The sequence below is a fragment of the Carya illinoinensis genome, chromosome 9 (genome assembly GCF_018687715.1).
Source record: "Carya illinoinensis cultivar Pawnee chromosome 9, C.illinoinensisPawnee_v1, whole genome shotgun sequence".
Lineage (NCBI taxonomy): Eukaryota > Viridiplantae > Streptophyta > Magnoliopsida > Fagales > Juglandaceae > Carya > Carya illinoinensis.
The window spans coordinates 7,349,164-7,471,059 of NC_056760.1; the positions used below are offsets into that span (position 1 = coordinate 7,349,164).

A 121,896-nucleotide genomic window follows, 5' to 3' on the forward strand; every position below is an offset into this window, starting at 1 on the left:
AACTTATATGAAAGAGATTTTATGATAAAACACTCATAAAAGTTTCGAAATGGGCCTGCAATAGAACTCCTAAAAGCTGTCCGAGAGAGAGTGTTTGGTATTCTTTCAATGGAAAATGTAAATGAAGATAATTTCATGGGGAGGGGTGGCTGGAGATACTTATGGATGAGATATGGAAGAGATGAGGCTGGAGTGAGAGTTAAGTGTAGGACTCTCTTACCCGAAGTGAGAGTTAAGTGTAGGACTCTCTTACCCGAAGTGAGAGTGGAGTGTATAACTCTCTTACCTAATAATATTTACAAAAATCAACTCAAGATATTTTTACCCAATAATATCTACGAAATTAACTTAAAATATTTTTATCCAATAATATTCACAAAATTAGTTTAAAATATTTTTATCCAATAATATCTACAAAAATTAGCTCAAGATATTTTTATCCAATAATATCTACAGTTTTGAGCAGACATTTCGTCCGAAAATATGAAAAAATGTTATTGCGCCATAAGACCTTAAATAACCCTCCAAGTCTAATGGCACAAATCATAATACATTTTGACACTTCTAACTATCTCCAATAATCAAAAACACACTTCGGATACCATAGTAAATAATAACACTAACTATATGGTTAGACTAAAACCTATATGATTAATGGATTCGTGAAAACTTATAGAATCTTCACGAGGTTCCTAAAGTCAATAGAAATTTTACAATTGAATTTCTAGCGGGCTGTTACACTACGTCCTCGTTAGGCTTATCCGTTATAGGTAGTATAGCTCGAGTCCCATAATTCTAGTTGAGATAGACTTTGGTACCATTTGTAACGCCCTAACGGAAGGCCCAAACTACATAACTTATATTTCGAAAGGACTAGTCAATGATATAATTAGAGTCCCATTGAAACCTTATAAAGAGCAATAACTTCTCTTTCTCAAGTAATGTGTGATCTCATATATATATCGCCTATATTAATTTTTATCATATGGGATATCACAGTTTAGCCAAATTTCACAAAATAAACTCACAAATTAACGTGATTTGATGTGGTAAATCAAATTGTAAAGTTTATTCTAAAGTAAATTTAACATGTAACATGAAGTCATGCCAGTTTCTAAGTTTGTTTTTGTAAAATCTCTTTGTATATATATCATTTCTCCCATTTGTTTACCATTTTATAAGGAGGAATACTTATTCCATAAGAATACAACTTCCTTGAAATAAAGAATATCTATTCCTCTAAAAATAAGAAGAGCTATTATTGAGACATTGAAAGTTAGATAAGGAAATATTTAAAAAAAATCACTTATTTAAAATAAATTTTTTAATTAAAAATTATTGGGGGCGGCTACCAAACCCTAGAGTTGGTCAAACCAACCTGAAATGGGTTTTCAAAAGCCATCCCAAAGGCCATGGGGTGGCATGGGCCGCCTCCGGTTGTGTGGGTGGTTGGCCACCACCCCTTTGTTTAGATCATTCTTATTCACTTTCAAATAACTCTCATATCATCTAATTTTATCTTATCTTAATCATTACAACTTTTTCAATTTTTCATATAAAATAAAATAAACAATTTAACCTATTTAAATCTCAATATAAAAATAAAATAAATAATTCAACTTTTTCAAATTCCAATACAAAAATAATATTAAAATAATATATTATAATAATATTTTATTTAACTTTCAACTTTAGTTTTAACTTATGTCATTTCATCTCTGGAAACAAACGAGGAATATTAGTTAGCTTCTTCGGAAAAATAATAGGGGTTTAGGTATTTTAGAAATTTTAATATAATTCAAATGAAGGCGTCATATACTGCCATCAAACAAATACTAGGAATGTCCATTATGCGTATCCTAGTGAAGTCTTGGCCTTTTTTCTTCTTCTTCATGAAATCTCATATGGTTAAAATATTAAACATAGCTAATCATATTTTGCTTCTTAAGTTCATTTTATTGAATGAAAGATTTTATTTCGAGAAATACTACAAGGAAGTCTTATATCATACATTTTTACTTTACCAACATGTGATTTGTTATTTTTATCATTTTATTTAAACACACATATTTAAGCATTAAGATAGAAGGATAAAAATGAAAAATTACATGTTGATTAGGTGGAAGTGTGAGGTCTAAGGCTTTCATGTAGATTTTCTTTTTACTTTTGAATCCAATCCTATGTTACTCGGGCTTCATTTTGTGAACAAAAGTAATTTTTTTTTTTTTTTTAAACCAAAGGTTCAAAAGTATTCTCTTTTTACTCTTAATAATTTATTGGCCCCCATGGTATTTGGAAGGCTTTCTAAGTGCCTTAGCTTTGTGTTTGGGAACTCATGCTTACTGAACTATAAGATGTCGATCTTCTTGTGTTTATGAAATCTTGTTGTCTGTTGCCGCTTGGGCTTAATTGAATTATCCCATCTTTTACTCTTTAGGCGGTCCTAGGTGATTCCTCGAAACTCAGGATCAGTTTGGTTCTCAGGTTCTTCTGAGTTAAAAGTGTTTTGGCTTTTCTTGTGTATCTAGCTTTCCATTATTCTGGCATAGTGCTTATATAGTCTCTATTTGTCAAACATAGAAGATGGTCTACAGCAGAGATGTTGCCGAGATACATGAAACTGAAGATACCTACTATAACCTCTCTACTTGCCTCCTAAAAGAACAAAAAAAAGGGAAAAAAAATTCCTTCTATGAAAAAATAAAAGGAGATCAAAAGAAGAAAATAATAAGCTTCATGAGGATCAAGCTCCAACTAATTCATGCGAAAAGTTAGAAAGTCAATTGGAGTTAGGCTTCATTTTTGAGAACTAGATTGTATGTTTTTATTACCAATTAATCCCTTAAATTTAGTTGGCAGGCTTCATCTACTTAAATTGTTCATTCAGTATAATAAATGCTTTTACAACTAATGGTATGCCTTGTGATATTCAATGGCTTTCTAAGTATACATTAGGTTGGAACTTGAGGATTCAAGCCGGGTCCAGTTGTTTCAATGTTAATGCTTAGGAAATAAATGGTATGCACAGTAGAACCTGCAATGAAATCCAGCATTGCCGTTTAGTAGTTCTTGATTTTTTGGCTCTCTTGTTCTGTACTCCTTTCCTCCCAGCCCTTTTTTAAATGATAGGAAAGATGGATTTTATTCATGATTAAAGATGATGGTACGTCAGTACACTGGACATATACATAATAAAATCCCCTTAACTATCAAAAGCAAATAGGGTTAGGAAATCCTGAAAATTAGGACCAGAGATGGTAACGTCATATTGGGCTCTGAACCAAATACACAGTGTGACATCGGTTTTTCAAACACCTCATCTTGATTACTTAGCATGTTATATTAGGAATATTTCACTCTCAACACACCTCTTTTATTAGATCGAACTCCAAACCATTTTATTGTCACAACTTCGTCCCACCCTGTTTGAGTACAATCTATCAAAGGAGAGATTCCCCTCCCAATCATTAGTCTTCCCGTTAATTGTGACACCCATTGGATAGGACTTCACTTCAAACACACTCCCTCTTAGATGGGCTTCAAATCGTTTTGTGGACAGCATTTCGTCCCGCCTTGCTTGAGGAAAATTTATCAAAGAGTGAGAAAAAGATATCCACCTCCTAGTCATTAGCATTCGCCTCAAACTTAGTAAATCCTTTTATTGATATAAAGGAATAATTTGTCTTAGTAAAGTAAATTTTAATTTCCAAATTTTATAACTCAACTTGATAAATTATGACTGCAAATGAGACTAAAATTTACATATAAATTAAAATAATTAGTATACTTATTACTATATGATATGATTTTAGTCTCATACGATGTATTATTGTATAATTATATATTGCTTATAGAAGACAAAGGGCAGAGTTTTCCTCTAAATTGGGTTGGAAGAAGCTTCCTTCAACCCATTTATAATTAATCATGACATTAATTAGCCATATAGAAATTTGCCATATGTGCTTCTCACAAGCTCAAGGGATCACCCGCTGCAAATTTTTAAATTGGACTTTTGAAAAATATGTGCTTCTCGCTTCCAGTTTTTCAACATCATGATGTCGATCATAATTATAATATCAAGATAATAATGATTATGTTGTAGTTATCATGCACATAGAGCCAAAGGAATAGAAAATAATAACATTTTTCACGAAGTTCCAGTTTCAAAGTTAATTCTTAAAACATATGTAATCGATATATGTCCTACCTCTGTGAGATAGGCTCTATCTCAGCCTTGGAAATTCCTAACCAATGAAAAGTTCAGAGTCGCCTGCATGTCTCTTGTGTATTCTTGAGTAATATTCGATAAAATCTTAGAATCATGTACAAATCTCCAACTTTTTTGAAGTGGGCGAAACTTACAAACTTGACCACATAAATAATTTCCAGTCTATTCTTTACGATGTTCAAGATTTTCTTGTAAAGGTTTTTACTTCCTAAATAGGTGTAATCACATGTATATTTTTTTGTGTATTTGAGCTATGCCTATTTTTATATCAATAAAATATCTTTTACTTATTAAAAGAGAAAAAAATATCTTTCTCTTTTTTCAAACAATGTTAAATTTGCTATAAATATTTTGAGACCCATTATGTATCTATATCTCTCACATTTAAAGTTTCAAATATTAGATAATTCTATAGGGATGCTGATTAATTCGTTTTAAAGATGCATATCATCATAATCTCAAGGAAAACTTTCTATTAGGCCATGAACGTTTATATATTTATAACATCACCTTAATTGCTTCATTCAATTTTGTATAGAGTATTCCCCTTCTTTTCACTAGATTGGAGTTCATGGTGGGTGTGCCTCATATATATATATATATATATATTGAAATTCAGTAGTGCTAGAGACAAGCACAAATATGTGACTGCCCGCGAACTCCACTAACACGTCAACTATTATATTAAAAAACAATAAAAAAGGAAGATAATGAAGAAAAGAAGGGGAAAAGGCGGGAAGAAGCAGCTTTTTCATTCCATGGTTCTCCCACTTAGTTTTGGGCACAGGGTCCCTAGGGTATTTTCACCCTCTTCGACTTACAAAAGCGGAAAAAACTTTTTCATTCCAACAGAAGAAACAAAGTTCCAGAAAATGAAATGCAACGCAAATTTCAACAAATTTCGTTATCTTCCTCGGCGTGAGATTTTTCTGTATGAGTCTCTTATAGGCATAAATCAGATGAAACTCACATAAATAAGATGAATCTCTTGTAAGGCTGGGCCGACTCCAGTTGATAAAGGGAACGAGATTAGGGTTGAGGAAGGGGATGACAGACTACAGCTGGGAATGTGACAATGAACTTGATTATGGGAAAGGTGACAACGAAGTTGATTTGAGAAAGAAATTGAAATGTTTTTCTTAGGCACTAGAGGACTCTTCGAAACAGGGATGAATTTTTTCTTTTGTTTATCTTTTCTATGACTTTGGGATTGGTAAGAAGCTTAGGGATGAAGTCGCATAGAGAGAGTCTATGAGAGACATCAAGTCGCATAAACGTAAAACGCACCGTTTGAAGAAGTCAAACACCTCATTTCACAAGTTTCTAAACGTACCGTTTTATTTACTCCAAAATAGTGAATCTCTCTCCACGTTGGAAACCCAGAAAATAGGCCCGAGTTCATGCCTGGGTTTAGACTTTTTCATTAGAATTTAGTGATCAGGTTGATCAGTAACATCTAACTTGTTTCTTTTCAAGTACGAATCTTCCAATTATTAAAGTGTGCAGGACTTAATTATTTAGCAAGTCGAAATGTATTTTTTAAAAGTTGTTTTCTTTTGATTGGTGATGCCTACGGTATTCGCTCACTTGCTCACAAAATTGTCTGCCAACTTGCTCACATTTTGTGATGCTCTAAGTTTTCATTTTTGTTTTTTGTTTTGTTTGTACTGTTGACCAGCCACCTAAGTGGCATGACTTGTACATGCACCGTAAGGTGCATTGTCTTATTAGGCACCATTCGGTGCCTTGTTTCTATTAGGCTCTCACTCCGTATTTTTAGCAGCTGAATGCTGCACCGAAATCAGCAGCTGAAGAGAACTTCTCCTATAAATAGGAGAGTTCTGATCAGCAGAAAGAGGCAGTGGGTGAGAAGAAAAATAGAGAGAAAGAGGGACGTGAGAGAGAGATAGAAATTTGTAGAGTGATTTGTAAATCTCGTACAAATTCTATAAAAGAGGCTCCAGTGGATGTAGGCAATTTGCTGAACCACTTTAAAATTGTTTTGTGTGATTTTCGGATAGGCCTGTGGCGCAACAATTGGTATCAGAGCCACTAGTTTTTTTTTGTGGGGTGGATACGTACAGTCTAAGGAGGTTCTGTCTAGGAGATTGGAAATTTTAAGTGTGTCCATTGTGACCCTCCAATCTTTCCTGGGAACTGACTTAGTGTGGTACTATTCATTTCTACAGTAAAAATTCATCAAGAGCTCTGGTTCAAGTTGTCCGAAAATTCAAGTTGGTCAAAATAAATTTTTGACAACTCCAGGGTGTTCCTCGCGTTGAGACGAATCCGTTGCCGCAAACGGAATCGAAAACGGAGGTCGGAAGAGCCCACACGCGCTCCTAGAAGATCGGCGCGTGCATCTACTGCGCTTCACGCGCCCCACGCGCTCCAGAGGAAAAAGACGCGTGTCAGACATGCTCCTCACGCCCCCCCACGCGCCCCTACAGTGGTTCAGCGCGTGAAAATCACGCGCCATGCGCCCCCACGCGCACACAGTGCTGTAGCGCGTGTATCACACGCGCCTACTCGCCCACGCGCACTGTTCAGCGCGTGCATCACACGCGCCAGACAGATCACAACCATCCGTTTTCCAGATCCATTTTCGGCTTGTTCTAAGCCATTCGGAGTCGGATTTGAGCAATCAAATAGTGCTTTCCTACTATTTGGATCGTTCCGGACTCATCCGTACGGTTAGAATTTTGAAATTTTGAGTCTAAAATTTCAAAATTCAAATGGAAAGATCTGGAAGAGATAGGAATTCTGATAATGCCAGTAGCTCCGGGCGTCGGTCCACTGTGTCAAATGCCAAGTTTGAAGTTGAAAAGTTCGATGGAACAAGCAACTTCGGCATGTGGCAGTGTGAAGTCATGGATGTGTTGATCCAACAAGAGTTGGATATTGCGTTGGGAGGAAAGCCAGATGATATGACTGATCAGGATTGGAAGAAGCTTAATACTCAAGCTTGTAGTACAATCCGATTATGCCTTACCAAAGAAAAAAAGTATTTTGTCATGAGAGAGACAAATGCTAAGGTACTTTGGCAGAAATTGGAGGATAAGTTCATGAAGAAGAGCATTGAGAGCCGTTTGCACTTGAAGAAGAAGCTCTTCAGATTCCAATTTCGTGAAGGTATTTCTATGTCTGAACATCTGAATAGTTACAACCAAATTCTTGCTGATTTGTTAAATTTAGATGTTGAAATTGAAGATGAAGATAAAGCTTTACTTTTGTTAAATTCCTTGCCCGATACATATGAGCATCTAATTACTACTCTATTGTATGGGAAGGAAAGTATTAGTTTTGACGATGTATCTAGCTCTTTAATTAGCAATGAGTACCGGAAAAAGGATAAGCAGGTACATCACGATACATCAAGTGAAGCTTTAACAGCAAGAGGGAGACCACAGTCAAGGTATCCCAGAAAGAAGAACGGTTTTCATTCGAAAACCCGGGCCACATCACGTGGTTCATCAGTCGGCAGAAAACTCGCCAGAGACGAGTGTTCCTTTTGTCGCAACAAAGGACACTGGAAGAAGGATTGTCCCAACCGGAAGGGACAACAGCAGAATCAACCCACCACAGCCAATGTCGTGGACAGAGATGATGATTCGGATTTTTCCTTGATAAGCTCATCATCCATTTGTCATTCCGATGAATGGATTATAGATTCCGAATGTACCTATCATATGTGTCCCAATAGGGACTGGTTTACTGACTTCACAAAGATCGAGGGTGGAGCAGTACTTATGGGCAATGACAGTGCCTGTAAGACTCAAGGAATAGGTAGCATTCGGTTAAAGCTGCACGATGGCAGCGTCAAGACTCTGACAGAAGTTCGGTACGTTCCGGACTTGCGGAAGAATCTCATCTCACTGGGATCTCTGGATTCGAAGGGATTCAGAATCGTCATTGAAGACGGAACTCTCAAAGTACTAATGGGAGTTCAGGTGGCAATGAAGGGCTTAAGGCGAGGAAACTTGTACTTCTTGCAAGGAAGTACTGTTGCTGGAAGAGCTTCCACAGGCTGTGAGAAGCTAGATGAGACTGATGATGACACCACCAGTCTTTGGCATATGCGTATGGGACACGCAGGAGAAAAAGCTTTGCAGACATTGGTGAAGCAAGGCTTACTCAAAGGTGTCAAGACTGGTAAACTATCTTTCTGTGAGCACTGTGTATTGGGGAAGCAGAGGCGGATCAAGTTTGGAACCGCAGTACACAATACACAAGGAATACTTAACTATGTGCACTCCGATGTTTGGGGACCTACCCAAAATGCATCTTTGGGAGGTAAACATTGGTTTGTAACTTTTGTTGATGATTATTCTCGTCGTGTGTGGGTGTATACGATGAAGAATAAAGATGAAGTGCTGAAAATCTTCCTTGATTGGAAGAAAATGGTTGAGACTCAGACCGGCAGAAAGATCAAACGTCTCAGATCTGATAATGGAGGTGAGTACACTTCAGACCCCTTCATGGAAGTATGCCGGAGAGAGGGAATTGTCAGACACTTCACGGTACGAGGTACACCGCAGCAGAACGGTGTGGCAGAACAAATGAATCGTACTTTATTAGAGAAAGTGCGATGTATGTTGCTGAATGCTGGATTGAGTAAACAATTTTGGGCTGAAGCTGTGACATATGCCTGCCACCTCATCAACCGACTACCTGCAGCTGCCAATGATGGGAAGACACCCATTGAAATGTGGAGAGGTAAACATGCTACTGATTATGACTTTTTACACATTTTCGGATGTCCTGCTTACTATCATACTAAAGAAAGTAAGCTTGATCCTAGAGCCAAGAAAGCAAAATTCTTGGGCTTTAGTACTGGTGTAAAAGGGTACAGACTCTGGTGTATAGAGTCCAAAAAGGTGATCATCAGTAGAGATGTAACATTCAACAAATCTGAGATGCTTAAGTCACATAAGCATAAAGATTCCAGTGAAGGCAGCAGTAATGGCGAAACATCAGATGATTCGCAGAATGTGGAGTTTATTACTTCAAAGAAGCATGGACAAGATGAGACTGATAATCCAGTCACAGTACCTCCATGTCAACCCGAATCAATAGCAACCAACAGACCGAGACGAGAGAAACGTGTACCAACACGTTATGCAGACTATGTGACATATGCATTACCAGCTGAAGGGGGTGAAATCCCAACCACTTACAGAGAAGCCGTACATTCCAGTGAACAAGTTGAATAGACAAAGGCGATGAATGAAGAGATGCATTCTCTTCACCAGAACCAGACTTGGGAGCTTGTGCCGCTTCCAAAAGGAAAGAAGGTAATTGGCTGTAAGTGGATCTTCAATCAGAAAGATGATCAAGCTGCTAAAAATGGAGTGCGATACAAAGCTAGGTTGGTAGCCAAGGGCTACGCTCAGACAGAGGGAATTGACTACAGTGAAGTATTCTCTCTGGTTGTGAAGCATTCATCCATTCGGATATTGCTAGCTTTGGTTGCACAATATGATCTGGAGTTAGCACAGCTTGATGTAAAGACAGCTTTCTTACATGGTGATCTGGAAGAGGAGATTTATCTGTCTCAACCAGAAGGATTCAAAGAAGCTGGCAAAGAAAACTGGGTATGCAGTCTGAAGAAGTCTCTCTATAGCTTGAAGCAGTCACCTCGGCAATGGTATAAGCGGTTTGACCGCTTTATGATGGATCTGAAATACACTCGTTGCCAATACGATCATTGTGTATATTTCAGAAAACTTGCAGATGGATCTTTCATTTATTTACTTTTATATGTAGATGATATGTTAATTGCATGTAAAAGTAAGGGGGAGATAGACCGCTTAAAAACTCAGTTAAGTAATGAGTTTGAAATGAAAGATCTGGGAGAAGCACGAAGAATACTGGGGATGGAGATCAGCAGAGATAGGGTGAAAGGTACAGTTCACCTTACTCAGAAGCAGTATCTGAAAAGAATACTGCAACGATTCAACATCGACTCGAAGACGAAGCCGGTGAGTACTCCTATGGCCTCATATTTCAAGCTCAGTGCATTGCAGTCTCCTAAAACAGATGAAGAGCGGGACTACATGAAGAATGTCCCATATGCAAGTGTTGTTGGAAGCTTAATGTATGCCATGGTGTGTACACGACTTGATATCTCCCAGGCCGTTAGCTTAGTTAGTCGCTATATGCATAATCCTGGAAAGGTTCATTGGCATGCGGCTAAGTGGATTCTACGGTATATTGTGGGGACCGTAGATATTGGTTTGAAGTTCGAGAAGAGTGAAGATAGTCTAGTAACTGGGTATGTTGACTCAGACTATGCAGGAGATCTTGACAAACGCCGATCGACAACTGGATATGTGTTCACTATGGCTGGAGGACCAGTTAGTTGGCGATCAACTTTGCAGTCGACAATTGCACTATCATCAACTGAGGCTGAATACATGGCTGTAACAGAAGCCGTGTGTGACGCCCACAAATTCCGTTTGGGATCGGACGGACATTTGAAGCGTCGAGACATGTAACACAAGGTTACCTGCCCCCGTTCATGACATATAAGATGCAATAATCCTAACATGCATATAACATTATGCAATATTCGCAGCGGATAATTTTTTTTTTTAGCAATACTATGCACCAAACTGAAAATATCCCAATACTTAAAACATACTTCATACATAAAGATCCATTGAATAACTAAGATCACAGCACTATTCCAAAATAGTTATGATCCAAAAGTACTGGAGATGCAACTCCATCGTACAAGTAGTAATTTAACTACTATATTAACATTAACGACGCACCGTCGTTCAGTCGACTGTGTCTAGTTGGTCAGCTCCTGATCCTCCTTCAGGTCCTGTAACAAGATCTACCATTCGGGGGAATGGTAGTTGGGACTACCACAGTGAGATTTGATTACAAATCTCAGCAAGTTAACAAAAAAACTTCCATACAGACTAATGATGCATGTATGACAGTAAAAGCATAAATGCATAATCAAATTCATAAGTAATTAAAGCATAACTTAGCGTACAACATAGCATAATTGACATAGCTTAAATTGAATCATGAACTGAACTTGACTTGACATGAACTTGATCTGAAACTTGACTTAGCATGAACTTGCTCTGAAACTTGAATTTAACATGAAAAATACATACTCCACAGTTGTTGTGGCCCCATGTATTCTACGTGTAAATACATACTCCACAGTTGTTGTGGCCCCATGTATTCTACACAAACTTGACTTAACATTAAAAATACATACTCCACAGTTGTTGTGGCCCCATGTATTCTATGTGTAAATACATACTCCACAGTTGTTGTGGCCCCATGTATTCTATACATCACTATGCAGTTAAATACATACTCCACAGTTGTTGTGGCCCCATGTATTCTACATAAACTTGACTTAACATGAAAAATACATACTCCACAGTTGTTGTGGCCCCATGTATTTTACGCATCACAATTGTAGTTAAATACATAACCAACTTGAGATAGTAACATTTCGTAACATGGCATAACATATAACAGACAACATATTTAACATGACATATTTGTAATGTATAGTAATACATGACAGAATATATTGTGTAACAGATAAAAATTGATGACAGAATAAATTCTGTATAATAGACAATTACATGATAACTTGGCATGGTATGACATATATGATAACATACATACATACACTCTAATTCTTTTACTTAGCACACATACACAGTAGACTGCTAGTAAGTTAAAAGCTAACTTACCTCGATCTCCGCGTTTCTTATAAAACTTCAAGTGCGATCACGAGGAACTGTAATTAGTGATTCTAAAAATTAGAACTAAATCACTAATAATTTGAAATATGGAAAATATTAACTTAAAGAGTAAAATTTTCATTTTACTCTCTACATGTGGGAAATTGACCGTTTTACCCATAACTTAAGGATTTTGCATACTAACTTCAAAAGTTTCCAAAATTTACATTCCTCATGTAAATTTTGTCCTAAACTTAAATATCAACTCATAAAAATTTAAGACAAAACACAACCATGAAGAACACACTATGGTCGAAACATCCATAGGCCATTTCCCTTTATTTTTGTTGCAATTCCTTCCAACTTCAAAACTCATGCTTAAACCAAAATTTTGCAACAAACATCTTCCAATCCTAAGTTCAAAACCATACTTAAAACATCCATTTAGAAAAATCTAATAATCAACACCAAACTTTTTTGTAAAAAGATCCAAGCATTTGAATCACAAGTTTTGACCTTAAATCAAAACATCTCCAAGAATTTCAAAAATCAAATCTTACTTCTAACATATTCATAATATCATCCTAACATCAACCATGCTTTAAATCATCAAACTAAAGTCACCAAAATCACAAAATAACATTTGGAGTTTTTGGTTTTACACTTAGTCCAAAAACAGGAGCTTTTTCCTCAACTAGTTTTGATAAATCTCTTGATCTATGATTTATAAATATATGATCTTCAAACCAAACCATTACATGGTTTAAAAAGATGTCCTAAAACATATACAAGCTTCTAATTCAAGATCACATGGTTAGAAATTAACCAAAACATAAATTTAGCCAAGAATATCCACACTTTGGCTTATCTGAATATCTCTTTGCATAAAATTTCATATCTTTGAAACTAACATCAAATATCTTCAAAATAATAATATAACATGTATATAAGATGTTTAGGATCCTCCAATAAAATTATCAAAGTCATTAGAATAGGTTTAGACCACCAAAGAGTTAAACTTTCTCAAAACAGAAACTGTTTTTCCTCTTCCAGTTTCTAAGTTTCTAAATCTAAGAACATCTTTCATCAAAACCTTTAATCATGCAAAAATCCTCAACCAATAGTCACATATACATGTTAAAAATACTCCATAAAAATTTCGGATCAATATCTATCCATTAGCTTGGTCAAAAACTCCAAACTATAACATATTCTCCAGTTTATCTCCCAGAATGACCTTTCTATAGTTTACACAATATTTTACTGACCAAATGATCTTCAAATGGGGCAAATAAGATATCCATGTAAACTAGACTCAAAAAGGAACAACTTATATGAAGGAGACTTTATGATAAAACACTTACAACAGCTTCGAAATGGGCGTACAAAAGATCTCCTAAAATCTGTCCGAGAGAGAGTGTTTGATAATCTTTTATTAGAAGGAGTAATTGAAGATAAGTTTATGGGTGCTGGCTAGACACATTTATGGACGAGATAAGGGAGGTGATAAGGCTGGAGTTGAGAGTTGAGTGTGGTTTTCTCCTACCCAAAATATCTATAAAAGATTATCTCATAATATTCTATCCAATAATATCTACAAAAATCAACTTAAGATATTTTTATCTAATAATATCTATAAAAATCAACTTAAAATATTTTTATCTAATAATATCTATAAAAATCAACTCAAAATATTTTTACCCAATAATATTCACGAAAATTACCTCAAGATATTTCTTTTTATCCAATAATATCTACAGTTTTGAACAGACGTTTTGTCCGAAAATGTGAAAAAATGTTATTGCGCCATAAGACTTTAAATAACCCTCCGAGTCTAATGGCACAAATCATAATACATTTTGACACTTCTAACTATCTCCAATAATCAAAAATACACTTCTGATACCATAGTAAATAATAACACTAACTATGTAGTTAGACAAAAACCTATACGATTAATGGATTCGTGAAAACTTATGGGTTTTTCACGAGATTCCTAAAGTTAATAGAAATTTCACAATTGAATTTCTAGCGGGCTGTTACAATCTCCCCTCCTAAAAAAAAAGATTTCGTCCTCGAAATCGAAGTAAGTAAGAAATAACAATTCAAAAGTTAAGGAAACACATATACTTTATTGATATTCGAATAACGAAGTACAACGTCTGATATTGTCAGTCCCGTACAAGTGAACTACAAAGTATCAATTAAGCAAAAGCCCAAAACAATTCTGCAAGACTGAATTTAGATGTCAAACAACTGGGGGTACTTGGCTCGCATATCAACTTCTTTCTCCCAATTCGCCTCTTGAATATTATGATTTTGCCAAAGTACTCTGACCAATGGGATCTTACGGTTCAGCAACTCTTTATCTTTCCAGTCAAGAATTTACATTGGCTTCTCTTCATAGGTCAAGTTAGGTTGTAAAGGTATGCTATCGGGATCCACTATCATTGGTGTCTGATTCCCAAAACTCTTTTTCAAAGAAGACACGTGGAAAACATTATGAATTCCATGGAACTCAGTTGGCAATTCCAAACGATATGCAACTACTCCCACTTTCTCCACTATCTCATAGGGTCCCACATATCTCGGACTTAACTTGTTTTTCACTCCGAAACGACTCACTCCTCTCATAGGAGATACCTTCACATAGACCCAATCTCCAACTTTAAAATCTATGCTCCTCCTTCGATTATCAGCGTAGCTCTTCTGTCAACTCTGTGCTGTTTTCATCCTTTCTTTAATCAAGTGTACTTGGTCCTTAATCTCTTGTAAGACTTCTGGTCCAACTACTTTGCTTTCCCCTACTTCATCCCAATACAGAGGTGATCTACACTTTCTACCATACAAGGCTTCATATGGTGCCATTTGAATAGTGGCCTGGAAACTATTGTTATAAGCAAATTCTACCAAAGGTAATTGTTTCTCCCAATTCCCTTCGTAATCCAAAACACAGGCTCTTAGCATATCTTCCAAAGTTTGAATCGTCCTTTCTGTCTGTCCATCTGTTTGTGGGTGGTATGCACTACTAAACCTCAGACTAGAGCCCATCGATTCTTGTAAACTTTTCCAGAAGCGTGACGTAAAACGAGGGTCTCTATCTGATACGATCGTCTTAGGCACTCCATGCAATCTGACAATCTCTGCTATATAAATTCTCGTCAATCTTTCTAGAGAATCTGTATTCTTAATGGGTATGAAGTGAGCACTTTTTGTCAGACGATCAACTATTACCTAGATAGTATTATTTCCGGCTGAGGTCCTTGGAAAGCCTACTATAAAATCCATGGAAATATCCTCCCATTTCCATTCTGGGATTGGCAATGACTGCAATTTACCGGCTGGCTTTTGGTGCTCTGCTTTTACTAATCTACAGACAGAACATTTGTTCACAAATTCTGCTACGTCCTTCTTCATTCCTTCCCACCAAAAAGACTGTTTCAAATCCTGATACATTTTTGTACTACCAGGATGAGCAGTGTAAGGTGTGTTATGAGTTTCCTTTAGTACTTTTTCCTTTAACTCTTCATCTGCTGGAATGACTCTTCTGTCCTTGTAATACAGAGTCCCATCCTCTCTGAGGCTAAAGTCCACTGGTCCTTTTGACTTTTCGATCTTTTTTACAACTTCTGCAAGTTTACTGTCCTTCTTTTGACGGTCTTTCAGTTCTTCCCAGTCCAATGGAATGAATTCTTGGATTGTAGTCAACATGGTTTCCTGACTACGGTTTCTAATCAACAGTTTTCTCATACTACATAAGAGGGAATTTACTTCTGATGAAGGAACTGATGAAGCTTCTTGTCTGCTCTTGCGGCTTAAAGCATCAGCTACCACGTTGGCCTTTCCAGGATGATACTTGATGTCGCACTGATAGTCGCTGATTAATTCCAGCCATCTTCTTTGTCTCATATTAAGATTCTTCTGCTCAAACAGGTACTTTAGGCTTTTGTGATCTGTGAAGACTTCACACTTCTCGCCATACAAATAATGTCTCCAAATCTTAAGAGCAAAAACTACTGCAGCTAATTCCAAATCATGAGTAGGATAATTCTGTTCGTGATTCTTCAGTTGTCGTGAAGCATAAGCAACCACTTTCCCTTCTTGCATTAGCACACATCCGAGTCCTGCCTTAGATGCATCGCTATATACTACAAAAGATTTAAGAGGTTCCGGCAGTGTAAGTACCGGTGCGGTGGTAAGTCTTTTCTTCAACTCAAGAAAACTTGTTTCGCACTTATCATTCCAAGTAAATTTCACATTTTTCTTAGTCAGGGCGGTGAGTGGTCCAGACAAACGGGAGAATCCTTCCACAAATCTCCTATAGTAACCAGCCAGTCCTAAGAAACTTCGGATCTCATGCACACTGGTCGGTCTCTGCCAGTTCGTTACAGCTTCAATCTTGCTCGGGTCTACTGCTACTCCTCTACTAGAGATCACATGACCTAGAAATTTTACTTCTTCCAGCCAGAACTCACACTTACTAAGTTTGGCATAAAGTTTCTGATCCTTAAGTATAGTTAAAGCCATGCTTAGATGATGTCTATGTTCCTCCTTGTTCTTAGAGTAGATTAAGATGTCATCAATGAATACGACAACAAAATTATCCAAATAAGGTCTGAATATTTTGTTCATCATGTCCATGAATGCGGCTGGAGCATTGGTTAACCCAAAAGGCATCACTAAAAACTCGAAGTGGCCATACCTTGTCCTAAAGGCAGTTTTCAGCACATCTTGATCCTTGACTTTTAGCTGATGATACCCGGATCTCAGGTCAATCTTTGAAAACACTGCTGCTCCTTGCAACTGATCCAACAAATCATCGATTCTGGGTAATGGGTATCTATTCTTAATCGTCACCTTATTCAACTCTCTATAGTCTATACACATCCTCATAGATCCATCTTTTTTCTTCACAAATAACACAGGTGCTCCCCACGGCGAAGAACTAGGGCGGATAAAACCCTTCTCCAAAAGTTCTTCCAATTGTAACTTGAGCTCCTTCAACTCGGTAGGGGCCATACGATATGGCGCCTTGTGAGTCGGAGTTGTTGCCGGCTCCAACTCTATTTGGAATTCTACTTCTCTATCTGGTGGTAAACCAGGTAACTCATCAACGAAAACTTCAGGAAAGTCTTCAACCACAGGTATCCCTTGGATTCCTATAGTTTTGGTTGTCTCCTCTACAGTTATCAATAGAAACGCTGAGGCTCCATCATCGATACACTTCCTAGCTTGCAACGCCGAGATCAAAGGTGGGGTGGCCTTAACTGATGTTCCTGCGTAACTCATCCTGTCTTCAGTTGGAGGTTCAAACACAACCTCTCGTTTCCGACAGTCTATCTTAGCGTAGTGCTTGAAAAGCCAGTCCATCCCCAAAATCAGGTCGAATTCCATCTGACCGAATACTAACAAGTTAGCCTTCAGTGTCCTTCCTTCTAGCTCTAACGGACAATCATTAACTAAACGGGTACAAGATACTGTATTCCCATCGGGAATTAATACTACAACCCGTCGTGGTAATAGTTCAGTCTGCAAACTACAAATTCGTGCAAACGCTGCAGACACAAAGGACTGCGACGCACCTGAATCGAATAGTGCACAAGCCGAGAACCTAAACAAATTAACCCTTCCTAAAAAAAATATATATATACACCAATATTAATACTAATTCTAACACATTCATAACACCTGCAACATCATCAATACTAAAATGAAAGAAAAAAAATATAAAATAAAATAAAAAAAATACCAGTCATGACGCCAGCTTCATCAGTTTCAGGTGCGTCAACATCAAAATCACCAGGTGTTACTGCATACACTCGTGCCGGGATGTGGGGCCTTGGCTTGCGATCACCAGCTCCACTACCTTGTTTGGCGTTAGGACAATCTCTAATCATATGTCCTGGTTTTCCACATCGGTAACAGACTCCATATCCCTTGTAACATTCTCCAGAATGAAGCTTACCACACTTAGGGCATGGTGAATAAAAGGACGGCTTCTGTCCTCCAATCATTATTCCCTTGCCTTTCTCCGGACTAGAAAAAGGCCTCTTTTTCTCAGCATTACTGCTTGTAGTAAATGGCATGGCTCTCTTTCGATCGGTCATGTTCTGGATCGCCAATTCCTTCTGCTCAGCCTCTGCTATTGTCGCTACATTTACCAACTCTTGGTAATTCTCTATTCTAAGGCAAGCTACTTGACTTCGGATTCTAGGCAGAAGTCCTGCTTGAAACTTTTGTGCCTGCATCTTTTGAGTTGAAATCAAGTGTGGTGCAAACCTTCCCAATGCCATGAATTTAGCGGCATACTGCTCTACAGTCAAACTACCTTGTTTTAAGGACGCAAATTCCAGGGCTTTCAATTGTTTGACAGAGTCTGGGAAGAATCTGTTGTCAAACTCTTCCTTGAACCTCTCCCAAGACAATGCAGCCATACTACCTAGTTCCCTAACTAGAAGTTGCCTACGTGTATCCCACCATATTCCAGCTTCTCCTTGGAATAGGTATCCAGCATATAGAACCTTTTGGTCCTCAAGACATCCACAAATCTCGTACGTTCTCTCGAGATCTATAATCCATTTCTCGGCTCTCAGTGGTCCTTCATTACCAAAAAAATTTGGGTAACGGTAAAGCATAAACTTCTCATATGGACAACCCCTAACTTCGGGTCTAGGTGCGTTCACTTGTTGCTGTTGCTGATGTCTAAGCACGTCAGTCAGCATACGCACAGCTTCAGCTAATCCTCCATCCATTGGGGAATCATGATTCTCCTGATTGATACCACCTTCAGGGTTTTGAGGTATTCTACCATGAGTCATTTGTCTCTTCCTGTAACACACGAGTATACATATTACAATCATATAATACCTCTCATACCTTTAAGAAATTCAAGCCTAATGACAACTAAATTTCAAACCTAATATTTGGTGCATTTCCTAAGGACATGTGGATTTACTGCCCAGAGACGTATTGCTCTGATACCACCCTGTGACGCCCACAAATTCCGTTTGGGATCGGACGGACATTTGAAGCGTCGAGACATGTAACACAAGGTTACCTGCCCCCGTTCATGACATATAAGATGCAATAATCCTAACATGCATATAACATTATGCAATATTCGCAGCGGATAATTTTTTTTTTTAGCAATACTATGCACCAAACTGAAAATATCCAAATATTTAAAACATACTTCATACATAAAGATCCATTGAATAACTAAGATCACAGCACTATTCCAAAATAGTTATGATCCAAAAGTACTGGAGATGCAACTCCATCGTACAAGTAGTAATTTAACTACTATATTAACATTAACGACGCACCGTCGTTCAGTCGACTGTGTCTAGTTGGTCAGCTCCTGATCCTCCTTCAGGTCCTGTAACAAGATCTACCATTCGGGGGAATGGTAGTTGGGACTACCACAGTGAGATTTGATTACAAATCTCAGCAAGTTAACAAAAAAACTTCCATACAGACTAATGATGCATGTATGACAGTAAAAGCATAAATGCATAATCAAATTTATAAGTAATTAAAGCATAACTTAGCGTACAACATAGCATAATTGACATAGCTTAAATTGAATCATGAACTGAACTTGACTTGACATGAACTTGATCTGAAACTTGACTTAGCATGAACTTGCTCTGAAACTTGAATTTAACATGAAAAATATATACTCCACAGTTGTTGTGGCCCCATGTATTCTACGTGTAAATACATACTCCACAGTTGTTGTGGCCCCATGTATTCTACACAAACTTGACTTAACATTAAAAATACATACTCCACAGTTGTTGTGGCTCCATGTATTCTATGTGTAAATACATACTCCACAGTTGTTGTGGCCCCATGTATTCTATACATCACTATGCAGTTAAATACATACTCCACAGTTGTTGTGGCCCCATGTATTCTACATAAACTTGACTTAACATGAAAAATACATACTCCACAGTTGTTGTGGCCCCATGTATTTTACGCATCACAATTGTAGTTAAATACATAACCAACTTGAGATAGTAACATTTCGTAACATGGCATAACATATAACAGACAACATATTTAACATGACATATTTGTAATGTATAGTAATACATGACAGAATATATTGTGTAACAGATAAAAATTGATGACAGAATAAATTCTGTATAATAGACAATTACATGATAACTTGGCATGGTATGACATATATGATAACATACATACATACACTCTAATTCTTTTACTTAGCACACATACACAGTAGACTGCTAGTAAGTTAAAAGCTAACTTACCTCGATCTCCGCGTTTCTTATAAAACTTCAAGTGCGATCACGAGGAACTGTAATTAGTGATTCTAAAAATTAGAACTAAATCACTAATAATTTAAAATATGGAAAATATTAACTTAAAGAGTAAAATTTTCATTTTACTCTCTACATGTGGGAAATTGACCGTTTTACCCATAACTTAAGGATTTTGCATACTAACTTCAAAAGTTTCCAAAATTTACATTCCTCATGTAAATTTTGTCCTAAACTTAAATATCAACTCATAAAAATTTAAGACAAAACACAACCATGAAGAACACACTATGGTCGAAACATCCATAGGCCATTTCCCTTTATTTTTGTTGCAATTCCTTCCAACTTCAAAACTCATGCTTAAACCAAAATTTTGCAACAAACATCTTCCAATCCTAAGTTCAAAACCATACTTAAAACATCCATTTAGAAAAATCTAATAATCAACACCAAACTTTTTTGTAAAAAGATCCAAGCATTTGAATCACAAGTTTTGACCTTAAATCAAAACATCTCCAAGAATTTCAAAAATCAAATCTTACTTCTAACATATTCATAATATCATCCTAACATCAACCATGCTTTAAATCATCAAACTAAAGTCACCAAAATCACAAAATAACATTTGGAGTTTTTGGTTTTACACTTAGTCCAAAAACAGGAGCTTTTTCCTCAACTAGTTTTGATAAATCTCTTGATCTATGATTTATAAATATATGATCTTCAAACCAAACCATTACATGGTTTAAAAAGATGTCCTAAAACATATACAAGCTTCTAATTCAAGATCACATGGTTAGAAATTAACCAAAACATAAATTTAGCCAAGAATATCCACACTTTGGCTTATCTGAATATCTCTTTGCATAAAATTTCATATCTTTGAAACTAACATCAAATATCTTCAAAATAATAATATAACATGTATATAAGATGTTTAGGATCCTCCAATAAAATTATCAAAGTCATTAGAATAGGTTTAGACCACCAAAGAGTTAAACTTTCTCAAAACAGAAACTGTTTTTCCTCTTCCAGTTTCTAAGTTTCTAAATCTAAGAACATCTTTCATCAAAACCTTTAATCATGCAAAAATCCTCAACCAATAGTCACATATACATGTTAACAATACTCCATAAAAATTTCGGATCAATATCTATCCATTAGCTTGGTCAAAAACTCCAAACTATAACATATTCTCCAGTTTATCTCCCAGAATGACCTTTCTATAGTTTACACAATATTTGACTGACCAAATGATCTTAAAATGGGGCAAATAAGATATCCATGTAAACTAGACTCAAAAAGGAACAACTTATATGAAGGAGACTTTATGATAAAACACTTACAACAGCTTCGAAATGGGCGTGCAAAAGATCTCCTAAAATCTGTCCGAGAGAGAGTGTTTGATAATCTTTTATTAGAAGGAGTAATTGAAGATAAGTTTATGGGTGCTGGCTAGACACATTTATGGACGAGATAAGGGAGGTGATAAGGCTGGAGTTGAGAGTTGAGTGTGGTTTTCTCCTACCCAAAATATCTATAAAAGATTATCTCATAATATTCTATCCAATAATATCTACAAAAATCAACTTAAGATATTTTTATCTAATAATATCTATAAAAATCAACTTAAGATATTTTTATCTAATAATATCTATAAAAATCAACTCAAAATATTTTTACCCAATAATATTCACGAAAATTACCTCAAGATATTTCTTTTTATCCAATAATATCTACAGTTTTGAACAGACGTTTTGTCCGAAAATGTGAAAAAATGTTATTGCGCCATAAGACTTTAAATAACCCTCCGAGTCTAATGGCACAAATCATAATACATTTTGACACTTCTAACTATCTCCAATAATCAAAAATACACTTCTGATACCATAGTAAATAATAACACTAACTATGTAGTTAGACAAAAACCTATACGATTAATGGATTCGTGAAAACTTATGGGTTTTTCACGAGATTCCTAAAGTTAATAGAAATTTCACAATTGAATTTCTAGCGGGCTGTTACACCGTGAAAGAAGCCATTTGGTTACAGGGACTGGTAACAGATTTGGGCTTTGAGCAGCAAGAGGTTACCGTTTACTGTGACAGTCAAAGTGCAATCCATTTGGCCAAGAATCAAGTATACCACTCTCGAACAAAGCATATAGATGTCCGTTTCCACTTCGTACGTGAGATATTGGAAGAAGATGACATCAAACTTCAGAAGATTGGCACTGAAGATAATCCAGCAGATATGTTGACGAAGGTCGTCACAGGAATCAAGTTCCAACACTGTTTGGACTTGATCAGTATTGTACACTGCTGAGCACTCTCGGGTGCAATGGAGCATATTCGATAGCAGAAGTCTCTCATGTCAAAGAAAGAGGTGCATTCATTTGAAGAATGAATCAATTTGCAAACAGCCGGGTATGGCACACTTGGGTGGAGGGGGTGATTGTTGACCAGCCACCCAAGTGGCATGACTTGTACATGCACCGTAAGGTGCATTGTCTTATTAGGCACCATTCGGTGCCTTGTTTCTATTAGGCTCTCACTCCGTATTTTTAGCAGCTGAATGCTGCACCGAAATCAGCAGCTGAAGAGAACTTCTCCTATAAATAGGAGAGTTCTGATCAGCAGAAAGAGGCAGTGGGTGAGAAGAAAAATAGAGAGAAAGAGGGACGTGAGAGAGAGATAGAAATTTGTAGAGTGATTTGTAAATCTCGTACAAATTCTATAAAAGAGGCTCCAGTGGATGTAGGCAATTTGCTGAACCACTTTAAAATTATTTTGTGTGATTTTCGGATAGGCCTGTGGCGCAACATGTACTTATGGTAATCATGTGCTAGATGCGTTAATATATCTCGACATGATAGTCTAAGTCTCATATGTTGTCGTTTTCACAATTTTCTCGTACCACTTTAATGCAAGACTTCTGGGGTAGCAAGCTCTGATCTCTTTAATGTTGTTGTATTATTTCCCGACTCGCTTACAAATTGTTCTCTGGCGCCTTTGCTCGCGATTTGTGATGTACCAAATGCTTGCATGCTCACTTTTATCTTATGGTAATGTGAAAGATGCGTTTTATCTGGATGTTCTTTGCCTGTGGGAGCTTTGATTTTTATTGGTTCCTAGTAGGACATGTATATATGATACTCGATTGTCCTCTTGCATGTATTTTTTGTTTTCTTCCTTTCGATGACAAGGTTCTTAGATGTCCTATACTTTCTAAAAAGTGTTCACATCTTTCCTTTTCGAACAGTTCGCTCATATGTTATTCTTTTTTATTCTTTTTGTGCCTTTTTTCACGCATGCAGTAGCAACGTCTGAGATAAAATAATTCTCAAGATTTCCTTTTCGTCTCAGTTTGACTAGGACATTATTTTTATTATTTTTTTCAATTTACTATATTTATTAATATTTAATCCAGTTGTTGAATTCTTTTGAGATGGATTGGTTTTGATTCAGAGATAAGATGAGATAATTTTAGATGAAAAATAAAAGTTAAATAAAATATTATTAAAATATTATTTTTTAATATTATTATTATTTTGAGATTTGAAAAAATTGAATTAGTATTTGAAAAATTTAAATTATTTATTATATTGTATGTAGAATAATGATGAGAAAATTATAATGATGAGACGAGGTAAGATTAGTGCACCATATACGCTATAAACTCGTCTAATTGTTTTGAACGTACAATTGTTAAAAAATTGAGATGCATTTTGTATTGGATTTTGAAGTATATAATTGTGTTTGTGAGTGCGGGGTAAAATTAGTATAACTTAAGCTTTTGGGTTCGCTTGAAATGCAGCCTAGCTCTGACAGTGCCAACAAAACAAAAAGAGAAGTCTCTCGAAAAGAAGAAAGAGGCAAGAGTTGAGTCATGGATCAGAGAAATGGAAAAAGGAAATGGAAAAGGGAATCCTGATCAAGATAGCACCACTTTTGCCAAGTGGCCGGCTTTACTGGAGTGCTACTGCTTGCTGTAGCCTCCTCATCATCATGTATATCTTTATCGTCTACCTCACAGTTCCTTTCTTCTTCCCTGATTTCATTTTCTCTGAGCTAGGCCACAACTTCCCACTAACTGTATCTTTTTTTTCCATCTCCACAGCTTCTCACAGATTCTCTCTCTCTCTCTCTCTCCCCCCCCCCCCCCCCCCCCCCTCTCTCTCCGCTTACAGGGATTCACGTAGGCTGGTGTCAATGACACCACTTATATATATATCGTTCATTTTCTTTTGATATATCTTTCCTTAACAATCATGTTTGTATCTTAAAAAATAAGAACTAGTTCCTATATATGTAATTTGAAGTACTGGTGCTTGAAAATCTCGGACAACATTAAATATATGGAAAATGTTAGTTTGCCTATATATATATATATACACACACACACACATATTGGTAAAATATATATATATATATATATATATATATATATATATTTTGGATTTAACTGCTCATATATTTTAATTTTTTGTAATAATTAAAGAAGTGACTACTAAGGGGCACATCCAACAATACATTCTAGACGGCAAGATCTATGCATGCATTAGGAGGAGATGTATGATCTTTATTAGTAACATGAAGATCATCGATCTTAAAACAGACCATTTTAAGAATATTACTTCTCGTGGATGTTATACCTGTTAGATTTGCATGTCTTTGCCATCCACTTTGCATTTGTTTTTAATTTCTGTACTTCCATATAGGCTCCTCCCGGCCAACTTACAACTTACAAGTACACTAGTACTTCTTTGAAAATATATCTTACCTCAAAACTCTCGTCTCATCTCATTCTATCTCCCTCTCAAACATAATTCATATTTAAAATATAAGATTTTCAAACTAATTATTACTACTTTCTCAAATTAATATTTCATTACAACTTTTCTAAATTTTTGAACAAAAAATATAAAACAATTCAATTTTTTTAAATCTTCAAACAAAAACAATATTATAAAACTATATTCTAACAATATTTTAATTTTATAATATTTTTTATTCAACTAAATTTCAAAAAATACTTTATTCAAACTATTTCACTACTATTCACAAACTATTTTACTACTATTTACAAAAACTTTATCTCTATCTTAATCCGAAACTAGCCTTTATTAATTTCCCTTAATTAAACACAACTTTTTGTTGTGAATTCCTCTAAAGCGACACAGCAGTACTGCTGGAGGTAGAAATTGATGATATTTCTGATCTTGTTTAACGAGAGTAACATGACCTACCATTCTCCACCCAAAAAAGTCTTTTAACAAGGTTGGTAGTAGTGCGAACCACGTCTGCTCCATGGGAGCCTCTCCTGGTAAGCCCTTAATTTTTCTTTCATAAAATAGGGAATAGATAGAAATTGTGTTGAAATTCGACTCAATGGACAATATGCTGTAAATTGTTCAGCTTATTAATTTGATGTACAACTTTGTTCATTAATTTACGATTTACTTTTTTTTATTCCATCGAAGGTGTGATTGGCTTTTGCTTTTTCGTTGAAAACGCCTTGTCTTTATTGAGTTATTATTATTATTATTATTATTTTTAAAGCTTTTGTTTGAGTTCGTCCCGGTCAGATTGGCACTTGCTAGCCGCTCCATATTTTTTTTTTTTTTAAGGAGTGCTACATATAATCATAAAGTGTATAAGTATCATATAATTATTTTAAAAAATAATAAAATTTATTATTAAAAAATTAATTTTTTTTTCTTCATATAAATCTGATATCTATTCATTTATTTTAACGTGATTGTATAGCATTTATACAATTATGACTGCAACTAACATTCTCTTTCTTTTTATGGCAATAAAACTTTCTGGTTGTGAAGGACCATCAATCTTGACTACTCCAAAATTCTAGCTTTTCAAGATTCGTCTAAAACATTTTTCAATTGGAACTTGAGAAATTCAATTATTCATTTTTAATTTTATTATTTTTAGTTATGTTAGCTGATGTTTAATATTTTTAGAAAGATTTTATTGAGCAATGCTAAGCTTAGCATAAGTCCCAAACTTACAAGTCTTGTACAAATTTTTTGTAAAAATATGGGCTCCATTTTGAAAAAGTGAATTTTTCATGACGGAGCATACTTTTTAATAAAAGACTTACAAGAAAATTTGTGCATTTGATGTGTATATATATCATTTCTCTACGTAAAAATTGAATGCTTTAGCTGTAATTTGAATAATGAGATGAGATGAGATGATTTTAAATAAAAATTGAATAAAATATTATTTTTTAATATTATTATTATTTTCTAATTCGAAAAAGTTAAATTATTTTATTATATTTTATATGAGAATTTTAAAAAATTATAATAATGAGATGGGATGAAACTGTTTCTATATTCAAAATTAGCTTTAGTCCAATATAGCCCTACTAGATTTGGACATGTGGTCTCTTAGGCCCGGTTTGGATACACGACATCTGTACTGTACACTATTTTTTCATATCCAAATATATTATATTTCATCTTTAAATTTTAAAAACATCAACTTAAGTAAACAATAATAAACAATGTGTAAACAGTGAAATCTAACAGTAAATAGTGCATAAACAGTATATGAGCAGTACGTGAACAGTAACTCTGATAGTAAACAATGCACAATTCCGTTAAAATTAAAATAGTAGGATCCACGTCTTTTTTAAACTTTAAAAATTAAAAATTATCTAATCTCATTTTAATATCTAAACACACATTTTTTTTTTATAAATTATTTTATCTTATCTTAACTTAAAAATTTTATTATTATTTAAAATATTTCATTTTATCTCAACTATATATCCAACGTTAGCTACGCTGTCCTGTTCACTTTTTCAAGCCTATTGCAGCTTTTTATTCTTTTATTCGAACTTTCTCACTTTTGTTTCTAATTTGTTCTTTATTTTTTTCTCTACCGGTGGCTTTTGGGTCCACTGCCCTTTTCACTTCTCTCGCTCCTTCTGATCTCTGGCCAGCTATGTCTTAATTTTTTCCATCTCCATTAATATTGGTCGATCGATCTCACAGATTCTGTCTCTGAGCTGCTGGGATTCTAAAGTAGATAGCTTAGTTTAATTCCTCATGCATGTTAATGGCTACTTTTACATATAGATAATATATATATAAATATATATATATATATATCATACAAAGAGCTGTGCTATAATCATAAAAAAATTAATAAAAATAAACTTATAAATTAACAAAATTTAATAAAAATAATTTAATTCATAATCTGACCTACCACATAAATTCACGTCAGACGTTTATAATTAATTAATTTATTTTTATAAAGTTCTTTTACGACTAAAGCATATCTTATATTTAATACAAACTTTTGAGAACGTGTGAAAAGAACCTATAACAAGAAGTTGTTTGATGCATGCAACCATAATCGATCGGAATCGTTTAAAAGCATTTCTCAGGAAGGAATTAATTAATGATGTAGTTCACCTGGTTAATTACAACACATAGCAACCAGCGCAGCAGCTGATCAAGGGATCAGAAAAATAACCAGATCTGAAAAGAAGAACGAGCTGCGAGAAGTCGAGCCATAGCAAAATGGTAGAGATCGAATAAGATAAAGACGTACACCTCATGCACACATGAATTACTAAAAAACTGCTATTATTTTAAATATAACATTTAAATGGAAGTGAAAATTACGAAGCATGCATGAGATAGTACGCTAGAAGTAATCGTGATGATCATCAACATCATGAACATGCACCCGTTTTTGGCAATAATTAGCGCATGCAGGTCAAGTACTACTATTGCAGGCCAGTTACTCTCTCGTGTTAATTATAGTCTCACGATGCATCTTCGATCAAGCTTACAAGAAGTCTCTTGTCCACCTTTATCTCTTGGAGACATCCAGGTCACGTTCACTGTATCTTGTTCTCCACCTCCATAGGTTTTCACAGATTCTCTGATGATCTACCGAGAATCCCTATCGTGAGTCTTTATCCTCTCATATATAGGCTCTTTTACATAGACGTCACACATACGCCTCGATCTGTCTGTCTCTCTAACTATGAAGATGCAGGTTTTGTGCTTCATGCCATCGTGACCACAGAAAAGAAATATTCATCATCCCCACCATTGTTACTTTCTAAACGATACTCCGTACCCCGCCCTTTTCATCCACTGATCTATATAAGACGCTCGTGTTTATGTTTCTATTCCCCACCAAGAATACAACCACCACGGTTCCCCATTTCAAGAGATTGCAATTTTGAAGGAAAAGGGAAAAAAAAAAAAAAAAAAAAAAAAAAAAAAAAAAAAAAAAAAAAAAAACTTCTCCTTGCCAAAATGGCCGCTCTAAAACATTGTCATTTGTATGACTTGCCAGATGTAATTCTCACCATCATATTCTCCCTAGTTATCGACACTCGTACACGCAATGCCATGTCCCTTGTGTCCCTCAAATGGTACCTGCTAGAGCGCTCCACCCGCACTTACCTCACTCTCCGCGGAAACATCCGCGACCTAATCTTCCTCCCCACTTGTTTTCAAGCTGTCACCAATCTTGACCTCTCTTTCCTCTCCCCTTGGGGCCATCCGCTCTTAGACGAGTCCTTCCCGAATCCAACACTTCTTGCTCAGCTTTTTGGTCAGGCCTTCCCTGCCCTGATTTCTTTTACTGCATACGCACGATACCCTATAACTCTCAATCATCTTGCTCCTCAGTGGCCTAATCTACGCCATGCTAAGCTCATCCGCTGGCATCAGCGTTTGCCTACTGCTCCTCTTGGCTCTGATTTCCTCCCACTGCTTGAGCATTGTCATTCACTTTCTTCCCTTGATCTCTCCCATTTCTATTGCTGGACAGAAGATCTCCCTCTAGCACTTAAAGCCTACCCTAATACTGCAGCTTCCCTCTCCTATCTCAGTATCCTTACCCATTCTTCTACCGAGGGATACAAAGCTCACGAACTTCTTGCCATTACAGCTGCCTGCCCAAATCTCCGCCAGTTTCTGGCAACATGTATATTTGACCACAGATTCATTGGTTCTACTCGGGATGAAACTTTGCTGTCTCTTGCTTCAAATTGTCCTCACCTCTCTCTTCTTCACCTTGTAGATATTACTTCCTTTTCAAATGCCTGGGCGGTCAACCCTGATGATGAGGGTTACACCTATCACGATGCTATAGTCAGCCATGCGACTCTTGTGGACCTTTGTGCTGGATTGCCATTGCTTGAAGACTTGGTTCTTGATGTTTGTCACAATGTTAAAGATACTAGGCCAGCATTGAAGTTGCTTAATTCCAAGTGCCCGCGGCTTAAGTCTTTGACTCTGGGACAGTTCCATTGGGTTTGCAGGGGAATATTTTCACGGCCAGATGTGATTCCACTATGCTCGGGGTTGGAGTCACTTTCAATCAAGAACGCCGCTGATTTAACTGATCGTTGCTTGATAGCTATCTCACATGGCTGCCCGAGACTCGCGCAGTTCGAGGTTACGGGTTGCAAAATGATCACAGAAACAGGGATCAGAAATTTGGCTTCGAACCTTCGGAGAACTTTAATTGATGTGAAGATCTCTTGCTGTAAGCATCTCAATGCTGTGTGCACATTACGTGCACTAGATCCAATTCGAGGCCTTATCCAGCGATTGCACATAGACTGTGTTTGGAAAAGCGTTCAGCGATTAGAAGAGGAGCAGCCTAGCGCTCTAGAGCGAGTAGCCATGTGGAAAGATACAAGCAGCTTCAATAAGGAATGCAAGAAACACTCAAGTTTGAACTTATATCACATTCTTAGCCACGGAAGTGGCAGTGGTAATAGTATTGGTGATATATTCCCTGCCAGGACTTGGGCAAAGTTGCAATCTCTTTCCCTTTGGATTTCTGTTGGGGAGATGCTGACTCCATTGACTTTGGTGGGGTTGGAGGATTGCCCGGTGCTCGAAGAAATACAAATTCGAATTGAAGGTGACTGCAGGCAGCAGATAAGGCCTTCCATGCACGCCTTTGGACTGAGCTCCCTTGAGTGTTATCCTCGGCTTTCAAAGATGAATCTGGATTGTGGAGGCGCTGTTGGGTATGCTCTTACTGCCCCTGCTGGGTATCCAGATTTGAATATGTGGGAGCGCTTTTATCTTAGTGGGATTGGGAGCTTGAAGCTCACTGAGCTTAATTATTGGCCCCCACAGGACACAGAGTTAAATAAGAGAACCCTCTCTCTTCCAGGAGCGGGATTGCTTGCACAATGTCCGACACTAAGAAAGCTTTTTATCCATGGGGCAGCCGCTGAACACTTGATGATGTTCCTTCTAAAAGTACCAACTCTCAGGGATGTACAGCTGAGAGAAGATTACTATCCTGCTCCAGAAAACTACACAAGCTTGGAGATGCGAGTGCGATGGTGCTGTCGATTTGAGGATGCCCTCAACAGGCGTCAGATCCCTGACTGAATATTGGGAGTCTACGCTTCCCGAAAACAAGACATGGAACCTGCAACTATGGCTTGCTCCCCTTGCATATATGGTGAAGCGTATGGGCTGCAACCTGGAAGACTTAAAACTGGCGATGGAGTTTGGGTGTATGTAACTAGCTAAGTTTGTCCGGGAGAGTATCGTGGAAACTGCAAAGCATTAAGCATCACCATTGAGATTTGCTCAGTATTTAACGTAAGAAATAAAACATTGTTCAACAAAAAGTACTGGCACACTAACAAGAGAAGAGAGAGAGAGAGAGAACAGATTGTCGATTTTATTTTTTATTTTTTCCTTTTCTTTTGGAGAAAACGTAGTTGTACGGCCCCTCATCTTCTTCCTCTCCGAAATGCTCATCTCCCCCAAATTTCTCTCAAAAACGTTCCACGATCTGCTCCCACCCTCTGAGAGAAGATTTCTTAAAATCCATGCATATGATCAAATGCATACCCAGAAGCATCCATACTCTCTGTTTGTGTTATATAAAACTGCGACAAAGTTAACCCTGCACATACACAGCCAACGTACGCCGCAAAGTTCCACGGCTCGGTCTAGAGGTTAAGGTTACGCACAAATCCCGTCCATTGGACTCGCAGTAAACCAAAGAGAACAGATGACCGGAACGATTCAACCTTCAGCGACCCGAGTACGTGGAGGAAATCAAGGTAAACTCCTTATAATATTCCTTGCTATTATTGCTAAAATTAGTGTATTTAATTGTCGGCTTCAGAAAAAATTAAGCTGGGACGACGTAAGTGTAGTACCGATCATCGATCGGTGTTTCGGACAGGTGAAAATGTTGGGGGTTTTAACTTTTCACTCTCCAGCTGCGATTATGTTAATTGATTATTAATTATTAGCAAAAGCTAAAGATTTTTAAGAGAAAAACCTAATGAAGTTGTTTAATTATCATTAGTAGTAAATTTTAATTAGGCTTTGCATGTGTATAATTCTTGTTCTTCATTTCTGATTCACAACCCATATATAATATGTATATAATTACATTTAGAATTTGTCCTTTGTGTTTTTGGAGTTTGAAGTTGGAAATTCTGCCTTAAAATTTATAATCTGAATATTTATACAAATATACAGCAACAAAAATAAATGTTTTGAAAATAACATTTCAATCCAGTAGTACTAAAAATGTTAAGAAAAAGCGAATTAATAATTGCAATTGTGACTATGTACAAAAACGTTTTGCAATCACTGAATAAATATGTAATTCACATGAAAAGAAATTAATTTTTTAATAATAAACCTCACTCTTTTTCAAAACTATTATACAGTGTTTGCACACTTCACGACTATAACACTCAAGTATAGTACCCAGCTACATTCTAAAATTATGGAGGTTTTTACATATGAAAGGTCCACTTGAGGTTTACGAGTATTCTTGGAATGGATTACATGCTCAAATTTTATTATTTTTTTGGTGGATATCGAATAATTTTTTTGGATTTGCTAAGTAAGTTTAAATCTTTAAACATTTTCGGATTAAGTGAAATATTTATAGGCTGAGAAATTTGTGACGCAAGTTAGTTTATTTTTAGAGGTTAAATCCAAACCCAAACTTTGTGCCTTAAAGCCCAAACCTGTGAGAACTCTAAAGGCGTTAGTCTCCATGCCTATGCATGTCTTCCTTGCACGTTCTTCCTAAGTTTTTCCTTAGGGATTTTCCATTTTTCATCCCCTCTATATTTATGCACATACATTATCATGCCACGCATGTAGAATTTGTCCAAACACTTGTTGTCATCGTCCTTCTCCTCTTACACCTCCACACCATCACGAAAGGCCAACTTATGTGCGTCCATAGCACGATACTACTTTGCACCAACCAACCTGTGTACTTTCACTCACTGCTTAGCCCACATGAAATAGGCAAATCGCAGGTTTCATCGCTGCCCTCCATGTCCAAGAAGCCAAACCCAGAGAAAACCAACCACCATCGTGCGGCCCCCACAACCTCTCCCATCGTGTTTCTCAGTCACCAGCTCTCTCTATAACAACCGAAAACTACTATATTTTTGCAGCTTAAAAACATAGCACATTTTTGTGCTCTCAGCCCTGATACACAACGGAAGCCCAGCGATGCTAACCAGCCACCTTTCAGTTAACTATGCCACTCTAATAAGCTATTGTTTCTTCTTCCATTTTTTTCTCTCATCACTTGGCACTTTTCGTTTCTCTCCCATCATTTCTCTCTCTATATCTTAGCTGCACCACTCCTTTGTGTCGCCAACAGTCACCCTATACCGCCTCGATCTGCTATCGCAAGCTACCTCTAGTGAGCAAGGCCTCCGTCGCACATCTTCACTCTCTTGTGAGTTTTGATTTTCCCTTTATTTAAGGTGTGTTTAGGTGTTGAGAGTAAACATACTTTACTACTATTCATTATTTTATTATTACTTTTTATTTATTTTTTACTATTATTCAATATTCTATTATTACTTTTTACTTTTTTTTTTACTATTATTCATAATATATTTCAATATTTCTCAACATCCAAACCTAACCTTAGTTGGTGCTCCTGCAGTTACGTAAAAATGGAATCATGAAGGGTAGGAGAGATTGAAGTCTTGCATGATTACTATTTTACCCTTAACAGATTTGAATGTATATTTCAAATGGGTTTTCAATGTGCTTGTTGGGCTTGGTTCTAAGTTCAACTTATGTTTTTCTAGAGCTTTAGTCTTTGGGCTTAACTTGAGTTGGGTTAATTTTTTTATATTAAGGCTGGGTTTATTTCATAAGATCGTTTTGGACTCGTGTTTTCAAATTAGTTTGGGTTAGATTATACAAGTTTTTACATAAATTATTTTTAGTGAACGTTAAGCGAAAATTGAGGAATTTGGAAAGTGATAGTATTTTTCAGAGTTGAGAGAATTTCAGAATTTTACATTAATATCTTCAGTATTTTCAAGTTTAACATCACAACCCATGGGTTTAACTTCTGTTGGATTTATTTTTGGTTAAGCCTTGGTTTACTTCAAAGCTTGTCAAGGTTTTAAGGTGTTTTGGGTTTAGATTTTAAGTTCGATTTGTTTTATTATGAGCTTAGTTTATATTTGATATTGATGAATTTAGAAGACAAGGGTATTTTAGGGTTAAGTAAATTTTTAGTTTTTCAAGGAATTATAAAAGATATCTCAGGTGTAAATACGAAATAACTGCTCAATTGGAGATTTATTCCAGTTATATTATTCACTCTAGTTGACGATTGATTATTCATTTGACACTATTATGAGAAATTTCTGAAAGATTTTAGAAGTTCAGGTAAGTGGAGTTCCTATATTAAACTTTGCATAAAAGAAATGAAATGAGGTCGATTTTGAAAATATGCATGTTTGTTTTGAAAAGAAATCTGAAAACAATCTCTATTATGTGTTCTGCATATGCATAAAATCTATATAAAAGAGTATTTTTTTTTGTCATGAATGGTGTAGACATGAGTTAATTTTGTGCATTGTTTTCTGAAATATGCAAAAAGAGCGAATATGAAATTTATGAAAATTTGTGCATGCGATGTGAAGATGTTCTGAATATTTTTTTTTTAATATATGAAATGATTTAGATGTATTTAAGTACTCTGTTTTAATATAATATGGCATCTGAAAAAACCTTCGGCATAACTTTTTGATTTACGCTAACCCTGATTCTGGTTCTGATATGATGATTCTGATTCTATTTTGCTCTGACCTCTGGCCTTGTCACGGGATATAATAGTGACCTCTGGCCCTATCACAGAATATAATAGTGACCTCTGGCCCAGTCACGAGATATAATAGTGACATTTGGCTCTATCATTAAATATAATAGTGACCTTTGGCCTTGCTATGAGATATAATAGTGGTCTTTGCTCTTAATGCAATCACTATGGTAACATGTTGATTTATATTCTGCTTGACTTTCTGCATAATGCCCAACCCTACCACGGGGGTTAAACATGGTCTCTGTTCTAATATGATGCTCGGATATGATATGATAAGATGATGATAGTCAGTCATGTTATGCCAAATGATACTTTTGAATATAAATATGTTTTGAAATGTCGCTCTAATTTTCCGATCACACATTTGAGATTTGCATATTGAAACTGAAATGTTTTGTTCTGTAATCTAAATTCTGTAAATGCTCATATTTACACATTGGTATATTTTCTCTGCTTATTGAGTTGTTGATAACTCACCTCTTATTTTCACAATATTTTATAGATGATTTTGGAATAGTTCAGCTAAGGATCATGATTATAGAGCTTGGGTAAGATGATTATTTAAGTATAGTGGATTGCTCTTAAAAAATCTCTAAGGATTGGCGGATTTTATTACGATATTTTGTTGTATTCTGATGATTTTAAATTTTGGAGTCTGTAAATATTTTGATGAAATATGAGCTTTAAGTTACAAGGGAAGTAGCTCTCCGACCCTTGTAAGACCGGAGCGTTACAGTGACTGTATATAGCATTACTCATGTTTAGCTCATGTAATATTGCTTTGTACTAATATTTTGATGAGTTTTTGTTTTTGAGTTAATAGACAAGGTGAGTAGATGCTTAATGAGGGTTTTTATTTTTATTATTATTATTTTTTTAAAATCCGGTTATTCTTGTTTACTACTTGAGATTTGGGGACATTGGGTTTAATTTTTCAGCCTATAAACGTTTTGATTATGCCACCTTTTATTTTTGGAAATATGATGTTGAGTTTGGTTTTAAAAAAAAAAATTGCAAACCTGTAGGAAATACCTATGAAATTATGAAACTTTGTGAGCATGTAGTAAATCTTATATATCCTTGAGCTTGTGATGCTGATGATGCCTTTGTCACATTACAAATACCTGATCTGTGGTATGATGAGATATGTGTGATTGTTGGATGTCTTGGTGACCTTTGGGGCATCATACTTACACAGCTTTCAGCTACTACTTTTGTGCTTGTTATTAAATTTTCATTCATAGAAAGTTGGTAATTGATCAGTTGATATACAAAATTAGATGGCAATTGTAACAGCCCGTTAGAAATTCAATTGTGAAATTTCTATTAACTTTAGGAACCTCGTGAAAACCCCATAAGTTTTCACGAATCCATTAATCGTATAAGTTTTTGTCTAACTACATAGTTAGTGTTATTATTTATTATGGTACCAAAAGTGTGTTTTTGATTATTGGAGATAGTTAGAAGTGTCAAAATGTATTATGATTTGTGCCATTAGACTCAGAGGGTTATTTAAAGTCTTATGGCGCAATAACATTTTTTCATATTTTAGGACAAAACGTCTCTTCAAAACTGTAGATATTATTGGATAAAAAGAAATATCTTGAGGTAATTTTCGTGAATATTATTGGGTAAAAATATTTTGAGTTAATTTTTATAAATATTATTAGATAAAAATATCTTAAGTTGATTTTTTTGTATATATTATTGGATAGAATATTATGAGATAATCTTTTATAGATATTTTGGGTAGGAGAAAACTACACTCAACTCTCAACTCCAGCCTTATCATATTTCTTATCTCGTCCATAAGTAGCTCCAACTATCACCTACAAACTTATCTTCATTTACACGTTCCTTTAAAAGAATATCAAATACTTTCTCTCTGACAGGTTTTAGAAGTTCTTTTGAATGCTCATTTCGAAGCTTTTGTAAGTGTTTTATCATAAAGTCTCCTTCATATAAGTTGTTCCTTTTTTAGTCTAGTTTACATGGATATATTATTTGCCCCATTTGAAGATAATTTGGTCAGTAAAATATTATATAAACTATAGAAAGGTCATTCTGGGAGATAAACTGGAGAATATGTTATAGTTTGGAGTTTTTGACCAAGCTAATGAATAGATATTGGTCCAAAATTTTTATGGAGTATTGTTAACATGTATATGTGACTATTGGTTGAGGATTTTTGCATGATTAAAGGTTTTGATGAAAGATTTTCTTAAATTTAGAAACTTAGAAACTGGAAGAAGAAAAACAGTTTCTGTTTTAAGAAAATTTAACTCTTTGGTGGTCTAAACCTATTCTAATGACTTTAATAATTTTATTGGAGAATCCTAAGCATCTTATATACATGGTATATTATTATTTTGAAGATATTTGATGTTAGTTTCAAAGATATGAAATTTTATGCAAAGAGATATTCAGATAAGCCAAAGTGTGGATATTCTTGGCTAAATTTATGTTTTGGTTAATTTCTAACCATGTGATCTTGAATTAGAAGCTTATATATGTTTTAGGACATCTTTTTAAACCGTGTGATGGTTTGGTTTGAATATCATATATTTATAAGTCATAGATCAAGAGATTTATCAAAACTAGTTGAGGAAAAAGTTTCTGTTTTTGGATTAAGTGTAAAACCAAAAACTCCAAATGTTATTTTGTGATTTTGGTGACTTTAGCTGGATGATTTAAAACATGGTTGATGTTAGGATGATATTATGAATATGTTAGAAGTAAGATTTGATTTTTGAAATTCTTGGAGATGTTTTGATTTAAGGTCAAAACTTGTGATTCAAGTGCTTGGATCTTTTTACAAAAAAGTTTAGTGTTAATTATTAGCTTTTTCTAAATGGATGTTTTAAGTATGGTTTTGAACTTAGGATTGGAAGATGTTTGTTGCAAAATTTTGGTTTAAGCATGAGTTTTGAAGTTGGAAGGAATTGCAACAAAAATTAAGGGAAATGACCTCTGGATGTTTCGGCCATAGTGTGTTTTCTATAGTTGTGTTTTGTTTTAAATTTTTCTGAATTGATATTTAAGTTTAGGACAAAATTTATATGAGGAATGTAAATGTTGGAAACTTTTGGAGTTAGTATGCAAAATTCTTAAGTTATTGGTAAAACGGTCATTTTCCCACATGTAGAAAGTAAAAATGAAAATTTTACTCTTTAAGTTAGTATTTTCCCATATTTTAAATTATTAGTGATTTAGTTCTAACTTTTAGAATCACTAATTACAGTTCCTCGTGATCGCGCTTAAAGTTTTATAAGAAACGCGGAGATCGAGGTAAGTTAGCTTTTAACTTACTAGCAATTTACTGTGTATGTGTGCTAAGTAAAGGAACTACAGTGTATGTATGCGTGTTATCATATATGTCATGCCATGCCAAGTTATCACGTAATTGTCTATTATACAGAATTTATTTTGTCATCAATTTTTTATCTGTTATATAATATATTCTGTCATGTATTACTGTACCATACAAGTACATCATGCTAAGTATGCCATTTATTACATGTATGTCAAGTCATGTAATATTCACTGTTGCAAATGTGTCATGTTAAATATGTTGTCTATTATATGTTATGCCATGTTACGAAATGTTTCTATCTCAAGTTGGTCATGTATTTCAAGTTATGTTCAAGTCACGTTATGTTACGTCAAGGCTTCAGTCATTTCGTATTCCAGTCACGTTTCATCTTGATTACTTATGTATGGGGTCACAGCAATTGTGGCGCATACACTATGTGAGACACAGCAATTGTGACATGTAGAATACATGGGGTCACAACAACTGTGGAGTATGTATTTAAGCAGTTAAAGAATAAGTTTCCGTAGAATACATGGGGCCACAACAACTGTGAAGTATGTATTTACACGTAGAATACATGGGGCCACAACAACTGTGGAGTATGTATTTTTCATGTTAATTCAAGTTTCAAGGCAAGTTCATGCTAAGTCAAGTTTCAGATCAAGTTCATGTCAAGTCAAGTTCAGTTCATGTTTCAATTTAAATTATGTCAATTATGTTATGTTGTACGCCAAGTTATGCTTTAATTACTTATGAATTTGATTATGCATTTATACTTTTACTGTCATCCATGCATTATTAGCTTGTGTGGAAGTTTTTTGTTAACTTACTGAGATTTGATTACAAATCTCACTTTGGTAGTCCCAACTACCATTCCCCCCGAATGGTAAATCTTGTTACAGGACCTGAAGGAGAATCAGGAGCAGATCAACTAGACACAGTTGACTAAGCGACGGTGCGACATAAATGTTAATATAGTAATTAACGTAAATTACTACTTGTACGATTGAGTTACATCTCTAGTACTTTTTGGATCATAACCATTTTGGACTAGTGTTGTGATCTTAGTTGTTCAATGAATTTTTATGTATGGAGTATGTTTTAAGCATTTGGGATATTTTCAATTTGGTGCATAGTATTGCTAAAGAAAAAATTTATCCGCTGCGAATATTGCATATTGTTAGATGCATGTTAGGAATATTGCATCTTATATGTCATAAACGGGGGCAGGTAACCTTGTATTACATGTCTCAACGCTTCAAATGTCCGTCCAATTCCAAACGGAATTTGAGGGCGTCACAGCAACACATTCATCTCCTCTTTTTGTGTGGTAACAAATCTATCGCTTTCATGCTGAATATAATAGGCAACAGAGTGTATTACATGCTGAATATAGTGTGGTCTATGATTGCCAAACTCAAGCACCTTCACTTTCACCACTTTTATCAAACCAATAACTAGTACCGTTGCCTATATTCACATAAATACTTCCCCTGTCGATTGGAAATTATCTTGGCCAGAAAAACAAAAAAAGTTCAGTTTTATGCTTGCGCTTCATTAAAAATTAAAATAGAAGCATAAAGCAATCTCTTCTCATCCCCCAATCGCCTTTACCTTTATGATTTTCTCTCCTCTCCCTATCTCTTTTCGCCCCCTCGCTGCCGTCTCTCCTCCTCCTTTCTCTCTCTTTTTTTCTTTATGTAAATCACCACATCTTCTTGACTGAACAGAGGTTTTGGTTAGGACAATTTACAACCTGCAGCCTATCAGCACAGTTTTTTTTTTTTTTTTTAAATTAAAAAAAGAAGTCCCTTAACTCTCTGAGATGATGGCTCAGAAGCCTTTGACCGGTGCCACGGCTCTTCGTGATCATATTGTTTGAACGACTAAAGGATTACTGTATTTCTTTCATGATTTTCACTGTTTACAAAAGCTCTGTTATATAGGAGAATTACAGGATAGTTTGGACATTTACTCAAGCACATGGTGTGCGTGCTGCATAAAGCTATTTACTGGAATATTGTTGTAACCGTAAGGTGCCATTTTACAAAGGACTAATAGAAACCAACACAAGAGAATTACAGCAAGAGTGTTCTAGAAGTTTCTGGAGGAGCTTTCATGCTGAGAAGGCTGGACTGCTGCGTGTGCTGCTGAGGTGATTGCTGTGGGATTTTGCTTTGATGAGGTGGAGTCGGATCTTATTTGGGCTGAGCTGTTAATATTGTTGATCAGGCGTGTTATGAAATGGGCTTTGCCTGTTTGATAAATTTTGGGGTTTTTTTTTTCGACCTTTGCCAACCTCAAGCTGTATATTCACTTTACTTTACAGCACCGCACCGCACCTGCATTATAAAACTTGTTTGGGCAGGGCCTTATAACTTTGCCTGGGCCTGGATTCAGCACTCCATGTTCTGGTGGCATTTCTATATCCTAAATAATAATAATAATAATAGATGACCAGAGGCTCCAAGACCGTCTTCTCTCCATAACTTCTAATCCTACATCGGTTGAATGGTTGGTGTGTCTGTTCCTGCTCTCCTGCTCACAAGTCAAACGGTCTGAATAGCAGACCAGTGCCCGCCACCAAAATAGTTTGGTATCTCAAAAAACTAAAACTTTGAAGTATTCGGGATAGTTACCCATTTGCCTCTTAATCAATCGCCAAGATTATTAAAAGCAGATCATTTACAACTACGAAAATTAGGAGAATGGCTTTGAGAAGTCATAGATTGTATTTTGGTCTCTCTATAACATAATATGAATGATCTGTCTGTTCTAAATTTTAAGGCCAAGGCGGATAAAAGAAATGAAAAAATTCTTTGGGCTGACTCTGACTGGTAGGCTTGGCAATGCCGCTAGCATTTCTACCCCTTGTTATAGAATACAGCGTGCAAGACTCAAAGCATCTGGAAAACCACTAGAGAAAAATGGGTTCCCAGAAAATTCAATTGGCTATTATTTGCTTTATCTGGGCTTCACTAACGTGCCTCTGTTTCAGCCTCCCAAGCGAGTACTCCATACTGGGTCATGACCAGGAGAACTTCCCTTCTGAGGAAAGAGTCGTAGAGCTCTTCCAACGATGGAGGCAGAAGCACAGAAGGGTGTACAAGCACGCAGAGGAGGTGGAGAAAAGGTTCGAGAATTTCCGCATGAATTTGGAGTACATAGTAGAAAAGAATACAAGGAGCAGAAGGTCTCCCAAAGCGCATCGCTTGGGGTTGAACAGGTTTGCCGATATGAGCAATGAGGAATTCAGGGAGGTTTATATGTCTAAGGTCAAAAGGCCCTTCACCGAGAAGAGCAACACTCTCATAAGCAGCAAGAGGCAGCGAAAGTTGCGATCTTGTGACGATGCTCCTTCGTCCTTGGATTGGAGGAGCAAGGGGATTGTGACTGGCGTTAAGGACCAAGGCTCTTGTGGTAAGCTTTATTTATTTATTTATTTTCTCTTCTTTTCCTGATAAGTTTTTATTCTCTACATTCAATTGTGGTAAAGCTTATGGTTCAATTAATTAGAAATACTGTGTGGAAGCGTGATCGGCAATGACCAGGGGTACGTGACTTAATAGTATAGTGTTTATTATCCATGCTCATCGACAATTTTTATTATCTTAACATATAGATAAAGTAGATAAAGAACATTAATTTCCGGCCTCATTTTTTGTAACAAGAAGAAAAGACAACAATATTCCAACGACAGATAGTGATGTTATGTAGTTGTTTTTTAATATGAAAAGACAAAAATAAAAATATTTTTTATGAAAAATTTTATTTGCAAGTGGATGTGAAGAACACATTTTTACACTGTTGAAATGGTAAGAATTGATTAGTTTAAAAACCAAGTTTCTTGCAACTCAAATTCTACTATATCAACGATGTGATGGAATCAACCTCATTGTTTCGATCTCTTAAATGTTCATTCTGCCTATGTTCACAGGAAGTTGTTGGTCATTCTCTTCAACTGGTGCTATAGAAGGAATAAACGCCTTAGTCACTGGTGACCTTGTTAGCCTTTCGGAACAAGAACTTGTGGATTGTGATACAACCAACGAGGGATGTGATGGAGGCTATATGGACTATGCTTTTGAATGGGTAATAAGCAATGGTGGGATTGATACAGAAGCTGATTATCCCTACACAGGTGTGGATGGTACTTGCAACACTACTAAGGTTTGGTTCCCCCTTTGCTAGAATATTTTGATTGTGAACATTATCAAAACATATAACATAATGTTTGCTAGAAGTTTTACCCTTTTTTTTTTCGGTCTCATATAAGATGTTTTACTTTAATCAGGAGGAAACCAAAGTCGTAACCATTGATGGCTATGAAGATGTGTCAGAATCAGACAGTGCTCTCTTGTGTGCTACTGTTCAGCAGCCCATTAGTGTGGGTATAGATGGCTCCGCTATGGACTTTCAACTATACACAAGTGTAAGTCTAATCTCTGAAGTTAATACGTTCACTTGGAAGTTGGAAATTGGAAAAATGGATTGGTTCTGTAAAACTGAAAGTGATATAAACTCTTCAGGGTATCTACGATGGTGATTGTTCAAGTGATCCTGATGACATCGACCATGCAGTTTTGGTAGTGGGCTATGGTTCTGAAGATGGTGAAGACTATTGGATAGTGAAGAACTCATGGGGAACAGACTGGGGTATGGAGGGATACATATATATAAGAAGGGACACTAATTTAACATATGGAGTCTGTGCGATTAATGCCATGGCTTCCTATCCAACCAAGGAATCTTCCTCAAGTTCTCCGCCACCACCACCTACACCCGTGACACCCCCACCCCCACCACCACCTGTGACACCACCACCACCTCCTTCTCCTTCACCAAGTGAATGTGGAGATTCCTCCTATTGTCCAAGTGATGAGACGTGCTGCTGTATATATGAAGTCTATGGTTCTTGCCAGATCTATGGTTGCTGTCCATATGAAAATGCTGTTTGCTGTACCGGAACTGAGTACTGCTGCCCAAGTGGTTACCCCATTTGTGATATCCAAGAAGGGCTCTGTCTCAAGGTTAAAATATATTGACCTCAATTTAGATCATTCTTTTGTAAATACATAGCTTTTATTTGTCAGCCATTGATTACATTTTATCCAATTGCATTAGTTCACACAGTAGTAACTTCTTAGGCATCAAGGAAATGTCAATTTACTTGTTTCTATAGTTGCTGATCCTTTTTCAATTTGTGTTTTGTAGAACTATGGAGATTACTTGGGAGTAGATGCTAGGAGGCGGAAGATGACCAAACACAAGTTCCCATGGTCTAAATTAGAACAAAAGGAGAAGGGATACCAACCTCTCGAGTGGAAGAGAAATCGGTTAAGTGCATTACACCGAGAGAGGGAGCAAATTTAGAAGTTCTATAATGTTTGCTGATGATTGTTGCTCTAGTTATTTCAATTTCTTCAAGGGCAGGCGCTGTGAAAGGCGTTTTTATGGCTTTGGAATATATACTGTAAGCAAAACCGGATACTTTCTCCAGATGGTGTATCGGAAACAATCATTTTCATTCATAAATACTATGTTTACTTGGTTTAGATTGTAGCACAACGTTCAAAGCAGCTAAGACGTTCTGTTCTGGTTCAGGCATTGTAATACAAGCAAGTGGGAATAAGAGATCTGTTGTGCAATTTCACATTGTTCAAGCTTGAATCAATAGTTGCATTGACTTGTAATCTGATAAATGTGATAAAGGAATCACTGTCCCAAGTTATGTTTGGTTACTGAGAAAGCGAGGGGAAATAAGGGATGAAAAAAACAGAGGAAAATTCAAGATTCATTAAAAAGTTCACAAGATCTGCTCCTGCTGCCACTGCCTTGTCGCCTTTGAGAACGGGCAGAAGCAAACAGAGAACTTCTCAAGTACACGGTTGCATGAGCAAAATGGTTGGGAACTAGATCATACTTTCCGGGTGTGCTACAAGGACTATAGGATGCTCCTCAGACTTAAAGCGAAAAGTTCTTATATAGTAAATTGAGATCAGATAAATTTAGATAAAAGTTGAAAGTTGAATAAAATATTATTAGAATATTATTTTTTAATATTATTATTATTTTAGAATTTGAAAAGTTGAATTGTTTATTATATTTTGTATAAAAATTTATAAAAATTATAATGATGAGATAAGTTGAGATCTCTCATCTCAATCCAAACCGAGCCTGCAGCATGAACATCAGAAATTCTAATTCCAACTGAAATGGCAAAAGAAGTTCCTTATCATGTCTTAAAAGAAGTTACACTTACACTCAAAGTTTTAGATTCATTTAAAATCATTATAAAAGACAAGAACTTCTCCCTTCCAAATATTACGTGATGTCATTCACCATTTTCTTATACTTAATCTGAAACCGCAAAACGTTACATTTTGAAGCAGTCAGACCAACTTCTCTGATAATTTTTAATTACCTCCAAAACAAACTTGATTGGTTGAAACCAACTTAACCAAGTCCTTCTGTGCTTGTTCTCTACCATTGATAGAGAAGAAAATTCAATGACTGGAAGTCGAAATTTTTTGACTAATTTTTGCATTGAGATAAGAAGTGTTGGGCTTCTTTGTGTGGATTTGGTTCTATTTGTGTGCAGCCCGGTTTGAGAACTCTATTCGACGATAATTTATTGCAGTTTTTTGATAGATTTTCAACAAGGCTTGGGCTGAAAGATTTTTTTTTTCTATTTTGTACCATTAATTCGACCCAACCCGCTAATTCGGATTTCTTATGTATTGTATTAACCTCCCATACAGCTGTCACACTATATTTTTTATTATCGTTATAATAAAATCTTCTATAGCTCTATAAGCATAGGTATGTTGCCAAATTTTATAAATCTTGTATTACGTGTAATTGATTCCATTTTTATTTTACTTTTTCTCATATCGTTCATAACAAAAAATGTAGTAAGTTTGGTGCCCCATGAGCAAAAGTTGTTTGTTTTATTTGAAAAGGATGGTAAAGGATGCAAATTTAATACCAAGTCAAAAACACAAATTCACTGATAAAACAAAACTAACCAACTTGTGCTTTCATTGTAATGCAATAGTTAAAAAACAAAAAAAAAAACAAAAATCAAACGCGCGCTCTCATGTTCATGATGGGAAATGGACGCTCCAAATCTATCATTCATGCAACAACCTTTTATTCCTCGACCATTTGTTGTGCTGGGCAATCAGTGGGTCAGATATGTTGCTACTGTCAAGAATGGTCGTCCTCAAAACTGTCCATGCTTAAACATGCAGCACCATTCAACATCAGATTAGCAAATTTCTAGCTACCTGATTGAGTCTACTTTGAAATTTCTCGAGCAACAATACGTCCATGTACTATAAATCTTATAATTTAAATTATATCATATGGATTGTGTGTAGCATAAAAGCTCACTACTTAATTATACTTTTTGGTAAATTCAAATCTATTAAAAATCAAACCGTTTTTATTCGTTATCCTTTTAAGCATCATCTTTTATTATTCGTAATATGACATCAAATTATTGAAAACTTCTATGTTATCTTTCATTTATTTATCGATCATTTCATAAAATGTCAAGATATAACAAAAAGACAGTAATTAAAATAATAATGAATCAATATATGTTAAAGTTTTTCACTGAGCGTCTTAGGATAGGTTTGGATAGGCCTGTGCAAGAAATCCGATAGGTTGACCAACTTGCAAGACCCCATTGGATATGACTCGATAAAGTCGAATCAACATTAAAGTTGATTTCAATACCATTTGACCCGATGAATGCTGGGGCTGATATTTCGAACTTGGCTTTTAAAACTCATTTTTAATTTTTTTTTCACTTTTACATCAAACCCTAACCCTCACCCCTGTCATGTCCATGCCATCCATGCTCCATATGGGTCTCTCTCCTTTCCTCCTAGTTGGGCATCACTCAGATCTAGTTGTTTGTCAAATTGGTTCTTCTCATTCTCAAATCCTCAACTTCATACCAAGGGCGTTTAAAAGGAAGAAATTGTTCTCAAATCGCTTTGCAGTTTCTCAATAGTTAAGCTCCACCAATCTCGACTTGGGCTTGAGAACACTAACCACGCAAGCGATTTGCTTTGTGTCAAGGTGTCTATTTGAATCTTTGGAGGCTTATTGAGAATCAAACTTGGTAAAGGAGAAGACAAGCTTGTAAATGAATTAATATGATATGAAAGTTAAATAAAATATTGTTATAATATTATTTTTTTAATATTATTATTATTTTAAAATTTAAAAAAAATTAAATTATTTATTATATTTTATATAGAAATCTGATAAAATTGTAATAATTAAATATGATAAAATAAAATAAAATTAATTGATTTTTGTATCCAAATCTAGTCATCGGATGATCGATGATTTCAAATATTACAATGAGATGGATCAAAATAACTATGAGTAATGTCCCCTGGTCCATGTTTGTATTCAAGAAGTTTCCTTCGAAAGTTTGAGACCTAAGAACACGATTACACCTCGATTCCCCCCCCGCCGCCTCCCCCCCCCCCCCTCCCTTCTCCCCTACTTCCCCTAGGTACGGCCTATGGTAAATGCCAAATAAGCTAGCAAAATAGCTTTAGATCGATCCAAATGCAACTACTTATATTTATTTACATAACCCTTTAATTATGTCAAATTGAGACTTTTGGATGCGGAATGCATGTAGATTTTATTTTTCTGAAATATTAATCTTATTAAATATTACATTGTCAAGATTGGTGGACCGTCAAAAATCTCTAGAGGCCACGTACTTGGGGGGACGGACACAGGAATGGACAACTCAGAAACTCACCTAGATTTATGTGCTGTCCGTAATTTGATGGAAATATAAGAAAAGAATGACAATTTGAATGTGTCATTCATAAATGCAATTAAAGTAAAAGTAAATAAGGTTGTTAATTTTGAATGGGATGCAGGCAGCTTTAACGTGTGCAACTTGCCTTGAACGAAGAACCTCAATCTGTGTCTGTGTGTCTGGTAATAAAACCATTATTGAGAATGATGGAATGATTTGGGTGGACGTGCCCATGTAAAAGGGTAGTGAAACATGTCGGTCCATCCGCTTTAAGTTGGCAAAACTACGACGGTTGCCTCTAACAAACGCGTCTCTGTCTCCCAACTGTTCGTCCGTGACCGCACCTCCCCATTACCAACCATATTAATTACGTTACTAATAATAATAATATAACTCTCAGGGTCACGGATGCCCTGCACCTTCTCTTTATCTTCTATTCTCTTATTATTTATTAAAATAATTTTATAAAAATAATTTTATAAATTAAAATATTATATAATTCATTAATTCTATTTTATAATTTAATAAATTATATTATATCACATCAATTTATATGATTGCCTTTATATAATTCATTTATAATTGGAATATTTTCTTTCTCTTATTGAGATTTATCAACATTTTATTTCTTACCTAGTCTCATAATATACCAGGGTTTTCTTTAATAAATAAACTTATAAATCAGTTTTTTTTTTGTTATAAATAAAAGAGGCATCTGAGAGAATTATTGCTGTAAATTAAAACTAAAGAAAGAAGTCAAAAGGCGCGTGTCTTCAAACGCGACAAGGAACAAAGCCACAAATTTCCGTTTATCCTTCAAGCTCGGAGTCAGTTTGCTCGGTTGCCGTACTCTTATTGAGCGCATATACGAAGAAAGCAAAAGGAGCACTAAGTTCTCTCTCTCTCTCTCTCTCTCTCTCTCTCTCTCTCGGCTTTTCTTTGTTTCCACTCATTCCTCCAGAGTCTACGGCATCATTTTTGGTGATCTCTCACATTATATCTTATTTTCTTTGGTAATCTTTCTTTATTCAGTCAGTGATCGGCAATTTTGATAGTGCATGAAACTCTTCAAGTTGGGTGCTTTCCGTTATTTTCGATTGTAAGTTCTTCATTTTCTTTGAACCATATGGTATTGTTGTTCTTCAGTTTTTTTTTTACTCAGTATGAGACTGTTGAAGTAATCTAAAATCTGGGCAAGAAAGCCATGTTTCACTTGATTTCAGTGACCGTTTTGTAGTTCAGTACAGTGGTTCTTTCTTCTTCTTTTTACAAAGAAAAACACTAGTTCTTCTCAGTATCGCTTTTGGTAGGGTAGGTGAAATCTAAGTTATCTAATCAATGGTTGTTTTGCTTAGTTGTTCAGAATTAACTGTCAACTGAAATTAGAAATTCTAGGTATCTGATATGAATTTATCGTCTGACTGATTCTTTTATTACGGTATCAGTTTCTTAAATGCTCAGATGAGTAAAGAAAAGGAGATGAATTCCTAGGCTTAGCTTAATCTGGGTTTTTATATCTTCTCTTACTTACAAAATTATGAAGTCTAATGTTCAGAACCGGATCTTTCTCTATTGTGCTATCTTTTCTACAGATTTTATTTCTTTTGCTTTTCTTTTTCGAATTCCTGTTTACAGCTGAGAACTGTAAGTGCTAATGGTGTTCCAGTGTTTTTGTTAAAGGATTTTGCTATATTGGAGTAAAATATCACCAGCTTCGTATTTTTGTTTTTCTTCTGGGTCCTTTTCCTGTGGCATGCTCATTATGTTTGCAGTTTCATATATTCTAATGATTATACTTTCTGTGGGATTTCAGAATTTCTGGAGAATTGGTGTTTGGAGGGATTTAGGATGATATTTGCCGTATTATCTTGTAAACGTCTATGATTTTGTCAATTGGAGGACTATGAACTAAAAGGGACTGCATAGAATTCAATTGGCTGTAATTTTTTATGGGGGAAAGAAAATTGAATTTCAATGCACCACTTCTGTCTGTGAGGCGATTTGCTTCACCCTCAGCATCTGAAGATAGAAGAAATAGGAAAATAATTGAGAATCCTCTGCCCAACAGACAACTTACTCTTCCTTTTTATCGATCAGAGTTTGATTTGGAGCAAGTAACAGAACCTGTTGCTGTTCCTTTTCGCTGGGAGAGGATCCCAGGAAGAGCCAAGGATAGCAGTGGACCTGGGCCTCAGCCTCCTGAGGAGGCCTCTGTTACTCCAAGGCTTCCTCCTGCAAGGTTTATCAATGCTATCAAAACACCTTTAGAAAAGGAATGTTACAATGCAGATAGATTAAGGTGTCAAGTTGAACCAAATTCTTTAAATGACAAGGAATGCTCCAAAGAGGGGATAAATGAGAAGGGGGATTTGGATTTGGAGGATGACGACGATGTTTATTCTGATGCACAAGACACCCTGTCTCCTACAGATTCATTCTCCATGAACTACAGTGCAAGTGGTCTGAGTGGGTCAGATGGTCCAGATGTGAAGCCTTCCGGAACATTCTCTACAGATCCACAAACTCGAGATTTTATGCTGAGTCGTTTCTTACCCGCAGCCAGGGCAATGGCTTTAGAACCACCTCAATATTCATCAAGGAAGCAAGGTGCTCCACTCGAGCAACCTAGAAAAGTTGAAAGAGTGGTTAGTGAGGATAGGAGGCTTTTGCTATATCAAAATCAGTCTGACATTATACCACTCTCTGGCCAAAATAAAGAGGAAGAACAAAGTGAAGATGAAGACAATGAGTTTGATGATCCTGGTTATAATTCAGCTAAAGGTTGTGGGCTATTCCCTCGATTATGCTTTAAGAATTCTTTGTCCCTCTTGAGTCCAGTGCCAGGGATGAAACTGAGGACTCTCACTCCTGTGCGTTCCACCCGTGACGTTGTAAGGCCAGGGAAAATGGCTCAATCTCACAGTCAAACTTCCCAAAAGGTGAACATTCCATTTTCCCTTTCTCTCTATGTTTCATGTTATTGCTGTAACTAGTACAAGTCAAGTTTAGTGCTTCCAGTCTTGTCTGTTTTCAGCATGCTTGGAATGCTGTTGATAAGTCCAAATCTGACTGTGGAGTTCAATCGGTTGAGCTGCATAAGGTTGATAAAAAGCATATTAGTGAATCCAGTCGGTTAACACGGTCTGGAGAACTGCAAACAACAGGTAGGTTATCTCCAGACACACGTTCATGGGGTGCTGGAGTATCTCCCTACAGTCAAACTGCCCAAAAGGTGAACATTCCATTTTCCCTTTCTCTTTATGTTTCATGTTATTGCTGTAACTAGTAGAAGTCAATTTTAGTGCTTCCAGTCTTGTCTGTTTTCAGCATGCTTGGAATGCTGTTGATAAGTCCAAATCTGACTGTGGAGTTCAATCGGCTGAACTGCATAAGGTTGATAAAAAGCATATTAGTGAATCCCGTCGGTTAACGCGGTCTGGAGAACTACAAACAACAGGTAGGTTATCTCCATACACACGTTCATGGGGTGCTGGAGTATCTCCCTACAGGAACAAAGCACCTCAGTCACCCTTTCGTGGATCAGTCAGTTTCCTTGGCATGCCCAAAGAAGTTGAGAACGTCAAAGCCAACAGGTTTAGTCAGCATACTGGAGGCAGCAACAAAAATAAGCAAGAATTAGGCTCAATGAACCCAGCAGTTGAGAAGACGTTGCATGTAGACACTGTAAATAATGCAGAAAAATCATGTTCAAATTCGAGCTCCTCAGTTACCCAGGGATGGATTCATCCTGCTGGCGAGTATCTGGACATTTCACCAGAGAGAAGAGGGTTGCAAGAAACTACTATTGCAGAATCCGGTTACCAAGATATACAATGCCTAAATATTGCAAATGAAGGGAGCATATTAGACCCCCTCGTGTCCATTGATGCTGATAAATCTTACGTGTCTAAAATATCACATCCAAAAGGCCAAGAAGTCACGATTGAGGACTCTGGACTGAATGAAGGATTTCATAGAAGATCTAGCTTGGAATGCTCAAAACTGACTACTGAAGGAAATCTAAATATCAGCAGTGATAAAATTCATAAAACAGATGAGACAGGAACTGCTGATGCTAGTTTTGAACGGCCCCCTGCCCACCCTCCTTTGCCAAAGTCACCTTCTGAGTCTTGGCTTTGGCGTACGCTGCCTTCTGTTTCCGCGCGCTATCCGATTCTACCTTCAAATCTTGGCACTCTAGTGGATCTTAAAAGGGAGGATCCTAAGACAACCTCCACTAATACCAAGTGGGAAACCATTGTAAAATCCTCCCATTTGCATCATGATCATGTTCGTTATTCTCAGGTAATGGCATCATTCTTCATCTTAATTGAATTAATGTTTACAACTGAGAGCAAAAGAAGAGCTAATTTTTTGTTCTTTTCTGGTTGACAGGAATTAATTCTTCCTAGTTCTCAGCAACCCAAAACTTAATGCAGAGGCCTCCCTTAGAAATCCTTAGGCCCCCATTGGCTTGTTTGATAAGTTCAGTTTTGACAGTGCAAAATATAGTATATTTCTTCCTTCCTGTCCTTTCATCGGAGATTCTTCTATACCTTGCTTCTTCTCAAGGTAAGTTAGGTGAGTGGAATTCGGTTTGCTCAATTATGTTTAATTTTTTCCAGTTTACTGTTATTAATCCTTGTAATGTAGCTGAGGCAATAGGCAGAGCAGGCGATCCTTTATAATCCCTTGCAATGTAGCTGAGGCAATAGGCAGAGCAGGCCATCTTTACAATCCCTTGTAATGGCCCTTAATCTTTTATACTGTCCACATTTTTCTGTGACATTATAGCCTTTTTGTTTGGATAATAAACGAAGATTTGGGTTCCTAATTTGAACTGAACAGAATCCTATGTACTCGCACGGCTGTAATTTTTCTGGCAAGATTTGCATGGCTGTAGGATGTTTCTTTATCTCACTCCAGTTCATGTTATGATTATGGCTGTGGTGTTCTGAAAATACATTGCCCATGATAGCATTTAAAATGTCAAGTGAGCTAGTAAAATTCATGGTCTCTGTTTATACTTTGGGCTTTGCTAGATACAGTCGGGAAATGCAGTCGGCGTGCAGTCGGCTGTACGGAATGAATAAAAAACAATTATAAAAAAATTATTTTATATTCAGGGAGACCTACATGAATAAAAAAAAGTTATAAAAATAATTTTTTTTTCATGTAGGTCCCGTATTAATTCACTTTTTTCTCCATGACTTCACGCCGACTGAATTTCCCGACTGCAAAAAGTATTTCTCTTATACTTTATAGCACCTTTTCCAGATCTTTTCAAATGGTCCTAGAGAGGCCCAATGCGGCTCTGACTTTTAAATCCTAAATCGAAGTCCTGCGAGTCATTTTGTTGGCTAAAACGGCCCGTCTGAAAATACTTGGGAAATCGTCGTTCATATTACCGAATATGTGGCCCAATCTAGAGAAATGCGAGAAGTTTGAGTGGAAATGAACGTGGAACATCACATGGTCCAACAAACAATTTACATCGTTCCCATTTGATATTTAAAAAATAAAAATAAAAATAACTATATCTTAACCAGAGATCGGTAATATTCATGAAAATCAAATATTTCTTGGTCTTTGCTTGTGTCCTATAGAATCGTCAGCTTCTCAAAGACGGACTACTCTACAGGTTTAAAATGCTCTTTGCTTGTGTCCCATCAAATGATTCAAATCAACCAAAGAAAATAAAAGAAGAAAATGTAAAGGAGCAAAGAATTAATAGGAATGGTTAAAAAAAAAAAAGGAAAAAAGAGGATTAGTTTTCTACTCAATCAAATTAATGCAAAGGTAACGACACACACATATATATACGTATATATGGATGAAAATTAAGATAAGAATTATAAGAATCAAATAAACACATGATATCCAATAAGCATAATTGACCTTTTACAACAAACATTTGCAGCGACATTTTTTGTCGTTGTTAATAATGCATCATTTGCAACAATTAAAAATAATTCATTAGAAACAGTTGCATTTGTAACAAAATTTTTGCAACGGCAAATTCTCGTTGATATTAACTATGAACAATGGATTGAACAACAATAAAATATTTTTAATTATTGTAACACGAGAATCAGTCCTTATTTAATATTTGAATGGATGATAAACTCTATCCAAAATAAGAGTGTATTCTGTTTGGTCCGGTCTGGGAGTTGGGGGTTCACGGACCAAAAATTTTGGTCCACCCTTTTCTAAATCGGGACTGGATAGATTAAATCAATCCAGTAGGTTCAATTTGATTTGGGCCAATATAAAATGGGCCAAACATATAAAAAAATAAAAAATCACATCTAATGTATATTTTGACTATTTTCAATCTATTAATATAACAAAGCCCACAATGCTTACACTTCTGAATATCAACTATTTATTTTTTATTTTGTACCTGAAAATAGCCTTAAAGTTGGGAAAATTATCAAAAGTATCCATATCTATCTATGAGAATTAACAATCATCATAATAAAGTTAAAAACAAAAATTTAGAGAAAATGAAATTAAAAAATGTAATATCATCCAAACTCCAAATAGATATAGTCAATGGGGATAAGTTAGATGAAAATCACATAATTAAGTTATATAACTATATAAAATAATATATATAAGAAATATTTTTTAAAACTAAATATATACTTCAGTCAGTCTAGTCCAAAAAAAGCAAACTCTTGGACCAGACTGAAAATCAAAATTCTAAGGTATCAATCTAGTCCAATTTTCTAGTCCAAACCAAATAATAGCTTACATCCCCAATCCAAAATGTGTGATATTCTAAGGTATCTCGCTGCAAATTGTTTTTTTTTTTTTGTCACAAATAGCATATTAGCAATGTTGCAAATACATATATTTGCAACAAATGTACATGTCATTGCAAATAAACATACTCTTTTGCAATAAATGTATATTTCATTGCAAATAAACATATTTTGCAATGAATGTACAATTATCATGAAGTTTGTTTGCAACAACGATAAATTTATTTGCAATGATAAAATTTCGTGGCTAAAAGTGATTATTTGCAAGGAGAAAAACCATTGTCATGATATACTTTTCACATGACAACATTTGCTAGGGCAACAAAAAGTGATCATTGCAAATACTTTTTTGCAACGATAAATTGACTTTTTGCAACAGTTTCTTTAATTGAAAAAGGTATTTTTGTTGTAGTGTGTGTATGTATATTATGTATGTATAAATATAGCTTGATAGATCAATGGATATACAATCTTAAAATAGACAAGATTTTCTGCATAAATGAAAGTAGAGAAATGATATTTGCAATATTAAGATATACAAATTCTGTGCACATCTTTTTTAAAAATAATAAATCTGAAACTCACATGAAGAAATTATTTTTTAATAATAAATGCTAACTTTTAAAAAAAAAATGTGTAGCCCTTACACATCTTAGAACGATATTTAGCATTACGGATAAAAGGATCACAAAATAAAGTATCACTACCAATTCTCTAAATTATCGATTAGATATTAACATATGGACGTGAAGAGAAAGGAGTACCCGGCAAGCACATACAATTGGTGGAGTACTTTCATATTTGTCTTCTGAATTGGGTAATTAATTCGCTATATGAATTGTATATATATCGAAAGATCTATTTATCATCTTTTTTGTCATCTTTTTCTCAATATTTATTAATGTGATATTAAATAATAGGCCATTAATCTGATCATTTGATCATTAACTTTTATAGTTTGTATATTATATATTTTTATTTTCTATTTATAAACTGGATAGAAAAAATGAATTTGCAACCATACCATTTGCGGCAGATTATAGCATCGCATATAAGCCTATATGTTGTAGTATTATTAATGATATGCATGCATGGAAGTGCTCCTTGGGGATTATAATTTCCAACTACACAATCCGTACAACTATACAACATGAGAATTATTTGGTTGGGCTAAAGTGCAACTATAATCTCCATTAATATATATTAATTCATAGGAGGCATTTTAATAAGATAATGAGACGCTTGCATGCCATTTAAATCCTCTAGTTGCAATCCATTTTGCACACACTTTGTGCACCCTTCTGATGTGGGGGGACAATTTTATAGAGAGAGAGAGAGAGAGAGAGAGAGAGAGAGAGAGAGAGAGAGAGAGAGAGAGAGAGAGAGAGAGAGAGAGTGCGTAAACAGTTAATGGACACCCACGAAAAAGTGTTCATTTTTCCCCACTGCCTCTATATGAGCTTGGCTCTTCCCTTTCCTCAGCAATATGAATTGAAATATCAACAAATCCTTGGAGTTTGCTGGAATTTATTGTCCACAATTGATAGCTTCTTATTTCCTATGTTACTGGCCTCGAACTCTCATTTTTCTTGATCTGCTTAACTAGAAACTCTTTCAAGACAACACTTGTTGTGTCCTGAAGCTTTTCTTTGAGGAATATTAGCTCTCTGCTATAAACCTCAACGTGCAACACACGTTGGAAATCAATAATCATAATATTTTGGGTGATGTACTTTTCCCCTATGAATATTGAAACTTGAGGTAGTATGCATAATGGTTTATTGTTTACCATGAACTTTTTATGTATGCTAATTGTCTGAAGTTCCTTAATTTCTTTTGAGGAAATGTCTTTGTAGACAAAAGAGATGAGGAACAAATTCTTTTTCAATAGCACATTCTGAAATGACTAAAATTTTAAAATGTGTGAAATTTGGATGTTATATGATCTTTTTATTGTGCCATGACTAAGAAAGATCTCCAGTTGCAATCTAATTATTCTATCACTTCCTTTTTGTTGTGTGCTACTTCACTATGAGTTCTTTTTGTTTTAGTGCAAGTCTCAGTTTTAAATTTTAACACAAAATGCGATGTTTTGAGTTATGTATGTTATGCCAGGTAGGCGGGTGTGCGCAAGGGGTGCCGGTGCCCAAGGTTGACATCATTTAGATTTTTCAGTTCAACATAAGCATAGTGAGCATGCTACGTACGTACAAGCTCGTATACTATAAATATATTTCCCATTTTAAATTGGAAAAAGCTATAGCCACTGAGGAACGTCCCGAAGATGGATCCCAACTGATGTGACTGTAGCCATGTAGATTTTTTTTAATATTAAAAATAGAAATTATAATTTTTTTTTTAAAGAATTCGACTTTCCCTCTCCCAAATTTTGAAACCCCAACAGAAAACCCCAATTAATTAACACCCTCAATGAATTAAGCGGCTTGATAGAAGTTGTTTTTACTTTCTAGACTGACTGGAAAACTTTCGAGTTATGATCATCTTCACAAGGTCTTTTTTCAGCAAGCAAATGGTAGTTCATAGAGGAAGAAAAAAGCATTACAAAACAAAATCATTACACATTAAAGTTGCAAGGCCCGACCTAGATCATTATCAGTTTCAAGGAACTAGGTTGAAGGTCGCCTCCATCCCTATTCTCTTTCGAATTGATTTCCTCTTTGACCTCCTCTTCCACATCGATTTCCAGTAGGGGACCATAACGCTTAAATGCAGCAAAAAGTATTTAAACAAAAAAGAAAAAATTAAAAAAGAAAAAGGGAAGGAGAATGAAAGGAATAAAATTAGAGTGAGTAGGAGGGATTGGGCAATAGTTATGCACAAACATTAATTCTTGCTTATATTGGTCTATAAAAACCCAAGAAAAAAAAATGCATACACAAGCAAAGAAATTATGCACAAAGACACAAGTAAAACAAAGAAATTTTTCATAGAGATACAAGTAAAGAAACTCTGTTATTGGGTGGAGGCCGATGTCGGATGGAGGATATTGTTCGTGCATGGCACTACAACAAATCAGCTTTTTGTCGTGATAACTTTTGCCGTAATAAACATTAAAAATTGCCGTAAAATATCAATATTGACAATTTCATGGCTGCACATTTATAGATAATAAAATGTCAATTTAAGTATTAAATTCGGCAAAAGTTAAATTTGTCACAAATATCTACTTATTACAGCAACTCCTATCGTTGCTAATAAGAAAAAAAATTGTCATAGATACCTCTATCAAGTTAGTATAAATTTCATGAGAAACTTTATTGCCGCGCTTATATGTTACCACAAAATATTTTTTGCATCAAGAAAACCTGTCGATATTTCTTTTTCACTACAAATAGTAATCACCACAATATATTATATTGGCAGGATACATCGCCACAATATATTATATTCCCATGAAGAGACATCATCAAAAAAAGAGTTTAACAACGAGAATATCTTTTGATAATTCTTTCTCTTCGATCAAAAAATTATCACTGCAAATTGCTATATTGGAAGAATTTATTGAAAGCCTCTCTCAAAAATTTTTGTGACAATAATTTTTGTCGATAATTTTTTTTGTTTACAAATAGTTTTGCCAATACATGTTGCCACAAATAGAAAAAAAAAATTCAAAAAAAAAATATAGACTATAAAACCGATGAAATGAGAATGAGACCCAAAGTAGAAAAAGAATGCCATAATATAATCCTAAAAGCATAAATATGAAAGCAATCAAGACTCGCAAAATGTCATATAACAATTTCAAACAAACATGTACAAACTGTGCTACCAATTTCACCAACTCACTGTCATCAAAACAACTCTGATCCATACAAAAAAAAAACTAAAATAACATGATTAATTACATTTATTAAAGACCATTACAGGAGAACTATCTTCAAAAAGTCTATAGCTGCCAGTAATCTTGTGATGTTCCCTTGGTGTATTGCTCTGCCTCAACCTATATTTATGTTTATGTTGGCATCTTCTCAACACAAACATAAACTCATATTGCATGGCAAAACATGACCTCCAAAATTCAAAAAATAAAGAGAAGCACTTACTAAATCGATACATACTTAATTACGATTAATGGACTCATTGAAGAATAAGCACTTGGAGTAAAGACAAAGGAAACATGCATACTCTATAGTCATTATTCTTGATAAGCATATCCATCTTGTGCAAAGAAAGCCAAAATCAACTTTCTTGAAAATTCTCCAAAGTCTGTTAATTGAACAGCTAAATATAAGGTGTTTCCTCTGTTTGTTGTAACTTGCATGTAAGTTCTTTGCCATGTTGTACTATATTTAAATTATTGATATAGAATTTGATATGAGGAATGTCATTAGATACTGGTATGTTAACTAGATTTCAATTATTCATGCAGAATTGGATATGAGAAACATTAGATATTAAATCACTCAATTGAAAAAATAGATTATATAAGCACAAATATTCACGGTTGATCCATTCTTAAACTTGAAATCATAATTAACATACATAGAAACCTCCTTTGTGCATTATGCCTACCCAAACAACATATGTATGCTGGAACATTTTGGAATAAATGTAACTAATAATTGAATAGCAAATTCATACAATAGAAAAAGAGGTCAATCCCATAAAAAGCATTAATTTTATTTGGTGAACTTCTATTGCTAAAGGGTTTGTAGTAATTTAAATCCCTAGCACAAGCTATAAACAAACACTTCTTGCAAACTAATCAAGCAAATAACTTCTAGGTAATTATAAAAAATGAAAATAAGAAACGACTTCTTCTTGAAAAGTTCGAAAATTACTACAAAAGAAATATCCCAATGGAAAGTACCTTTACTCTATTAAGGGGATTTTACCAGTAGATAGTGTACCCTTCAAATAATACTAAAAATGAGGTAACATAAGCATCCCTTGCATAAGTACATAAATTTAGACAACTTATGGCACAAAAGAAAGCTATGAAACAACAACTAGCCTAAGATGAACTTCTCAAATAACCAATTATTTCTGTCATTCTGACATGATGTGTATTAAAAAATTTTGACAGCAAACTAGAGTTCAGATATATGATACTTTTTATTTAGAAGAGAGACAAACTAGAGTCCAAATATATATTAAAGAGACAACTTCCACTTAAACCATGAAAAATAGCAAAATCTTTATTAGGCACCTAACCAAAGAGCACTTTTACAACATGCAGATAGTCTTTGCACATTATAAACCAGAACATGTAAAACTATAAACTCTTACAAGTGCATGTAGAAAATTTATATGCATGAATGCTACTTTCCTTTCCTGCAACCAGATAAGAAGGCACCAAAATAAAATCACATCATTCAAACTGAAGAAGAAAAAGTTTAAAAAACTTCAACATTAACCCAGCTAAGGCTTGATAAATAAATGCAGTACTAGTGGGTAGCTCTCTATAACTAACATCCAAATTATTGGACTTGATCCCCTTGGATCCTCTCTCTAAAATAATTAACATAAAAAAAGTCATTGAACATGTCCCATCTGTTATAGTAAAATTCCCTCATCGCAATAAGCTAGTTATATTACAAAAATGTCAGCCAAAGTGCTAGCCAATGCTAAATGAAAAATCTGAATCACTCAATGGTCAATGACTTCTAAATATAACCAGCCTTAACCAATAAATTAAAACATAAATAACTTCTTTTTGGAAAGTTAGAAAATAACTAAAAAAGAAAGAGTCTAGTGTGAAGTACCTTTATCCAATTAAGGGAACTTAGATATGGTAACCATCAAATGATATTGGAAAGTAGGTAACATAAGTATCCTTTGCCTAAGAACATAAATATATACAACTTATGGCACAAATTAAAGAAAGATATGAAAATCAATTTAACTAAGATTAGAAGCTCAAATAACAAAAATCTCGGTAGCATATAAATTTCTAACACTAGCAACTACTTTGGATATGAGAAATATTAGATATTAAATCACCCAATTGAAAAAAAAAAAAAAAAAAAAGATTCTACCAGCACAAATATGCATAGTTGGTCTCTTCTCAAGCTCAAAATCATAACCAACATACATAGAAACCTCCTTTGTGCATTACACCTACCCAAACAACATTTGCACGCTGCAAGTTTTTAGAATGAATTATGATAATGATTGAATAGCATAAGTTGTAGTGATAGATGCTACAACGTTGGTGCATACATCAATTTCTTCATGGAAAGTTAGAAAATAACTACAAAAAAACAGTCTGGTGGGAAGTACCTTTACTCAATTAATGAGACTTTTCTAATAAATAGCGTACCATTCAAATGATATTGAAAAGTAGGTAACATAAGTATCCCCTGCAAGCAGAATATAAATTTATATAACTTATGGCACAAAATAAAGTTATGAAAATCAAATCAACTAACATGAACTTCTCAAATAACAATGTTTTTGACATGGTGTACGTGTATTAAAAAATTTTGGCAGCAAACTAGAGTCTAAATATATGATACTTTTAGAGAGATAACTAGAGTCTAAATATATAATACTTTTAGAGAGATAACTAGAGTCCAAATATATATTAGAGAAATAACTTCCACTTAAACCATGAAAAATAGCAAAACTTTTATCAGGTACCTAACCAACAAGCACTTTTACAACATGTAGATAGTCTTTGCACATTATGAATAAATGTTACATAAAGCAAAAGGAAATCATAAGGAATAAACTAATTCACTGTCAAAATAATAAACAAAAAAGACATACTTTCAGAGCAATTAGGACAATTCTAGATTTCCATCTTCATGGAAATTATAAAAAAATTTTACCTTAGGTGAACAAGGGATGGGAATTAGGGCTTGTATTGCGTTAAAGATCAAATATGATGCTGATATTAATACCAAAAATAATGTTAGATGTCCTTTACAAAACAAAAATATATAAGAATACAGTTTGTTTGAAAACAAACTAGATGTCCTTTAAGTGAAGACCATTTGTTTTAAAACATATGAGAATACAGTTTCAATAATCGAAGAACGTTATAGAAAGATGGTTGTTTACTTTCAGATAAAATCCTCTTATTTACTTTTCTCTAATAAAAGTAAGGATGACTTGTTAGCATCAAATGCTCTAATTGAAGGCATAAGAGATTTTAGCAAATTAGCTGGAAAAATAATTCCTCTATTATTACAAAAGTATAAAATGAGAATAAGGAAGATCCAATAATTGCCTTCTTTATCCAAGAGTAAGTCCAACATTTAAACATTCCATCTATCCTCGCCAAGGTACAAATCCAAGTGTAGCACAGTAGACATTTGAACCACCAAAATGAATATAACTCAAAATCAAAATTAATTCAAACACAGATAAAATCTTCACATAGGTATTTAGTGAGTAAAGCTTCAATATTTCTACATAACACAACACTCAATGTTCAAGGTACAATTAACTACCAAAACATAGAAAAAATTGTCCACAGTAACCATAACAACCCAACCTTTTAAGTGATAATTAACTATAAAATTGTCATCTAAATATCACTTTTAAGGCCGTGCTCTATTTTCTTTATATATATAGATATAGAGCAATTAGGCCATAAAGAGAAAGAAATAGAAGACAAACATAACATCACAATGAGTTGATAATATGCATATTATCTGAAAAAGAAAGAAACAATAAAGCGAACAAGTGGAAGGAAAGAAAACATATCTACAAGCATTGGGATTTTTTGCTATTACAACCCAATTTGCCTCTTCAAAGTGAAATCCAATTCCATGATTCTGTCAAATAACAAAGTGAAACCCACATATTATTCTTCCTTTTTTTTTTTTGTTTTTTTGGTTGTACTAGGAAAACAACCAATTTTATTCATCTTGAAATTCTAAAACTCAATGCCACAAAATGAAACCCTAAGACTGAGATTCCAGAACTCAATAACATCAAAATGAAAATTTACGTATTGTTCTTTTACTGCCTAGATACAAAAAGAAACAATACTATAAAATAAAGTCAACTGCATACCCACACCATTATAAATCCTAGAGTATTTCCAAAACAAAATATCCAAAAGTATAAAAAGAAAAGACACATTATTTCAATAGCTAGACATAAGCCACCCAGAAATAGCTCTACGAAATTTGTAAAATAAGGCAAAAGGATTTGAGGTATACAATAATGTTATGAAAAACGATGACAATAAAGTGAAAGTAAATATAGAACCAGAAAACAATCATACACGACACAAGATTTACGTGGTTCGACAAATTGCCTACGTCTACGGGAGCTCCAAATGATTTTATTATTAAGAATATGATACTACAATGATGGATCAATTAATGTACGTCCACAATGTTTCTACAATACGGCCATATGATATAATAATCATATATATATAGTCAAACGGCGGAAAAAACCCTAGATCCATGTAAAATGTATGTTCGCTCGAGCGGCGTGTCGAGCGTGAGTCGAGCGAACTTCCTTCCGCATCCGCTCAAGCTCACTGTCAAGCTAATATCAAGCGTTCGAATCTACATGACTTCACTCGAGCGGTCAATGCCTACGCTCAAGTGGTATGAACCAGACTCCACAGTATTCAACAATTCTCCCACTTGGAGACTGGTACACTTGTGTATTGCCGTCTTCCTCAAACATGATATGCTCCACCTCTACAACTCACTGCCCCTGTCTTCATGCTAAAAGACCAACTGAAGTTGAGTACAACTTCAGTTTCTCAAGTGTAACACCCTTTGTCAACATATCAACAAGGTTCTTGCTTCCATAAATCTTCTCAAGTAACAACTGTCCGTCATCTAACAATGATCGTATGAAGTGATACCTGATCTGAATGTGATTGGTCTTGAAATGAAATACTGGCTTCTTGGCAAGGAATATGGCACTCTGATTATCACTGTAGAGAGTGCCTTTCTGATTCTTTTTACCCAATTCTTCCAAGAAGCCGTCTAGCCATATCATCTCCTTTGCAGCCTCTGACACTGCAATATACTCAGCTTCTGTAGTAGACAAAGAAACTATTTTAGTAGATTAGAACCCCATGACACTGCAGTACCACCAAGTGTATAAACAAAGCCCGTGGTACTCTTTCTGCTATCAATATCTCCAGCTAGATCAGCATCAACATAGCCCTGCACCTCTAAGCTCTCTCCAGAGAAATACAAACAGGTTTCTGAGGAGCCCTTTAGGTACTTCAAAATCCATTTCACTGCTTCTCAATATTGCTTTCCTGGATTACTCATGTATCTACTCACAACTCCCACTGTATGGGCAATATCCGGTCTTATGCAAACCATAGCATACATAAGTGAACCAATAGCTGAGGCATAAGGAATCTTACTCATGTAATCTTGTTCCTCATCTGACTCAGGTGACTGATTTTTGCTGAGTCTGAAGTGACTGTCTAAGGGTGTACTAACTGGGTTGGCCTTATCCATATTGAACCTGCTGAATACCTTTTTCACATACTCAGCCTGTGAGAGTTTCAACGTACCTATGATTCTATCTCTAACAATTCTCATGCCAAGGATTTGCTTTACAGCTCCCAAATCCTTCATTGCAAAGTGCTCTGATATTTGCTTTTTCAAATTATTGATCTCATCAATACTAGCCCCTGCAATAAGAGTATCATCCACATACAACAACAGAATAATGTAAGAATTGTCAAAATGCCGGATATAGCAATAGTGATCTACCTGACATCTAATGTACCATGCACTGTGCATGAAGTTATCAAATTTCTTGTACCACTGTCTAGGAGCTTGCTTCAGACCATACAAGTCCTTCTTCAGTCTGCAAACTGAATCTTCCTTTCCCTGTACCACAAACCCCTCAGGCTAGTGCATGTAGATATCTTCTTCAAGGTCTCTATGAAGAAAAACTATCTTCACATCTAACTGCTCAATAAATAAATCTTTAGTAGCAACCATAACCAGTACCATCTTGATGGTTGTGATCTTCACCACAGGAGAAAAGATCTCAGAGTAATCAATACCTTGCTTCTGCTGAAAGCCTTTTACAACAAGTTTGGCCTTGTACCTCTTACTGCCATCATGCTCAATTTTCACCCGATACACCCACTTGTTGTGTAATACCTTCTTCCTTGATGGAAGTTCTGTCAACTCCCATGTCCGGTTCCCTAACAGGGAATCCATCTCATCTTTCATGGCCAGCTCCCACTTACTAGAATTTTCATCTTGCAAGGTTTCTTCGTAGTTCTGCGGTTCTCCACCATCTGTCAACAGAATGTAATTCAAAGTAGGTGAGAAATGCTATGGAGGACGTATGGTCCTAACTGACCTGCGAACTGCAATTGTAAGAGTGGACGGTTCTGAAACTACCTGCAGAATAATAGGAGTGAGCGCACTGGACCCACTCTCCCCGTCACTCACATCTCTACACTGCACTATGACCTCTGATAGGTCATCCAATCTTACAAATTCGGACTCCTGAGGAGCTACTACAGAAGTTGTACTAGACTTATCCTTGTACATAATTTTCTCATTGAAAATCACATTCCTACTTCTTATAATCTTCCGACCCTGATCATCCCAGAAATAATAGCCAAATGCCTCGTCTCCATAGCCAATGGAATAACATTTTTTTTTTTACTTAGCCTCAAGTTTACTACGAGCATCAGAATCAATAAGCACATAAGAAAGACAGCCAAAAGTTTTAAGGTGAGAAAATTTGACCTCTTTCCCCTTCCAAATCTCCTCCGGTAATCCACAATCCAGTAGAACTGATGGCCCTTTGTTTATCAAGTAAACAGCAGTGCTGACGGCATTCGCCCAGAAAGTAGGCGGTAGTCCAGCGTGCAACCTCATGCTTCTAGTATGCTCATTAATGGTTCTGTTTATATGCTCAGCAACTCCATTTTACTATGGTGTCCCAGGAATGGTCTTCTCCATTCTGATACCCAGAACTGCACAATACTCATTGAACCCACCATCGACATACTCACCACCATTGTCGAACCTCAAACATTTCACTTTCAAGCCTATCGCTATCTTAACCATGGCTTTTCAAATTTTGAATCCATTAAATACATCAAATTTATGCTTCAAAAAATAAACACATATCTTCTTACTATGGTCATCAATGAACGTGACGTAGTAGCGAGAACCTCCAAGAGATGTCACTAGGGAAGGACCCCACACATTTGTGTGCACAAGATTCAGTCTTCCTGTCTTAGGCGTCCTGCCACTTTTTAAGAAGCTGACCTTCTTTTATTTTCCCATAACACAACTCTCACACATACTGAGATCAACTGACTTCAGTTCTGGTAGCTTGCCTCTAGACAGAAGTTCTTTCATACCCTTCTGACTTATATGGCCAAGCCTACAATGCCACAAATATGTTGTTCTCTCTCCAACGGTAGTAGCAATAATGTCAATCAAAACAGTAGTCATATATAGTGTACCAGTTTTCTTACACCAATCCAGTACCAATGTCCCTTTTGTGACCTTCTAGGTGCTATCTAAGAACGCCACTGAATGACCACACTCATCGAGCTACCCAACAGAAATGAGATTCTTCTTCAACTCAGGAATGTGCCTGACCTTTTGCAAGGTCCATTTGTTTTTGCCAAAGAGTGCAATATCAATGTCTCTCATCCCCACTACGTTCAAAACCTCTCCATCAACCAAATACACCTTCCCAAAATCATTTGCAACATAGTTCCGCATTAGCTCCTAGTGGAAAGATGTATGGAAGGAAGCCCCTGAATCCAGTATCCAGTCATCAACTAGACTATGAACTGCAAGCAATAGTGCATCATGTACTTCTTCAGTTACCATATTAGCACTATCATTCTTGATCTTCTTAAGATTTTTGCAGTTCTTTTTTATGTGGCCAGCTTTGTCACAATTCTAACAAGTCCAAAATTGGTTGTGAATAGTCTTTTCGTTATAATAAATTGATCACAAAAATCTATTTTTCTTGTAGATGGCTATAGAACCATTCTTTTAAATTAGATACAACTTATAAAACCCACGAGCTAATGCTTTGAGCTATCTTTTCTATTTAAGAGCTAGCCTAGCTAGCTGTCAAGTTTCTGATGAATACTTGAAGGTAAGACTTAGTGAATACAAAATAGAAACAGAGGAGATGAATAGAAAGACTTTCACGTTATTGAATTGATGAATTAATACAACTTACAGAATGTATTTATAGAGATAAAAGAAAATAACAGAAAAATAACTAACTTTTTATATCTTTTCCTACTTTAACCCGTGCTTCTCTAGACTTTAATTCCATTTGCTCAATTTGTGAAGCTATACTCCAACACCCCCCCTCAAGATGAGCATGTATATTAAGAATGTTCATCTTGCGAAGAGTGTGATGAAAAGGGAGAGAGCCTAAAGGCTTTGTGAAGATATCTGTCAGCTACAATTTGGAAGGAATATGGAAAAGTTTAATAATATTCTGTTGCAGCTTTTCTCGAACAAGATGGCAGTCAATTTGTATGTGCTTTGTTCTCTCATGCTGAACTGGATTGGTAGCAATGGACAATGCTGATTTACTGTCTGTATAGAGTAGTGTTGGTTGTTGATGGCTGATGTTCAAGTCTTGAAAGGCATAAAGGAGCCACTGGACCTCACAGGTTGTTGAGGCAAGAACTCGGTATTCTGCTTCTGCAGAGGATCTGCTAATGGTAGCCTGCTTTTTACTTTTCCATGAAATCAATGAGTTACCTAGAAAAATAGCAAAGCCTGTTACACTCCTTCGAGTGTCAACACACACTGCCCAATCACTGTCTGAGAAGGCCTTTAATTGTAATTCTGATGAAGATGAGAAGAATAAGCCTTGCCCTGGTGTAGCTTTGAGATATATGAGTACTCTAACAGCTGCTTGGTGATGACTAACAGCTGGTTTGGCAAGGAATTGACTCAGAACTTGAACTGAATATGCAAGGTCAGGTCTAGTAATTGTTAGATACAATAACCTTCCAACCATTCTTCTATAAGCTGAAGGATCTTCATAGAGATCAGAATCTGTTGCTGTAAGTTTAAGATTCGACTCCATTGGAAAGGCAGAAGGCTTAGCACCAAGAATTCCAGTATCTTGAAGTATGTCTAAGGCATACTTTCTTTGACAGATTGATATGCCTTTTTTAGACCTTGCCACTTCCAAGCCAAGGAAGTATTTGAGTTCCCCCAAATCTTTAATTGTGAACTTGTCATGTAAAAACTTTTTAAGCAATTCAATCTCTATCAAACTGTCACTAGCTAGTAGAACATCATCTACATAGACTAGGAGTGCTATAAAAGAGGATTCAGATTTCTTAATGAATAAAGAACAATCTGAATTTCCTTGAGTAAAACCATAATCAAGTAAAGCAGTGGACAGTTTTGCAAACCATTGTCTAGAGGCTTGTTTTAAACCATAAAGGCTTTTGAGAAGTTTACAAACTTTGTTGTCACCTTTGACAGCCAATCCAGGGGGCAATTCCATATAAACTTCTTCATGTAGATCTCCATGTGAAAAGGCATTATTCACATCTAGTTGATGAATGTGCCAGTTTTTAACTGCTGCTATAGCAAGAATTAACCGAATAAATGTGATCTTGGCTACTGGAGAGAATGTGTCAAAGAAGTCTAAGCCTTCTTGTTGAGTGTAGCCTTTAGCTACTAATCTGGCTTTGTGCCTTTCTATAGTGCCATCTGCCTTGTACTTAATTCGAAATACCAATTTGCAACCTATGGTCTGTTTGTGTTGAGGAAGAGTAACAAGTTCCCAAGTTTTGTTTAACTCTAAGGCATTTAATTCATTTTGCATAGCAATTTGCCATTCAGATATTTTGGCAGCTTGTTTGTAGGTTTTGGGTTCTTGTGTGGCTGAAATGGATACTAGAAAGGCTTTATGAGATGTGGATAATCGATTTGCAGAGAGAAAAGCAGAAATAAGATAGAGAGTACCTGAATTATCAGAACAACCAGCAGAAGTAGATGATTGATTTGCACTTGGAACAGTAGAAACATTACCACAATAATAATCCTGCAAGAATACTGGTTTTTGTTTAATTCTTGAAGATTTTCTGAGTTGTTGTATGTTTGAGGCAGATTGGTCAGATTCATTAGTATTGGAAATCTCCTGAGCATTAGGCAAAGAAGGTGAGTCAGAATGTAGAATTGGTTCATTAGGCAAAGAGGCTAGATTCTGATCTAACTGAATGATAGTAGAGGGATTATGATCTTTTCTGGTTTGATCATGAAAGAATTATGAAGTAGAGTTGGTTGGAGGAAATAGAAAGGAGTGTGTCTCAGAATATGAAATAGGTGAAAGAGCCTTAAAGGGAAAACTGTTTTCATAGAAAACTACATTTCTCGAAATGAATATTTTGTTTGTATTAAGGTCCATCAGCTTATAGCCTTTTATATCAGAGGGGTAACCTAAGAAAAGGCATTTTGTAGCTCTTGGATCAAATTTATGTCTATGATTTGTAAGTGTTGAGGCAAAGCAAAGACAACCAAAAACTTTAAGATTGGAGAGGTTAGGTGCTTTGTTAAAAAGCATTTCAAATGGTGTTTTATTTTTGAGAAGGGGGGTAGGAATTCTGTTTATGATGTGGGCAGCAGTCAACACACAATCACTCCAAAAAGTTAAAGGTATATTTGCTTGAAACATTAAGGCTCTGGCAGTGTTTAACAAGTGTTGATGCTTCCTCTCCACAACTCCATTTTGTTGTGGAGTTTCCACACAACTCCTTTGATGTATAATGCCATGATCATCATAGAATTGAGTTAAAAAGAATTCTAGTCCATTGTCTGTCCTTATTGTTTTGATAAGAACACTGAATTGTGTTTCTACCATTTTATAGAAACTTTTAAGTATAGAAGAGACTTCAGATTTTGTTTTGAGCATATAAACCCAAGTACATCGTGTGAAATCATCAACTATAGTGAAAAAAAATCTGAAACCAGAATATGAAATAATACCAAAGGGACCCCATATGTCACAATGAATCAAGTCAAACATTTTATTAGAAGCAGTTTCAGATACAGGAAAAGAAAGTTTTCTTTGCTTTGCTAAATGACATATATCACAAACATTTGTAGAATCAAGAGATATGGATGATTCTAATTGTTTAAGAGAAGGTAATCTGGAACTAGAAACATGGCCTAATCTGTAGTGCCAAAGATCTAATTGAGTTTGAGTAATGATTGAAGCAAAAGATGGAGAATTAAATTGGGGTTGATTGCAGGTAGCAGCTTTTGTAGTAGCTTGAGATAAGTGGTAAAGTCCATGTTTCTCAAATGCAATCCCAATCATCTTCTTGGCTGATTGGTCCTGTAAAAGGCAGTAAGAATCAAAAAAGGATACAGAGAGATTAGATTCTTTTGTAAGTTTGGAAACAGATAGCAAATTGAATGAAAAACTTGGAACACATAACACATTATGTAGAAATAATGTGTTCGAGAGGCATATAGTACCAATATAAGTAGCTGGGACAGAGTTGCCATTGGGCAGATTAATAGAAGTATTAATTGGTTTAGGTGTGGAGGAGTAGAGGAGGGGTGAACAGATCATGTGATCTGTTGCACCAGTATCCAAGATCCATGAAAAATTATGCTGTGAAGCTGAAGAAACTGAATAACAAGAAGAAAACTCTATAGGGAGTAGCATTGGTTTACCAGAAAATTGAGAAGTAACGAGATTCACAGCTGGTGTAGGAGATGGATTTGAATTTGCAAGTGCTAGCAGTTTAGTAAATTCCTTAGAAGTTAAAGAAAACTTTTGATTCTCATTACTATTTTGAATGTAGACCTCTCCAGTTGAAATGGCAACATGGGCAGTAGGGAAATTTCGCCTTCCTTTAGGTCCAGTCCAACCAGGAGGGTAACCATGAAGTTGGAAACATTTTTCCACTGTATGTCCATGATATCCACAATGAGTGCAGTGCAAAGAAGACTTCTTCTGCTTGTCTTTGGAAAACTTTGACTGAACCAATGACTGATTATTCTGTTTTACTAACAAGGCATGAGTTTGGCCTACAAAATTGGTTAGTTGTCGTTGGCTTTCCTCTTGAAGTAGTAATGAAAAGACTTTGGCCATGCTTGGTAATGGAAAAACAAGAAGTAATTGACTCCTGACTGAAGCATAGGAATCGTTTAACCCAACCAAGAACTTTAATACATAATCAGATTGTTGTCGAAGTAGTAAGAAGTCAAAAAGATTGCATGTACATGATGCCATCTTTCCACAAGTGCAAGTTGGGAATGGTCTGTAGCTAACATATTCATCCCATAAGGTTTTGAAAGCATTGAAGTATCCAGTGATTGATAAAGAACCTTGAGTTATAGAACTGAGAGCTTTTTCAAGATGAAAAACTCTTGGACTATCACTTTTTAAGTATCTAGTTTTCAACTCATTCCAAAGATCAAGAGTCGAGACAATATAAAGCAAACTATTCCTTATTTCTTTAGAGATGGAATTCATTAACCAAGAAAGTACCAAATTGTTGGCACGCAACCAAGCAGTATGAAGAACTTGTTGAGTAGCAGGAGGAGCAGTAATCGAACCATTGATAAATGCCACATTGTTCTTGACAGTCAATGCTATGGTGATTGATCGACTCCATGCTATGTAATTATCTCCAACAAAGATTTCTGAGACTAGAAGAGCTCCAGGATTGTCACTTGGATGTAGATAATAGGGACTAGACGAATCATCAGAAGGATTTATGACAGAATTTGCAGAATTTTCAGAAGGATCCATTTCAGAAATCTATCCAAGAAAGAGCAAGAAAATGCAAGAAAGTGCAAGAAGGATCACTACAAAAATTCTCGAGTAGAATTTTGTAATGCAGATTTCAAGAAGAAAAAAAAATGAAAGATAAGAAGATGAATTTTGCGGAAGCAATAATATTTTCAATCTGATACCATGTCAAGTTTCTGATGAATACTTGAAGGTAAGACTCAGTGAATACAAAATAGAAACAGAGGAGATGAAGAGAAAGACTTTCACGTTATTGAATTGATGAATTAATACAACTTACAGAATGTATTTATAGAGATAAAAGAAAATAACAGAAAAATAACTAACTTTTTATATCTTTTCCTACTTTAACCCGTGCTTCTCTAGACTTTAATTCCATTTGCTCAATTTGTGAAGCTATACTCCAACACTAGCTATGTCTCCCAAATGTGCAGGACATTGTAATCGTTCTTTTACAATAAATTTCTTCAAATATATATATATATATATCCGAAGCATGTTACAATTTGTACAACTATTCTCGTACCATACATGCATGGTCTGTTGTTAATATTTTGGGGTAGGTAATGAAATTTATTAACCAGCAAGATAGTAGTTGCAATAGAGTGAATACTGATCAATAGATGACACAGGCATTCCACAACAACCATAAAAAAGGATCGGATCAACTAAGTTCTGCATGTGATAATTAGATGTGGCATTGATGACGAAAGTTGAATGTAATTAAGATTCTATAAAGTTTGAGTTTTGTTACGTATAAGTAAATTCGTGTACCGATCTGCATGCTACCTTCAAATTCAAAAATTAAATTGGCATCATTTTTATTAAAGTCTGATTTTTTGACCAATCACATTAAATAAATACGTATATTGATGCGCAGAATTACTTATAATCAAATTTTTCCATTTCTCGAAGCCTGTTTTTGTTTGGAGGCGAGTTCTCACCCAAAAATTGAAAACAGGCATTAATCCAGCCTCTGCATGCGCAATAACATATGTTCCATCGACCTGCGTATAATCTATCAGATCGCTTTACCCATCATAATCTGGGAATGATTCAAGTGCAGCACGTTGCCTTTTTCCTAGCTTCTACGTCCCCGCCAACGTTTTCCCACTTTTCCTTTTTATTTTTTGTTATAACTATCACATCTCTGATCACAAGTTGCAGCGCCTTTTACATGCACCGAACTTTTTCCGATCGAGGAGGAGCATGCGTAGGCAAACACTGATCAACCCTGTCCTTCGCCAAGTTATTTATAATCTTGCGTTTGCCTGGCTAATTTATGCAAAACTAACACACACAGTCCGAGGAATCAACAAGAACATTTATCTGGTACGTCTAACGGATTTAGGACAAGCACTTAAAACGATCGATTTGATCACTCCTATTGTATTTTTTTTGTACACAGTCAAATCCCAAGTACTCACTCCCAATTTGGCCTTGTTGTGTTACGTACACAACATTTTTGTGTCTGTAATCTGTATGAGCTTTGTAACTAGATTGTGCAAGTTGCGTGACAAATATAAGCTAAGAGAGCGAAAGCTTAGTGCTAATTTCATGAGTTGCTGTGCCACGAGTAGTACTCTTGATCTCATCGTCGTTCCCGACCCTTTGGCTAAGTCTTAGTTGCAAGTCGGGGAGCCATTCTTTGTCCATTGACATCTTTTCTTGATTCAGCTGCATTTCAAACAGAAGTGAGTAAAATAAAAGCATGGAAGAAGAAGAAGAAGAAGAAACAATTCTTGCGGGGAAAAAAGCGGAAAGAACTTAAAAGTAGTCGTGGTTAAGTACATCGGTCAATTAAACAGTATTTCGCGAGCTAATTAAAACGTTACCTCAAGCCGAAATGGGGGCTCAAACTCGGGTTTAAAACTATTGGAATTTCTGACCAGATCATCTGAAGAGCTTGAAGGGAACTGCCTATCCTTTGTGAGGTTTCCTGCAGGCCGGTTCCATTTTTCAGTTGGCCTTGTACTGTAGGTTTCCCCAACGAACTTGGTGATGGCATTATCCCATGCAGTACTATTGGTAGGAGTACTCCTCTTCAGTTTCCATTGACTAGTACTAATCGTTTCGAATGGAGGCCATCTCTTTTCCTCAAGAAATTGGCTAGGTCTCATGGGTCCAATACCAATGTTTGTGTCCAGTACCGCATGAATTTGGTTTGGAGCTGTTGACCTGCCTGCTTGAGTTTGGAAGCCTGCTGAGCTGCTCAAACCCTTGTCTCGTCCAAGATCTTTCCAGCTCATTAGATAACTTTCCCTTCTTATGGCATGTTGATTAGTAGTCCACTGCTGCTGCCTATAATATTGTGTGTGAAAGAGAGAGCATCACGGTATGAAACAAGTTTTTACGTATATTTTTGGATTTAGAACTACAACCAATTTCATGAAAAAACAATAGGGAAAATCTAGTTGGTTATTACTAACAGGGAATGCTGTTCCTTCAAAAAGTAAAGATATTACCGAATATTTCTCCCCTTATCAGTATCATTATAGTACGCCACTCAATAACAAGCTGGGGAGTGAACTGGCCGAGTGGTGAATATATGCAGATGAATTCTAAGAGCTTTTCCACAATTAATGATTAGTTACCTTGCGAAGCTAGCTTTGATGTCTAATGATGGTCGGGAGAGGGGTGACTGCAAAAGGTCATGAGCAACATTATTCCCATCAGAGTGTCTTGCAAGAACTATCCCACCATTTTCCATTCTGAAGTGTTGATGAGTCGACGTAGTACTGCCGGTTATTTGGTTCAAAATTCCTTGCATGTGATTCCTTCCTTGCAGGGGTCTGTATGTTTGACCCAGTACTGTAAGAAAAAGGCCAAGGGTGGGCATACTGTTATGAGGGAAAAATAATGCTTATTTTTCCTATCTCGATTCAATACCAACATATATATATGTAGTGACAATACAATTTAAGCACAGAAACATGCATATATATATATATATATATATATATCATGTTTTCTCATTAGTCCTAGGAGATTTTTATTTGAATATTAAGTTATCTGATCATTTTTAAATGCAATGAACTAGCTAGTAATTGGAAACTATGTATTTATAAATATATATAATGTGCAACAGTAAATATCACGTAGAAAATGAACTAGCCGGAAAGCTTGGATCTTTTTTTTTTTTTTTTTTTAATTTTATTAATACCATGTTTTTTTCAATATCTTTCAAGCATCTCTGATTCACATATATGAAAATGAAGCTAGATTTACATATATCGCAAATAGTTGCCTTATTTAGGGCTTTTGTATGCGTGCCATTTTTTCCCTTTGGCATTCCTCCATTTTCGTAAAAATGATAAACAAATTAATAGTACTATAACTTGAATATATACGTATTGTGATTATGTTGACCTAATGTAACCGAATTATTTAGAGTGTTTGTATAGCATGAATTAGAGAAGTTGTTGATCGATTGGTAAAATGTTATCTCCGTTAATCTTTTTATATCCAACATTAATGTTCTTTAAACGAAAATTTGGAGTAACTGATCTTTGTTAATTTCCCTAAATGATAAAGATAGCCAATTAATATATCATAAGCTAAATATGAAAAACAAAGCTTCACCTTGCCCGGCCTCGTCAAGCTTCTTACTTCTGTACATCTGAAATAAACAGTTCGAAATTAGTAAAAGAGAGAAAGCAAAAGAAAGTACTTTATAATATAAGGAAGAGAATCATGATTAATTATCCATTTACATGCAGTACCTGCAAGTGACTCTTTACGTGGGCAATACTAAGGCCTCTCACATTCATTAGCTGAAGAACTAACTTGGGAGTTGCTCCTGCAACAATCCAGGAAGAGTATCGAATAAACAGATGGAGAAAAACACGTACATGAACTCATGTCTTATATACACAGACGAGACAAGGGAGGTATTAATTAAGAATTTCAGTCTCGGGATCAAATATATGATCAATTTATGGAAACGATCTTCTTTTTTATTTGGAAAGTCTATGGGTCGAAACTCACTCTCTTGCCCGCCGAGCCTTTCGACGGCATGAACAAAGGAGAGATGGAGCTCAGGGGTCCAACGAAGCCGAGGCATTTTGGATCTAACATATTGCCTGACTCTAGTCTTCCTTTCATTTCCTGATCCTGTACCGGAGCCGGAGGGGTCATTATCATTAGCTGAATTCCTAATATCCCTTCCTTCGGCCATACTATCACCCACTTCGCTACAGGCTTCCTCATTCAAGTCAAACGATGAGCACCTTTGTGAAGACACTGCAGAGGCATTTTCGGCCTGTTCCTCAGTACTCCTGTCAGTACTTTTTCCATCGTCATCTATCTCTAGTCCTTCCATCATGGCTGGCTGCTACTTGAGTTTTCTACACACTTGAACTTCCGAAAATTGAGTTTCTTCTTGATCAGTTGTTAGATTGCTGAAAGGAAAAAAGAGTTGAATTAATAATGTAATTTTGTTTCCATCATAATTAAATAACTAGCTAGGTTTCATGCATCAAGAGGAAAAAGAATATTTACACCTGATGCATGCTTGTTTATGTACTTTATAATTTACACGTCCTAATTGCCAAACAGGTCGATTAACATTAATTTTACATTCCTATTAATTGTATAATTCTATATGTTAATGCCATTATATTTAGATTGGTAGACTGATCATCTGATCTAACATATATTTGCAACTATTTAAAACTAATGTTTTGATTAAGCCAAGTCTTTGATAATTGATACATATTAGAGCTAGCTAGCTAGGACATTGTTTTAGGTGATAGCTAACTTTGGGAACTTAATGCAGGAGAGTTAATGGTGTATTCTCAGATATGAGTTGTCTCATCCACCTTTATAAATGGACTTAAAAAGAATTTCAAATTAAGAGAATATTGGTATGCATTTATGTGTTTTGCATGCACAAACTAATTAGAGTGTACTATTTATTGTCTTTAATTTATATCCAGATCAGCATCCAAGCAACTGTACGTGAAGAGAACCAAAGGTCGATGCACCGAATCCAAAGGAAAAGAAATGCCCACTCACACAATGACACAAAACGCGCATGTGTAGCCATTGACTACTGGAAATACCATGCCAAATTCGCCCAGGAACTACTCCAGGAACTGATCTCGATCTACGAGTTCAAAAGATCATGATCAAAAGTGGGAAATTAGAAAACTACCGTTAAGAAATCATGTGTAATTGTAATATATATCTAGTACTTATAAATTTGCAAAGAAAATCTGATCGAAAATTAAAATTGGCCAATAATATCACGTGTTTCAGTAACATGGTGAATAAAATGAAAGAGGTTTTTTTTCGACCAACGTCCTAAATATATAATTATAAGTAGTATATATGTCGGATTTCTAATGAAACAAAATTCAAGCTAAGAGAAAATATATATTCTGGTATCAAACTGATGTTCTTGCAATTTATGTTGATCATGATCTGTGCGCGGTATTTTCATTTTGTGACCTAATCAATATTATGAGGACATCAGAATTATAAACAACAACAAATCAAGGCTAGTTATATGAAATCTTGGTCAGTGGATGCAGTGAAAGAGAGACACATCTTTAGTAATTCTTTATATGAAATTTTGGTAATGACATGTGATAATCACGTCAATTGCATCTTAGTTCATAGGCATGTAAAATTAATGGGTAATGACAAAGCAAATGTTTGTCTTGTTAAAACACCACTGCTAGTTAATTTGTCCTTTGATTTTTTTTTTTTTTTTTCCTTCAGAAAACGATCATTTGAACAAGAAATAAAGCAATAATTTCTGGGTAGCTGTTTAAGAACATTAGCTAACTTGGTTCTTGACCTTTCTCTACGATTATATATAAGACTTTAAATCATGAGAAAGAGGAAATTAGGAAATCCCGCGTAGTATTAGGATTCGGCCGGAAATAATCAACCAAAACTCATGAAAAAAACCCATTTTGATTCGTATGCAAGAAGGGAAACCACACAAAAAGGGAAGAACAACACCAAAGGACATTGAAAATATTCAAATTGAGCATAAGATGATCATCTTGAGTTCTTCCTTAGCATAAACTACCAAAATATAGCAACCAAATTACAGAAGGCATAGAACTTCTTTTTTTTTTTATATTGCTTTTTGTTTTCCAAATACAAACCATCGATGATGAAGATACCACAATCCTCCTTTCATGCATGTTGCCGATCAATGATATTAAACTTACCTCTGGGCTGATCCTCGCATGCCTCCTAAACTGCAAGCTTTTTATGGGAGTTGGACGGATTGAAGTGGACTTGGTCCTTGAACAGTAGAGAGAGAGAGAGAGAGAGAGAGGAAAGGTTTTGTAGCCTACTTGGTTTTGTGATGTTTTTGTTTCATTCAGAGCTGAATTAAAGCGATAAAAATTATGATATTCTAAGAGTCATGGTCTTAAAAAATAAATAAAATAAAAACAAATCAACAATATTCAGATTCACCACTTGTACTCTTTAAATTGCAATAATACTCGCATTATGGATACAGATGCTACTGGTCCCTTGAACTGTTGGAGATCATGTGACTGCTCCCAAACTTTTCTCCCTTCCCCTTCCTTTGACAGTTGTTCTCTCTCTCTCTCTCTCTCTCTCTCTCTCTCTCTCTCTCTCTCTCTCTCTCTCTCTCTCTCTCTCTCTCTCTCTCTCTCTCTCTCTCTCGTGATTATCTTAATTGTTGACCTCTGTTAGAGACTCCTACCTTTCTATTTCCAATAAAAATTTTAATTTTCATTGAGTTTAATCTCAACAAGGTTATGAGTAATGTGTGGGCCATTTCTTTCATCAACCTTTCATTTTCTTCCCACCTAAACTAAGACTTTCTGCCCATATATCAGCGCCTGTTTTCTTGTCCCCATGATGCTACTGTTGGTTTTCACAATTTGTTTTATTTCGCATATGCTGAAATGACTTCTAATGGTTGGTCCAATTCAAAAATACAGGCTGTTGCATAAACATGCCAGAATTATGTGGGGGAGAGCGAGATCTGAAACTAGTCAATTTTGGTGGGACTTGGGGTGCTAAAAAAATTGGCATGAATCGTTTTCGAACCTTTTCTATTCGCAAAAATAATATAATACCCACATGCATATTGACAAATTAAATTAGCTAGCTCTCCCTAAGTACATGAATGAGCTGGGACTGAAACCTTGACTTACAAACTTTTAGACTTCCTGAAAAACAACAAGAAAGAATATGTTAAAGATTTATGTCAATACATTCCAATGATATGCTCCAAATAGAAATGGAATGCCGGGATTTTATCTAGTCAAAATACCATTGGCGCTACTCAAAGCAGAATTCTCACAAGGATCGGCAGTAAAGGAAGCAAGAATTTCGTCTTCTGACCCTAAAAGTTGCTGCTGTTTACCAAGATACTGAATTTGAGGGAAGTGAGATTATTACCTACCTATTTGACTAAGTGCCTCACAAAGCTATATAGGGGGGCAAAGTTCAATGTCTACTTTATAATTGACAGCTTTATACAACCCAGTTCGTTTCTCTAGCAGGTTCAGCTAACTAGCTGAGATTAACTTTTTAGAAATTCATGACAGTACTACAGTAGGGATATGCAGTATGACACATCATGAGTAGCTGCGTGTTTTTAAAGATGTTTTATTAATTAACACAAATTAAACTCCACCACGAGTTGAAAAGTTACTATATCAGATCAGTCGGTAGAGACGTTGGCACGATTTGAAGGCCAAAAACAGTATGATCCAAGTCCTGAAAACAAAAAAAACAAAAAAAAAAAAAAAAAAAAAAAAAAAAAAAAACCTTCTTCAACATGTTTATTGGTACGCTTTTAAAAATGTTAAGTCTATTCTCGGCATCCAAGATAATGGTGTAAGCACATCATCAAGTGCATCCCCGTGCATGGTTAATCAGTAGATGATCAGATCGATCGATGCTTGTCATATATATATTTACGTTTATGCAAAAAATCAAAGGAGACATTAATATTACAGATGGACAGAACTACGATATCTATAGAGAAGGTGGGGAAGAGAAGGAAGGAAGATAAAAGACGCGTCTCCCACATCATACTGATCATCTCAAATTAATTTCAGCCTTTTATTTATCTTTTTCCTTACCATAAAAGGGTTTACTTTCCAAGGCTGCCCGGAGGGAATTTGGATCGTCCTCACATGACAAAAGGCATCCTGATTGTCTTTGACTCTTTGGGAAAGAAGGAGAATCAGTTTTAAGGATTAGGTCTGGCTAAAGGACACCCAAAACTGGCTCGTTATGAGTGACATGTGCATTTTGTTACTATAGAAAGAGAGAAAGATTAAAGATAAACCAAGGGATTAAACTATGAAATTAACAGAGAACACTACGTGGAAGAGAAGGAGATTGGGTATAGAAAAATGTGGAACTCCCAGCCCTACTACCTAGAAAATACTTGAAGTTTTGTCTTCGTGTTTGCATGGGGAGTTGACGTTTCATTATTTTTATAGCTCCTAAGAATCTTTCTAAGAATTACTTGTTTTATAATATTTTTAATGGATGAAAACGTCCAACTTAGCTCACTACAATGTCATGCATGCATGGTCTCCTACATTTCTGAATGGGAAACATTTTTAAATTAATCAGCATAAAGGAGAATCATGTCTGATTACTGCAGCTAGCATTGAGAGTCGAGACACTACTCTAACATCAATATTAATATATATCTCTGGCCAGGGTGTACAATTTCGATCATCGTGGTAATTTCATCGAATTAATGGAGCTTTTCGTGATGCCTGATCAGGAATAACGTCCGGCTTGCCAAGATGTTTCCTTTCGGTTCCTTTTTTCCCACCATTCTTCATATATTATATGGATGGCATGAGTCTTCATGCATGGTCCTCAAGTCAAGGCTACCTAAGAGTAGTGGGTGAAAATTTCAATTAAACCATATATATTGTAACAGACGAATTAAGGCAAAAGTTCTGCCATTATTGATGGGATATTATATAGTACGTGTATATGGGACTACTAGCAGTATCCATGGATCCACAATTTCCCATTAAACAGCGAGACATGGTCTAATAACAAGTTGACAACTAAGACTCGTTTTTGACTGGAGGTTCGAATTTATAAAGACGTCAAATATTACCAGTTTTTGATCGAGAGGTAGCTAATTTTATTGGAAATGAAAAAAAAAACTAATTATTATAAATTAGACGTCAGCCAGTTTTTGGGGTTGTTTGGATTAAGAGGTTCTCGATCGAATAATGTAACATACAATTGTAGAGTGTGTAAGCACCGCATAATTATTTTAAAAAATAATGCAGTCTATTATTAAAAAATTAATTTTTTTATATAAATATATACCGTATTTATACCTATTTTTAAAAAAAAAACGATTATGTGGTGATTGCACATTTCACAATTACCATTATTATTTCTCGTACATATATATATATATATATATAACCTCTAAAATAGGGAACTATCATAATAGTATATTTGTTTTACACCAACATTACATGTAGGAAACAGAGTAGGTACCAAAGAAACCCAGTGGGCATATTTATAGAAAAATAATATAACCGAATCTATATGTGAATATCCATGAAGTTTTGGCAAAATACTCGCCGCAAACATAGGCAAATTATGCAATCTTAGAGAGAGAGAGAATAAAAGTATCATGCATGACACCCAGGTTGACAGTACTAGTTTTCTGTTCTGCTTTCCATCTTTATTTACACGCCAACCTTTCGGCTTTCTATTCTATTAATCTTGAGGTTAGATGCTAAGAATATATGTTACCTTCGGATAGTGAGGTGATATTAGATAATCTATCAATAGTAATAAAAGAGTAATAATAAAATATTAAATAGTAATGAAAAGTACGTGTAAAATAATGATAAAATATTAAACAATAGTGGAGTGATCTCTCCACTTTCCAAACACAACCTTAGAATATTTTAAAGTATCCGTAAATAATTATGAGTTAAGATGTTTAAATAAGTTTTGTGTAAGAGTGGATCCCATTGAAAAAGTGAATAGTAGTGATCAGTTTGAATGTATGAAATAAGTTGAGATATATTTAATTTGTTGTGAAAAATTAAAAAAGTGATAGATATAATCAATTGAGATGAAAAAAGTTGTGTTTGGGACGAGGGTATTCTCATCCCGTACAAAAATATTTTAAAAGATCTCAGATATTCTCTCCACCAAAAGGCAACCTAGCTAACTATTTTAGAGTCGACAAAACAGATAAATAAGGGGATGAATCGGATGATTTGCATTATTATAGGTTTTGTTTATGATTTCACATCATTGTAGAAGTTGTGACAATGACGAGGAGAGGAGCAAGTAGATAATAAATTAGTTCTCAGTTCACCTACAAAGGATACCTTGTCAAGAGATGAGATCAAAACAACTTAAATGTGAAGCTTCAAGAAATAAAGATGGTTAAAGAAAAACCCATATCTAGTACGTCACGATCCATTAATGAAGAAACCCTCTAGAGGGTTGCAAAGCTTTTTGGAAGATTTTAGTAGCAATGTGCTTGAGCATCTAGAGACACTTAATTTGGGCTTGTTTTGGGCAAATTTGTATATCTTAAAATTGAAATATTCTTTTTGTATTACTACAATTACTTCTTCTTTTTCTCTGATATTACTACAATTACTTACAAAAACAAATTTGTGACAATGTTCTTATTGGGAGTACTTCAGAAAGAAATTGGGAATTACGTTATAATGGATAGCGAGTTGAATACAAAATTTCACTATAAGAAAAATAAGTATTTATGATAAATTATTTGCAACGAAAATAATTATTTGTAACGAGAATAGATTCATTTTGACAATAAATAGTCATTTTAGCAAAAAAAATAACTGACAGGAAACAAACATTTTGCTTTTAATAAATTTTTTTTTCTCCATTTTAAAAAATATTACTTTTCATTTGTCATCTTCCGTCATACTTAATTATTGACGAGACATATTATAAAGTTATAGAGAGAGGGGGTCGGAGGGATTAAGAGGGTAGCCCTCACCCACCTAATTTCTCTAAATGGGAGGAAGATTTGTATTCATCCATAAAACCAATTCAAATTTTAGAGAAGCTAACCCATAGTGCATGCCCATGTCAACTAATTGAGTAGGGTCATTCTTATTTAAATGAATTTATGGATCATCCGCACGTGTGTGCTTAAGTGGAATATATATATAATATATATATATAAGTACATACAGATCATATACAAATGCATCTACAAAGAGATCAATAATTAGAAATAAAATAATATTTATATATATAGGGCCCCCTCTAATTAACCAAATAAAAACGTGCAGTCTAACAAAAACATCCATGAAGTACTATTGAAAGTAAAGAATATGAAATAACATGTGGTTGAATCGGTGAAATATTGATTGGAGGAGACATTAATTCAATGGTGAATCCCTTATAAGGACATAATTAGTTGCATCATCCACCTTTATAAATTATAAATGCTAGTAGTTTTATATTTAAAGATCTACAATTAAGAGAACGTTATCAATTTATTATATTGTATTTTATTTAATTTAATTTTGCATGCACACGCTTTGCAAATGGTAATCAATATGGACCCCTCTCCAATGTACAAGAATCATGAAGATCCATGGCTGGAGTTGGGCCGGCCTGTAAAGCCATCATCATCTCAGATTATGGAGAGAGACGTCGAGAGTATACATCGTAACACTTTTTTGAGCATGAACTCTCATTTAATTTCGCGACTTTCTGAAATCTTTCTTTATCTTGGGCCCGGCCCTGCTTTCTTGTTGTCGACTCAGTAGCTGAGCGACGGGATGGATGTAGTTCTTTTGAGAGAACTGGATATCTATTTAAGATGCATGCTTGCTGGTTGTATTCCTTTCGTTAGTTGTATCTATTTTGAACACCAGAAAAGAGTCGTAGAAAGGGCATAAATCACTCGAAACGTATGCTGACACAGACAACTTCCGAAAATACAACGCTATTCACAGAACAGAACTTCGCAAGGTGGTCAAAATCCAACTGCAAGTCGAGTATCTGAACGCCACCTGTTACAGTAAAGAAACAATCACAGCATGGTAAAAGACTTTTGGTATCCAATCCAACTTAAGAGATATGTACAATCAAATGCCTCCCAATGGGAATGACAGCAGTTATTGCCAACATCCCAGCAATTATTGCCGCGGCCGTCGATGGCAAACGCTCCAGCAATCTCCTCACTGACTCATTTGTTTGGCTGCCGTAACTAGTAGTTTGTGGTACTTGAAATCCAAAAACCGCTTCAACTTCTAATAACGGGACCCCTGTACAGCCCCCTCTGGACCACCAAGTTTTCAGGAGGTTGAATCTCTTCCAACCAAACCACTTCAGATGGTTCTATACCACATTGTTCATCAATATCTTTAGGAGAACAAAAGAAACAGAAATGGTTAGTTCAGGGCATTAGAAGTAAACGAAGCATTTATCTGTCATGCAGAACAAGGGAGGGGAAGAGATGATACCTGGTAGATCACTCCTAGGGGATTTCCTGAAATAAGAGCAGTGCCGGCCATCTTCCGAGGAGTATGGGGGTGAAAGGATATCGAAGATAGCGCAGGGAGTCAAGGCTTTAAAACAGTGAATATTGCCACCGCTGCTTGGATGTAGGATTGTTGTATCACAAGGTGCACTCATCTCACAATCTCTAACAAGTTTTGCAGGTCTGGCTGCAAATTTCCACTAATCCACAATCAGTGAATCCTACCGATCCACAGTCGGGTTCATTTTCAGTTACAGGTGGACAAATATTCTAATCCAGCAATCTATCAATACCAAAATCAAACCTCTATATTCTTTATCTGAGTTTCTTTCATAATGAATGGTAGTTGAAGAGATATATATATATATATATTTTAAGTAAATACTGAAAAATTAAAGATACAGTTTATCAACAAGATGAGGAGCAAAAGGAAGACATAAATAACGAATATACTACTGCTCGAGCAAGAGTAAGAAGGCATTCATCATACATGAAAACAAACAAGGTGACAAGGATGAGAACTGAAGAAATAAGTTTTAATTGTGGAAAGCATCAAACTGGCTGAATAAAATATCCAAGGATCATAGGATCACAAAAAGGAGAGGGTACACTTTGTGACTTTGCACCCCAAAACAGTTACCCTTTTGCAATGTGGTACCTTAACTACTACTTTTGACACATTGCATCCTCGAGCTATAAAAATGTTATGATGCGGTTATAAAAAAATGTTAAAATGTGGGCATTCCATTAAGATCCGACCATAGAGATTGTGTCATGTCACCAATTTGTCATCCACATTAACGTACAGGTAATAGACAAGAAAAAAATTAAGGACATGCTTAGAATGGATTCAACCAAGCTAGTTGCTCCGAACAACCTCAGCACCATGGAGCAGAATGAGGGAGACCATGATTGATATTATTTTGACCAAAATATTTATATTACAAATAAAAAAGAGGCACACATCAGAATATCAGTCCAAATCACTATCACAGATCCATAATGTAATCTTGAAATATGATAAGGTTATTGAAGATGGGCACCTTGAGATAGATCTGCAGAACCTGAACCGGGAATATCAAGCCAATCATATGACCTCACGTGCAACGAGCCATAAAGAAGCTTGCTCAATACAGTCATTCCAGGATGATTATGAAGCGGTATGATAGAGCCAGGTAGCATGCAGAAAATTCCAATCTGAGACAAGGTCCAAAAATTTTCCAAGTACAAGTCACAATCCAGCTTTGATTACAAATACCCAATCCACTCAACCAAAACCAAGTGTAAGAAAATCATTAAGTTCTGAATGTAAAATCTAATCGTTAATGTCCTAACAAGATTCAACTTGCTTACAGACAATTTGGCACATTCATGCAAGTGCAGATATTTAATTGGTGATGGCCACTGATGACTGCCATTACGCCCATTACGCCCTTTTTTCCCATTGCTACCTTTCACAGAAGCTTTCCATTGACGTGCTAATTGTGCTTCCTGCTCGAGACCCACATTAGAAGGCTTCAATTCATCTGGAATGGCATTATATGGAAGTGTTAAATCTCAGTACGATAAACTTGGCTTGGGCCAAGTGCAAGTAAACTAGATTCATGAAAACAAGACAAACATGATTCAAGTTTCTTAATCCTCCTACCTAAACTAGAACGAACTTTTCGAAGAGCTTCTTCTGAAACCGGACCATCAGTAGAGAATGACACCTTGCAGGCGTCATATAGCTTCTGAACAACTGGCATGGTATGAAGAACGTAGCAGTCTAACGATGAATTGATCTGAATATCCCAGTAACTGAATTCTTAATTATCAGTCACCAAAACAGTGGAGTAGATCAAGCATCTAAATCATAAGAACCTATTGGGTTGCTCAAGGTTAAGCAAGTGCATTAAAAAACAACTTTCTTTCTCTGCAACAATTCCAAAATCCAGCCCTACGTGAACCCAAGGGACAGCAATAGACATGCATGGTAGTCAGTTAACCCCGTCCACGGTTAGCTCAAAGCACCTATCAAACCAACGTAACAAGAGCATCATGTCGTAAATTTCTGAAAATAATAGAAACAACTCTAGTTCATACGTATTTTTTCTCTCAAAATGGGCAGATGTACAATGAAGAACCATTCTTAATGCTCCAATTATAATCTCTGAGAAAACGTAAAAGATTTTACCCCATTTGATATCTGGCGGAACTTAGTATTATTGAAAAAAATGGGTTTGGGGGGGGGGGGGGGGGGGTCAACTATCCGACCGAGTTAAATCAAGCTTAGAAATTAAACGACCCAAAATAATAAAATTCGGATGAGCTTTCTCTTGCCTTATCTTTCTCAGCGGCCAAAAGCCCACAAAACAAATAAAAATGGCAAGTTTAATCTAAACAAACACGAAATTACTCAAACATATGAAACAAACACCGTCAAAGTTAAATTAGAGGGAAAAAAATAGACTCAATCCCTAGAACGAGTCAGGCATATTCGGAATTCTTACAGCTACGAAAGCACCAAAGACAAAGAAAACTCAAGAGAGGGAGGGAGTACCTGAGGTTTTTCTCTGAGACAGAGAGAAAGGACCGTCTGTGAGGAAAGGAGACGGGAGTTCCAGGAGAGGATTTTTAACAAGAAATGAAAATAATGATGCAATGGCATAATGTACAGAACTGAAACGACGTCACTCAGCCAATGAGCTCTATATGTATGTATGTATAGCATGACCAAGTGCAATGTTTATTCTGCGGGGGAGCCTGCGCAAATAATGACAACTTCTTTTTTATTTGCGGCGGATCATTCAGTCACCCTTCTCGGTCTTGCTGGGTAAATTCATTGAATCTTTTGGATTTATTATTCCTGAGAAACTTGGACTAATAATATTCAATACTATTTTTTTTTAATAATATTCTAAAATGTCATTTCTAGATTGTGTTTGGTCACAAGAAATTTTTATTTTAAATATAAAATTTTTATCTCATCATTATAACTTTCTTAAATCCTCATACAAAATATAATAAATAATTTAATTTTTTCTTAATTTTTTCAAATCTCAATATAATAATAATATTAATATTTAATCTTAAAATTTAAAATTCTAACCTAAAAAATCTCAAAAGTCAAAGAAAATCTAGTTTCATTGATACTAACAAATACTATTATATAATTAATAAAGCTTGTATGTCGTCTCACTTGACCACTTTGAAGTGAATGCTGGTTAAATTTTTTTTTATATTTAGTGATAAAATAAATTATTTTAAATATATTGATATATTTTTTATATTTTAAAATTTTTTAAATCTATTAAAATATATAATAAAAAAAAGAAAAACAAAAAAGAAAAAAGTGACTAACAATTATTTTGAACAATCCTACTCAAAGTAGCACTGCTCGTATATATACACGTCATGATTAATAATATATATAATTATAAAATACATAAACATCATACAATTATTTTAAATAAAATTAATTTTATATGTTATATTTTATTTTATCTAATTATTATAATTTATTTAAATTATTAAACAAAATATAATAAATAAAAAATAAAAATAATATTTTAATAATATTTTATTTTATTTTATTTAACTCATCTTAACTTATTATCTCTACTTTTCTATTATAATCCTTTTAAGTGAGTTGGGGTCTATTGAGGCCATGACACGGCTTCCGTTTGTTGCTGCTGTTTAGCGTACAATTGAGACATAATTCTTAGCAGTTGGTGGAGTCACTTGGGAAAATTACGACGTATTACTGAAAAACTTCGAGTTTGAGACTTGAGAGTGTGAGAGGGTCGGTGGCCCGGTGGGGACTTCTTGAATTGAATTCGATTGATTTTACATAGTCTGAGAATACGGACGGGTTATATTCTATCTTATTATTGGATGTTATGCTAATTAAAATTTATTTTTATGTAAATAATTTTAATTATATATAATATGGTGATAAAATAAAAGCATCATTTCATTCATATTTCGAGAATATCTTATAATTTTTTATTAAATGTTATTTCTTTGTTTCTTGTAAATTTGATTTTTTATAAGTTGTACTATTTACAAATTTAAGAAATGATATTTATAGTTGTGGTTATGTAAATGTTATGCAATCTTTTTAAAAAAATTGAATTAATATAAGATCCATATTAAAAAAAATAAAATTAACTTTTTAATCGTAAACTCTACTTTTTTTTAAAATAATTACACAATATTTATACATTTCATAATTGTACATAACATTACTATACAAATTTAGTTAAAGCACCAATACATTTTAATGTAAATCAATTTAGCAAGATTCCACATCATCAATGACGTGCGTGGTTGGTATGCCAACAACTTTTAAATTTATTCGTTGTTTTCTAATAAATTATTAATTAAAAAGAAAAGGAATCAACTTTCATCCATTATGCTACTGTCCATTAATTATAAACATTATAAAAAAAAGAGTTGAAGCAAGATTATAAACAATGCTACATCAATACCTTATGATAAGCTTAATAATTCTTGGCCACCGCAGTGACCGCATCTTGATTATTTTTTAAATAATAATAATAATAGGAAAATTTTATTATACCCCTACTTTATACTATTCAATTTGTCATCTTTACCTGACACCACAATGTGGTGCCATGTGGCTTAGTAAAAATTTAAAAGATATATATTCAAAATAAAATGACACACGAAAACATAAAGAAATGAAAACTAAAACCCTAGATTTTCTACCTTTGTTTTTTTCCATTTTCCAACATTCCATAAACGAGATTTCAAAAAAATAAATTTATAAATTGATATGATTTGATGTATTATGTTAAATTGTAAAATTATTTTTATTATAAAATAGATCTAACACATCATATAAAATTATATATAAATTTGTAAATTTATTTTTGTGAGATCTCTTTATAATTCTAATATTAATATAGACCAAAAAATTTAAGAATGATGCTACTTTACCTCTCCAGTTATACCGCTTCTAAGCATTCCATATTTTAAAAATGAAAATATTTTAGTTAGATTATTTTATAAAACTAAATTTATAAATTGACATAATTTTATCACGTAATACGTTAAATTATATAATTTATTTTATTATAAAATAAATCTAACAAATTATATGAAGTCACTTCATTTTAAATATTTACAACTTCTAATATCGCATAATATTTTATGAAGTGGTTGATGGATTTAATGTCACTTAGAATGAGAGATCTTAATAGGAATATAGATTAATATTTTGTTACAAATGCGAAAAAATTCAATTACAAAAATACGATCTGTGAAATGTCACCTATGATCAAATCAAGAGAACTACAACCAAGAAATATCTCATTTTCTAGAGATAAGCTTCACGTCTATTTGGCCGTGAAGGTAAGCAAGCGACAATAGTTATTTTTTACATCCCTACGTTTATATATATATAAAAATAAATTTTGTTACGTATAAATAAAGTTATATATTAATTTATATATTAATATTAATTTTTTATAATTAAAATTTAAATTAATATTATTTTTAATAAAATATATTTTTTAATCAATTATATTATATTAGCATATATATTAATATATAATTATATTTATGATTATAAAAAAAAATTATACTTACAGTTAAATTTTTTCTATATAAATATCGGATAATTTCTAATCATATATTTGAATTATTATATATTAAGTTTTACTAATTTAGATATGAAAATTGTCACAGGTATCCACTATCCAGCACCATCTACTGTACTGATTCCCGACGTCGATCTTTCTCTCTAAAACCTCTCCCTTCTCTCTAAACAACAACAAACGTTATCAGCTAGAGGGGGTGGGAGCTTCGGCTCCCTCCCTTCTCCCTCCATCTCCCCGCCTCCCTCCCCCTCCACCTTCTGGTTTTGTTTTTTTCTTTTTTGTTTTCCGGCTGTATAAGGAGGAATCACAGATCTGGAAGAATCCGGCGACCACCGACCAAGACGCGCACCTCCATGGCGTAGCCCAGCCACCGATCTTCAAGACCACCGAATCCGGTGCCAATCGGAGTGGAGAGTGGCCCGCACGCGCGGGTTAAAGTTTTTCGTCGTTCTGGCGCGTGGTGCTCACGCGCCACCGGGAATCCCTCTGCCGATGCCACGAGCGGCGTTTCTGGGACCTGTGAGTCGGGGACTTCCAAGACTGGCCGTTGGTTCTCTCATAGAGTGGCGCGTGTGTTGCACGCGCTACAGTACCTACGGATTGTACTGGTTTTCCGTGTATAGTGTTTTCTATGTAGTTTCTTTTTATTGTCTTTTGTTTTCAATAAAAAAAAAATCCAAAAAATTAGTCCCCCCTCCGCTTGGCGGTGTTTGGTGGGGTTGGTACCCTATATCCCGCTTAGTCAGGTATAGGGATTTGGTAACTCTATCTTAGATAGAGTTGTGCTGTCTCTTAGACTTAGGTCTTTAGAGATTAGCAGTCTGGACTAGACTATGTCAACCATTTTAGTATGTTGGGAAGCTATCAACTGTTGTAATTAACTTGATGTTTAAGTCAAATTTATAAGTCTTCTTAAATGAATGAATATGATCTGTTATTTAGAAGAAGGAAAAAAAAAAAAAAAAAAAAAAAAAAAAAAAAAAAAAAAGCACCATCTACTGTTGATCTGTAGCTTAACGTTTACATTCGGTGGCAGGGCACGTCAATAAATAGAAGTTGATGATGACAAATACTTTTGAAGACAAGACTTTCAGTTCATGAACTGAATTACCACATCGGTAGCCAATAAAAACATGGCGCATGTACGTGACAGTACTCCCTACCTAGTGGCCTTTCCACAAGGTCTACGTTAAAAACAAATACATTATTCACACACATTATCCATTTTTACTTTTTATTTAAAAAAAAAAAACTTATAATATGGATTTTTACAACAACTAATCATCAATTGGGGGCAATTACAACAACAACATCAGTTAGAATGTTTTGATGAAATTGCAAACGTAAATATCTTAATTATAAAAAGATTTTATAGAAATAAATTAATAAATTAATATAATTAAACGTGATATATTAAATTATAAAGTTACGACCATTACCAGGATGAAAAGGAATTTGTTCCCGACCCTTTCTTAGCCGACTCTTATGCTGCACTACAATCTACTATCTTTGACACAGTTGGGGCTAAGAAATGACGTATTCTAGAGAGATATCCTTTCAAAGTTGTGAAGGCCATTGGCCATGGTAGAATCTTAAAGACCACTGTCACAGCACAGAAATGCTACTTTGAGATATAAGACAACTACTCAAAAGTTTTGATCATTGGCATGTAAAGTATACATATCAAGAGGGATGCCAATGGAGTTGCTTGTGATTTAGAAAAATATGATTTATAAGCTTATTGATTTGGAGGATATTTTTCGTTCTGTTGAATCTTTGTTATAGAGATTTAGAGGATGTTTAGATTGAGAAACACTCTTAACTTATCTTATCTTATAATTATAATTTTATTAAATTTTTACACAAAATATAATAATTAATTGAATTTTTTAAATTTTAAAATAATAATAATATTAAGAAATAATATTTTATTTAATTTTTATTTTTTATTTAAAATCATTTTATCTTATCTCATTATCAAAACAACGTATTATAATCAATAAAATTTGATACATTATTAAGAAAAAAAACTTTAAAAACATTTTCGGCTCTTCTCATAAACTTAATGCATGTTTGGGATTGTGGTGGAAATTAGAGCCTATAACTTTAGGACTTATAACTTATAACTTAAGTAATAAGTTTTACTATTAAAAAATTATTTACTATTTGGTAACCATATATTTAAAGTACTTTCAAACATGTTACATTTGTTTGGAAATAAATTAAAAAAGTATTTTCTGATGTAGAAATGACGATTATTTGAATTTTTAAAAATTATGATCATATTTTTTAAAGTTGTAATTATCTAAAAGTTCTATAGATATTTTCGTCTATTATCAATTTTTTTAAAATTTGAATTATGTTCTGCATTTTTCAAAAAAACACGTTTAAGAAAAAGCATCAATTTCTTTAAAGATACTTTTTAACTTATTTTAAATTAAAAGTACTTTAATATGTAATATCCAAACGACTTAATTTTTTTATTAAAAATTTTTAAAAAATATTTAAACATTTTTTAAAATTCTTAACGCAACTACAAACAGGCCGAATAGTCCCAACAGCTTATGTAAAGCCTCATTTATGTATAATTTAAAGAAAATAAGGTAAAAGTGACTCCCAATGAATTGTCTATTTTGTCTGTATGTTCCATTTAGCTACGGTGTCACCGCTACATATTTTTTTAATCATTTCTCTCTCGTCTACTTTCCCCTCCCCTACCTCTCATCTGTTTATTTCGCGCGTCTTCCCTTCTTCGTAAGTAACTTCTGCTCATCTTCCATCGATCACCAAAGAGCTGCTTCGCATCTCTATATTTCCAATTCATGTATCCTTCCTCACAGTTGCCTTCTGCTCATCTTCCATCTATCCCTGTCACAACTCCTATTCCAAGTAGGCTATGGTTGAACCTCTTCTCTCTCAATCTCTCTACCATGCAAATCTATCCTGTCGAAGGTGATGGTCTTCTGCCCTTTATCTATTGGTACAACTGCAAATTCACGTGAGTTTAGCTTGACTGAGAATCGAGAAGTGTGATTTCTTTCGGAGGAGGGGTCTGTGAATTTTGAAACCACGGATAAATCCCTTTATTTGTTATACCCCGAATTCGCCTATATATTCAACGTGCTAACCGAGAGGAAACCCACGAAATCCACCAATTTTCGCATCTGCAACGGTTGATCCTCTCTCCCAAAGTTTGCCCATAAACGGCATAGGTCGGTCCCATTCAAGTATCGCGACGGGCCCTAAACAAGTTTGCATCAAGTAATGTAATCTTATTTCAAGTTCTGTTTTGTTTTTTGCTGGAATATTTTAGTGTTCTCTGCTGGTATGTGGATCTGATTTGTTATATTTTGTACCATGACACATTGAGCATCAATTGTTCCGATTTTCAAGTTTGGAATTGGGAATTTCTGCGTTTGATTTGTGGATTTATGTGAGTTTTTTTTTTTTTTGGGTGAATTCCTATGACTTCGATAGGAGCAATATTTCAAAACTGCATGTATGCAAATGTATTAATCACTACTGAATTATTTTCACGCCTGAAGCTAGCGGGGGATGTTCCAGTTCATGACTGGAAACCTTTCTTGCAAGCCTTTTGCAGTATTGGATAATCAATTGATGTTTCAGTGCTTTCTTTCATAAAGTTGATCCTAAAAACATAATCCAGAAATCAACCGTACCGAAACGATAAAGCAGAGTTGAGAAAATATTTAAAATGATTAAAAAATATTAAAAAATATAATATTTAAATGATATAAAAAAATAAATAAATTAAAATGTGATATATTGGAAAAGTTATTATGTAAAATAGAAAAAGTGAGTGGTGATGTATTTTAAAAGATAGGATAAATAGATGAGATAGTTTTAGATAAAAATTAAATAAAATATTATTAAAATATTATTTTTTAATATTATTATTTTTTTAGGATTTAAAAATTTTTAAAAAATTATAATAATAAAATAACATAAACGAGCTAAATAGCGCTGGCCTGAGCTCTTATATCGTCTGGAAAATAATAATAATGAAAATTTAATAAAATAATAAATATGAAGTAGGAAAGGAGGGAAGAGAGGAGGGCACGAAAGGACGGTGGGCCCAGTCAACGGTTATTAAAAAATAATAATAAAATAAGGAAAAGCGCGTCCGAGTACACCGCAAGCGGGATCATCACCATACCACTCTCGGGCGGGCGCGATTGCTTGCACGCACACTTCCAATAACGAGAAAAATTGCCACAGGCCCACAACCGAATACTAGCTCCCGCCGATCAAAAACCATTGGGACCCACAAATCAAATAAACGAAACTAGAGCCCAAAAAAAAAAAACGGAACACAGCTGGTGTGGGTGACGGGTGTGGCTGGTGGGGGTTAGAGCGAGAAAGAGAGACAGAGACAGAGACAGAAAGCAGAGGAAGAGAGAGAGAGACACAAAGATGGTCGAAGAGAAAGTCCTCTGAGATCATCCTGGAGAAGAAAAGGGCAGGAGGAAGAGAATTAAATGTTATTTAATTTGTGATATTATTGTTCGAATTAATATTTTTTTTTCTTTGCTGCCTTTTGAAGTCTCGATCTCCCCTACCTAGCACCGCTCCCTCCATTCATTCGTTTCAACAACATATTCCATTGTTTCTGCACCCCCAAGAAAATTTGTATTTACCCTTCAACAGCAGCAGTCGGGAAAAAAAAAACCTTGTTCCCTTTTGTACGTTTTTTTTGTGGGCTTTCTTCATGGTAAATCCTCTCTCGCTCACTCCTTTTGCTTATGGACGTTGCTTGTTGACGAGGGTGTTCCTTTTTGCATTCCTTAGTGACCCATTTCTTTCCTTGTTTGTCTAAACTTCGTGAACCTGAAGCTCCATTCTTATCGGTTTAGCGGTTGAGCCGGGCTATGCTCTTGTCGACGAGAAGGGTGTTGTGACAATTCGTTAAAAAAAAAAGGATGAGGGACCCCAACACGAAAGCCGGACGCGAGTGCCTTCCCCAATTTGCATCCGTTTGTAATATAATTCTCGCATAGTTTTTAGACATTTAGATTCATAAATGATTTGTCTGAGTGGAAGGAGTTGTTTATTGTTCTTGTTATTGTGTTTTGGTGCATATGGAAGGGGGTGAGTTGTACAAAAACCCTGGCGATTTCGATTTGTGTGTTGTATAGCATCGTGGTTGACCTCCACCACTGCTGCATTGGGCTCGTCAAGCAATGGGGGGTCGATGGCACCCATATGGATTTGGGTTCTCGTGTTTCATGGCATTGGTTGTTGTTTCGGGTATGAGGGGATGTTTGTCGCTTAACAGTGAAGGTAATTATCGTTTGAGCATCCATGTTTGTCCTTTTATAATATTAATGTATGATGTTGTCTAATGTTCGTTCCAATTTGGAGTGCGAATGCAGGATTGGCTTTGTTGGATTTCAGGGCGAGAATAGATTGGGATCCTTATGCTGTACTTGCAAATTGGAATTCTAATGACACCGATCCTTGCGGGTGGTCGGGAGTTCATTGCATGGATGGTGAAGTGCAAATGCTGTAAGTCCCTTTTGCATGGATGGCATTGCAAAATATATTCTTTTTGAGTATTATATTATTATAGTTGTGTTCTTTTATTAGGTTAAGTAATTTTCTTTTTATAATTGTCTGATATAGCAATTAAGGTAGATCTCAATTCTAGCGGTTTTACTTTCTTAAAATTAAGTATGGCAGTATGGCTCAATTTAAGTGTCTTAATGTTTTAATTATTATTGCAGGGATCTGAGTCAACTATCTTTGGAGGGGACACTGGCTCCTGAGCTTGGGAAACTTAGTAACTTACGTTCTCTGTAAGGATTCACTGTGTCGTGTTTCTAAAATTTGATGTGAAGGGAAAATGGCATGCCTCTTTTTGGTTGATTCATATGAAGGAAAAATCACTTCGCTGTTATTGCATACATGATAGAGTTTGGTAACTTCAGTCTCAGATAATTTTCTCCTGTGTACCTTTTTACCAGTTCTAGTGATGTTTCATTTTGAAGCGGTATTTTACAAAAATAAACAATTTGCGTCTAGGAAACTGTTACATGTTCAAACTTGGCAGTTTTTACATCTTTAACCTTTCTCAAGGATGTCTTTTTAGTCTTACTCTGAATGATGTCTTTTGAACCTATCACTAAGCATTTTTTTTTTATATAAGATCATGTAGTAGCATTTGTTGTCATTGTATTGGGTACTTATTGACAATTTGGACTTTAATAATTATGGATTCATATTTCTCTGTCATTGGTAAATTAACTATTCCAGTATTATAAGGGATCGACCATTGTAAACACTAGATCTAGAGTCTTGTAATGCAGCTTGATATTTATCAACTTTGCTGTGTCTTTTGAATCTTATTGAAACATTCCGGTTCTTGCTTCGTCTTTTTCTATGGACTATTGACAGTATACTCTTCAAGAATCATTTCTCCGGTACCATTCCTAATGAGATTGGAGAGCTTAAAAAGCTGGAGCAGTTGGATCTGAGGGCAAATAACTTGTGTGGAGTTATTCCAGCAGAAATAGGCAGGATGATGTCACTAAAACGCTTGTAGGTTAACTTTTACATATTTTATCTGCATTTAATGCTTTAACTTAATGTTCCTGGACTAAATTCATTTTATACCATAGGTTGATTCGTGACAATAATTTTGAAGGCGGCATTCCTTTGGAGATCAGGTGTCTCAACTTGCTATCTAAATTGGAATTTGATGATAACCGTACGGCTTCTGTTGCCACTGGAATTGGCTGTATGATTAGGAAATTCGGACAGTAAGAAACTACTATTGCATTTAACTTGATGCTTCTTTGAGTGCTTTGCTCTATATCCCACTCCCCTTCCCCCTCCCTTCTCTCTCTTCCCCCCCCCCCCCCCCCCCCCCCCCCACATCTGACTCAACAAGACACATTACCCCTCACATGGTGGTCAGGACTTTCGACTCTCTATCTTATTTGCTTCTTCCGCAAGATTTGTTATATCAAACCCATGTTTACTAAAGGAATTTTTAACTGAAACAGAAGCTTGGATGAATGAACCCAATGAAGAGTAACTTTTTTTGGTATACAAAATAAAATTGGAAAAGTTATTTTCGTGCTCCTTTAAATTTTTAGTCAAGTTTTGTGGAACTATTTGTAGCATGCAAAATATCTGAAGAATGCAGAACTTAATCATACACTAGATATATATTGCATTTCTGTTATAATTAATGGATGTGAGACGCATTCTAAAACTTTGTGCCAGCATGTGGGAGATTGACAGCATGCCTTGGTAAAAAATTTCTTCTAGTTTGATAATGTTGAAAGGTCTACAGTTCTCTCCTAGATTTCTGATTCTTCTTTACATTGCCTGTGCAGTGCTGGACAGAGAAACTCAAAACTGATTAATAAGGCAGACTCATTTATAATCCCAATTAAAGGAGCTCTTGGGCGATTTATCCATATCCTGTGTATGTCACGGTATGGAGATATGATTTTTGTTTTACCATCCTTAAATTACACTGGTTATCTTCCATGTTCTTTGTATTGAGACTGTTGCTTTTCCATCAAGGTTCAGGTTTGGAAAGGGCACTCCGAATGGAAAAGGAGAGAGTTGCTGCAGCAGTCTACCTAGTGAGTGGAAACAATTTACCAATCCTGGTGCAGTGAACATGAAAATTTTTGCTACTGAATCACAAAATGACCTTGTTCCTTTCATTAAGCAGGTTCTTCTGAGCCACACATGGTCTATACTGCTCAGAAGTTCGGCAGTTTCGCACGGCGTAGACTACTTGAGCAATCCACTAACCTCGCAGCTGCACCTGCTAGTGATGGAACCCCCTCTGGAAAAATCATTGCTCGTCCAATTACCAAGAGTAGTGGGGCTTTCCCAGCTGTACCACATGAAAAGAAGAAACAACACTCCTCACCCGCACCACAGCCTTCACCTGCTGATCACGAACGGTCTTTCCAAAATCCAAGTGGTTTTGTTCAAGCGCCAGCCAATCAAAAATCTTCTAGTGGTGGCACCTCTGGAAATATGTGGAAGTATTTCATTTCTATAGCTGGTGTGGCCGTCTTACTCATTGTTGCTGCAACCGTTTTCTGCATGTTACGAAGCCAAGCAGTGGCAACCATAGGTCCTTGGAAGACTGGATTGAGTGGACAGTTGCAGAAAGCATTCATAACAGGTGATCATTGTAACATGAGATCGGAAAAAAACTATAACGAGCACAATGAGAAGAAAAGAACTTTTATTATAAGTTAAAAAGGAGAAAATAATATAAATAAATAAAAAAGAATCTGAAACCTAAACTAGCTGGTGGAACTATCAATTGAACCCATTATCACAAGGTTTAGCGTATAGGGGGTTTAACACAATGGTATAGAGAAAACAAATAAAAATGGAATGTCTCTAGTACAAATCAGATTGTTGAACTGGTGTATGAACTTCAAGGCTCACCCTTAAAAAGTCATTTGAGGATAATTAGTTATGTCTACAGATATTGAATGACTCTTTCGTGTTTTATGAAAATTGAAGTTTTGAATAGATCACCATCACTCATTACCAGGATGGCTAACCTTGTGAATATAGAATAGTAAATGGAAGCGCCACAGATCATTAGTAGTGCCGTATGATGGTCCCATCCAAACTTCATTAGATGCACTGCTTTGGAGCGTGAAACTTTTCTGCTTCTTGTGCTATGCAATATGGGTTCGACCAAATCCCAATGGTCTTCAAACATAGCTGGGTCTTAACCATAAGCTTATGATCTCCTATTCTTTCCTGCTTACATGTTGAGACTGATTCAGGTGCATATATCAAATGCAGGGGTTCCCAAGTTGAATCGATCAGAGCTGGAAACAGCCTGTGAAGACTTCAGCAATATTATCGACACTCTGGATGGTTGCACCGTTTACAAGGGAACACTGTCCAGTGGAGTTGAGATTGCCGTTGCATCAACTTTAATTAAATCTTCCAAAGACTGGTCAAAGAACTCAGAGATGGCATACCGGGAGAAGGTCTCTTGCTTCCGTGGTCACTGGAAAATTTTGGAACAGTGTCCAACACATTTGCACTTGAATCTCAAGCTCTTATTTTCTTCTCACTTTATTGATTTATCATTTTTTGACCTGCTGTAGATTGAAACACTGTCACTGGTGAATCATAAGAACTTTGTCAATCTTATTGGCTACTGTGAGGAGGATGAACCCTTCGTTAGGATGATGGTGTTTGAGTATGCCCCAAATGGAACCCTCTTTGAGCATCTGCATGGTAGCACTCTTTAACTTATATCTACTGTAACTTATATACTTTAAGTAAAATATTTGTGGCTTGCTAACTGTGAGGCTGAAACGTTTCTCCGGTTTTCAGTTAAAGAACTCGAACATCTTGACTGGAATGCAAGGATGAGGATTATGATGGGAATAGCATATTGTCTTCAATATATGCATCATGATCTAAATCCACCCGTAGCACATTCCAACCTATGTTCAACTGCTGTCTATTTAACAGATGATTATGCTGCTAAGGTGAACTTTCTTTCTGACATTCTGATTGGCTTCATTGAATTTTTGATCGTAGTGTAATTTACTCACTTTCGTGCTTTCTCAGATTGCAGAAATATGTTTCTTGTCAGAGGCTGCATCCAAGTCAAAGAAATTAGGTGAGGACAAAAAAGAGAATTCAGAATTGCCCCCACTTACTGATCCGGAAACAAATATCTATAGTTTTGGAGTATTGCTGCTCGAAATAATTTCTGGAAAGCTTCCTTTCTCAGAAGAACAAGGGCACCTTGTTAACTGGGTAAGGATCCCCCTTCCCTCCATAGGTTGTTCTTTGGGGCTAAGTCAGTATTGTCCAGTCATTCCTGAAAACGTTTAGATAAATAATTTATTACGAACATGCCAGGCTGCTGAATATTTAAATGACAAGCGGAGCATCAGCTACATGATTGACCCAACACTCAAGTCTTTCAAAAATGATGAGCTTGATGTTGTCTGTGAAGTTATCCAAGAATGCATACAACCAGATCCAAGGCAGAGACCAACAATAAAGTGCATCATAGCCAAATTGAGGGAAGTGATTGCTATATCACCTGATCAATCAACACCAAGACTTTCTCCCCTCTGGTGGGCTGAACTCGAGATCTTATCTGTCGAGGCAACTTAAGTCCTCTCCAACTCTCTTCCATGTGCTGTAAGTCAACGTCTTTCTCTTTGTAGCTGAATGCTAAAGAATAGCCTTCAATCCATTCCACCTGCACATAACTGAATCCTATCAATTTATACTAGGCACTCAATCCATTTTTTGTCTCTGTTTTCATGCTTATGTTCTTAGTAATCATGCTATTCAGATTCTTCCTGCTTCTCCTTCACATTCATAGCGATACTAGTTTGCTAAATTGTTTCACAAGTCGTGTGGTGCTGTTTCCCTCCTGCATAATATGTACCGTATATTTGTATATTTATGAAACTATGTTTGAGATGTAAGATATTTACATACATACCACTCGGAAGTCAGTCCACTGTACGTATGAAAATGAACCTTTTAATTTGTACGTCTTTTTCTTTTGTTTCCGTAGGTTGTTGAGAACTGTACCTTAAAAAAAAAAGTTTTGATGGAAAACTTTAATCATCCATAGCCTGCTTGCTTTTGGGTTGCGCATTGATCAGCTAATTTGCTATTGCTTGCGTAACCTATCGATGTAGAATCTTATTATTATGAAGCAGTTGTCATCCCAGTTGAGCTAAGTATGTATGCATTAATATTACCGGTAGTGATGTGAAAATTAGAACAGAGATAGGAATGAAATCCTTCACGAAACAGAACACAACATATTCAAAACCGTTTGGCAACTTCATTCCTCCCCGCTATCGCTTTTCGATCGGGGTGAGAGGTTGATGAGGGCAGTACTACCACTGAATCCTTTATAGTTTTTTTATAACATCATTATTTGTATTCTTTTGATGATGTCATATATTTTATACAAAAAGCAATCTCACAAATTGGCTTGATTTTATGTGATCCATTAAATCTACTTTACAATCTGACAAATCACATAAAGCTACATAGTTTGTGAGATTATTTTTATATAATTACTTTGTAGTTAAAATATTTCTCTTCTATTACAATTTTATCTGATAGAGAATTTTTCACTGAATTGGTTTACCACGCTCGTGTCCAATAGGCAACAAGTCACATTCAATTGACGAATTTAACATGACTTCGACATGTAGTATTAATCATCTTTGTAATTACTAGAATACTTGATCTTTTAACCGAACCCAAAACCTACAAGGTTATTATAATCTGCTTAATTAATATATATGTAACTACTACATGTAAATATTTAACATAGCATGTCGTTCTATCTATATACCAAGTCATTTCCGTATGGGACTTCCCCTACCATGCCTCAGATCCCTCCCTTTGCCGCACTGGTGGACACAAAGATGAAGCTTCTTAGTCACTGTAAGAAAATCCACAGCTTGCCTTGTCATCGATATCCCTATCAGCTCCTTAAGTGTGCTCAACCTCAGCCTATCCGCCTCCTCCAAAACCCCTACCATTGCTTGCTCGTGTTTGTCCAGATCTCTGTCCACTTCCCCGTTCATCTCCCCCACCTGGCTCAACCCCTTTGAAATCCCCACTATGGGCTGGTCCGCCACGTCCTCCTGCAAGCTTGCCATCATTTTTGTCAACTTTTCCTTGGACCTTATTGTCTTCCCTTGTAACATGTTGATTAGGTGAATCTGTCTATTCGAGACGTAACCGAGATTGGCACTAGAGCTGCTCGTGCCTTGGAGGAACTTGCTTAGATGCACCTCAATCTCCAATCCACATAGGGCATAAACGAGTCGAATACTAGGAAGGTCTGCAGCCAGTGAGCCAAAGCAAAGGGTTTTCCCAGTTGGTGCACCAGGCACGAGCAAAGAAGGTAAAAACGTCGTTGTGGGCAAGTTGGCTTCGCTTGTTAGCGTAGTCTTGGAAGTGTTCGATGCACTTTTCTGCAAGTTAGCTAAAGTTGTCTTCATTTTCATTGTTGGGGGAGTGTACGGTTTAGGCTTGATGGAGTTCGGAGAGTTCTTGTTCTTGGAGGTTCATCCATTTTAGGAAATAGCGACGGCCCCGCTCCTGGTCATCAGTATACGTACTCATATTTTTCCACCGCGGTGTACATTTCGTGTCATTGCTCGTCGCCCTGCTTCTATTTGTCTAGATGTGATCCACACAGGTTCAAGTACCTGAAGAGCATATCTGCTAAAGCAAATACGATTACCTCTATAAGATATTCTTTCCATTCTTCCTCAATGTTGTTTACGGAATCTAGTTCTTTTGGAGTTATAGTTGATGGTTGTTTCTCAATTAAATAGTCATATGAGATGGCTATTTGGCAAATCTGGGCCATTCCCGGGATATTCTTGTTCACTATATATACTTGACACGTGAGGCCAAAGTACACTTGAACAAAACGAAAAAGGGTGATGATCGATGTTGGGCAGTTGGTTTTAGAAAAAAATCTAGGTTAGGGGTGGGCAGCGGGGCCCCGCACCCGTTCGCCCAGCATCTAGTCACCCTAGCGGGGGTGGGGAGGGTCCAACCCCGCCCCGCCCCGCCCCTTACATATATATAAATATTATATATAAAAATATAAATATTTATATATATATAAAAGCATAAATATATGTTTATAGGAAAATGATAGCATTACTACTTTATTACTACTTATTTATTACCTTCTTTTTATTTAATTTTTTTATTTTACTTGATAATTAAGAAAGTGGATAGTAGTAAAGTTATATATTTTTTTAATTTTTTCTTAAGGATATTAAAAAAATCCTTAAAAGAAAATGAAAAAAATAACAAAAACTTGAAATACACATGAGTAGTAAATGGGTAGTAGATGGGTAGTAACCCTATCACTACCCATGTTTATATATATAAATATATCTTTATATTTTACAAATTGTGTATATATAAATATATATATATTATAATTTGTTAAATTTATTTACAAAGTATGCATTAACAAATTTAAAAATTATATGGTTTAAAACTACTACACTACAACTTATATAAAATATGCATTAACAAATTTAAAAACTACATAATTTTTAAATTATAGTCATATTTACAAAATTTAAATTTACAATTTAGATCTAACAATATATTTTTGATCACTTTTAGATTTAGAAATAATTTTTAAATATAAAAAAATAGTAATATTTTAAAATGAAAATGAAGCGAGGCGGGGCAGATATTCGCTTCGCATCCTGCCTAATGGGGCGAGGTATCCCTCCCCCGGGATGCGAGGGCAGGGGATGGATGAGAAAACCCCACGCCTGCACCATGCGGTGCGGGGCTGCACCACCCCTAATTTATGCTGTTGAAAAGGATAAAATGCTAGTTGGATATTGACATTACATGAGACGAGTTGAGATAGTTTGTGAATAAGAAGTGATATAAAATAAAATGCGTCGAGATAATTTATAAATAACAATGAGATTATTGAGTTGATATGAGATGAGATAAAATAATTTTTAAAAATTATGTGTTTAGATTAAAAAATGAGATGAGATAAGTTTAAATTAAAAAATAATTTTAATATAAGAATATGAATAAAAAGTACGTCTCCGGCTTCAAAGTCTTCAATCTTCCGAGCTCCGGCAGATTTGCAGTGTTGCTATCTGAGCTGTATTATACTTTTGGTACGAGGAAAAGGATAACAAATGTTTCTTTTCGCTTCAAGATTCCTTCATTTTTACCCTGACCAGTTCCCCTGAAGCTTCAAAAAGAACATCTTTATCTTCTCTTATCAAAGTACTACATGGGAAGGCAGAGGGAGCTCACGAGCCCCGACAAAAAGGCAGACTGAGCTCAGATATTCTGGTCATTGGAGTCGGGACATGCAGCGTCTTAGAACTTGGAAGCACCTCAGTTTGCGAACACGTATAGAGGTGTCCTCATCTAAGCGTCATAGCTTTAATCACTACGCATGGCCCGATGCAATATATGTAAACAAGTAACTTTACACGTACAAGTGTCGAGCTGCTTTTTAAGAAGTAGATCCTACCAGAAAACTGATTTTTTTTTTTCTTCTCGCCAAATTATTTATTCTCTCTGTTTTTTTAATAAAAAAATAATATTTACAGTCGTGATTATGCAAGCGACGTGCAACCACTTTAAAAAAAATAAATTAATATAGGATCTATATGAAAAAAAATTAACTTTTTAATTATGAATCTCACTCTTTTTTAAAATGATTATACAGCATTTGTAATTTCACGACTGTATATTTTTAAAACAAGATGCAGCACTGTCTCCTTTTTCCCAATGCCATTATTGATAATTTCCACTGCTCTATTTTTGTAATTTCCCAATAATACATTATAGAATTTATGAGAGTAGGTAGCATAGCCATATATTCGAGGCAGAAGATAGATAGAGCTCACTTAACTTCCGGATTCCTTGGTCTGCTTCTGTATCAACTGTTTCATATTAATAATGTATAGATATATGACAAACTTTTTATATTTATTAATTAGAATGATCAGCAGAGGGCTCTATCACCTATACATAGGATATCTCCGAAGGGAGATGCTTTTTAAATAGATGAATATGGATTTATATAAAATTATAAAGAATATTTAAAGATGTTAAAAAAAAATTATAATTATAGTGATCGGTTGGAAGCACCAGTTAGAAGTCTCGGTTCAAGTAGCGGTGTCGGTATCTTAAATTACCTTTATGCAAAACAATTGATAGACGATTGGAAACAGCAAAAATTCTACAAAGATGCAAGTGTAGACATCAAAATGTAAAATGAAGGGAGAAAAGTAAGATAGGCCATAGGGTTGGACTTATGCTTTTGATATTAAGAAAAAAATCTGGTTTTAACCAATTCTAGACGTCAATACGTGCACTCATTCAACATGATTAATTAAATGTAGTCAATTTAAATTTTAAATATAAATATAATGGTATTGATATACAGATCAATATACAAATTTGTTTGTACATAACAAAATTCAGGCATTAAAGAATTAATTCACAGCATTATTAATCTACTGAAATCATTTGAGTTTCGATCAATATAGCTGAACTCAATTACATTCTTTCTTAGTATCCAAAAATAAGTGGTTAGATAGTACGAGGTTTGGCATGCATGCGACATTGTCTAATTAATGATTGTCTGTCTCATCCGGTAATTAATAGCTGTCTAAATGAATGATCAAGTATTGTTCAGAAATTTTCAGAGAAAAAACCAGTGGTCCGTCCGTTGTTTTGGATGTCTACATAGAAGGAATTAAGCAGATCATCTAAAAGTAATATATCAACGACAAACATTATTATGAAATATAACATTAAGGTATCAATTAAGTAAAACAAAATAGACCACGAAACATTTATGAAACACTTAACCATGATCATCATGTACTGTTTGTTGATAATTAAGAAAAATCGACAACTAAAATATTCTCATCATCATGAATCTATAAGAATTCAATTTGAATTGATATCATTAATCAGTGAAATCATGATTAAGTAGAAGATTTAAGAAGCATATGAATGCTGATTTTTGAAATTTATGCAAGATCCCTTTGAAATGCTTACTCAACATGCAACAATTTATCGATCTTTCTGTCAATCATACCATATCATATGCCTTGAATTATGATCGATACATCGGATACTTGCGTTAGACTACAATTAATTTGTTACGCATAATTCCTTACAATGCACCGTTTGTTTTGTGCAAATGAATAGTCGTCCAGATGATCGATATTAAACAAATCTTGATACTCGGTTCTACTTTAGAAGGATGTTACTTGCTAAAATGATTTTAAGTATATAACTTAGGAAGCATAATGTTGACTTCCCGTGCACTTCTCTGAAATTCATGATCATGTAGAATCTCTCAAAATACAAAACATGTCAAGTTCATCACGCGCGCGCATTCCTCAATTGAGATCTATATATGTGACTTAATAGAGAAAGTCAAGTACTAAAAAAAAAAAAAATAGTCATACTTTTAAAACGATGTTACTTGTAAAACGATATAACTTCGCCGACTCAATCCCTCAAAATTCGCATAAAATTACCTAATTCAAGGATGTGTTGCCAACTTGCCGAAATGGTGAAGTAGATCATGAAGAAATCATGAAAATATCACATGATTGCCGGCTTCCTGTCAAATGGCCTCTTACCTGTTCATTCACGCACACATAACCTCTTTCCTTTCTTTCGATCAACATGCAAGGGTTGCTCTCCATATATATCCCTTCCAATCTTATCATGATCTTCACCGAAATCCACGTTTAATTATACGCTTCTTACTTCAGACAGCCTCACCTGTAGTAGTTGACGGGCACTTCAAGCGACCCACAGCTTTTCCTATTCAAACTACAACCCAAAGTCCAAAATAGTAGGAAGAATTCCACCCTCTCGATCAACATCAGGGCAGATCAGTTTTAATATACAGCAGTCCTGTAACACATTTCTCTCGCAAAAACAACATTTCTGTGCTTTTTTGTCTTCCCAGCAGTTATGTCACTTTTCTTCCCTCTCTTTCCATCTTCAAAAGAGAGAGAAGTGGGAACCGACCGATATCACTATATCACTAAATATTCATGGATAGCATTGGGTCAAATCCGAATCTGTGAAATGACATGAAGGATTGACAATTAATATTAATCACTTCAATTCAGACCTAGTACTAATCAAGTAATTGCATTATTGCTTATGGGAAAGAAATTATATATGTTGCATTATTTAAAAAAAAATGATTGGATTATATTACTATTTTCCAGTCGGTGATAACCACGTTAAGTTCCTTCGATCTTATCTTATAATGCATGGTATCTTTCTTTTCTACCTGTCTTCCTTTACGGAAGTAAGGTGTAGGAGGAAAATGATAGTTTTCTTTTGGAAAACGGAAGCCCAAGGATTCCTGACTTTTTGGGTGGAAAAATTGTGCATTGATTTTGTCCACCTAACCTCCAGAGAAAATAGACATGGAAAATTAAATCACGTAAGCACGCAATAGCAAAGTTAGCGTCGCTGTCTCTATCCAGACACATCCTTGAATGGCTAAAATTATTGTTGTTGGCACATCGGTGGCAAAAAGGTGGCCATAGATGATAGAAAGAACTTCTGTAAAGCCATATATATATATATATATATATAATATCTGCACATATCGTGATGTCAGGTATATGACTCTTTGCATCTGCTAGCTAACAGCCATTCTTGCTTTGCCATGCTCACTACCTTTCCTTTCCGAGCTTTTTCTTTGATTTTAATTCCTAGCAGGCTCTGGATTTTATCTTAAATTTGGCACGTGGCTTTTGATTGTTATTTTGTCGTCATCTGTTTTCACGAAAAATTTTACGAAAATCTAAGTTTGCTACAGTCGTCACATACAATCGACGTGTAATCGATTGTACGAAATGAATAAAAAAAATTATAAATTTTTTTTTTTATATTCAAGAAAACCTACATGAATTATAAAAAATTATAAAAATAATTTTTTTTTATGTAAATTTTATATTAATTTTTTTTTACAACTGACTGCACACCAACTACACCTCCCGATTGCAAAAAGTATTTCCCTTACAGATTATCTAGTTTCCTTTCATGTCATTAAATTGACATCCTGACGATTCAAAAAAGGGTCCCCTCAGCAGTTACTTCCTTGTCATCTTTACTGCTAAAAATTAATGTACACTCATACGACATTATCAATGGCGCATGCTGCGAAACACTGCCCCCACATGCGGTACCATTCATAATATGTCCATGCAAGTACTATCTATATTTACAAAGGAACCCGTTCGAGTTTTTCAAGAATGTGTGATTCATGCTTTGTATGCAACCCTCGGCCTACACCCAATAATGTGAAAGCAATGTCTCAAGTGAATTGTGTTAATACAACGAAACGTTTCTTGGACAGACTGTAACATTATCAAAGCTAAAGGCAACCGATCAATCCAATTCCACTTTCTGGTTGGCATGTTTGACGAAACTCATTTTTACAGCTTGGGGGGGATAGGAAATATCTTTTCTTAAATATTGATCCCTATTGCACATGAATCTTAAATGATCCAAGACTTACATTTTGCAAAATTCAGAGAATTAGATGACAGTAGACACGAAGAATCAAAAACTTACCACAGAGATGCAACAACTAATTATCTGTCCATTGCTCTTAGAAGACTGAATACGTGTTGATCAGGAAGCAAACATGAATGGATTCCTTCTACCAAAACTAATGAGACTTCTACCATAACGATCCAAGCTACTGTTGGACCTATACTCTAGAATGATTGGTCAAATTAAAATTCGAGTCATTTAGGTTGGGTTTGTCTAATGAGAAGTGTTATGAATAGTAGTGAAAAAATAATAATAGAATATTAAATAGTAATAAAAAGTAATAATAAAATAATAAATAACAGTGAAATATTACAAGAATACCTGAGATATTTCGGTACCCAAAAAGGGTAAAAAATTAACGCCAACCACATCTATGCTATAAGCCCAAAGAGACTTTAATTTGAACCTTCCCTATAATCACTAATAAAGCTTAGTTTCACCTAGTAAGTAGGTAATGCAGGTGCCAGGACTTAACACCCGTAACTACCTTTCTAACCTACTCACTCTATATGGGTTATTCGTATTCCAAATGTGAGACTGGGGTTATTACAAAAGTAAAAACTTTTCTTCTCGGACAATTTGAAATTCCACTCACCACCTACTATACTCAATCATGGGCATTATGCCTACATCAAGAACTCATGATATTTGCTCGTCCTCATCCTCAGTTTCCTTAATCAAACATCTCGAGGACTCAAATTGAAAATACATCTCTCCAGTTTGTATTCAAATATCCACCATACTACTTAGCTACTGTAGAAAAGAAAAGACAAAAAAAAAAAAGAACAAAACCAAAGATCCCTCATTCCAGTAACTAGGGATCCCATGGAAAAAGTACAAACATAGAGGTCCATGTCCTAATGTTACTAACTCCCATTGAGAAAAAGCAATCTAGCTCCTTGCAAAACATTTTAGTGAAGGCAATGCCCTACTATCAGATGACAGTTTCTGCATGTATTTTAGCAGTATGAGATAATTGGAAAAGCAAGAAAGATTACATGAATTATTTCGATTACATGTATTTTATCCACTTCTATAAATCCCAGTACAAAAAATCCTATCAGATTTGCCAGCATCCATTTACGTGCACTCAAGGATGCCCTCCTGATCACCATCATTTGCCAAATTTAGGTGATATTCCCTTTCATATCACCACCATTTCACCAAATTTAGGCAATATTCCTTCTTTCATTAGTTCAAAAGGTAACCAAAGTAGCACCATTAGATTGCATGGCAATTCATCTTGCACAACTAGATAAGTCAGAGCAATCCATCAAAACATGGTTGTAAAAGTCCCCAACTATATGAAAGTGGAAAGTGATGTTCGTATCACAGAAGTACTACAAGCATAATGAGATTTCACAAAAATAAACTCACACACTAATATGACTTCTGTAATAGGTTATATCCACTTTATAATAAAAATAACTTTATAATTAGATGCGACATCAAGCAATGTCAATTTGTGAGTTTACTTTTATGAAATTCTTTCGTGGCTAAAACATTTTTCTTCCTGTCATGAAGAGCAAGTATAAGGTAATATCAGCAGTCATATTTAGAAAAAAAAAAAATCCCTTTACAAAGCAGCTCTAAGTCAGAATGCCTGTAACTAAATTGCACTCCATTGTCAAAGTTTCCAAATCAAAATTTAGGGCTTAGCGTCAACACCTTCACAAAATTAAGCTCCACTGCTCAAAAGGCCTCCATTGATTAATACATAGCCAACTTTCCACAAGCCCTGAGTAAACCCAATACAATTTCCCAATCATTCAAAGAAATCCTTACAATGGCTATTTTAAGACATCCACTATTTTCACACGAAGAAATGCAGTTATCATCTTATCTTTTGGTCAATTTTGCAAACATGATACAGACGGAACAAGGAAAATCTATTGAGTCCAGGATTCCAGCTCAAGCATCTAAATATGGTCACTTCTATTAATCAACCATTTTGAAGAGGAATGCCTCAAAACCAAACTAATCCTGAAGTGCATTGTCTATATTCAGAATGACAGAATTCTTATCCATGTCATCTTTGCCAAAAGAGCAAAAAGCAGCCAAACCAATCGGAGACATAATATAACCCGTCAAAGAAATAGAGCAGAACAATGAACTTCAAAAAAAGAACAGTTTGTAGAGGACTCGCTTCTCTAATTGTCAGCATAATTGAATGAACACATGAAATGGGAATTTCAAGCAGTTCTCTACCTCGAAAAAAAAAGGGCAAGGATGAACATTCGAGTAAAAATTATGTATTCCATTCGTTGTAGAAGAACAATCGAAGAGAGTAGCGAAAAATATATGTTTATATATTTGCCATACACAAGATTCAGTAAAAGACAGGGAGACAAAGGCATACCCTTCTCCCTTCTTTCCCTCTGTTTCTTTCTCTTCCTTTATCCTTTATTCAGTATCCGAAGGTAGAAATGAAGAAGTAACCGAAGGTAGAAACGAAGAAGTTTCCGAAGGTGTTTGGACTGAAGCAGATGAAAACGAACAGGCGGCTTCCTCTAGCATCAAATTCTGCAAACCGGGTCTCAATTCTCTGTTGCAGAAGTCCTCGTATTCTCCTCTATCTCCGCCTTTCTTCTTCACCTCCACCACCACCAACGACGGCGTCAACTCGAAAATCTCGGCGGCAATGGTTAACGGTCCCTTCACGCCCTCCCTCGACCCCTCCAAGCTGACCCGGCAATCCTTCTTCCTCACCGTGAAGCTCACCAGCTTCGCGATTTCCTCCAGTTTCGATATAATCTTGGACACCGGCGCGCCCGATACGAACCTCGCCTCCTCTCCTCTCTCCTCGAACAACCCGGAGAGATCGAACCCGCGCGAGAATGATATGATGTCGAACGCGTTCAAGCTCGCCGGTCTCGGCAATGTATTCACCCTCCTTGTAATCCTCGTATCGAACCCTGAGTCCGAGTCCGATTCGGATTGGTCCGAGGCCGACTTTTCATCCTCATCCGCCTCCTCCTTCTCCTCCACGACATTACAAAGCTTGTCATCCTCGATATAGAACTTGATGAGCTTAAACCCTTTTTTAAACCACTTGTTCTCCATGATCTCCGGGATCGTAATCCGGGTTTCCGGATTTGTATCCAGAAGACGGGTAAGGAGCCGAGTCAGCGACGGAGAGAACCATCGCGGGCATCGAAATTCGCCCTTGTAAATCTTTTTGTACATAGCCATTATGTTCTGATCGTGAAAGGGCAAATAGCCGGCCATCAAAACGAAGAGTACAATCCCACAGGACCAAATATCCACCTTCGACGCCTGGTACCCCTTCCGTGCCAAAACCTCGGGCGCAACATAGGCCGGCGTGCCGCAAAACGTGTGGAACAGCCCGTCCTGGCGAATCTGGTCGGAAACGGCGCTGAGACCGAAATCGGAGACCTTGAGATCGCCGTTCTCGTCGAGAAGTAGGTTTTCGGGCTTCAGGTCGCGGTGGAAGACGCCACGGGAATGGCAGAATCCGACGGCGGAGATCAATTGCTGGAAGTACTTGCGGGCTACGTCCTCCTTGAGGCGACCCTTGGCGACCTTGTTGAAGAGCTCGCCGCCGCGGACCAACTCCATGACGAAGAAGATCTTGGACTTGGTGGCCATGACCTCGAAAAGCTGGACAATATTGGGGTGGCGGACTCGGCGGAGGATGGAGATCTCTCGCTTGATGTGGGCGATGAGGCCACCCTTGAGGATCTTCTCCTTGTCGATAACCTTGATGGCGACGCTCTCGTCGGTCTTGACGTTGCGGGCATGATAGACCTTGGCAAAGGTGCCATGGCCAAGGAGCTTACCGACCTCGAAGCGGCCGAGGAGCAAGGCCTGAGCTTCCTTCTTGGTGGTGGTGGGTTTGTGGTTGGTGTTGTTGTTAGCCATTGCGAAATCAAAAGGACGATATGAAAAGAAAGGGTGTGTGGATGTATGTTGGTGCTACGTACATCAACATGGGACGGGAAGAAACCGAAGACAGAGACGCAGACAGAACAAAGAAAGCCTAGAAGGTGTTAATTTGGCATCTTTCTGTGTGGGTTTTTGTGGGGATGCGAGTGGCGTAAGTTTAACAGTGGCAAAGTCAGAGAAACGGGAAGTCGGAGATTAGTCAGTTTCGGTTTGGAGAAAACAGATTCTTTGTAGTTTATAGGAATTAAAGGACTCACTGGGTATATACTGTTCTATAACATATATTCCCTCTTCTGTACTTTTTTTTATTTTCTTTTAAAATAAAAAATAGGAAAATTAAAATTATTTATTATTCGTATTATGCAATATTATGCCTAATATTAACAACAAACAAATAATGGTGAAAGATACAACGTCTTACTCAAATACATTTTTTACCATATTGTATTGATATTGTCGGTAGAACCAGATACCATTGTTGTTCTCATCATTAAAAAAATTAAAGCATTATTTACATATTAGATTATTTGGTTGCTTACTTACACTCTCCATCATTTCATCGATGAGTCATTAAACTTTTTTTTTTATATAAAAACACGTACATAATTTAGAAATAAATCATTTTATTTGTAGCTGAGAAAAAAAAAAAATCATTTTATTTGTAATCACTTCCTAAATTACCAAAAGTTGCAATATACAACTTTGGAAAGTACTTGATTTTTTCTTATCTTATGCACCGCAATCATGTTTTTTTTAAAGTAGGATTCTTTATTAAAAACTTATTTTTTTCATATAAATTTTCTATTTCTTTAATTTTTTTTAAAAAAATTACAAAACACTTACGGACTCCACGACTGTAAATATTATTTTTTAATAAGAAATATTTTAACTACAAATAAATTACACAAAAATAAATTTACAAATTAACATATTTTGATGCAGTACATCATATTATAAAATTATTTTTTAATATAAAATAAATTTAATAGACCCACTCCGACTTATAAATGTATTTTTGTATACCCTTTTTCAATATCAATTAAACTAGAGAATTGAACTTTATAGGAGAGAATACATGATGACTCTCTTATCACTGAGTACAGATCACTCCAAAAAAGTTAAAAACATCGTTAGTGCTTTCCCCACTAATGAATGGTTGAAGGTCAAATACCATTGATTTTCTCGCCAAAATAAAAAATAGAAAGTTGTTGCCATCGCCACGTTGGCTTGTTTGCTTGCTTAAACGGAATGCAACTCTAAAAACATCATCTTCTTACGTCCAACCAAACTGTCACCGGCTATATAATATAATGTGTAAGCAGAACCAATGGACATTATGGTGTGGACGTGTATGTATTGGTTTCGTGGCTTCGTGCAACTCACGTAGACGTACGCATATATCATCGGGTCCTAAAATCACATGCCGCACAAAATGACTACTACGCACCTTAATACAGAGCATCTCCTTTGATCCCCACGGTTTGACGCCACATTCTTAGAAGAGAGTAAAACCCCCCACGAAATTGTCTCGCAGTTTATAGCCAAAAAACGAAGATGGAGGAAAGCTGCAGCGCGCACGTTTTGGGGCGGTGTGGATGGCTTGGGAGATGGAAAACTCAACATGATGGTCGGTGATGATTTCACAACACCCAAGCCTAAGTGTTGTGAAATGTGAACCGGGGCTATTTCCACGCCCATGTGACATGGATCTGTGCCATTTCTACCACCTGAGTCAAACAGTTTACGTGGAGGGAAGCACTACTTTAGGTAAATTGGATTAAACGTAAACTTGACCATCTCATTTAATGCTGCAACTCCACGTTATACATATATTTCTTTTTATTCAAATATTGATCTCTGAATACTGAAATAAGTTAAGAACTAATATATACCTTGGGCTGGCATGGGGTGGGATGTTTGGGCCGTGGACTGGACTAAGGGTCTGCATGGGTTCTAATATATGTTTGTGCCCACGTAAGTTTCTGGATTATGGAGTTCTTAAGAGATAGGTCTCAAGGCCTGCTGGGTGAGAGGATAATGTTGGTGGGGCTATGACTATAGGATTGGGCAGGGTTGGCTTGTTAGTAGGAATCTTGCATTTCTCTTGGATGGATACCTCTGTCAAGTTTCCAAATATTAAAGTTGTCATCGTCTTGATTTTCCTTAGATCGACTGATTGCTTAAACCCTCTTACTTGGTTTTTGTGCAACAATGGCAATGGTGACAATTTTGTTGAGGTGAGGTTAGATGTTTAGAGTTGGTTTGATGTATGGTAGTGGTGAAAAGGATAAATGAAAAGATTGAGTTCCAATGCAAGTGATGAGCGCACAACTTGAGTGGTGCTCACTAGGGTTGGTGCCACTTGGTCTTTTCCTAGGGTTTGGGTGTGATGTGGCTAGGGTTTGGATGGAAAAAGGTTTGCTAGATTGTAGGAAGGAATCTTAGGGATGAGGGGTTCGGTTATGGCAAGATGAGATGGAGGGATAAGGTGATTGAAAAATTCTAGGATGTCTCCTAGAATTTAGGGGATTGAACTTGTTGAGTAAGACTAATTGCTAAAAATGAAGGAAATGGATAAGAAAATGTAATTAGGGATCCTAAAATTTAGGAATTCCCTAGGGAGATGGATATGGGCGGCTAGGGTTAGGGAAAATGGATTAAGGGTATTTTGGGAAGTGTTTGGCCGAAAATGATAAGTGTATGGGTGATATGGTGGTCGAATATGGACTATAAAAAATAAGGTAGTAGGCGCATGGTGTATGGAAAATTGATTAAAACCAGAAAAATATGATGAACTTGATGAAGAATATGAAGATGCATCAACAATATGAAGAACACAAATAACACTCAAGAACACGCATGCACCTCTCAAGAACAAAATGAACAACTCACTCCAATTCACACAAAGCACAAAGATAAAGAAAACCTCATAAAATTGATAGATTGAATCACACATATTCAATAAATTGCAAGGTGATGATTCTCTTCTTAGGATCCACGAATTTCACCCAAAAAACCCAAGTGCAAAAGCACTGAAGATAATCTCCTAACACTATGGCCGGCCACACCATTGTCAAAATGTCCAAAGATTCCTGATGAAATAACTAAGGGCCTATTTATAAAGTTTACAATTTGGAAACCCCCAAAAGATCCCTAACAAATTAAAATAAATAAATAAAACAAATAAAATAATAACTAAACAAGTAATTAAATAAAATAAATAAAAATAATAAAATAGATAAATGGCCCATATTGGCTGTGGCATGCATGGCCATTGGTAGGATATGGTGGTGCATGGTCCACAGCTGGGCTAGTCCTGGTCTGGTCCGCGACTCGCTGCATGGCATGGCATAGTGCTATGTATTGGTCTGATGGTGGGCACGATATGGCACTGTGTGTGGCCTACTGATTGTGAGCATGACATAGTACCAAACTTAGGCTTGATGGTGGGCACAATGTGATGTCGTACTGTTGCTGTGGTGCCCAGTCAAATGGCTTGGGCGGTGGTCCTGCATGGCCTGAGTTGGTGGCCTGGGCGATAGGCATGCATGGCCCAAATTGACGATTTGGGCGCTAGGACTACAAGACACGGGTTGGAGTTGTGTGCTGGATGGCATGCCTGTGACTGCACGCCACTAACCTCATTAAGTGACGCTGGGGCGTGCATGCATGCAGGTGCATACTTAAGGGCATGCGTAGGCCTGTACGCATGGTCTGCACGCGATTAGTAGCCTTTATAGATGTCAGCTACGTGTCAAGATATGAGTCAAAGCGTGCAAATAGGTTAGTCATGTAACTATTCTGACTTTCCAAAAATCATGTCGAGGTGTGGTTCTTGACAATCATCACGGAGGTTGTGACACATTTCTATCACCTGAGTCAAACAGTTTACGTAGAGGGAAGCATCTCTTTTAGGTAAATTGGATTAAACGTAAACCCGCCCATCTCATTTAATGCTGTAAATCCACGTTATACATATATTTCTTTTTAGTCAAATATTGATCTCTGAATACTGAAATAAGTTAATAACTAATATATACCTTGGGCTGGCATGGGGGTGGGATATTTGGGCCGTGGATTGGACTAAGGGTCTGCATGGGTTCTAATATATGTTTGTGCCCACGTACGTTTCTGGATTATGGAGTTCTCAAGAGATGGGTCTCAAGGCCTGCTGCGGGAGAGGATATTGTTGGTGGGGCAATGACTATCGGATTGGGCAGGGTTGACTTGGCAGTAGGAATTTTACATTTCTCTTAGATGGATACTGCAAGACTCCAGAGTCCAGCCCAATTACGATCATAAGTGGTGACTTCTCAATCGGTGCAAACAACCAAAGATGCAGTACTCTGTCACTGTGTCTTCATTTATCAACGGGTTTTAAGTATAAAACTGGTCCATGTGAAAATTGATATATCTTTATCTTAAAATCAAGTCAAATTATTTTATTTACTTTTCAATTGATTTTTTTTTTCCTTTTAAAATCTCGATCCATGGTTTTAAATAGATCAAATTGGTCTCATCCGTCACAATTCTATTACTAATCGATCAAATCAACACGAATGATAGTTCAACACGTACGTTTAACTTGATCATAGACTACCATGTCTGCATCAAGTGTATAAAAAATAAAAGTTTCATACGAAATTGTTAGAAAAATTTACAAAAAAAAAAAAAAAAAAAAAAAAAAAACTAAAATTTATAAATTGAAGAAAACAAGAAAGGTTTTTTTTTTTTCAGAACAATAACATAAACATTGTTATTAAGGACATTATTATTTAAATAGATACCCTTTGCATTATTAATTGAAAAAGATTTTAACTTAGGCATCCAAAATTATCACTGTCTGTACTCTAAATTATAAAGTAGCAGAAAGATAGATATATATAAATTGACAGAAGTAGTCTAAATAAAGTTTGTTGTTTGTATCTTCTTCTTTTTGCTAGATAGAGCCATTTGTTGTTCAAAATGGATTAGACTTGAGTACTTTAGATGATGATCTCGATCGAGTAATAATAAAAGAAAAACGACAGACTTCGATTTCACCCACCATGGAATGCATGCAGCATGCTGCATGCGTGTCATGAATCGGCACAAAGTAATAACTTATTCACATAAAACGACAGATCAAACCATTAATACAAGTGCTAATTAAGTACTACTACTGCATGCATGCTTTGAGCAAGATGAAGAGAAATATATATATATATATATATATATATGTAAAGTGATTGCTGACCTAACTTTCGGATGCTAGTGAAAAAGTTGGGAGTTTTGATGTATCTGTAGTCATATGAAGTGGTGGTTATGCTGTTTCTGGTGTTTTCGTTTTCGAGAGTGAGTGATCAGTACTGGTGTGGATCTATCTGAGTTGTCATTCTATTGGAATGTTGGTTTGGATTCACGTACGTGGGTTAGGTGATGCAATCCACTTAACTTACCCTCCCACCTTTAAACAATATTAATTTCTGCCTGCCTTCATTTTCTTACCACAAAGATCAATACAATACAAAAAGAAGTAAGCCAAAAGTCACGTGCCAGGGCAGGTCGACCATCCACATGCATAAAGGAAATCGTGGAGCAAGTTGCTTGCCAGCAGCTTCCAAACCCATTTGATTGTGTTTTATCGGATGTTGACGAGGTATTAATGTACGTGTGCATGATGTGTATTACAGGTTCTGATCTGGTACAACATATATATTGCGTGTGTGTTTTGTATCGCTGGAAATTAAAGAGAAATGTTAATGTCTTTTAGTTTAGCTTTTGTTACAATTCTGTTACAGGTACACATCCCTATGGACCATTTGCACACCCGTTGATGTGGGTCAGCCAATATATTATTAAAAAAAAAACGTAATTAAAATGATTTCAAACCGAAAGAGAAGCAAATCGAACCCAAAATCGAAAGAGAAGCAAATCGACCCAATAGCACCAAAATCCATCCCGGTTTGAAGAATTTGCACAAAAATATATAGAAAAAATCGAAGAGTCTTGGAAACAAGTTGAAAAACTTGTGAGCCTCTCTGAAACGGTGAGTTTGGGATTTTTTTTTTTCACATCTATAAAACTAATTTTGCATATTGTTATTAGTTTCCCTCTAGTTCAAATTTAACGAACGAATGGGTCTCTGAGAGCTGTCTGATTGGTCTTCTTATTCCTGAAAATCAAACTATCTTGTTTTTTAGTTTTATTCGTACCAAAATCTTTATGAAACCATAAGTTTCCGTTAATTTCTCTAGAATATCTCCCCTTCCTCACCCAATGATGGTTCTATTATTATCTTCTTAAGTTCAAATGTCATCAATTTTCTCATTTATTGGTTCTTTGATTTTGTCATTGCAAACTAAATGTTATATTAACATGTGAATTCCCTCATACTGCAGCTTCATTCACTCACGCAAAAAAGGTTGCCTTGACTAAAGACTAAGGCTAATAATTAAGGTGGATGCATTACTTAAAAATTATTCAGATCAAGGTAAGGTCGATCCGTTGCATCTGCATATATATCATGATGTGAACCTCAATTATATGCAATTCGACTCCTACCAAATAAGAGTCTTTTATTTTATTTTTTTGGTTTGTGTAATTTGTTCATAATCCATTAATGGAGCAGCCTCAATATATGGTCTTGTGATTAACCAGCTAATGAACTTGTGATTTGGTTGTTTGGCCCGTTTAGAACTTGGAAGATATTGAGATCAATTAGTTGAATATATAACATCTAAACACCCATATCTCAAATCGTTAAATATCAATCAATTCAAAACTTTTTTACACGTGAGATCATTTTTTAACTTATCATAAATACATCTAAGTTCATATTAAGTGGGTCCCACAAAACGCATTCTACCATTTCGATTCACTACTATTTATAAATAACTTAGCTCTTCTTAAATCAGCTTAATATTCAAACGAGACCGGCCTAAAGGTCTTACAAATCACCACAGCCGTCAATACAGTCCATTAAGCATTTTGAGGCGGGAGTCTTTAAATGGAGATCAGACTCCTTCGCTTTAAGAGGTACCAAAAGCACTTCCTGTTTAGATCTTTATAATTTCAAATAATTATGTACATGTTGGCCGGTATATATGTTATTAGCTATAGAGAGAGAATTCAAAAGCTCACTCGAGCCAAATAGGTTGGTGACAAACTTAAATCAATAAGATATGAATTAGTTAATTCCCTTTCCTTATTAAAATGCCAAATGTTGTAATATGTAGCCAGTCATTTGCAGATCATACGCATGTGAATGATTTAATATGAACTACTTTTGTACGCTCGGCATTTATAATTGTCGGCTTCTTCATGTTTATGCCAATATCTCGATTCTATGTTTTTGGCTAGGCTAATGAGCATGGCTTGATCATCCATTTTGTCAACTTAATCACTTCTGGTTTTTGTTGGGTTAAATCACAACAATTCAAAATGATATTGAAAATTTTTATTTATAAATCTTATTTTTTACACACGCAACATATCACTGATATGAAAATTATCCATATCAGGTATGCTATGGATTACAAAAATATTGGTGTCTTTTTTTTTTTTTAGAATTATAATGGATCCAACTATAAGTGATGTATTAGCTCACCAACTTATGTATAACAAAACTCTTCCTTTATTTATTACAATGGAAAAAAAGGGGATTATAGTTTCATCTTTAAAATATGTAAACGTAATCGATCTACATTTGTGACAATTTGAGGAATAAAATGCAAAGGCAAAAACGTAAATCAAGATGTATGTTGTCCCCTCTTACTAAAGTCAATCCCAGTCAAACACCACGTTAAAAAAGTACCCCATCTGAGTTATATTTGGCCACTGCCTTTGCCTCTCCCGTCAAAGTTAACGCGGTTGTATCCCATTTCACTAGCTCTGTACCTACTCACGAATAACACCCTCTTATCTCTTAACACCAAAAATATAAAAGCTCTGCCTCCTGGCGTTCCATATGCTCTCTGTTTCTCTCTCCCAGAGTATGTAAGCAAGAGAATCTCATTTTCAAACTACCTTTGAACCGAAAAATGAAGACCTTCTGCAGATTTTTGGTCGTTTTTTCCCTGGTTGTACTTGTGGAATCCGCATGCAACAGTACAGACCAAGAACTGGTCTTCAAGGCTTTCAAATCAGTCAATGGATTTAATCGTTCTTGGTTTCAGTCTGCAGATTGGAACTGTTCAAGGCCTCGTATCACAGAAATAAGGCTTCCCTCCAGAAATTTAAGCGGCATCATCTCATGGAGGTTCCTCGGGAACATGTCACAGTTACGGATTCTCGATGTCTCTGGGAACTCTCTGCAAGGGTCTGTGCCTGGTTGGTTTTGGTCCCTTTCAAGGTTGGCATATGTTAATTTGTCCAAGAACCGGTTTGGAGGGAGCATTGGATTTGAACCCACCACGAGAAACGGTTCCTTCTCGTCGGTTCAGATGCTCAATCTGTCAACCAACAGGTTCACCAATTTGGTCCGGCTCGGTGGTTATCCGGAGCTTAGAGTTCTTGACCTTTCGCGCAACAATTTCCGAGCTTTGCCTTCTGGGTTCGCCAACCTGACCAAGCTGGTGCACCTCAACATTTCAAGCTGCAAAATTTCAGGCAATGTGAAACCCATCTCGGTTCTTCGGGCATTAAAATATTTAGACGTGTCCAACAACGCCATGAATGGTACTTTCCCTTTTGATTTCCCTCCACTTGGTAGGCTTAACTTCCTGAACATTTCGCTTAACAATTTCACACTAGTAGTTGACCCAGACAAGTACCGGAGATTTGGCAAATCCGCGTTCATCCATTCTGGGACCTCAATTTTCAATACTTCCAAAACGCCAAGAATTGATCATGTCCAACCTCATTCCAAAACCCCGCCTCATAGTCGCAGACCCGTCCAAAAAAAAAATCCCGTGAGCAATAACTCCATCACTAAAAGCCCAAAATCAAAAAACAGAGCTCTAGTTCTGGGTCTATCATGTGCATCTGCGTCTGTCTTTATTTTCATGGCCATCTGTCTGGGTTTGTTGTACAGAAGGAACAGACTTGCAAGACAGAACAAATGGGCAATCTCCAAACCGGTCCAATTGCCCTTCAAGTACGAGAAATCAGGGCCGTTTTCGTTCGAGACGGAGTCGGGCACGTCATGGGTCGCGGACATCAAAGAACCAACTTCGGCTCCAGTGGTGATGTTCGAGAAGCCATTGATGAATCTCACCTTCAAAGATCTGATCGCCGCCACTTCACACTTCGGCAAGGAGTCCCAGCTCGCAGAAGGTAGGAGTGGGCCCGTGTACAGAGCCATCCTCCCGGGAGAAATCCACGTGGCAATCAAGGTCCTGGAAAACGCCAGAGACGTCGATCACGACGATGCCGTAGCCCTGTTCGAGGACCTTTCCCGGCTCAAACACCCCAACCTACTGCCCCTCTCTGGCTACTGCATTGCAGGTAGTGTACGGTAGTGTACTGCACCTTCTTTTAAAATTCAAATTAAGTTTTTTATATTCGAAAATTTTGTAGCATCTTTAGATATTTGACCAGCTGTAATTGTTTTTTTTTTTAAACTTCGAAATTGACCAACTGTATTAATCGGCCTCACGGGTTTTAACTGCTTTCAGTACTGTCCTACACCGTAGACTGTTGTTCAATGCACGACCATTGTCACGGAAATCTAGCGCAGGCCATGATTAGATTCTGTAGAGATTCGTCACATATGGACGCTCTTAGATTGATCCTCTCTCTCTCTCTTTTTTTATTTTTTTGGGGCTTTTTTGTTGTTTTTTTTTTTTCACTTTCCTTTCCAGGGAAAGAGAAGCTGATTTTGTACGAATACATGTCCAACGGCAACTTGCACCGGTGGCTTCACGAGCTACCGACCGGGGAGCCCAATGTGGAGGACTGGAGCGGCGATACTTGGGAGCTGCACCATGCCTCTGGATCCCAACTATCATCACCGGAGAAATTGGTATGGCTCACGCGCCACCGCATTGCTGTGGGCATAGCGCGAGGGCTGGCATTCCTCCACCATGCCGGATCCAAACCCGTTGTGCATGGCCGCCTTGTAGCTTCTAACGTGTTACTATCCGAGTGCTTCGAGCCACATATTATGGATTTTGGATTTCGAAATATGAGGACGCAAGATGCGGGCCAATGCAGCACGGAGACGGACGTGTATTGTTTCGGGGTGGTACTAATGGAGTTGCTAACGGGTAGAGTAGGGTCCGCTGAGACGGTGGTGTGGGTGAGGAGGTTGGTGAGAGAAGGTGTGGGGGCAAGAGCGCTAGACCCGAGGGTGAGACAAGGAGGGGAAGAGCTGGTGAGGGAGATGGTGGAGAGCCTCCGAGTCGCGTACTTGTGTACGTCGGAATCACCTGGGAAGAGGCCCACCATGCAACAGGCCTTAGGTCTACTCAAGGATGTACATCCCGCTCACGGTGCGGATTTCATTCATCTCGACCCTGTCTTGTCCCAGCTTCAAGCCACGAGATAATTAAGTGCCACCCTCATGTACTTAATTTGAAGCGCATGCGTGCCAACAGAAGCCTCGCAAAGAGGGTATTGCCTCGATAATTACTGCTTTGATTGAGGCAATGTGTTTACACCTGTTTGTGACTTTAGACAATTATTTTTGTGTCTTGATTAAAAAACTTGCTGAATTTTAAAACTTAGAATGAGATATATTGACATATGTTAATAGGTTTCAGATTATTTATTCAGTATCTTAATGTTTTTTCGAGATATTTGATGATGTTAAATGTTGTGTAGTTCATTTTATGTATCTTTTTATTTCACCCTAAATCTTAGAGTTCAAACAAGTCAGAATTCTTAAACTATTTTAATGCATGTGTGATGTAAAGATTTAGAAGAGTAATTGTTTTGATGCTCACAATGGAAAATATCAACACACATTTTATCGATCTGTTTCCGTAATCATTTATACAGAGATATTTCAAAAAACAATCTGAGAGATTTGTACAGCTAGGAAGATATTATAGTTATCGTTTACAGATTTGAATTACAAAAAATAAAACGAACTACAGCAACTAGAGACCATGATACTCGGCTTGATGGTAGCTGCAGATAACTTCCAGATTTGTTGGTGAGTTTGAATTCTATTGTCATCTTGTGGCACTTTCCTTAATAGAAAGGAAATGGAGAAGAAAGATAAAAGGTAGAAAAGATGGGAAGGGGAGTGTGTTTGCATGGTTGTGTTTTGGGTGAGGAAAGAAAGCAGATAATCCCAATTAATATTGCTCGTCTCTTGTGCGAGGGTATCCATCATTTTACACCTTTTCATCTCTTTTCTCTTCGAATATCAATTCTTTTTCTTTCTTTGCCTTTTCTTTTTATTCTTCTTATTTTTAATTTTTTGTTACCTTTATTCCTCCGATTTTACTTTTCCTTTAGCTGTTTTGGGATTTTTCCTATTCGTGCCTGAGGTTTCCAAGTATATAGAAAAATTATATAGGTACTTATTAAGTTAGTAGTTGTAATTTGTTGTTAAAAAAGGGCAGTTTATTACAATTTACATGAGCACTTGGTGCTTAAAAAAACAGAAATGATAGATTAGTAGCCAAGCTTAAGTTTTACGTGGGATCTGAATCTTTAATGCATTGAAGAAACCCGATATAAATAGGCAAGTTAAAGCCAAGTGAGAAACTCGAAAAATCTCATACATATGCTGTCAAACTAGCTTTCATAGTCCACTTGATTTGGAGTATTCTTACATCTTCCTATCGATGGATGGTGGGCATGCAGTACAGAGGCTGGAGTTTCTGCTTCATTCAATGCTTGATTATTTACATAAATCATTCTCATGATCCTTTGAAGC

General features: G+C 35.7%; 8 protein-coding genes across 15 annotated transcripts; 5 read left to right on the forward strand and 3 right to left on the reverse strand.

Moving 5' to 3' along the window:
• The first annotated feature begins 28,513 nt into the window (after nucleotides 1–28,513).
• Nucleotides 28,514–31,565, forward strand: LOC122275536 (F-box/LRR-repeat MAX2 homolog A-like). Its single transcript, XM_043084633.1, has one exon. The coding sequence runs from the start codon at nucleotides 28,543–28,545 to the stop codon at nucleotides 30,646–30,648; it is 2,106 nt and encodes a 701-aa protein (XP_042940567.1). The 5' UTR covers nucleotides 28,514–28,542; the 3' UTR covers nucleotides 30,649–31,565.
• Nucleotides 31,566–40,517: 8,952 nt separating this feature from the next.
• On the forward strand, nucleotides 40,518–43,342 carry LOC122277287 (low-temperature-induced cysteine proteinase-like). Its single transcript, XM_043087238.1, has 5 exons — nucleotides 40,518–41,114; nucleotides 41,632–41,864; nucleotides 41,989–42,126; nucleotides 42,224–42,724; nucleotides 42,909–43,342. Exons 1-5 carry the CDS (start codon nucleotides 40,622–40,624, stop codon nucleotides 43,065–43,067), a joined length of 1,524 nt encoding a protein of 507 aa, XP_042943172.1. The 5' UTR covers nucleotides 40,518–40,621; the 3' UTR covers nucleotides 43,068–43,342.
• A 3,961-nt stretch (nucleotides 43,343–47,303) lies between these two features.
• LOC122276710 lies at nucleotides 47,304–51,432 on the forward strand. The gene is made up of 6 exons (XM_043086617.1): nucleotides 47,304–47,383; nucleotides 47,524–47,590; nucleotides 48,305–49,430; nucleotides 49,526–49,723; nucleotides 49,819–50,796; nucleotides 50,887–51,432. The coding sequence occupies exons 3-6, from the start codon at nucleotides 48,441–48,443 to the stop codon at nucleotides 50,923–50,925; spliced, it is 2,205 nt and encodes a 734-aa protein (XP_042942551.1). The 5' UTR covers nucleotides 47,304–47,383; nucleotides 47,524–47,590; nucleotides 48,305–48,440; the 3' UTR covers nucleotides 50,926–51,432.
• A 19,828-nt stretch (nucleotides 51,433–71,260) lies between these two features.
• LOC122275435 lies at nucleotides 71,261–76,489 on the reverse strand. 3 transcript variants are annotated; one of them, XM_043084487.1, is made up of 8 exons: nucleotides 76,139–76,489; nucleotides 74,970–75,060; nucleotides 73,941–74,353; nucleotides 73,676–73,752; nucleotides 73,536–73,572; nucleotides 72,548–72,764; nucleotides 71,789–72,254; nucleotides 71,261–71,630 (listed from the first exon to the last, which is right to left on the reverse strand). In XM_043084487.1, exons 3-8 carry the CDS (start codon nucleotides 74,275–74,277, stop codon nucleotides 71,481–71,483), a joined length of 1,284 nt encoding a protein of 427 aa, XP_042940421.1. In that variant the 5' UTR covers nucleotides 74,278–74,353; nucleotides 74,970–75,060; nucleotides 76,139–76,489; the 3' UTR covers nucleotides 71,261–71,480. The 3 variants fall into 3 exon arrangements, with proteins under 3 accessions (XP_042940421.1, XP_042940423.1, XP_042940422.1); XM_043084489.1 differs by having other exon boundaries at nucleotides 76,073–76,489; XM_043084488.1 differs by lacking the exon at nucleotides 74,970–75,060.
• Nucleotides 76,490–81,833: 5,344 nt separating this feature from the next.
• On the reverse strand, nucleotides 81,834–85,137 carry LOC122277417 (plant cysteine oxidase 4-like). The gene is made up of 6 exons (XM_043087387.1): nucleotides 84,980–85,137; nucleotides 84,086–84,450; nucleotides 83,791–83,963; nucleotides 83,481–83,634; nucleotides 82,421–82,624; nucleotides 81,834–82,319 (listed from the first exon to the last, which is right to left on the reverse strand). Exons 2-6 carry the CDS (start codon nucleotides 84,183–84,185, stop codon nucleotides 82,201–82,203), a joined length of 750 nt encoding a protein of 249 aa, XP_042943321.1. The 5' UTR covers nucleotides 84,186–84,450; nucleotides 84,980–85,137; the 3' UTR covers nucleotides 81,834–82,200.
• A 5,603-nt stretch (nucleotides 85,138–90,740) lies between these two features.
• Nucleotides 90,741–98,586, forward strand: LOC122276459 (protein MALE DISCOVERER 2-like). 6 transcript variants are annotated; one of them, XM_043086193.1, is made up of 15 exons: nucleotides 92,355–92,775; nucleotides 92,898–93,041; nucleotides 93,150–93,344; nucleotides 93,437–93,569; nucleotides 93,788–93,859; nucleotides 94,458–94,601; nucleotides 94,682–94,822; nucleotides 95,405–95,506; nucleotides 95,598–95,659; nucleotides 95,752–96,216; nucleotides 96,858–97,048; nucleotides 97,169–97,301; nucleotides 97,401–97,558; nucleotides 97,641–97,832; nucleotides 97,938–98,586. In XM_043086193.1, the coding sequence occupies exons 3-15, from the start codon at nucleotides 93,245–93,247 to the stop codon at nucleotides 98,196–98,198; spliced, it is 2,154 nt and encodes a 717-aa protein (XP_042942127.1). In that variant the 5' UTR covers nucleotides 92,355–92,775; nucleotides 92,898–93,041; nucleotides 93,150–93,244; the 3' UTR covers nucleotides 98,199–98,586. The 6 variants fall into 6 exon arrangements, with proteins under 6 accessions (XP_042942131.1, XP_042942132.1, XP_042942129.1 ...); XM_043086194.1 differs by having other exon boundaries at nucleotides 92,918–93,041; XM_043086197.1 differs by lacking the exons at nucleotides 92,355–92,775; nucleotides 92,898–93,041 and adding an exon at nucleotides 90,741–91,304.
• Nucleotides 98,587–107,727: 9,141 nt separating this feature from the next.
• On the reverse strand, nucleotides 107,728–110,325 carry LOC122277536 (CBL-interacting serine/threonine-protein kinase 12-like). The gene is made up of 2 exons (XM_043087549.1): nucleotides 108,541–110,325; nucleotides 107,728–107,919 (listed from the first exon to the last, which is right to left on the reverse strand). The coding sequence occupies exon 1, from the start codon at nucleotides 110,061–110,063 to the stop codon at nucleotides 108,585–108,587; it is 1,479 nt and encodes a 492-aa protein (XP_042943483.1). The 5' UTR covers nucleotides 110,064–110,325; the 3' UTR covers nucleotides 107,728–107,919; nucleotides 108,541–108,584.
• A 7,595-nt stretch (nucleotides 110,326–117,920) lies between these two features.
• LOC122276684 (calmodulin-binding receptor kinase CaMRLK-like) lies at nucleotides 117,921–120,805 on the forward strand. The gene is made up of 2 exons (XM_043086566.1): nucleotides 117,921–119,513; nucleotides 119,870–120,805. The coding sequence occupies exons 1-2, from the start codon at nucleotides 118,109–118,111 to the stop codon at nucleotides 120,553–120,555; spliced, it is 2,091 nt and encodes a 696-aa protein (XP_042942500.1). The 5' UTR covers nucleotides 117,921–118,108; the 3' UTR covers nucleotides 120,556–120,805.
• The last annotated feature ends 1,091 nt before the right edge of the window (nucleotides 120,806–121,896 follow it).

Excerpts from the sequence above, each read along its gene's own strand:
- LOC122275536 (XM_043084633.1), top strand. The coding sequence starts at position 28,543 with ATGGCCGCTCTAAAACATTGTCATTTGTATGACTTGCCAGATGTAATT.
- LOC122277287 (XM_043087238.1), top strand. The coding sequence starts at position 40,622 with ATGGGTTCCCAGAAAATTCAATTGGCTATTATTTGCTTTATCTGGGCT. Across the intron at positions 41,115-41,631 it reads TAAGGACCAAGGCTCTTGTG|GAAGTTGTTGGTCATTCTCT; the intron begins GTAAGCTTTATT and ends CTATGTTCACAG. Across the intron at positions 42,127-42,223 it reads ACTTTCAACTATACACAAGT|GGTATCTACGATGGTGATTG; the intron begins GTAAGTCTAATC and ends TAAACTCTTCAG.
- LOC122276710 (XM_043086617.1), top strand. The coding sequence starts at position 48,441 with ATGGGGGAAAGAAAATTGAATTTCAATGCACCACTTCTGTCTGTGAGG. Across the intron at positions 49,431-49,525 it reads ACAGTCAAACTTCCCAAAAG|CATGCTTGGAATGCTGTTGA; the intron begins GTGAACATTCCA and ends GTCTGTTTTCAG. Across the intron at positions 50,797-50,886 it reads ATCATGTTCGTTATTCTCAG|GAATTAATTCTTCCTAGTTC; the intron begins GTAATGGCATCA and ends TCTGGTTGACAG.
- LOC122275435 (XM_043084488.1), bottom strand. The coding sequence starts at position 74,277 with ATGATGGAAGGACTAGAGATAGATGACGATGGAAAAAGTACTGACAGG. Across the intron at positions 73,573-73,675 it reads ACGTAAAGAGTCACTTGCAG|ATGTACAGAAGTAAGAAGCT; the intron begins GTACTGCATGTA and ends TGTTTATTTCAG. Across the intron at positions 72,255-72,547 it reads ATCAAAGCTAGCTTCGCAAG|GCAGCAGCAGTGGACTACTA; the intron begins GTAACTAATCAT and ends ACAATATTATAG.
- LOC122277417 (XM_043087387.1), bottom strand. The coding sequence starts at position 84,185 with ATGCCAGTTGTTCAGAAGCTATATGACGCCTGCAAGGTGTCATTCTCT. Across the intron at positions 83,964-84,085 it reads AAAAGTTCGTTCTAGTTTAG|ATGAATTGAAGCCTTCTAAT; the intron begins GTAGGAGGATTA and ends ATGCCATTCCAG. Across the intron at positions 82,625-83,480 it reads TTCTGCAGATCTATCTCAAG|CCAGACCTGCAAAACTTGTT; the intron begins GTGCCCATCTTC and ends GGAAATTTGCAG.
- LOC122276459 (XM_043086197.1), top strand. The coding sequence starts at position 93,245 with ATGGGGGGTCGATGGCACCCATATGGATTTGGGTTCTCGTGTTTCATG. Across the intron at positions 93,570-93,787 it reads GATGGTGAAGTGCAAATGCT|GGATCTGAGTCAACTATCTT; the intron begins GTAAGTCCCTTT and ends TTATTATTGCAG. Across the intron at positions 95,507-95,597 it reads CATATCCTGTGTATGTCACG|GTTCAGGTTTGGAAAGGGCA; the intron begins GTATGGAGATAT and ends TTTTCCATCAAG.
- LOC122277536 (XM_043087549.1), bottom strand. The coding sequence starts at position 110,063 with ATGGCTAACAACAACACCAACCACAAACCCACCACCACCAAGAAGGAA.
- LOC122276684 (XM_043086566.1), top strand. The coding sequence starts at position 118,109 with ATGAAGACCTTCTGCAGATTTTTGGTCGTTTTTTCCCTGGTTGTACTT. Across the intron at positions 119,514-119,869 it reads CTCTGGCTACTGCATTGCAG|GGAAAGAGAAGCTGATTTTG; the intron begins GTAGTGTACGGT and ends TTTCCTTTCCAG.